Here is a 119470-nt window from a genome sequence, read left to right as displayed (position 1 = left end):
TCTAGTGGTTGAGAGTCCACCTGCCTGTGCAGGGGACGCATGTTTGATCCCTAGTCTGGGAAGATTCCACATACTGGGGAGCAGCCAAGCCCACGCACTGCAACTACCGAAGCCTGCACCGTCTAGAGATCCTGCTCTACAAGAAAAGTCGCCGCAACGAGAAGCCCACACACCGCAGCCGAGAGCAGATCCCACTCGCCACAAGTAGAGAAAGCCCGAGCAACGCAATGAAGACCCAGAGCAGCCAAAAGTAAATTAAAAATTTTTTAAATGAGCTTAACTTTTTCTTATTGTTCTTAAGAGTTCTTTCTATATCCTAGATGGAAGTGCTATCTTCTATTCTATGGCTTGCATTCTCACTCTTTGAAGGGTGTCTTTTGATAAATAGACAATTTAATATTTCATATAGTTTAATTTCTGTATTTTTTCCCATATAGTTCGTGCTCTTTGTGTCTCATTGGAAAAAAACAAACTCTTTGCCTGTTCTGAGGCTACTAAGTATTCTCCTATGTTTTCTTCTAAAAATAGGTCATCTAGAATTGATTTCTGTATAAGGTGTAATGTAGGGGATAATATTTTTTTTCCATGTGGTTTTCCAATTGATCCAGGACCATTTATTAACAAGAGTATCCTGGGAATGGAAATTTCAAGAGATATTACTGTACTAATAGCTTATGAAGGGGATCTTTGGAAAATGTGGGTAAATGTTAGAATTACTTTTAACACTTTCTGTTGCTAAACTTTTGTTTCTCTGCAACAGAGCCCCAAAAGGAGATGAGATGGAGCCAGTGCTGAAGCATATTTTGTTACATTCTTTATTCTAGGTGGACTACTGAATATATATATTTTAAAATTTTGACCTATTTTTCACCGATAGAGTTATGGTTAAAATAATTGAGCCTCAGAAATCGAGAATGCATTCAGTGACTAGTCCTTGAGTCTCAAGACCTTTTATTGTTGGCAGACAGAAGGATCTAAGGAGCTCAGGGTGGGAGATAGGGAGACATCTGGAAGAAAAGGTCTGAGCTTGGGTAAGGTGAACCTTGGGATTAAAACCATCGCTAAGTCGTGTCTGATTCTTTTGCAATCCTCCAGGTTCCTCTGTCCATGGGAATTTGCAGGCAAGAATACGGGAGTGGGTTGCCATTTCCTTTTCCAGGGGATATTCCTGACCCAGGGATCAAATCTGTATCTCCTGTCTTACAGGCGGATTCTTTACTGCTGAGCCATGAGGGAAGCCCCTTCACTGCCTTGCCTGGCTTCAGTCTCTGATTGGGGAACTAAGATCCCACAAAGCCACCTGGTACAGCCGAAAAAGAAGCCCTGATACCCTCTCAATTCCCTTTCTTCTTTGGAATGTTGATTCCTTAGCTGTTTGTATAGAAACAGGATTTGGTCATTTTAACTCTATTAAGATCTTGCTACCTGAATTCACTGCCAGGGACTTGGTGGACAGTTAATTTCATTACTTAAATCCTCTGAATAATCCTAAGAGTTTTGTAATTTTGTCACCATTTTGAGGATCAGAAAGTAGACTTCGAGAGCTTAATTGGCTTGCCCAAAGTCACAAAGCTAGCAGATGTCTTAAAATTATATCATTTTCCCCTCTTCTACCTCTCTGTCTCAGCAATTGATATAACAATTAGACCAAAAATCAGTAAGTATATATGGAAGAACTAAAAAACGCCATAACTAACAGTATCTAATTGACATTTACAGAATATGCAAAAATCAGGTGGCACTACTGGTAAAGAGCCTGCCTGCCAGTTTAGGAGGCAGAGATGATGATCTGATCCCTGGGTCGGGAAGGTCCCCTGGAGGAAGGCATGGCAACCCACTCCAGTATTCTTGCCTGGGAAATCCCATGGACAGAGGAGCCTGGCAGGCTATAGTCCATGAGGTCACAGAGTTGGACAAGACTCCAATCGCTTAGCACACATGCATGCATGTAATGTGTATACGTTAATCCCAACTTCCTGATTTATCCCATAAATTTGTTTTCTGTGTCTCTGACTATATTGCTGTTTTGTAAATAAGTTCTTTTGTATCTTAAAAAAAATCCATATATAAATGATATCATGTCATGTTTGCCTTTGTCTCGTTTACTTCACTATGAAGCTCTCTGCTGCTGCTGCTACTAAGTCGCTTCAGTCGTGTCTGACTCTAGTGACCCCATGGACTGCAGCCTACCAGGCTCCTCCATCCATGGGATTTGCCAGGCAAGAGTACTGGAGTGGGTTGTCATTGCCTTCTCCGAAGAAGCTCTCTAGGTGTATCCATTTTGCTGCAAATAGAAAACAGAGAGTTTAAAAACAGAGAAGGTCAAATGGGAGGAAGAAAAGCTGGTTCTTTGAAAAGACCAATAAAACTGGCAAACCTCTAGCAAAACTGACAAAGGAAAAAAAGAGATCAGCTCTTTGCCTATCCAGAATAAAACAGGGATAATCACTGCAGGCCCTGCAGACATCAAAAGGATAAGTGAAAGCTATGAACAACTCTATGGGCTTTCTCAGTGGTAAAGAATTCGCCTTCAATGCAGGAGATGTGGGTTTGATCCCTGGGTTGGGAAGATCTCCTGGAAAAATGGCAACCCATTCCAATAATCTTGCCTGGCAAATTTCATGAACAGAGAAGCCTGGCCAGCTACAATCCATGGAGTTGCAAAAGAGTTGGACACGTCTTAGTGACGAAATGACAATAATGAACAACTCTGCACACAGAAATTTGACTAACTTAGATGAGATGAAACAATTTTGCAAAAAGCACTAACTACTATAACTCAACCAATGTGAAACAGAAAATGTTCATAGTCCCATGACTATTCAGGAAATTGATTTTGCAACTTAAAAATTCCCCCAAGAGGAATCTACAGACCCAAATGGTTTCACTGGGCCAAATATGGGTATACCCTGATTATTAAAAGTTTACTATATACCATTTTCTTTTTTTTGAAAAAAAAAAAAAAATTTTTTTTTTACTTTATTTTACTTTACAATACTGTATTGGTTTTGCCATACATCAACATGAATCCACCACGGGTGTACATGAGTTCCCAATCCTGAACCCTCCTCCCACTTCCATCCCCATACCATCTCTCTGGGTCATCCCAGTGCACCAGCCCCAAGCATCCTGTATCCTGCATCGAACCTAGACTGGCGATTCGTTTCTTACATGATATTATACATGTTTCAATGTCATTCTCCAAATCATCCCACCCTCTCCCTTTCCCACAGAGTCCTAAAGACTGTTCTATACATCTGTGTCTCTTTTGCTGTCTCACATACAGGGTTATCATTACCATCTTTCTAAATTCCATATATATGTGTTAGTATACTGTATTGGTGTTTTTCTTTCTGGCTTACTTCACTCTGTATAATCGGCTCCAGTTTCATCCACCTCCATTAGAACTGATTCAAATGTATTCTTATTCATGGCTGAGTAATACTCCATTGTGTATATGTACCACAGTTTTCTTATCCATTCGTCTGCTGATGGACATCTAGGTTGCTTCCATGTCCTGGCTATTATAAACAGTGCTGCGATGAACACTGGGCTACACGTGTCTCAAAGTGCTTATTATCTGGCTGCATGGGGTCTCAGCTGTGTCGCGCAGGATCTTTTGCTGCAGGGTGTGGACTCTAGCTGTGGCGTGCGGGTTCAGTTGCTCTGCGGCATGTGGGGTCTTAGTTCCCTGACCAGAGGCCGAACCCTTACCCCTGCATTGGAAGGTAGATTCCTAACGACTGGACCACTAGAGAAGTCCCTAAAGTTGTTTTTTTTTTAAGATTTTTGATGTGGACCTCTTTTAATGTCTTTATTGCATTTGTTACAATGTTGCTTTTGTTTTATGTTTTGGTTTCTTGGCCGGGAAGCACATGGGATGTTAACTCCCTGACCAGCGATATTCGTGTCCGCTGCCTTGGCAACTGGATTCTTTTCTGGGGTGGGGGAGGGGGCAGGTGGATTCTTGACCACTGGACCACCAGGGAAGTTCACCATTTCCTTTTATGAAAGACCTATGTTAATACCTGTTTTCAGTAAGCAAAAGAAATCTGAAAAGAATTTTCACTTTTACAAAAAGATGCTAAAAATGAAAATAGTGTCCAGCATTTGTCTTGCAGCAAGGGTTACAGAGGCAGCACACGCCCCTGGACAGCAGCAGTAGCACCCAAGCTTCTTCCCTGGGAGCCACGCTCAGCATCTCAGCATTCAGCCGCTACAGCTTGGACCTGTGCCCGTGAGCATCTGTGCTTTATCTCAGCTTTTTGTGCATCTGTTAGCACAGGTGTCCTAAAGAAGCAAGATGTGTGCTACTTTGCTTTACCCTATTTCAGCGTAGGAAAGGTTTCATAGGAACACTCTGCCTCCAGATAGCGGGGGAAACCTACATAAAAAGAAGCAGTAACACGATCCTACAATCGCTTCCAGAAAAAAGAGAGGAGGGAACACTTCTCAATTCATTTTATGAAGCTAATATTACTCTCATACCAAAACCAGACAAAGACAGGACCAAAAAAGTAAGCTACAGACCAACAGGCCACATGAATATGAAAAAAGATGCAAATAAAATTCAGCAACATATAAAAAGAAAGAATTACACACCATGTCCAAGAGGAGTTTATTTTAGTCATGCAAGACTGTTTCAATACTTGAAAACTAAACAATGCAATCCATCATATAAACAAGTGAAAGGAGAAAAGTCACGTGATTGTATCAGTCAATGCAGAAAAAGCATTTGAGAAAATTTAATCTTTTTCATGATTAAAAACTCTCAGAAAAATAGGAATAAAGAGGCACTTCCTCATCTTGATAAAGAACACCTACAAAAACCCTACAGCTAACATACTTGGTGGTGAAAGAGTGAATGTTTTCCTCCTAAGTTTGGGAACAAGACAAAGACTGTCTATCTACTCTCACCACTTTCTTCAACAAGTACTGGAAGTTCCAGTTAGACCAGTAAGACAAGACAAGGAGACTGGAATGCATGCAGATCAGCAAGGAAGATAAAACCATACCGATTTGCAGATAACCTGATTGCCTATATAGAAAGAAATTCCAAAGAGATTCACAAAAAGAAAGAAAGAAGAAAGGAAAGAAAGAGGAAACCTATAGAACTAGAGAATATGCATTCATTAATACATCAGTACACTGAAATTTAAAATAAAATGCTGTTTATAAGCACTCAAATAAAAAAATACTTAAGTACAAACCTAACAAAGTATATACATCACTTGTATGTTGAAAACTAAAAAATGCTTAAGAAAGAAATCAGAGAAGATCTAAATAAATGGAGAGGCGTGGGGTGTTTACATATTGGAAGACTCAACATCATAAAGATATTGATTCTCCCCAAATTAACATACAGATGTAATACAACCCCTATCAAAATCATAGCAGGAGTTTTTGTAGATATATACAGGGTTATTCTAAGATTTGCGTGTAAAGGCAAAGGAGTAAGAATACCTAAAAACAATTCTGAAAAGAATACTACAGTGGCAGGTACAAGTCTACCCAATTTCAAGAGTTTTCAGTTCAGTTCAGTTGCTCAGTTGTGTCTGACTCTTTGCAACCTCATGGACTGCAGCACACCAAGATTCCCTGTCCATCACCAACTTCTGGAGCTTGCTCAAACTCTTGTCCATTGAATCAGTGATGCCATCCAACCATCTTATCCTCTTGCCTTCAATCTTTCCCAGCATCAGGGTCTTTTTCAATGAGTCAGTCAGTTCTTTGCATCAGGTAGCCAAAGTGTTGGAGCTTCAGCTTCAACATCAGTCCTTCCAATGAATACCCAGGACTGATTTCCTTTAGGATGGACTGGTTGGATCTCCTTGCAGTCCAAGGGACTCACAAGAGTCTTCTCCAACACCACAGCTCAAAAGCATCAATTCTTCAACACTCAGCTTTCTTTATGGTCCAACTCTCATACCCATATGTGACTACTATAAAAACCATAGCTTTGATTAGATGGACATTTGTTGGTAAAATAATGTCTCTGCTTTTTAATATGCTGTCTAGGTTGGTCATAGTTTTTCTTCAAAGGAGCAAGTGTCTTTTAATTTCAAGGCTGCAGTCACCATCTGCAGTGATTTTGGAGCCCCCCAAAATAAAGTCTGTCGCTATTTCCATATCTATTTGCCATGAAGTGATGGGACTGGATGCCGTGATCTTAGCTTTTTGAATGTTGAGTTTTAAGCCAGCTTTTTCACTCTCCTCTTTCATTTTATTCAAGAGGCTCTTTAATTCCTCTTCACTTTCTGCCATAAGGGTGGTGTCATCTGCATATCTGAGATTACTGATATTTCTCCTGACAATCTTGATTCAGCTTGTGTTTCATCCAGCCCTGTTTCATTCCAGAAAAACATCTACTTCTGCTTTGTTGAATATGGCAAAGACTTTGACTGTGTGGATCACAATAAACTGTGGAAAATTCTTCAAGAGCTGGGAATACCAGACCACCTAACCTGCCTCCTGAGAAATCTGTATGCAGATCAAGAAGCAACAGTTAGAACTGTGCATGGAACAATGGACTGGTTCCAAATTGGGAAAGGAGTATGTCAAGACTATATATTGTCACCTTGCTTATTTAACTTATATGCAGAGTACATCATGCAAAATGCCAGGCTGGATGAAGCACAAGCTGGAATCAAGATTGCAGGGAGAAATATCAACAACCTCAAGGGTTATAGTTAGATTAATCAAGACTACAATTGGTGGGGGATTCCCTGGCAGTCCATTGGTTCAGATGCTGTGCTTTCACACCTGGCTTCAATCCTTGGTCAGGGAACTAAGGCTCCAAAAGCAACATGATGTAGCCAAAACAAAAACTAGTAGTGGTGGAGGAATAAACCTGTAGATCAATGGAACAGAATAGAGAATTCAGAAGTAGGCCCACACAAATATGCCCAAATGATCCTTTTTTTTTTTTGGCCTTACCAGACAGCTTGTTGGACCTTCATTTCCCAACCAAGTACTGGACCTGGGCCCTCAGTGAAAGCATGGAGTCCTAACCACTTGACTGCCAGGGGATTTCTCCAGCTGATTTTTTTTTAAAGGAGCAAAAGTAATTCAGTGGAGAAGAACAAGTTTTCAGCAAATGATCCTGGAGCAACTGGATATCCAAAAGCAAAACAACAAAAACAAAAACAAAAAACCTCAACCTAAACCTCACATCTCAAACAAAAATTAACTCAAAATAGATCCTGGACTAAAATAGAAAATGAAAACTGGGCAACTCTTGGGCGAAAAGTGGGACAAAAACTTCAGGAGTTGGCCTAGGCAGAGTTCTTTGATCTGATACCAAAAACATCATCCATGAAAGCAAAAATTGCTAAGTCAGACTTCGTCAAAATGAAAACTTCTGTTCTGAAAGACCCTGTTAAGAGGATGAAGAATAAGTGACAGACCGAGAAAAATAATCTCTTGCAAACCACCTATCCAGCAAAGAACTAATATCTAAAATATAAAAGAACAGTCAAAACTGCATTTAAAACATCTAATTAGAAAGTTAGCAAAAGATATGAAAAGAATACACAGATAGTACATTTCTCACAACTGCATGTGAATCTACAATGATCTTGAATGAGAAAGTTTAATGAAAAAATTAAATCCTTATGGGGTGAGAGGTGGGGGGGAGATTCAAGAGGGAGGAGACGTATGTACACCTATGGCTGATTTGAGCTGCAGTATGGCGGAAACCTTTGTAAAGCAAATATCCTTCAGTTAAAAATAAACACATTAAAAAATTAAATCCTTCCTGACAGATTGCAAGTGTTTGCACGATAGAAGGAAGTAAAAATCCTTTATTTAAAGACTTTGTTGTTAATATTCTTCTATACACACACACACACACACACACACACACACGCGCAGAGGACTCAGTTGATAAAACATTCTGGTCAATGAATCCTTAATTAATGACCATTTGCAGTGAGAATTCTCAGCCCCAAAGCTTTAAAGTTTCAGAGGAATGACTTTCCCAGAGAAGGATTTCTGGCCCAAGACTGGTTCAGGGGGTGTGGTCATCTTCCCATAGCCCCTAATCCCCACTTGTTAATAACCCCTGCCTCTTTTTTTTTTTCAATTTCCCCTGCCTCTTGATGGCTCTGGAGCTCCTGCACCTGCTCCATTTGTAAAATGGGAATATTTAGAGGTCTCAACGAGATAATATTGGGTTTTTTTGTCTTTCTTTTAGTTGGAATGTAATTGCTCTATAATATTATGTCGGTTTCTGCTGTACAACAAAGTGAATGAGCTATACGTATTCATATACATATAGCTGCCTCTTGAGCCTCCCTTCCACTTAACCCTGCCTCTTGAGCCTCCCTTCCGCCTAACCCCCATCCCACCCATCTAGGTCATCACAGAGCCCCCTGTGCTATACAACAGCTTCCTACTAGCTATCTATTTTGCACATGGTAGTGTGATAATATTGTTAAGTGTTTAATACAGTGACTGATCCCACTGTTGGTTTGCAAACTGACCCCTGTACATGCAGGGCAAGGAAAGACCAAATAAAAGAAGCAGCCACTCCAGATGGCTCGGTGACAGGTTTAAAATCACCAGAACCTACGTACCAGGCTTGTTTTGGGTGACTGCAAGAGGAGTAGATCTCCACCAGCATCTTTAAAATTTATGTAGAGGCCTTATCTGGGCTCAGTCATATATACTAACCAAATGGTCTCAAAACATCTATCTTAAGGCTGTGTCCTTGGGGCACCTTCTAGAAGGGGGAGAGGGAAGCTTCTAGAAAGGCCAGTTGGATGCATATTCCAGGCACAGGGGAGAGTGTGAGGAGCTTCTGATTGTCCTGGTCTAGCTTGAAGGTCAACTGGAGGTACTGTCCTCTCAATAATCCCCTCCTCCTCTCTCACTTCTTTTCCTCTTCTTTGAGAATAGGAACACTAATTACACGGAGGTTGAAAATAGTAGGTGATGGATTGAAGGCTGATGGGATCTGGAGAAGAAATGCTGGCGCTCAAGCCTGGAGGGGATAAGAGGTCTTGTGATCAAGGAAGCCTGGGGAAATGAAGTCTGTGCTGAGGAGAAGTTCCTGGTAAAAGGGGATGTGAAGTGTTGACAGGCTAATGCTTCAGACTGTGTACTTTTCTCCTCAGTGGAAAGAATCACAGAACCAAGAGGGCTGGTCTCTGGGAGGTTTGCTGAGGCTGTGGTCTGACACTTACTTGCAAGATTCTAGGAGAGTCCTGGGGTCATGACTTAGAGTTGGCTTGCTAGAGGTAATTGTTCTTGTGCATACCTTTATAAAGCCTGTCATTACATAAATCCACCCACTGAAAAGAACCTTTTCTCTTGACAGTTCTTTGTTTGAAAAATATGCTTGGGTTCACTTTCAAGACGTTGGGTGAGGTTTCTATCCTCAGGTTGGGGACTTTGTCAGAGACTGGAAAGTACTGTCATACTAGGACATGGCCACCAGGAAGCAACTGAGAGAGCTTGGGACAGGTCTAGAGAGAAAGTTCACTAGAAGCAGGATGCAAGGAGAAAAGGAAGACGTGGGCAGCTAAGGCTCCCAGCGGCCAGGAAGCCAAGAATTTCCCAGGCCACAGAAATTGGAATCAGTCTTGCTGCTGGAGCCTGGTCCCTGGTGTTACCCTCAGGGTGGCGGTCACTGAGCCTGTGCACACTCATTAAATCCTATCCTGTCCCTCAGTGGGGTCTGCTCTGAACAGACTAGAGCCCTACAGCACACTGGCTGTCTGGCTGCTCTCAGGAACACCCACTCCAGTGCTATGCCATTCAAAGAGAGCCTTGGGGAGACCCTGCTGGAACTGGACCGAAGATAACCCTTTGCAAACCACACTGAATCTTCTCCATCCAGCTTCTTGTATCTCCAGAATCTATCCAGGTTGTAGCTGGATTGAGGTCAATGTCTTCTTCCGACTGGCCATCAACTCACCTTCTGGTAAGAGCATATTTCTCTGCATGCCTCGCTGCACTCAGCCTTGGGAGAAACAAGATTCCTCTCCCAGATTGAAAGGTGCGCGTGTGACCCGGCAGCCCAGCCAACCTCTCCATTTCTTGGGGACCAGAATCTTGAGAGTGATGGAACAGGGTTACAGCTGCTTTCTCCTGGCAGCAATGTCCAATAAAGTGTGTCTGATGGTTCCTGCTGCCTGGATTCCCAGAATGGTCCCATTTCCTGTCCTAATTGTGACCTGTTGTTCAGCACTGTTTGTCTCCTGAGAGTTACCCTTCTAAGATCTTTAAACAAATCCTTAAAAAAAGAAAATTTATTTATTTGGCTGTGTCGATCTCAGTGGCAGCATGCAGGGTCTTTGTTTCATCGTGCAGGATCTTTTGTTGAGGTGCACGGGCTCTCTAGTTGTGGTTCATGGGCTCAGTTGCCCCATGGCACGTGGGATCTTAATTCCCTTACCAGGGATCAAAGCCACGTTCCCTGCATTGCAAGGCGGATTCTTAGCCACTGGACCACCAGAGAAATCCTGAACAAATCCTTTTTAAAAAGCCAGAATTTGTTTCTTTTCCTTGCAACTAGAGAGTGTTAAGAGATACAAATGGGCTGAATCTCACAAGATGACATCACATGTAAGGGCTACTTGTATGGGCCTGACCAGGGGTCCCAAACCACCTGCACATGGGCCAGATGGTGGACCCAGGAGCAGAGTTTGAGGTGGAAACTTGGGGATTCCCGGAACAATACAGTAGGAGCCAGCAAGGCAGTGAGCGTGCCCTTCCCGTGTGCGTGTGTATGTGTACGCTAAGCCGCTTCAGTGGTGTCTGACTCTGTGCGACACTATGGACTGTAGCTGCTAGGCTCCTCTGTCCATGGGATTCTCCAGGCAAGAATACTGGAGTGGATTGCTGTGACCTCCTCCAGGGGATCTTCCCGATCCAGGATGGAACCTGCGTCTCTTATGTCTCCTGCATTGGCAGGCAGGTTCTTTACCACTCCCACCCCACCCGCAATTATGGTTTAATTAAGGGGACCAGGGATGCTCCTGCACCATCCTGCAAAGTAATCTGTTCCTGCAAGACAGGTCACCATGGGGAGAAACGTGGAAATGCCACCAAAGGAGGTGTTATTGTAGGAGCCGAGGTGTTCAGCCTGAAGCCGAAAAGGCATGCTATCTTAAAATATCACTTAATCAATCATCTGAGATTTATTCCTGGCATGTCAGACACTGCTAGATAAGGAAAGACGCTAGTACTCTTTTGAGGGGAGCACAGCTCTGTGGCCGTGCCTGCTTCAGATGGGAAGTGGGCTTCTCGGAGGAGGGAGTATCTAAGGTGATTCTAGAAGGATGTGCCAGTTCAGTTCTGTTCAGTCGCTCAGTCGTGTCCTACTCTTTGTGACCCCATGGACTGCAGCATGCCAGGCTTGCTGTCCTTCACTGCAAGGAGTATTCTTCCTGGAGTTTACTCAAACTTGTGTCCATTGAGTCAGTGATGCCACGTGACCATCTCATCCTCTGTCACTCCCTTCTCCTCCTGCCTTCAGTCTTGCTTAGCATCAGAGTCTTTTTCAATGTGAAGGATGTGTAAGAAGTTATTCCAGGAAATAAGCAGGGAGGGAGTGGTGGGCATGGGAGAGAGACTTTCTAGCCAAGGGCAGTAGCAGGTGCCAGGGTACTATGGGAAGTGGGCAGAGAGTCTTATGTGGAGTGGGGCTGAGTGTGAAGGAGCTGGCACCAGATCAGAAAGAGCCTCTGATGTCAAGCCAAGGGAACTCTTGAAGGTTTTTAAGTAGGGAAGTGACCCAGTAAGATTTTTCAAAGGTTGCTGTGGAAAAAGGTTTGGAAGCAGATGAAGACAAAAGAGTATAAAAGACAAATTAGGAGTTAGCTGGAATAGCCCGAGGAGAGATGGAGCCTGGGCTGGTGGAGCGGCAGTGGGGTCAGGAAAGAAATCGCTGGGGTGGCTCGTCGGGGCGGCAGAATAAGGGAGAGGAGAGGAAAAGAAGAGGTCCCGGGAGGCCTCGTTCGCCAGGCAAGATGTTTAGTGGTGAGGGTGGCAGCCAGTCTGAGAGCCGTCCAGGCCCAGCAGCAATATCTTGGGCAGCCAGATGCCACCTTGTCAGGATGGCCAGACGGTGTCTGGTTTTCAGAGGCTGACATGCAGTAACCGAGACCATACAGGACTGCCTCATGGTTCCAGATAGCTACATGTTACCTCCTCGTAGGGAATCAAACTTCAGAAAATCTAAAGAAATCCTTAGAGAGGGACCAGAGTAGTTGTACCTGTCAACAGATGCTTCCACCCCATTCATCAAGGGCCCTGGAGGTGGAAGGGTCATCAGGGGTCACCAAGGGAGATGGAGGCTGAAGGCTTGTGTATGCGTAGACTGTAAGTTTATTTATGAAGACTCTGAGCAACTTGCTGACAAGGACTCTTGTCCAATGAGGTCTCCGTGTTGCCTGTGAAGTGAAGGCTTATGGCTACCCAGTTCAATGCCTCTCACCCGAGAGTGGATAAATTACCAGATTTCAATAAGAACCTACTATATAGCACAAGGAATTATAGTCAATACTCCGTAACGACCTATATGGGAAAAGAATCTAAAAGAGCAGATTCTTTTTAAGATTTTTTAAGATTGGAACCAATCTTTAAAAAGAGCGAATATATGTATATGTATAACTGATTCAGTTTGCTGTACACCTGAAATTAACCCAACATTGTAAAGCAACTATATTCCAATAGAAACTAATTTTTAAAACACTTATCAAATTTCATCTTTCCCTTTGATCTCCATTTCCTGGATGTCTCCCTCATCCTATCTTGGGCCATTCTTTTTTTTCAGGGAGGGGGGGAATGTTTTTTATTTATTTTTTGTTTGTTTTTAATCTTTTGGCCACACTGCACAGCACATGGGACCTTAGTTCCCCGACTAGGGATTGAACCCATGGCCCCTGTATTGGCAGTGCAGAGACTTAACCACTGTACCACCAGGCAAGTCCCTGGACCACTCTTCACATGACACGTTTTTCCACTTCAAGAAGTGCCTTATTTCTTACATACTGCAGAAGTTAAGGATAAGAAAGTACATAAATAGGTTTACATGTGATATGGTAGAGTCCATTCGCAGAACTCATGAATGCTATAAAATTCCTATTTATTATATAAACATGTATGAGCTTTTTTAGAACTCAGTATTATCCCATTTATACATGATTTTCTTTTTTAGAAACATTAAACATTGTTTTTTCGACAAGTCAATGACATGAAGGGAGAAGAAAATGGCACCCACTCCAGTACTCCTGCCTGGAGAATCCCAGGGAGAGAGGAGCCTGGTTACAGTCCATGGGGTCGTGAAGAGTCCAGCACGATTGTGCGATTTCACTTTCATGTTTCACTTTCACGCACTGGAGAAGGAAATGGCAACCCACTCCAGTGTTCTTGCCTGGAGAATCCCAGGGACAGGGGAGCCTGGTGAGCTGCCGTCTATGGGGTCGCACAGAGTCAGACACGACTGAAGCGACTTAGCAGCAGCAGCAATGACATGAAGAGGAGGGAAAAACAGACGAGGGGGAAGGTAGGGAACAGAGAGACTGTTCCAAACAAGAGATTTAAAAGCTGTGATGTGCCCTTAAAATGCATTGTGTGGTCTTGTTTGAAGTTTGATTCAAGCACATCAGTAATAAAAAGACATCTTTCGGAAGCAGTTATTGAATACCCAGTATTGGATCATATCAAAGAATTGTTATATTTTACAGTATGAGATAACATTGGACTTAAGTGAGAAAATGTCTGTATATTTTAGAAGTGGAAAATAGGGGGTGAAATGACAGAACAGCATAATGTCTGGAATTTGTTTTTAAATACTTCAGCCAAGGAAAAAAAGTGGTTGAATCCGTGGCAGGATTTTGATAATTGTTGAATCTAAGCAATGAGTCCATGGGGGGGCGGGCGCGGTTCATTGTGCTATTCTATTTTGTGTGATTTGAACAAGTTCATAATCATAAAAAAGTTAAGATGGATTAAACCATACCAGCAATGAAAATTAAGTTCCTAGGCTAATTTCTTATCGCCCCATTTTCATTTTCTCATCCTACTGAGGAGACAGGGGAAATTCATTTACACTTGGAATGAGGGCTTGCTGAGACTGATTTCTCAACAGGGACTTTATAGAAGATTGAGTAGAAGATTGTGATGTGAACAGGTTTTAGTGAACTTCCTTGAAAATTTTCAAGAGGAAATTGAATAGTCACTTCTTTGTTTGAGAAAGGACTCTAATGAGCTGGCTGTCTGCAAACAGATCTATAGACCCAGGCGGCGGCAGAGGGCAGGAATGAGCAGTCTAGTCCGGGATGCAGGCAAATAGGGTTCCAGTGATGTCTTTGACTCAGTTACACAGGACTTCAGGTAAGTTACTCAGCCCTTAAATGCTTCAGTCTTCCCCTTTATGTGTGTGCATAGTCGCTCACTCACGTCTGACTCTTTGCAACCCCACGGACTCTAGCCCACGAGGCCCCTCTGTTCGTGGAATTTTCCAGGCAAGAATACTGGAATGTATCTCCTCTAGGGGATCTTCCCAACCGGGATTGAACCCAAGTCTCTTGAATCTCCTGCATTGGCAGGCAGATTCTTTACCTCTGCACCACCTGGGAAGCACTCAGTCTTCCCCTCTGTAAAGGAGAACAGTAATAACCACCTTGTAAGGTTTTATAAGGATTAGTTGAGATACTTCTGTTCTTGTCACATGGTGAATATTCATTAACCATTAACTACTAATATTTCTTGCATTTGGGTCACTGTAATACGGGTCACTGTAAAATGGGTCACTTTTGCACTTTCCTAAAAAAAAAAAAAAAATTGCATATCAGAAAGACTGGGGGATATCCCACTATCCAGAAGCTGGCTGACTGCTTATGCCAATTTTTACAGGTTCTCTATTATTCATGGGGAACACCCAGGAGCTCTCTGATTCAGGTCTACACTTTGAAAACAGAGGAAATAGAGATAAAGAAAAGAAAATATGTATTTAAAAAATATTCAAATGTACATTTTCAAAACATGAGGAATTGTAGTGCACAGGCAAAGTTTTTATCTGAAAGGAGATTTAGATATATATCAAAAAGAAAGGATGATGTCATGGTGTTGGCCTGAGGAATTAGAATTCCTGCAAGAATCCTATGTTGGTATTCATCATTTGCACTCCAGTTCATACCAGCGATCCTAAGGTGATTTATACTGTGCTCCGGGTAGATGTTTTGATTCTAATCCATTCTTTTAAAGGCATTCTATTTCTTCATGGTCTTCCCAGGCAGTGCTAGTGGTAAAGAACCCGCCTGCCAATGCAGGAGACATAGGAGACGCAGGTTGGATCCCTGGGTTGGGAAGAGTCCTTGGAGAAGGGAGTGGCAACTCCAGTAGTCTTGCCTGGGAAATCCCATGGACAGAGGAGCCTGGCAGGCTACAGTCCATGGGGTTGCATAGAGTTGGACACAGCTAAGTAACTAACACTAACTATTTCTTCATGTTTTATTTTATTTTCATTTCTTCATGCTTTAGACACACCCCTGGATATGTAGTCTCATCAGTCCACAAGGGTTCTTTATTTTTTTTTCTTCCAGTTTTATCAAGATATAATTGCCATCATATCTCAGAGGGTGAGATAGTTGGAGGGCATCACTGACTCAATGGACGTGAGTCTGAGCAAGCTCTGGGGGTTGGTGATGGACAGGGAAGCCTGCAGTCCATGGCATTACAAAGAGCTGGACATGACTGAGCAACTGAGCTGAACTGAACTGCCATACAGCACTGTATAAGCCTAAGGTGCCCAGCACAGTGATTTGACTTACATACATCATGAAATGTTTACCTCAGTAAGTTTAGTGAACATCTGTCATATAGAGACAAAATTAAAAAAATAGAAAAAAATTTTTCCTTGTGATGAGAACTCTGATTTTTAACAGCTTCCATATATAACATACAGCAGTGTTCATTATATTGATCATGTTGTACATTACATCACTGGCACTTGCTGCTGTTGCTGCTGCTAAGTCGCTTCAGTCATGTCTGACTCTGTGTGACCCCATAGATGGCAGCCCACCAGGCTCCCCCGTCCCTGGCAAGAACACTGGAGTGGGTTGCCATTTCCCTTTCCAATGCATGAAACTGAAAAGCGAAAGTGACGTCGCTCAGTCACGTCCGACTCTAAGGGACCCTACGGACCACAGCCTACCAGGCTCCTCTGCCCATGGGATTTTCCAGGCAAGAGTACTGGAATGGGGTGCCATTGCCTTCTCCGGATGAGCTTCTCTAGTCCCTGGAATTTTGCCTCAGGTGGTTTCTTGGCTGCTCCTCTCCTGATTAGCTACTTTGGAACTCAGGGAAGGTCATGAAGGCTGGAGTCAGGACTTAATGAAGCTCAGGTTCTTGATGTCTCATCACAGAGAGAACTTAGTGAGAAACAAAGTGATAGATAAGAAGTGGACTTATTTAGAGAGAAACACACTCCATAGGCAGAATGCGGGCCATCTCAGAAGGCAAGAGTGGCCGCATTTCTAATTAGTGTTTTTGCTCTTCGGATAAATACTCAGGAGTGGAAAGGCTGGACTGTATGGTAGTTCTATTTTTAATTTAATGAGGAACCTCTATACTGTTTTCCATAGTGGCTGTACCAATTCACGTGCCCATCAATGGTGTACGAGGGTTCCCTCTTCTCCATGCCCTCACCCACACTTTTTATCTGTTGTCTTTTTGTGATAGTTATCCTGACAGGTGTGAGATGATAGCTCACTGTGGTTCTGACTTGAATTTCCCTGGTGATTAGTGATGCTGAGCATCTTTTCATGTGCCTGCTGGCCGTCTATATGTCTACTGTGGGAAAATGGCTTTTCAGAGATTCTGCCCATTTTTCAATTGGATTGTTTGTTTTTTTTTGATGTGGAGTTGTATGAGCCACAAGCCTTCTTTAAATTTGCCCCTTTCCTTCACTGCTGAACACCTGTCACTCACTCTCAGGGCAACGAGTACTTGCCTGTGGCCCAAACCCATTGCTTTCAGGGGCCTGGTGCCATTCTGTCTTTTACCTGACACCACAACAGAGTCAGCTCAGTGTTTTCCCTTTTCCCACTCAGTCTTATGAGATTAGAGTACCCATGAGGGCCCAGGGTGCAGTGGCTACAAACAGCAGCCTCCTTGATAGTATATGCAGCCTGTTGCTATACAGGTTGCCCTAAGGGAGCTTGGAGACAGACCTTTCCAGTGGACATTTATTACTGGCATGCTGTCCCCAGTCCCAGGCCCCAGACGCGTCCACAGCACCTTTTCAAAGCCCCAGGGCACAGCAGCCAGGGTCCACGTTGGCCAATAATAATGTCCATCCGCACCAAGGTGCAGAACAAGGAGCATGTGATTGAGGCTCTCTTCAGGGCCAAGTTAAGTTCCCTGGCCACCAGAAGATCCACACCTCCAAGAAGCGGGGATATATTAAGTTTAATGTGGATGAATTTGAAAACATGTAGGCAGAAAAGTGGCTCATCCGGGATGGCTGTGGGGTCAGATACATCCCAAGTCATGGCCCTCGGGATAAATAGAAGGCCCTGTACTCATGAGAGCCTTGATGCTGTCCCCTCCTTACGCATACCCACCAATAAATCCTACTTTCCTGTCCAAAAAAAGGCGGCGGGGTCGGGAAGGGGCAAATAGCAATTAAATGACAAAAATAATTGCAGAGAGGACTCCCCGGGTGGCCCAGTGGTTAGGAATCTGCCTGCCAGTGCAGGGGACATGGGCTCAGCCCCTGGTCCGGGAAGATCTCACGTGCTGCACAACAACTAAAGCCTGTGCGCCACAGCCGCTGAAACCTGTGCCCTAGCGCCCGTGTTCTGCAACAAGAGAAGCCGCCACAATGAAACCTGAGCACTGCAACTGCGTAGTAGGCTCTGCTCGCCACAATGAGAGAAAGCCCACGCACAGCAACAAAGAATCAGCACATCCAAAAAGTAAAAAAAAAAAAAAAAGTAAATAAAATTAAAAAATGGAGAAGGCTAGTGAGACAGCCTGAAGTGTGGGTTTGGCAGGGCTGGATAGTGCCCCAGCCTAGCCTCTGACCGTCGACCTAGGAGCCCTGGAGCGTAAGTATGAGACGTCAGCGCTCGGACCTTGGAGGGCACCGGCTGCCTCGACAGGTTACGCTGTGGGGGATGGGAGAGCGCGTCTGCTGCTGTCAACACCGAGCCTGGCCAGGGTTAGCTGGGGTTGCAGCGTTTGCTTTCTCTCTCCCCCTGACTGGGTTTCAGCCTCAGATATGCTTCCCTGAGATTACACTGGTCTCTGATATCAGCCCTGCCCATCCCTGAACTTCAGTCCCACCTCTGAAAGAGGAGCCAGTCTCACCCCAGATGTGTTGCATCTTGCTTGCTACATTCTCTAGGGGTGAGTTTATCAAGGGCCACCTTTGCCTCATTTCCTGGTATTAAATGCCTCGCCAGTCCGTCCTTAACCCATTGTGATTTGATTTCTAGACTTCCCTAGCCTTGTCTCACTGGCTGAAACTTCTGGGGTGCCCAGCGCTGACCCCCAGTTGCCTTGATTTCTCTTTGGTATCCCACGTGTCACCAATGTTGCCTGCAAATTCTTCTCTCTTGGCTTTCTCAGCACTCGTCTTCTCCCCTTTCTCCCTCTCTGTCCACTCCTTCTTCCTCTGTCCATCTGAACTGGTTGTGCTCCTCATAGCCTCCTGCCCAGGCTCCTTGTCACTTGTCTTCTCAGGAGGGTCTGTACCCCACCCCTGACTCTATCAGGGGATGATGACTCCAGCCCCTCTGTTCCTCACGAGCTCTGTGTGCAGCTGCCCATCAGGAGGCCCCTCCACCGGGATGTCACACAGATACCTCGAACCCAGTAAGATCAAAATTGAACTCCTCAGGGGCATCATCTGGCCCCTGCCGACCTCTCTGGCCTCACACTCTTTCCCTGTTGCTGTAAGGTGTAGCAGTACTGGATTATGGTGGCCTTGCGTGCATACACAAAGTCACTTCTATCGTGTCCGACTCTTTGGGACCCTGTGGACTGAAACCCACCGGGCTTCCCTGTCCATGGGATTCCCCAGGCAAGAATACTGGAGTGGGTTGCCATGCCCTCCTCCAGGGGATCTTTCCAACCCAGGGATTGAACCTGTATCTCTTACATCTACCTGATTGGTAGGTGAGTTCTTTACCACTAGCGCCACCTGGGAAGCCCACTGGGCTTACAGCTAATGAACCTATTTCCAGGGCAGGAATTGAGATACAGACATGTGGACCCAGGGCAGTGGGGGGGAGGGGACAGGGGACAAGCTGGGAGATTAGGATTTACATAGATACATTGTTATTGTGCAGTTGCTAAATCATGTCCAGCTCTTTTAGGACCCCATGGACGGTAGCCTGCCAGGTTCCTCTGTCCATGGGATTTCCAGGCAAGAAATACTACAGCGGGTTGCCATTTCCTTCTCCAGGGGATATTCCCAACCCAGGGATCGAAACTGCGTCTCCTGCATTGGAGGCTAATTCCTTCACCTCTGAGTCACGAGGGGAGTCCATACATACACTACCGTGTATAAAATAGATAGCTAGTGAGAACCCGATGACAGGGAGCCCAGCTCCGTATTCGGTGGTGACCTAGAGAAGTGGAGTAGGAGGGAGGTCCAAGAGGGAGGGGATATATGTATACACAGGCCTGAAACCTATTGTTTCAGAGCATGAAAACATGATTCAGAACAGAAACTAATACAACGTTGAAAAGCAACTATGGAGTACTTTTTTTAAAAATGTGTAGGAGGAAACAATGCTTTTCAGACCCTTGTTACAGCCGCGTGGCATAGTATCACAGTGATTCCATCTGCTTTATGTTCAGAAAGCATCAGCACAAGCTCTGTAGAAACTCTGGGATACTTTGGAATCCTGTTTCCACACAATGGCAGAGCCCAGTAAAAGGGCTGCAAGCTTGCGGGCCTACAAGGCCAGGTGTTTTTTATGTGAGTGAAAGTGATGGTGGGGGAGTGGTGAACTGGAGAACACACGCCCTGCCTCAAAACAGAGGACAGTCCCATTCTAGCTTCAACCAGGTAATAGGCTTACGTAAATGTTGTCACAGTTTTGAGTTTTCTTTCTTTTTTTAAATCTTGTGTTGTTTTTAATTTTTCTATTTAATTTAAAATTAAAAAAATTTTTTTGGCTGCGCTGGGTTTTCACTGCTACATGTGGGCAACTGGTTGCAGCGAGCTAGTTGCGGTGCATGGGCTTCTCACTGCGGTGGCTCCTCTTGGTGTGCAGCACGGGCTCTAGAGCGCCTGGGTCCAGTAACTGAGGCTTGCAGGCTTCACTAGTTGTGGCACATGGGCTTTGTTGCCCTGTGACATGTGGAATCTTCCTGGACCAGGGTTAGGACCCGTGTCCCCTACGTTGGCAGGCAGATTCTTAACCACTGGACCACCAGGGAAGTCCCTGACTTTTTGAGAAAATCTAGAAATCTGGATTTTCACGTGAAAGTTAGTTGGAAACTAATTCAAAATTTACAAGATACTATGTGAGCCAACTAGTTTTTTAAAAACATTGTACCGCTCAAACAAAACACAAATGTGGGCCATATATCCAGCCCACAGGCTATATGTCCATGAACTTCCCTTGTAGCTCAGTTGGTAAAGAATCTGCCTGCAATGCAGGAGACCCAGGTTCGTTTTCTGGGTTGGGAAGATTCCCTGGAGAAAGAAATGGCAACCCACTCCAGTATTCTTGCCTGGAGAATCCCATGGACAGAGGAGCCTTGCAGGCTACGGTCCATGGGGTTGTAAGAGTCAGATACAACTTAGTGACTCAACGACCACCAACCCACCACAGAGACTGTGGCAACTGCAGCCTTTGGAGTCAAACCGAAGCCAACTCAAACACTGACTCTGTTACTCTGAGTGTCTTTGGGCAAATCATGTAACCTCTCCAACGTCCTCATCTGTAGAATAAGGGTAACAGTAGTTCTCTCACAGAGTTGTCATGAGGATAAGAGAAGATATTTTGTTTTCTTTTGTTTTCTTGGCAGTGTCTTGCAGCCTGTAGGATCTTAGTTCCCCAATCAGGGATCAAACCCGCACCATGGCCGTGAAGACATGGAGTCCTGACCACTGGACCACCAGGGAATTCCCAAGACAGGTTTTCAAATTTTATTTTTTCTCTTTATTTTTTAAAATTAATTTTTATTGGAGTATAGTGGCTTTATCATGTTGTTAGTTTCTACTGTGCAGTAAAGTGAGTCCGTTTCACATACACATGTGAGTGTGTGTGGTGGCTCAGTTGTGTCCTGCAGCCTCCAGGCTCCCCTGTCCATGGGAGTCTCCAGGCAAGAACACTGGAGTGGGTTGCCATGCCCTCCTCCAGGGCATCTTCCCAACCCAGGGATGGAACCCGAGTCTCCTATGTCTCCTGCAATGCAGGCAGATTCTTTACCTACTGAGCCATTGGGGAGGCCCTCACATATACATATATCCCCCCTTTTGGATTTCTTTCCCATTTAGATCATCACAGAACACTGAGTAGGGTTCCCTGAACTATACCATAGGTTCTGAATAGTTAACTATTCTATGCATAGTATCAATGCTGTATATACGTCATTCCCAACCTCCCAGTTCATCCCACCCTCCCTCTTTCCCCACCTTCGTGTCCATGTGTTTGTTCTCTACGTCTGTGTCTATTTCTGTTTTGCAAATAAGATCATCTATACCACCTCTTTAGATTCCACATATATGCATTAATATACCCTGTTTGTTCTTATCTTTCTGACTTCCTTCACTCTGACAGTGTCTAGGTCCATCCACATCTCTACAAACAAGACAGATTGTTATAGCATATTTTAAATATTTACATTGAAAGAATGAAAACATTTTAAGACACACAACATGATGCTATTTAACTGTGCTATTCATGGACCTGCCTTTCCCATAGCACAGAAAACCCTTCTCTATTTCTTCTCTCTGTTTGCCTGATGATGTTGTTTCACCATCTCATGCTTCAAAATTCAGCTTCTCTGCTGTGAATCCTTTGACCTCCTCGTGAAGACACTTGGAACAGATTTCTGTAGCTGCATACTTCTATTATTGTGATTTGGAATTGGTGATGCTGTTTGAGGGAATGCCCTGAGGAAGAGGATTATGTAAACACTTATCTGTCACCCCAGCACCTGGCAGTGAGCCTGGCAAGCAGTAAGATGCTAAGTGAATGGATGGAGGGATGGAAGGATGAGAAGCATTCTGCCAAGGACAAAGTGTTTAAAACGAGACCAACCCAGGGGGGCGGGGCTCCCTGGTGGCCTAGGGGTTAGGATTCTGGGCTTTCACTCCATGGTCTGGGTTCAATCCTTGTTTGGGGAACTGGGATCCTGCAAGCTTTAGGTTGTAAGGCGCCTCCCCTGTAGGGTAGGTGATTAGGGAGCTATGTCCGCAGCTTTGCACTTCCCTGGATCCTGGCCAGCATTCTGCTCTAAGGCTCAGCTGGTGCTTTCAGATGGGACAGCCTCACTTCTTTTTGGTAAAATTCCTCCCCATCTTCAAGCTCGGTTTAAGAGCAACCACCATCCGTGGTATCTGGACACAGTCACACAAAGCTCAGAGCTGGCATGGGAGAAGCAACAACCGGAAACAGGAAATGTCTTTACCCTCATGCTCTCTTTTCCCTCCCTTGTAATATCTGAAAACAAGAACAGCTCTCCTGAAGCTGTGGTTGGCCAGCCGTGAAAAGCAGGCACAGGCTTTGAGTGGAAGTCATGACAAGACTGCTGTCTGGATGAGGAACTCTTGTTGGCTATTGTCTCTCTCACAGTGGTTGGTTGTGAGACAAGGTTCTTTGACTGGGAGTGAAGAAGCCACTGTAGCTTCCCCCGGCTTTTCCAAAGCTTCCCCACAAAAGTTACAGAGCACCCAGGCCAGGTCTAGACAACCCTGTCATTAGAGATGTTTATTCCTGAGGCCAGGGCAGACAGAATTAATGGATCACATGACTCCTTCCCACAAGCCAGAGAAATTGTTCATCTCGATGTAGCAATCCAGGCAGCTGCAATCAATTGTCTGGCGTTGGTGCATGCCATCAAACCTATTTACCATTTCATCTTTTAAAAATGTTTTTTAATTTTATATTGTAGTAGAGTTGATTCACAATGTTGTGTTAGTTTCAGGTGTACAGTAAAGTGATTTAGTGATAGATAGATATATACAGATTCCTTCTTTTTCAGATTCTTTTCCCACATAGGTTATTACAGAAGGTTGAGTAGAGTTTCCTGTACTGCATAGTTGATTGTTGATTATCTGTTTTGTATGTGGTAGTGTGTGTATGGCTTTTCATCTTATTGCATGCCAGGCTCACTGCTAGGAGATACAGAGATGAGTAAGTAATAGCCCTGCCCGTAAGATGTGGGTAGAGTTTGGGAGGAGACAAACCCATGAACACATATTTATAACTAGGTGGAGTCTAAAACAGGGTTAGAAGCATGAAAACAGTCTTGTGGAAGCATATGCTGCTGCTGCTACTGCTAAGTCACTTCAGTCGTGTCCGACTCTGTGCGACGCCATAGACGGCAGCCCACCAGGCTCCCCCGTCCCTGGGATTCTCCAGACAGAGCACTGGAGTGGGTTGCCATTTCCTTCTCCAATGCGTGAAAGTGAAGCCGCTCAGTCATCCGACTCTTAGCAACCCCATGGACGGCAGCCTACCAGGCTCCTCCGTCCATAGGATTTTCCAGGCAAGAGTACTGGAGTGCTGGGCAGTTACTAATTCTGCCTAGAAGTGTGGTGCAGAGGTGGATCTTGAAGGATGAACAGGAGTTTACTAAGGCTAAGCAAGGTGGGAAGGGTAGTCCTGGTACAGGACTAAGATTTACCGAGGCTTGGAATCCAGCAAACACTGGAATGGATGTAAGCTATGCCCAGAGTAGGAAGGATTTTTCCTGTATCTCTCTAAGCCATAGGTAATGTCATCTGTAAAAATAACAGTGCCTACTTCATAAGGTTGTGGTGAGGATTGACTAAGATAATACGTAATGCTCTCACACAGTGCCTGGTTCAAGGAAAGTCAGGTCCTGTTGATGTCTCCAGAATTCCAAGGGGAGGAATTCCCTGGTGGTCCAGTAGTTAGGACTCCATGCTTTCACTTCAGAGGGCCCAGGTTCAATCCCTGGTTGGGGAACTAAAATTCCACAAGCTTACACCTTTAAAAGTCTACTACTTTAAAAAATTTTTTTAAAAAGTAGAAGAACATCATCAGATTAAAAAAATTTTTATTTTCCATGACTAAAATGCATGTTTATATTAAAAGAATTAAAAATATAAAAGAGAAAGAAGAAAAGAAAACCAATCTGAGGAGTATAACCTGGGAGATGGTCTTCCAGAAAGCTCTGAAGATTGTCCTACCTTTATATAAATTTTTGAGACAAAAGGTTATACATAAAAATACTGACAGTTTACATAGTGCAGGATGGCTAGTTGTGGGTTAGTGTGACCCCTTTACAGGACTGAGAAAGAAAGGTCTCCTAAGGAGTTACCTTGCTGGTGTCAGGAGAAAAATGCTTTTTTTTCTGGAGGAGGTAGGGGTTGAACAGGCATTGCTGGGTCTTCTAAGGGGATCTAGTTAACGTCTTACACAGCTTCTTAATGCACAGTAAAGGGCAAGGGGTAGTGGCTCAAATGGGCAGAGAGAGAATTTTATGTTTAAAAATGTTCTTGCCCTGACTTAAAAATAATCTTATTTCATCAGAGAAGGGGCCTCTTCCCGAGTGGGGACTGAGGGCTCCAGCTCTGGGACAAGCCACACCCTGTCCCATTTCCAGAGATGGACCTTGGCCCTCTGCCTTTCAGTCTTAGTTCTTTATCTGGAAACGATTCTAAGATTTCAGCTGACAACTTCCCTGGTGTTCCAGTGCTTAAGACTCCCCGCTCCCAAAGCAGGAGGCACAAGTTCCATCCCTGGTCAGAGAGCTAAGATCCTCCTTGGTGCAGGGAGCAACCTTAAAAAAAAAAAAAAAAAAAAAAGTAGTGTGGACTTCTCTGATGCCTCAGTGGTGAAGAATCTGCCTGCTAATGTGGAGGACAGCAGTTCGATCCCTAGTCCAAGAAGATTCCACCTACCTTGGGGCAACTAAGCCTGTATATCACAAATGCTGATTCTGAGCTCTGGAGCCCTCGAGCCACAGCTGCTGAAGCCCATGTACCCTATAGCCTGTGTGCAACAAGAGAAGCCACTGCAATGAGAAACTCTTGAACCATGACAAAGAGTAGCTCCTGCTCTCCACAACTAGAGAAAGCCTGTGCACTGCAACAAAGACCCAGCACAGCCAAAATAAAATTTTAAAAAAATTAATTAAATTTAAAAAAAAGAGAGATTTCAGCTGGACACCACCCTTTCCTCACTGCAGCTTACCTAACTGGGCCAAGTTTTCATGCAGGCAGGAGATAGACGGGCCCCTGGGCTGGAGAGCTGGTGTTTGTCAAGTGGAGTAAAATAGAAGTTTTGTTCTCACCCAGACACTCCCAAGGACAAAGCAGGTGGCAAAAGCTGAGCTCTGCTAAAGTTAGGAGATAAGGTGCCCACTTCTCAGGTCAAGGAAGACGTTCCTGTCTGCACATGTGCAGGAAGGCTTCTTGGGGGTCCAAAAGAGAGGAAGCCTCACCCCATAATAAGAGTGGAAATGTATCCACAGGCTTCTGTGGCGGGATCCATCCTAGCAAAAAGTTGTGCATGCATCTTGGGGAGAGTCCAAGGACCAGTCAGATGTGAAAAAAGAAATAAGACATTCGACTAGAAGTGAACAAAGACCCAGCTTCCCAGGTGGCACTCGTGCTAAAGAATCTGCCGGCTAATGCAGGAGACAGGGGCTTGGGTTTGATCCCTGTGTCGGGAAGATCTCCTGGAGTAGGAAATGGCTGCCCACTCCAGTATTCTTGCCTGGAAAATTCCATGGTCAGAGGAGCCTGGTAGGCTACAGTCCACAGGGTCACAAAGAGTCAGACATGACTGAACACACACACACACACACACACACACACACACACACACACACACACACACACACACACACACACACACACACACACCTGAAAGGACTGTCTGATATAAGGGGCTTAAAGCTCCTCTTACTGTGCTCCTTATTCTGGACATCTGTATTCCTGCCCTGCTTCTGACATAAATAAGCTGTTTCTTTGTGTGCCCTCCCATACTTTGTGCTGTGTCTCTAATAATACGCTTTGTATGTGTTTTGCAGCGTTTGCCTCCTTGAAACATTTTTGCTTCCAATTGGGGAGAGAATCACAGAACTTTGCTTCTAGTCTCCACCTCTGGTGGACTGGCTATCCCTGGACAGGAAAACAAAATCCTGCTTCAAGACTACGGACTCGGAGGGAACCAACCCAGGGGCTTGTATGTTTCACGTACTGTTTCCTATCTCTAGGAAGACTTGGGTTGGGAAGATTTGCTGGAGAAGGGATAGGCTACCCACACCAGTATTCTTGGGCTTCCCTTGTGGCTCAGCTGGTAAAGAATCTGCCTACAGTGTGGGAGACCTAGGTTCGATCCCTGGGTCGGGAAGATCCCCTGGAGAAGGAAACAGCTACCCACCCCAGTATTCTGGCTGGAGAATTCCATTGACTGTATAGTCCATGGGGTCACAAAGAGTCAGACACAACTGAGTGACTTTCATTTCACTTCAGGAAGAGCTGGGGATGGTGATGGCTGTTGGGGGTGCAGGCATCCTTCAGTCTACCATATCTAGCTAGCGTCTACCTTGTCTCAGCCTGGGGCTCCTTTTGGCTCAGGGGAGGTAGGCGATAATTAATAAGCCAGCAACGAGCTCACACATAGCCATGATGGCCAGAAATGGAGCCCCCACCACCCCAAGAATTAGGCTAATGGGTCATGGCACAAGGCTTGCCTCTAGAAATCCAGTCAGCTGCCCTGTTGTTAGGGAAGGTAGCCTTTCCTGGTTTAGCTCCTTCCAGACCTGGCCAGGCTCCTAAATTTGTGCCCTTAGAGCTCCACAGCTTGTCTCCTCTACAGCACTTTCTGCAGTTGAAATCTTGCATGGATTAGTAGGACTGTTTGATGTCTCTCCCCCACCATTCTACAAACTACAGCCCACACCACCCCTCTCCCCGGTAAGGGCTTTGTTTCCTCATTGCTGTCAACTTGAAAAAAACGCACAACATTAGAACTGCGAGTTGGGTTTATTCAGTTTCTTACTGAGCTCTAAGAAATTGTTCTGAAGAGGCAACGGAGAAACCAGGATGTATGTGAGTTCTTCTGTATGTCCAGGACTATACTAGGGGGTTGGGTGGGGTGGGGAGGGAGGAGTTCTGGAAACACAATCAGTTCAGTTCAGTTCAGTTGCTCAGTGGAGTCCGACTCTCTGTGACCCCATGAATCGCAGCATGGCAGGCCTCCCTGTCCATCACCAACTCCCGGAGTTCACTCAAACTCACGTCCATCAAGTCAGTGATGCCATCCAGCCATCTCATCCTCTGTCGTCCCCTTCTCCTCCTGCCCCCAATCCCTCCCAGCTTCAGTATCCTATCACAATAGTGTTAAAAAAAAAAAAAAAATATATATATATTGCCTGCCATTCCAGTTCTATAAGGCCACTAGCCACTAATCAGTCACCCAATGGAAAGAAAAACATCTAGTTGAGGGACTTCCCTGGTGATTCAGTGGTTAAGACTCCTGGTTTCCACTGCAGAGGATGCAGGGAAGTTCTACATCCTTCGAGGTGTAGCAAAAAAAAAAAACAGCCACAAACAAACAGGTAAAGAAACAGTCAAACATAAGAAAATTAACAGCAAACCACAAAGAACAGGGTGATTTGAGTACTTGCAGAGTCAGACATGACTTACTGACACAACAACAACAACTCTTCAGTGTATGGGAAGACACAAGAATCTGGGATCACTGAGATTTTTCCCTAAATGATCTCAACTATCTGGGGCTGGGGTTCAAAGCACAGAAGGCCCTTCAGTATACTGCCCTAGGGTGGATGGTGAGTGACTGTAGCTGCTAATGGCTTGATCCCTACAGAACTGGAATGGCAGGCAACATTTTTTTTTTTCTCTTTACATTGCAGTGTTTCCAGGACCTCTCCTGTCCACAGTCCCCAACACACAAGGGGCATTCAATAAATGCACTGATAAGGAAGAAAGTCAAGTAGTACTATTCTCTTTTACAGTCAATAAAACAGGGCCAGATAGAGATCCAACAGCCTTCTGCCCCTATTTCTGTAGTAGGAGCACCAAAGTAGGGCCACACTTAAGGGCCTCCAGGCCCTCCACCATCTCCTCCTCCTCCTCCTCCTCCTCCTCTGCTCCTCCAAGGGCACTGCAGAGCCATGACCCAGCCCCAGAAACAGATTAGCTTCCCAGGAAAAAGATTCTGTGGGCAGAAGGGGAACAAGTGACAGTCTATTCATTACAATAATAGCATTTACAATATATCAGGCATTGCGCTTCCCGAGCAACGCTTTGAGTCACATTCTATTAGCACCATCCTTTTAAAGATGAGGAAACGGAGGCCCCAAGAGCCAAGTGGCATGCCCAGAACCTAGGTGATGGAATTAAGCACCTAGGAGGCTGCACTTTTATCCACCGAGCCGCTCTGTCGCAGGGCAGAACATCAGCACAGACATCAGAAGTCGCGTGTTTTTCCAGCTCGGCTTTGAATGCCCGATTGTTCTTGTCTCTTTATGGGTAAATTGGGATCCTTAACAATAACTAGCTTATAAAGTTGTTGGGAGATTAACCCACGTGGAGTTTAGTACAGCGCCCAGCACAGAAGTGATCAATGAATGTTAATTATTGATATTCTCCTACTGTTATGGGGTTTTCGGGGCCTGGGAAGGAGTGCCAGGCGATATCTTGGCACAGTTTGCAGGCGAGGTCACTTTGTAAGACAGGGGTTTCGAGGAGGGGGGGGCCCGCCTGCCCTTCCTAGCCCAGAGAGGGAGGGGCTGAGAGGAAGGAGGGGCTCACCAGTCCTGGCTCCGTCCCGCCCACTTAAAAAAAAAAAAAATGACGCTGAGCGCAGGCGCAGAAACATGAACCTTCTGCCTTGCGCCAACTCTGCAAGGAACCCGCAAGCATGGAGGGGCGCGCGAACTCCCCGGGCGAGCCCCGCGCCTGGCCCACCCGGTCCGTGCTGTGCCGCGGCTGCGTGGAGCCACTCGTCTTCCTCGCCAACTTCGCCTTGGTCCTGCAGGGCCCGGTCACCACGCAGTACCTGTGGCACCGCTTCAGTGCAGACCTTGGCTACAACGGCACCCGTCACAGGGGCAGCTGCAGCAACCACAGCGTGAACCCCATCGCGCAGGTAGGGGCCGCGCGCGTGGACGTGGGGCGGGGGGGGGGTGCGGAGAAGCGAGGAGCGTGGCAGGGGCGGGCCCTGGGTAAAGACTGGGGACGGCCGCGGGGGGTTAGGATCTTGGGTGGTGGGCGGGGCGGGAGCAAAAGTTGGAGCCTGAGAAGTTGGTGTCGAGATGCTTAAAGCTGATGCAGATAAAGCGAGCTTTGAGGGTTAACAAGGGGGTATTTCTGAAAAAACAAAATGCAAACTTAAAAAGATGAGAGTATTTTCAACTTTATGTTCGGCTATGCTGGGTCTTCATGGTTGCCCCGACTTTTCTCCAGTTGTGTCAAGTGGAGGCTACTCTCTAGATGCAGAGTCCTGGGCCTTCTCACTGAGGCGGCTTCCCTTGTTTGGGGACAGGGGCTCTAGAGCACAGCTCAGTAGTTGTGGCACACAGGCTTGGTTGGCCTGCAGCGGGTGGAATCTTCCCTGACCAGGAACTGAACCTGTGTCTCGTGCACTGGCAGGTGGATTCTTTACCACTGAGCCACCAGGGAAGCCCTGAAAATTGTCTTATTTAGCTAACTTTCTGAGGACTCAAGCCCTGGGGGCAGTCTCTCAAACAGCTCCGAAGGACTGCTCCTGAGAGATAAGGGAGGAGCCAGAATATATAGGAGTTTCGTGATAAAAACCAGGTTGGAGGAACATCAAAAGATTACAAATGAAAAAAAGAAAAAGGTTACAAATGATAAGTGTTAGTCACTCAGTCGTATCTGACTCTTTGCAACCCCATGGACTGTAGCCCACCAGGCTCCTCCATCCATGGGATTTCCCAGGCAAGAATACTGGAGTGGGTTGCCATTTCCTTCTCTAGGGGATCTTTCCAACTCAGGGATTGAACCCTGATATAGCAGCAGCATTTTTCATTCACAGTGGTAAAAGTAAGGAATGGATCTTACAAATTTCCCATACCCTCTCCAGCATCCATACTAAAATTCTCTTGAGGTTTAGGGCTTCAGAGAAAGTCCAGATCCCTGTATCTCCCAGGTTGGTGACAGTGTGGGGGGTGGGCAGCCCAGAGGGAGGGATAGCTCTCCCCGTCCCCATAATACAACTCTTGCCCCCACAGGAAGTGGAGACACTTACCTCCCACTGGACCCTCTACATGAACGTGGGCGGCTTCCTGGTGGGACTCTTCTCGGCCACCCTGCTGGGCGCCTGGAGTGACTGTGTGGGCCGCCGCCCGCTGCTGGTGCTGGCCTCCCTCGGCCTGCTGCTCCAGACTGTGCTGTCCATCTTTGTGGTTCAGCTGCACCTCCACGTCGGCTACTTGGTACTGGGCCGCATCCTTTGTGCCCTCCTTGGCGATTTCAGTGGGCTCCTGGCCGCTGGCTTTGCCTCCGTGGCTGATGTCAGCTCCAGCCGCACCCGTACTATCCGAATGGCCCTGTTGGAAGCATGCATTGGGGTGGCGGGAATGCTGGCGAGCTTCACTGGTGGCTCCTTGCTCCAGGAGCAGGTTTATGTCAACCCCTTCTGGCTCGCCTTGGCCTTGCTGACCGTCATGACTCTCTATGCAGCATTCTGCTTTGGTGAGACAGTGAAGGAGCGGACACCTACCCGTCTCTTCACACTCCGTCACCACCGATCCATCATCCAGCTCTATGTGACCCAGGCCCTGGAGAAGTCCAGGAAGCACTTAGCCCTGTACTCAGTGGCCATCTTCGTGATGATCACAGTGCACCTTGGGGCCCAGGACATCCTGACCATCTATGAGCTGAGTGCACCCCTCTGCTGGGACTCTCAGCTGATCAGCTACGGTTCTGCAGCTCAGCAGCTCCCATACCTCACCAGTCTGCTGGGCCTGCGGCTTCTGCAGTACTGCCTGGCCGACACCTGGGTGGCTGAGATCGGCCTGGTCTTCAATATCCTGGGGATGATGGTCTTCGCATTTGCTACCATCACACCCCTCATGTTCACAGGTAAAGTGTATGGGTTCAGCGACAGTTTGTTTCAGAATTACTGGGTGGCCACGTGCTGTCCCCAAATGCACTTCATGCCCATGTCTTTGGAAACATCACTGTGGCCCTAGCCTGCACTGGAGGACAAATGACTAAGAAATGTCATTAAAAAAAAAAAAAAAAAAAAACCCACCTGTTATACAGAAAAGATAGACCTTCAGTAGCCAAAGTAATTAATTCACATTACCAACCATAAATATTGTAAGATAGAGCCAAAGACAACAGTATCACTTGTACGATAATTGCTTCACTCCTCCCTCCCCTGGTGCTTTTAAGCAAAGTCCATGCTGTTAATGCCTTAATGCTCACTTCTCTGATAAGGGTCACAGGACCTTGGGTTTTTTTAAAAAGCCAGCCTTCTCAGACCACAGCTATCAGATTCCTGCTTGTGTTTGTTCTTCTCATTTTTTTTTGGTTGGAGGGGACAGCTGAAAATGAGGAAGTTCACTTTCCTGAATGAACAGATTTAATAGAGCCTGAAAATGTGTACAGTCAGCCACTTAGTAATCACAGATTAAAACAAAGATTTTTTTTAATGTTTGGCATGGAGGCACACAGGCTTTCTCTTGTTGCTGCACATGGGCTCTAGAGTTCGAGGCCTCAGTTGCTGCAGCACTTGGCCCTCTCTAGTTGCAGCACGCAGGCTTAGTTGCCCCGAGCCATGTGGCATCTTAGTTCCCCAACCAGGGACCGAACCTTCGTCCCCTGCATTGGAAAGTGGCGTCTCAACCACTGGGCCACCAGGGAAGTCCCAGTAATCACAGACTTCTTAATGTGGCTGCTCCTCCGGACAGTGCAGCTGATGAGGGCCAGGCACCTTTCCTTCTACACACAGCATCCTCCATGCACATCTTCCGTGTGCTGGGCTCAGCGCCTTCAGGGCTGCAGAGGTGATGAAGGCACTGTCATTGCTCAGGGCTTTGGGGGTGCCTGTCATCTTCAGGGGCTCTGGGGGCGGGGCCTCGTCGTGTGCCCACTTTGGAGGCTCCACGGTCCTTGAACAGTTTGCAGTTTTGCTGAGGAGGTGACAGTTGCGCAAGGAAGAGAAACAGTCCCTAAGGAACAGGGTGAGCCTGTGAGTCACTAAATGTCCAGTGAAAAGGAACTCGCATTTCCTGTGTGCTTACTGTACGCCCTCATGGTCTCCTTCCTCATCAGGGAAGTTCTTCCAGCGTCTAACCTGCGTCCCTCATGGCGTGGACACAAGAGCTCTGCTGCATCTCACTGGAGCACCCCCTCCCCAGCCCATTCTCTCAATCTTTCCTTCTTTCTCCCCAGGGTACGGGCTCCTTTTCCTGTCGTTGGTCGTCACCCCTATCATCCGGGCCAAGCTATCTAGACTGGTGAGGCAATCGGAGCAGGGTGAGTATCAGGGTCAGCCCGCGTCTGGTTCCTCAGGCCAATGTTGCCTAAACTGGGCCGAGGGCAGCCATGGGCTGGGAGGAGCTTACCTTCCTTCCTCCCACCCTGGAAAAGTAGCTAAGACAACTGTGTTGCTGTCCAAGCACCCAGGGCTGCCAGAGGACCACAGGGATTTGCATTTCCTGACCAAATCAGAATTGGAATTTGCAGTCAGCTGCATGTGATTATGTTCTTTTGCTGGGCTTATGTTTTTAAGCCCAGCAGAGGATTTACCCTTTCCAGAATTCAGCTTTTCCATCTGCAAAATGGACGTGACCATGCCCAGGCCCCTGCTTTCCTGGGGTCACAGTGTCCAAGCTCAAATGAGACAAAACAGCTTGGTGACTTAGGTTTCATTGTTTCCGCATGGCAGATGAAACAAAGGCCCAGAGTGTTCAGCTGATTCACCTAAGATCACTCAGTAAGTGGTGGATCTAGGTAGCACACCCAGGTGTGTTTTTAAGAGCACCAGGGCTTAGGATCTGTGTTTTTAGTCCTGGTTCTGTCACACCGGCTGTGTGATCTTGGTTAGGTCCCTTTCCCTCTCTGGGCCTGTTTCCTCATCTGTAACACACGTGAATTGCTTTTAGTGACATCTGGAGGCCCGTCGAGCTTTGACAGTCTGATAGTTTAATCTCAACTTCTGTTAGGTTGAGCTTCAAAGCAAAAGTGAAATGAAAGTGTTAATCACTCAGTTGTATCTGACTCAGTTGTGTGCGACCCCCTGGACTGTAGCCCACCAGGCTCCTTTGCCCTTGAAGCTCTCCAGGCAATAGTACGAGTGGGTTGCCATTCCCTTCTCCCAGGGAATCTTCCTGACCCAGGAATCCAACCCGAGTCTCCCACACTGCAGACAGATTCTTTACCATCCGAGTCACCAGGGAAGCCCAGGGTTGAGCTTATTTTGCAATTTGTGTTCTGTTGGCATATCTATAAAGAGTAGTTTCTCAGGTCACTGGGTCTTTAGATCACAGTCAGAAAACATCTGGCTTATCCTCCTTTTCCCTTCTACTCGGGAAAGAGGTTCTGGCGATGGCAGAGATTTTCATGTCATATATCCCATCGTGGGTTCTGTTGTCTCCAGAACCATTCATTCACAACCATTCTGTTGTTTCCATCCCTTCACTCAATAAGCCTTTTTCTAGCTCCTTCACTGTGCCCAGAGATGCCAAGAGGAACAGGAGAAAAGAACAGCCTTTGCTAACTGACTGCCTCTAGGAGGGCAGGCCCTGGCATAGCTGCTTTACCTGTATATATAATGTTTCCAGCATTCCTAACAATCCACGAAAGGTAATGTCCTTGTTTAACAGAAGGGGGACAGAAACCCAGAAAGATAAATGACTTATTCAGTGATCACACAGCTAATAAGTGTTGAAACTGAGAATTAACCCAGAAATTTATCCTAAACAGGTGATGATCCCAAAGGGGATAAACCCCACATGATTTTATCAGACTTTATCAAACTTCTTCGAGAAGACATCACATGTCCTTGTAATAGATTTAACAATAGCCGTTTAGTTTATAGCACAGGTGCTCTCCATGTATGACGTCACTGAAGCCTTATCACACACAACACATGATGTAGGGTTTATAGGTGGGAAAGGTCAGACCCAGGTGAAGTGGCTTGCCCACGATCACACAGCTGTTGGGTAGTAGTGCCAGCATTTGCATTTAGGTCTTTCAAATTGCTGTGTGGTATTTATTTCTTCACAGGTGCTCTCTTTTCTGCTCTGGCCTGTGTGAATGGCTTGGCCATGCTGATGGCCTCCGGCATCTTCAACTCGCTCTACCCAGCCACCCTGAACCTCATGAAGGGCTTCCCCTTCCTCCTGGGAGCTGGACTGCTCTTCATTCCGGCCATCCTGATGGGGTAATACAGGGCTGTGACTCACGGTCAGAATGGAGCCGATTACCTAAAGGGCTCCTCTTCCTCCTCCTCCCAACCTCCTCGTTTCTGGAGCTCTTCCCCTGTGGGTGTCTCTCTCCCCTTGCAGATGGTTGCCTAATTCTCTGGGAGCGGTTCTCCAGGGGCAAGGCAGAGGCCAGTAGGGGAAGGGACACGCTCACAGTGCTGCTTGGCAAGGCTGTGTTCTCGCACTCAGATCCCTTCGCCCCTCTCCATTCCCATTTTACAGATGCAACAACCGTGGCAGAAATGTGCTAAAGGGAAGCCTGGACAGCTTCCTGGGATAGCTGTGGCTGGGCCCCATGCTCACCTGACCCACTTGCTTCTCTTTCCCCGAGCCCTCTGTTTTGTCTTCCACCTCTTAGCTTGGGGAGGGAGGGTTACCTGGACCAGCGCACCCAATAAAGCCCATGTCACTCCTCCAGGAGGTGAGGGTCCCCCCCATGTTAAGTCTGAACCCTCTCTCTGGTCTCTCACAGGATACTGGAAAGGGATAATCATTGCCCTGAATTCCAGGAGTTTTCCCAGAGCCCCTGATCTGCCTGGACCCAAGGACAGAGGGCAAGAGGAGCAACGTGAGTGCTGACCAACTGGAAGGAGACGCATCTGGATCCCAGCCCTTAGCATAGCGGCAAATCCCCCCAAAGGGCCATGTTCACCTTGGACAGAATGGTCAACCTGGACCAAGGCCCCTGCCTCATCCACAGCCGTGCCAGCGTATGACTCCCAGATCTTGAATTGTCATCCACTCAGGGCAGGTGGTGGGGGAGCCCCTATTTGGAACAGGGATCTGTTTACCCTTTAGGCCATGAATCACACAGAACCCTCCAGGGGAGGGGAGAGGTCCTGACGGAGGGACCAGTTGAAGCCTGAGGGCTGGCACCTCTGCTTCCAGCACAAACTGGGCAGCTCAGTGTTCAATTCATCACTCCTTAGTTATGAATATGGTACCTTTGGGGGAGGGACTTGGTGTCCCCTGGAGGGAGAATGCTGCTGTTTCTGGGTGGGAATTAATCTGCTGGGCTTAGCAGTGCCAATCATCATCAGTTCAGTTCAGTTGCTCAGTCGTGTCAGACTCTTTGCAGCCCCATGAATCGCAGCACACCAGGCCTCCCTGTCCATTACCAACTCCTGGAGTTCACTCAGACTCACGTCCATCGAGTCCTTGATGCCATCCAGCCATCTCATCCTCTGTCGTCCCCTCCTCCTCCTGCCCCCAATCCCTTCCAGCATCAGAGTCTTTTCCAATGAGTCAACTCTTCGCATGAAGTGGCCAAAGTACTAGATTTTCAGCTTCAGTATCAGTCCTTCCAAAGAAATCCCAGGACCGATCTCCTTTAGGATGGACTGGTTGGATCTCCTTGCAGTCCAAGGGACTCTCAAGAGTCTTCTCCAACACCACAGTTCAAAAGCATCAATTCTTCGGCACTCAGCTTTCTTCGTAAGTTAGTATAATCACTCTGAAATGAACTTCCTGGCTCCCCCATGGCATTAGGCTGTGGGGCCTTGTTTTCCCAGTTTGCCCACCATAGACCAGACAGCAGCAGCTTCTGGAAGGGACAGGAGCCCCCAGAGTTGCCATGAGATTGGTACTGGGCACAGCTGGCTCAGTCCTCATCTGACTGCCCATTGTCTTCTGAGCTTCTGGGAGGCAAAGCGCTGGCACGCTTGCATTAGGCCAGTGGAGAAGCTCTGGGCAGAGCCCTGGCTGCTCATTCCTCAGGGTCAGAGATCCACTCCCTGAAGGCACCTGTCCCAATCTTCCTGGCTACACCAGCCCAAGCAGAATCAATTTTTGCTACCACTCAGCTCTCTAACACCCCCCATCTCTAGGCATTTCAGCAGGGCCATGTGCTGACACCCTCCCTTGGTACCTATAGGTCAACAGGAACCTGGAGATGGGCCCAGCCTCCCCATATGGTTCAGGAGGCCCAAGTCCCAGAGAATGTGAGGCCCATTTCTAGGGCGTTAGGGAAGCCTGAAATTGAAAGGCAGAATCAGATTGGGTCTTAAGGCACTGGCTTTGATGAGGACCATAAACCTCCAAGCAAATCAGATTAACACCTGACTCTTCAAAACAGAATTGGCCACAGGGCATAGTCCCCTGCTGGTATTCCCGCCCTCATTCTCTCTCACGTGCTCTGCCAGCCAGTTTCCTGGTTAGAAATCACGCAGGTAAAATGGGGGTGGCCCAAGGCAAACCAAGGTCAGTTGTGGCCTGTTACCAGATTCCCATGTCACTGTCCCCTGTCGTGAGATCAAGTGAGGAGAGGCCCCTCTCCTGGCCCAGCGGTGTGGATATAGGCAAAAAGGCTCTGGGTTGACCTCAGGCCTGGGATCTACTCCAGGTACCGCCTCTGACTTGTATGTGGCCTTCTGTGAAGGGCTAGCTCAGCGACACCCCCCAATTGTTGGTCATGATTCGACAAGTTAGGAAACACTAGATTAAATATTGTTCTTAGATCCTTCCTACCTCATACATTCTAAAATAGAATGCCTCTATTTGTGGGGCCCCAGGAAGGCTAAATGAGTTGGAGCTGGACTTTTGACTTTTGAGTGTTTCTTGGTCATGAGCAAGGTCTTGGTCTCGGAGAGGGGTGGGATGGGGTGAGGCTGACTCAGCCCCATAGTGGGGGCAGCAGTTACAGCCCATCCAAGCAGAAAACTCTGACCCTTCAAAACAATGTCAGAGCAGGCTGGGGGTGGAGGAAGGCTGTTTCTCAGCCCTCTGTCTCAGGAGAGGCTCTGTGAGGCCAGGCCTAGGTGGATGGTGAGGGCCAAGGTGCCCGCCCTGGCTGCGATTGGGGCAGTGGTTGGTTATGGCGAGGGAGGCAGGCCCCTGAATGCACTGGCCTGGCAGAGCGAGGGTTTTTATTTCAGCTGCTCCAGCAGGGCCTGGAGGCTGGGCTCTGATTCCCCAGAGAGAGGAGGCAGGCAGTGGAGGGTGTGCTGGGCAACCTCTCAGAGTACTGCTGGTGAGGAGCCTCCCGAGAGAGTGGAACTGATGGGGAACAAGAAGACAAGGCCTTCTCTGGAGGAGACTCATCACATTATATTGTTACTGCCTCTGCTCTTGGGGGCAACATCCGATCTGCCTCGGTACCGTCCTGTCCAGGGCCTGACACTGGTGGGCATTCATGAAGCATGAAGGAGAAAGGGTGAAGGGCACTCAGAGGACTGGCTAGTGTGTCTGGCAGGGAGGGGAGTGGAAGGAAGGAGTTCCAAGCCTGGGGCGAGACCTTTGACTGTGCAGATGTGGCTGGGGAGCTCTGAGGGGCCTAGCTTGCATCTGTGGGAGGCAGCTCTGGGACCTGAGCCAGTTGTGAACCCACTGCCCTTGGGAGGGGAGGGGCTGGGCCGGTGCCCGCCGAGCCCATTAGCTGGAGCCTGCATTTATTGGCAGGAGATGCTCTCTACCCCTGGTGGAGAAAGGGGCCGAGGGACTCTTCTGCTCGGTTATTTCTTTACAGCCTCTGGGTCAGGTGTCTGTTGTGAAAGCCTGTCCCCCATGGCTAGAGTCCTGGGGGCAAGAGGGAAGCCGGCCGTTCTGTAGAGCAACAGCCCTGCCTGGGATGCAGCCTCCTGGATAATTCTCAAGAGAGCAGGGCCCCTGGCCATGGACGGGGTGCCAGGAGGCCTGGTCTGCGTCTCTGGTGACTTGGGACACTGGGCACATCATTCAGTTCCTTCTCTGTCAGACAGAGATGATACCAGGTAAGGTTGCTCTGGTGATTAGAGGCCAGGGGGTGAAGTGTCAGGGAAATGATTGACATCTGTGAGGACTTAGAGCCTGGCTGCCTAAGGTACTGAGTGTCATTCCTTGGTCACCAGCTTTAGCCTACCGGGGAGTTCATGAGGAATGCAGGAACTCGGGCCCCACACCAGGTGTCCTGAATGGAATTTTAACAAAATCCCCCCTTCTTCAGGATCTTGCCTCTCCTCACCAGCCCTGCCTCTCCCCTCCTGGGGGGCAGTGGGTTCACACCTGGGGGAGCTACAGGTTCTGCCCAGGCTACTGCTGCTGCCCCACGGAGCTGCCTCGCTCCACTTCCCTGAGTCAGTGGGTGGTGAGCAGCCTTTCGTGGGTGGATGGGGGGCTGAGCCAGGCTGGGCAGAGGCCTGGCACACAGCACCGAGGCATAATAGGTTGGCTAGCTGCACTCTGAGACGCAGCCTCCCCTGCTCAGGCCCAAGCAGGAGCTCCCATTGCACCCGTGAGCACAGGCCACAGCTGCCGACCAGCCTGAGTGAGGGCTAGCTCGCTGTCACCCTGACCCCAGGTGTGGCAAAGGAGGCTGCACTTCAGGAAGGCTGGGAGGGGACCTGGGGTCAGGTCAGGCTAGCTACGGGCACTAAGTGGTTATGAGGCAAGGCCACAGGCGGTAGGAAGTGGTGAGCGCAGGGGCCAGGCACACTCTCAGTGGAGACCATGGCTGGCCTCTCATCCCTGGCTGGCTCCCGGGCCCAAGCCCTTGCTTGGTGGAGAAGGGTGGCCAAGGCACCAACCCCTGCTGGAGTTTGCCTGCCTTCACTCCACTCAAGCCGGCTGTTGGCAGGGCAGGAATGGTTAACACACAACAAACCCTCCTCCTCCAGAACCTCCTCAGAGCTGAGCAGTGACCCTTCCACACTCAAGACAGGAACTGAGGGCAAGGGCCTGGGGGAGGTCTTAGCACCCCCAGTGCCTGGCTTCCCTTCTCTTTGCAGATACTGAGGACGTTGGGTTTGAGGTGGACCATGAGGACAGGGGAGTTAGCCATTTCCTGAGAAGAGCCCAGGCTGCGTCAGCCCAGGGAGGCCAGTTTGAGGGGCTGTTCCACTGGGGTGGGGAGGATGATGGAAATGGGGGGCATGACGGAAATGGGGGCTAGGGGCTGGTTAGATGGGGCCCAGGGGGTGCAGTGCCCTCCAAACTGGTGTCAGAGCCAGCAGACGAGTCCCGGGAGGAGCGGCCCTGCAGGAAGCGGATGATCTTCTCGATGGTGGCCTCCTGGTACTCGTGGGACCACCTGTGGGCACACAGGCAGCTGGGTCAGAGGGCTGGGCAGAGGGTGCTGTGGGCCGGGGGCCTGTGCAACCCACCCTGGCCCCTCCTCACTTGATGGCATTGAAGTTGAGCACAGCCTGCATGTCCTCCGGCAGGGCCTGGGGCTCTGGCCACTCGAAGCTGTCAATGACAGGCACGATGTTCTTGCGGTACTTCAGAGCAGTCGCGATCTCCTAGAGAAGAGAAGAGGACGGCACTGGGGACCCATCTGGGGGCCCTGAAGCCAGGCAGGCGCTGGGAGGGCCAGTAACCCAAGGCTGAGCCCAGGGTTGGATGCTGGCCCTGAAGTCCACCTTGACTATAATAAATATACACACACACACATCTATCTATCTATCTATAGATATGTGTGTGTGTGTGTAAATACATATTAGTAGATGCTTCCTAGATGGCTCAGTGGTAAAGAATCTCCCTGCCAATGCAGTAGACACAGGCTCGATCCCCGGGTTGGGAAGATCCCGTTGAGAAGGATATGGCAATCCACTCCAATATTCTTACTTGGGAAATCCTATGGACACAGGAGCCTGGTGGGCCACAGTCCATGGGGTTGCAAAAGAGTTTAATGACTAAACACCACCAAATATATATATATATATATATTCTTGGTGCAGAGCTCCTAAAGCTCTCAGATGACCTGGGGATGGGGATCTGTGCCTAGATAGCTTCAGGATGGGGGCTCGTGGCCAGGAAGAGGAAGGTGTGATTAGAAGGTTGGAACTTTCAGTCTCAGCTCCTCTGCCCCCAACAGCTCCAGGATGAGGGAAAAGGGGCTGGACTGAGACGTCACTAGTGACTCAATCGTGCCTACATAATGAAACCTCCATAAAACCCTTAAGGACTGACCAGGTAGGTTGGTGAACACATCTAGGTGCAGAGTGGGTGGCCCAGAGAGGGCATGGAAGGGCATGGAAGCTCCATGCTTCCCCCGCTTACCTTGCCCTGTGCATCTCTTGCATTTAAATGTTCCTGAATTGTATCTTTTATATTAATAATAAACCAGTAATAGTTCTCTCCTGAATTCTGCACATCATCCCAGGTCACACTAGTGGTAGAGAACCCGCCTGCCAATGCCGGAGACATAAGAGATGAGGGTCCGATCCCTGGGTCCGAAAGATCCCCTGGAGGAGGGCATGGCAACCCACTCCAGTATTCTTGCCTGGAGAATCCCACGGACAGAGAAGCCTGGCAGGCTACGGTCCATGGGGTTGCAAAGAGTCGGACACCACCGAAGTGACTTAGTGTGCATGCACGCACATCATTCTAGCAAATTATTGAACCTGAGAGGGGTGGTCATGGGAACGCTTTGAATTCGTAGCCAAGACGGACAAGCAGTGCAGATGGCCTGGGACTCAGGACTGGATCTGAGGTGAGGGCAGACTTGTGAGGCTGACCCCTTAAACTAGAGGTCTGTAACCTCCGGGATCTAATGCCTGATGATCTGAGGTGGTGCTGATGCAACAATTAAGTGCACATCCCCTTCCCTGGCCTGTGGAAAATTGTCTTTCACGAAACCGATCTCTGGTGCCAGCATGTTCAGGGGCTGCCGCTAAACCATGGCATCTGACGCTCATTCTAGGTGGGTAGTGAGCGTCGGAACTGAACTGGACTGTGGGACAGCCAGCTGTGTGGCGGAGTGGCGAACTAGTTGTTGGTATGGGAAAAAAATCCCGAACAAATTTTAGTATCAAGAAGCACGTCCCAGCCCCTGTATCCAAACTAATTCGTCCTGAGCCCTGCCAATTGTGGTCCTTACTTATTTCTCAAATCCCTTCATTTTTCTCCACCTCCACCCCCACCACTGCCCTGCTCCAACCCCATATTAGCATTAAGCCCCTCCAGGTCTCTTCTCATCCATTCTAGCCTCCTCTCACTCATCCTCCAGGTTGCTCCTTCACCTGGCAGCTCTTTGCAAAATGCAAATCTTATCATGTCACCCCCTACTTCGAATTCATGGCTTTACACGGCTCTTGGAATAGGGTTCAAGGCTCTGTGTGGTTGTCCGCAACTTACTCCTCAAACTCCACTCGGCACTGTCTCCTCAGCCACACAGACCTCGCAGCCTCTTAGATTTTCCATCTTCCCTCCCTGCACAGGGCCTTTTCGTACATGCTTCTTCCTCTGTCTAGAACATTCTTCCCTGCCCTCTCACCTAGCTAATACCAACTCATGTTTCTGATCTGAGCTCAATCAGGTTTCTTAGAGAAGTCTTCCCTCACTTTCCCTGACCAGATCAGATGCTCCTCTTACAGGCTTTCATAGGCTCTGTAGCACCTGCTACAGTTGGAAATTTAAATTCACAAGTGAGAAATTTACTTATCTGTCTTCTCCACCAGACATAAAGGCGGGGACAATGTCCAGGTTTCACTCCCCTTGTATCTCCTGATCTTTCACAAAGCCCTGCCCACAGCCTGCCTTTGCTAAATATTTAACAGCTGAGGGGCTGTATGAATGAGTAAAACAGTACAGCATTTGGGGGTTGCACTTTTGAATCATCAGATCTGTGTTCACACCTGGGTTCTCTGACACAGGCTCTGTTATGTGAGGCAAAAACAACAGGCTCTCAAAGCCTGTTTTCTAATTTCTAAAATAGGGGTAATGATAGTTCCTATCTTGTAGAGTTGTTGGGAGGAATAACTGCTATCCCACGGCAAGTGTTAGACTAGCAATTAGCATGCAGTGTGTGCTTAATAAATAACAAGTGTTATCATTTCCTCCTCTGTAAGTGGGGATAATAAAACTTACCTCATCAGGTTATTCTGAGGATGTTGCTATTAATGGGTGCTCGGGTAAGTGCTTACTGAGTGTTTTTTCCTTTCAAGGGGAAACCCCAGAGATTGGACTCTTTGAGTGCAGTTCACTTGTGGTTTTCCATATTGATTACCCGCTAAAAGTGTGGCTTCGGGGAAAGTAGTTTCAAAACCAGAAGCAATTAAGCACTAAAACCAACCAAGGAGGGATGATGGAGCCTTTGGGACTGGTCCAAGGCGAAGGCTCCCACCACCTGCCTGCTCTCCCCTCCTTGCAGTCAGCTGGAACAGTGAGGGATATCAAACATCCTGGAGGAACAGAGCCTTCCTGGGGAAGGAATCTCTAACTTCAACCCCGACTGGCTTCTGGGGAACCTCTCCATATTACAACTGAGAAGAAGGAAGCCCAGCAAGGGGATTTGCTCCCAAGTCATACACATGTGAGCCCAGACTCAAGCATTCTGATTCCAAGTCCAAGGCTATTTCAGCCAAGCTGTCTGCCTCTCTGCTGATCACCTGGGTGAATTCTGGCCCTGCAGCAATTTATTGGGGAACCTTCAGATGTTTGTTTCATCCATTAAACAGAAGCAAAGACAGGGATCTGTGCTCACTGCACAGATTCAGAGGCTGGCCAAGAAATGACTTGCTCAAGATCAAACAGCCAGGTAAGAATGAAAACTGAGTTGAGTCTTCTGACCTAATAAACCTAGTAGATATGGATAGAGGTCTTGTTCTAAAGCAGCCAAGGAGACAAGAATATGCCCAGAATGACTAGATCATATATAAATTGGTGTCAGTGTAAAGTCAGGTGGGTAAAATTCTTACTTACTATAAGAACATGGAGAACAGAAAAAGCATCAAGGGAGACTTCATGGAGGACATCCATTCTCCCGCTCATCTCAGCTTATCAGAATCATCTGTTTGATCATTGACTCAATTATTCTATAAAGTCTGCCAGAGCCTACTTTGTCCCATGCATGGTTTTAGGCATCAGGCATCACGAACAAGGCAAGGTTTTTGCTGTCATGGAGCTCACAATGCTCCTCTTTTTCTCTCAGAAGGCTGCCTGCCACCTATGCTAAGCTGTGATTCTCCAGGGTGTCTCTCTGACCCAGAATCCCCTCCCAAACCAAACCCAGTGTTCAGCCCCTCCTACACCCTGGAGTTGGGAAGAGATGCAGACAGTCACTCTGGTGTCAGCTGAATCCACCCCTCAGATCTGAGTCATAGGACAAAGCTACATCTGAAGAAAGTGCATGGGCTTTGGAGTCAGAGAGACAAGAGTTCAAAGCCCAATTCTGATTTCTGCCCCAGCAGTGTGGCCATTAGAAAAATTATTCTACTTCTCTGAGCCTCAGTTTCTCCATCTGTAAAATGAGAAGGCAATACCAGTAATAATGTAGGTTTTCGGCACTTTTCTCATGCCTACCTTTGTTTTTTGCTCATGCTGTTTCCCTGCCTCTGATGCCTTCTCTTCCACTGACATAAATTGTTTAGACTCCTCAAGTTCTGCTTCTTCCATGAAGTCTCTGATTTTTCCAGCCCTTGATGCTTTTTCTGTTCTTCATGTTCTTATAGCAAGTAAGAATTTCACCTACCTGACTTTGCACTGACACCAATTTATATATGATCTAGTCATTCTAGGCATATTCCTGTCTCCTTCGCTACTTTAGGACAAGGCCTCTATCCATATGACTACTTCTTCCCTTAGCCCTGGTCCCAGTTTCTGCTGACTAATGAGTAATGATTAATAATCTACAGATGTGATACCCATCCATCCATCATCCATCCATTCTACAAGTACTCAATAAGTTTTACTATGTGTTATGCACTCAGGATACAATGGGGAAATTACGCAGTAGTAGTACTCACAATAATTATATTAACAATAATAATTGCTGCCATTATACAGCAATTATGTGCCAGGCATTCTGCTAGGCACTTCACAAATTTTAGCTCTTTTAATCCTTATAACACTACCCTAGGGAGGTAGGTACTATAATTATCCCACTTTCCAGTAATAAACATGAAACTCAGGAATTAAGTCACTTGCCCAAAGCCGGACCCAGGATTTAAACTCACAGCTTTGCATTCTTAACTTTTCCACTGGGCCTATCACTATGCTTCCCTGCCTCCCTTCCCTCACAGAGGTTATTTTTCAAAGCATGTTGTTCCCTCTCTGACCCTCACAACAGTTTTATGAGGTGAACAGGACAGGTAAGTTATCCTCATTTTGTAGATGAGAAAACTGGGGCTCGGTGAGCTAAGTAAGTTGCTACAGTCCTAGTACAGTCACAGTGGTGGCTCCTGACTTCCAGCTGGGCCATGGAAGTTGCTGGCATATGCAGACAAGAAAGAGAATAGACCACTAGTGGGAAGCTGCTATGTAACACAGAGAGCCCACCCTGGCACTCTGTGATGACCGAGAGGGGTGGGATGGGTGGGACACTCAGGAGGGAGGTGACATACATATATAACTCAGACCGATTCACGTTGTACAGCAGCAACCAACACAATATTGTAAAGCAATTATCCTCCAATTTAAAAAAATACACCGAAGATAGTAGAAACATAGAAAAATAAAATAAAACATAAACTAAAAGACTGAAAGGGGAAGCTGAGCCCTGGGCCACAGGCCAGCTCGGGGCCCCGGGGCCGGCACTTACCTTGTGCACCCAGTCCTTGCAGTCGTCGTCTTGCACGCACCTGTCTAGAGCCCCAGCCGACAACACCAGCACGAAGTTGCGGGCCTCCATGATACTCTGGATGAGCTTGTCCTTGAACTTGCCAGCTTCTAGCTTCTCCACGTCGATGAAGACACTGAAGCCGTGCAGCTGCAGGTGCACCTTCAGGAGGCTGCCAGGAGGACCAGGGTCACTGCCGGGACCTCACCCCGAGGCCCCAGGCTGCCTGCCGGCCCGCCCCCCTCACCTGGCCAGCTGGGAGCCTGTATTCCGCCGGTAGCTGATGAAGACGTCTGGAGTGTCCCCGCCGGGCTTGCCACCGGTGCAGGGCAGCGGGGAATGTAGCATTTCTGAAGCAGACAAGAGACGGCTTGGTGACAGTGGGCCTTTCCCATCATTCACCACGAGGTACATCAGCCCCTGCACACCCAGCCCTCTCGGCCCATCCCAGGCAGAGCGGCTTGCTCCCAAAATAGAGAGGGCTTCCCTGGTGGTCCAATGGTTAAGAAGCTGTTGGCCGATGCAGGGGACACGGGTTCAATCTTTGGTCTGGGAAGATCCCAGATGCTGCAGGGCAACTGAGCCTTGAGAGCCACAACTACTGAGCCCATGCTCTGCAACAAGAGAAGCCACCTTAATGAGAAGCCTGTGCACTGCAATGAAGAATAGCCCCACTCACCGCAACTAGAGAAAGCCCACGCAGCAGTGAAGACCCAGTCCAGTCAAAAATGAATAAGTAAATAAATAATCCAATTTCGAGTGTGTCACTGCCCCCACTTAAAAACTGTGCACGAGTTCCTACTCCCTACAGAAGGTGTTGGTAAGCTATTTTTGCTGAAGCACCCTCTTGTTTTTAAAAAATTAAATCTCAGGGATGTATTGGGAGCTGCAGTGTAAAAATGATAGAAATTAATCTGCTTTGGTTCAAGCAAAAGAATGGAGCCAAAGCCCAGTCCCTGTCCCCTGTGCGAGCTTAGTGCATACTTAGTGAATGAATGGCTGAATGAAAATAATCAATCTTCTTATACTAGTCAGACAACACTCACAATGTCGTCTGTTTATGAGGTAGCAAGGCAGAGATTGAAACCCCAGTTGTCATTTAATGACTCTAATAACCTTAGAAAATGTATTTAAATCTTAGTTTCATTATCTGTAAAATTAACACCTACGATGGAAATGTTCTTTATCTTTAATTCAGATAGTGGTTACACAGGGGTAGGCATTCGAAACTGTTCAAACTGGACACTTTTAAAGTATACCTCTTTTATTCTTTACAAGCTGACTTAAAAAATTAACACCCATGGCACAAAATGGATGTAGAGATGGAATAATATCTATTTAACACTTAATCAAGGGCTTCCTTGGTGGCGCAGTGAAGAATTTGCCTGCTAGTGCAGGGAACACGGATTCAATCCCTGTGCTGGGAAGATTCCCCATGCCGCGGAGCAACTAAGCCCTGGCGCCTTGAGACACGACTGCCGAGCCAGTGTGCCGCAACTACTGCAGCCTGCGCCCGCGAGGGCCTGTGCTTGGCAACAAGAGAAGTCACCATGATGAGAAACCTGAGCACCGCAATGAAGACTAGCCAGCTCACCGCAACTAAACTAGAGAAAATCCGCGGGCAGGAGGGAAGACCCAGCACAGCCAAAAATAACATTTTAAAAGCTTCATCAGGACCTGGTCTATAGCAATTGGTGATATACATTAGCTATATAGTAAATTAGTAAATTAAATTAATAAATCAAGAGGGCTGCTAGAACCCTAGAATTCACCCTGAACTCCCTAAAGCACCCACACTTTGTAAGCTGTCGGGTAATAGGATAAGCCCCTTGCCTTCCCACCCACATCCCCTGTATGCAGCCCCCAGGCGGTCTTACCTCCACACTTGCTCACACTGCTCCCTCCACCTGGACCGCTCTTCCTGCTACCACCATCCCCTCTGCCACCCCCAATACAGCCTGCAAGACCTGGGCAGCCCACCCCACGTCTCCACAGCCCAGGCCTGGGCGCACAGGATAGCTGGTGCTTCCTCTAGGCTCCCACTGGAGTCCTAGGCATGCTACCCGCTGCCCTCATGTGCTTGTTCATATATCTGCCTTCCTCCCACCCTCCTACCCACCTCAGACTGGGAAGTTGGTTTGTTTTGTTTTTTCACAGTAATCACTCATTTGCATTTAAAAAAATTGTATCATCCAATCAGTCAGCTCTTAATACTATGGATTTTAGAGTAGAAAAGTCATACTGTATACTTCTTATGTCAAGCTTGCGTTGATTATGTTTATGAGATTTGTACACACTGTGGGTGGAGTTCATTCATTTCCATTGCTGTCTCAGTTTCCTTCCTATGCGAATGCCACCCGTGATGGTCATTCAGGTTGTGTCTAGCCTGGGGCTATGAGAAACACAACTGCTTAGACTGGGAACTTCTTGAGGGCAAAGTGCATGTTAGTCACTCAGCCGAGTCCATTTTTTGTGACCCCATGGACTGTAGCCCACCAGGCTCCTCTGTCCATGGAATTCTCCAGGCAAGAATACTGGAGTGGGTAGCCAGTTCCTTCTCCAGGGGATATTCCCGACTCAGGAATCAAACCCGGGTCTCCTACCTTGCAGGCATATTCTTTACGCCGTGAACTACCAGGGAAGCCAAAGTGCAACATACTCATCTTTGCATCCTCAGAGCGTGTGTGGCACAGCCGACATGCTCAGTCAATCAATCCATCAGTCCGCAGTGAGGCTCCAAGTCCCCGCGGGGCGTCTCCCCTCATCCCTCCAGGGCTGGCGCTGGGGCCGAAGCTGGGGCAGGGGTGGGGGCCCAGGTGGGCAGGCTCACCTCTGGCGGCTGTGAGGATGCGGGCGCGGTGCACGCCCAGGCCGATGCCACAGTCCTCCAGGAGCTGCTGCTCGGACACGCGGTGCAGCAGCGAGCGGTCCAGGCCGCAGCTGACTAGGCCGTAGGTGTATTGGCGGAAGCGCGGGTCCAGGCTGCCCAGCCAGTCAGCCAAGTTGCTGCGGTCGCACGTTGCGTAGTTGGCGAAGGTCTTGAGCTCCGTGAGCTCCCGCCGGAACCTGCACCCAGGGGAGGAGAGGATGCTGAGGTCTTGACCGGGGAGGGAAGGGGGGTTAAAATAAGCGGGCTGGAGGCTCTGTACCTCTTGCGGGTGATGCCTGACTTCATGTCCAGGTCGGTCTGGAGTTCCTCGTCGGTGAGCCGCAGAAGCAGGTCTCCATCTACTTGCTGCTTCTGGAGGACAGGTCAGATGTGAGAGGCCCCCCTCCTCAGCCTGGGGACCCCACCCAGCACAAGATCATGGGGAGGGAGCTGGAGATGGCGCTGAGGGAGGTGGATGGGACCCAGATGAGAACCGTCAAGACTCAGGAAATGGCTGAGTACAGGCTCCCCACCACGAGAAGGCCACCCCGGGTGCCTCAGGCGAGCGGTGCCGGGATGGGGCGCTGTCGCCTGTGTGCAGGGCGCCCCTAGCGGCCACGCGGCCCTCGGGGATGCGCTTGCTCCGACTGCCAGCCGGCGACCCCGTGCAGCTCTACCCGGAAATTCTCGCAGTACTGGGAGAAGCCGATCTGCTGCAGCCACGTCTGGACCTCGGCTTCCTTCCAGCTGGGCACGCTGGGCTGGATGCGCCGCGGCACCTCCTCGCCCAGCAGGCGCAGCGCGCGCTTGGCCAGCGCCGACGTGGTGCCATTAGTGGAGTAGGAGACGAGGCGTTTCAGGCTCTGGATGGCACCTATGTCGCTGAATACCTGGGGAAAAGTGTGGGGAGAGGAGGTCTTGGATGCACCAAATCACCAGCCGCCCGGAACATGCCTGGTCCCTCCCCTCCCCTCTTCTCCCCGCTGTAGCCACACTGTTTCCCCTTGCCTTGCCTTCATCCAATGAATCACTGAGTACTGTGAATTCCCCCTCCTGAAGCTCCCTCAGCTATTCACCAGGTCCCTCTCATGTCTCCCATCTACAACTGCTGCTGCCCTGGGATAAAGGCTAGATCTCAATATGGCTGCCAGCTTGGGCACCAGGCAGCCCCTCACCCCCCTCCCGCCCACCAATCCCTCCTCCTTCCATCCCCTTTCACCAAACCACCCACGCATGGAGGCTCTCCCTCCTCTGGGCCTCAGCTGTGCTATTTCCAGACCCTTAGATTTTCCAGCCTGCTTGTGGGAATCCTACTGATCTATTGGATCCAGATTGATTGGCACCTCCGCCATGCAGCCTGTTTTGATTCCCTCACAGCTGGGCCCACACCTCCAATTAGACCTTGTGCCACACTCTAAATGCCATTGTTGTTAACTGATGGTGCGACTTCCACTGGACTGGAAGCTGAGGTCATGTCTTAACCATCCCTGGGGTCCCATAATTGGCACACTGCAGGGCACTCACTGTGTCTTTATTAGACAGTTCTCACTTGGCCTTGCTGGGAAAGAGGTGCCAGAGTTGGTGGTCTTGGCTTTTGCCCAGACCCCCTCCTTGGGGTCCTCACTCTGTGCTTCCCTTTAAATCTCTCCTCCCAAAGCAGAATGGCCTGCTTTGTAACACCAGTCCTCCCATGGCCCCACGCTGGGTGCAGAGAGGAGAATCAGAAGCTCCTGGAACACCAGACCTTGGTAGAGGCCTCAGAGACCCCTAACACAATGGTCTCTTCTGGATCTATGGGAACACACACAATGGGTGGCAATCACCTGTGAGACACATTCCTCTGATGTCGCCTGTCCAGCCCCAGATGACCACTGTCATACAGACAGAGTCTGTCCATGCAATGTGCACCATTCTCTGTGCACCAGGGGCCACTAACCCCCCAAACCTCCAGAGGAATACAAAGGAAGGAGAGTGACATTATGTGAAAGTAAAAGTCGCTCAGTTGTGTCCAACTCTTTGCGACCCAATGGGCTGTACCCTGCCAGGCTCCTCCATTCATGGGATTTTCCAGGCAAGAATACTGGAGTGGGTTGCCATTTCCTTCTCCAGGGGATCTTCCTGACCCAGGGATCAAACCTGGGTCTCCTGCATTCCGGGCAGACTCTTTATCTTCTGTAATATTTAAAAAACAAATCCTGAAAACTTATGATAATTTAACTATTAGTAGTCTCACATCCAGGGTAAAAACAGCTGCTGTGGTCTACTCCTTCAATTTTCCAGAGAACAAAAATGAGACAAATAAAGGCCCAAGACTTCCCTGCAGTCAAGCGGTTAAGACTTCAGGCTTCCACTGCAGGGATGTAGGTTCAATCCCTGGTCAGGGAAGTGCTGCTTGCCATGAGTTTTAGCCAAAACTTTAAAAAGGCCCAGAGAGGGGAAGCCAGGTACCCAAGGTCACACAGCAAGTTAAAGTAGAGGGCAAAGGCAGTGGATCAGGCCCTGAGACTGGGAACCCCTTGGGACTCAGGTGGAGTTATCTGGCTGACACACAGATGTCCTGCCCCAAAACTGTCTCTATACTCCATCTCCTTCCTAAACTCCAGAGCCAAATGACAAAATGGCCCACTGGAGGGCCCCAGCTGGTCATTTCTGAGACAATTCAAACTCCAGGTGTTCCAATGAATTCACTTCCTGCCTACTCCCAGCCTGTCTCACTGAGTTCACCTTATTTCAGTACCTGCTGCCATCACCCACTGGGCAGGCTGTGTCCAAAGCCAGGAGCCAACCTCTGATGCTTCCTCTTCTTCATCCAGCCACCCAGCAAGTCTTAATTCTGTCTCTTCAGTACCTCTGGACGGAGAAGGCAATGGCAACCCGCTCCAGTACTCTTGCCTGGAAAATCCCATGGGCAGAGGAGCCTGGTAGGCTACAGTCCATGGGGTCGCCGAGTGTTGGACATGACTGAGCGACTTCACTTTCACTTTCATGCATTGGAGAAGGAAATGGCAACCCACTCCAGTGTTCTTGCCTGGAGAATCCCAGGGACAGGGGAGCTTGGTGGGCTGCCGTCTATGGGGTCACACAGTCGGACATGACTGAAGTGACTTAGCAGCAGCAGCAGCAGCACCTCTGAAATCTGTCTGCTCTCTCTGCCTCTCCTACCATGCCCCAGACCTGCACCATCCCAAGTGCCTCCTGCATGGCCTCCTATCTGACCCCCTGGCCTCCAGCCTCGCCCTTGGCAACACCAACTCTTTGCAGCTGTCAGGAAGGTCTTTGTCAAATGCTGGTGTCCTCTGTGTAAAACCTTGGTCTTGCCTTCAAGGCCACAATGACTAGTCTCTAATCTTTCTCCTTATTTCACCTAACCCTTATTTATACTTCAAGTCCCAGTTTAATGCCATTTCTTCCAGGAAGCCTTCCCAGATTCTGTCTAATCCCCCATCCCCACTCCACCCTCCACCCGCACCCACCTTGGTCTTGCCCTGCCGACTCTTGATGGCTGCCTCCGCACAGAGATAGAAAGCCCCGACGCACTGCACCTCCAAGCGTGAAGAGTCGAGCAGCGGCACAAGACGCTGCAGGTCGTCAGGGGCACGGCCCTGGCTGGTGTCACTGGCGTCCACCATGCGGCGGGCGAAGTGCCCGGGATCCAGCGAGGCCACGAGCGGCTCCACGAGGTCCAGCGTGCCGGAGTGCTCCACCTCGCGCTCCACCTCCTTGTTGGTGGCCAGCACAGCCACGGCCAGGCAGGCGTGCAGGCGCAGCATCTCGTCCTCCTTGGAGAAGGCGAGCGGGAAGAGCCACTCAGCGGCACGCTTCTCCACCATGCGCCGCTGCACCGCCTGGCCCCCGTGCAGCGCGCAGTTGGCTAGCGCCAGAGCGCAGTGACGGAGCAGCGCCTGGTCCGTGCGGCGGCACCAATACAGCACCGCGTCCAGGCCCCCGGCTGTCACCAGCTTCTGGCACGTCTCCTCCGAATGCTTGAACATGTGCTCCAAGATGCCAGCCATACTGCGCTCCAGCTCCACCGGCTCACGCTCCTTTGCCAGGTTCAGGATCACGCCCAGCCCAATGCGCGCCACGCGGTCCCTGCCGAGAGAAAACATGAGGGAGAAGTGGAGTTGCTGAGGCCTGGGGTGTTTGTCTTAACCTCACAGGGGTCACGGCCTCATCAGTTATCCCCTCTGGGCCTCGTTATAGTGTCAAATAGGACGTGAGTCTGTCCTCCCTGCCTCCCTCACCTCCTTCACTTCCTGCTCTGGTGCTGTATGCTTAGTCTCTGGGTCGTGTCCGACTCTTTGCGACCGCATGGACTGCAGCCCACCAGGCTCCTTTGTCCATTCCATGGGATTCTCCAGGCAAGGATACTGGAGTGGCTTGCCATGCCCTCCTCCAGAGGATCGTCCCAACCTGGGTCTCCGGCATTACAGGTGCATTCTTTACCTACTGAGCCACTATGGAGAAACAGACTTCTCTGATTGTAAGGATACTCCATCCTGGCCACCGGCTTTCCAGGTGGTGCTAGTGGTAAAGAACCTGTCTGCCAATGCAGGAGACGAAAAAGACTCAGGTTCGACCCCTGGGTTGGTTTGATCCCCTAGAGGAGGACATGGTAACCCACTCCAGTATTCTTGTCTGGAGAATCCCATGGATAGAGGCGCCTGGCCAGCTACAGTCCATAGGGTCACAAAGAGTCGGACATGACTGAATGCTTATATGCATCAGTAAGCATTGCATGCTTGCATGCATCCTGGTCGCATCCATTGCCTCCAGGACACATTTTCTTGGAGTAGCAGTATGTGGGGTGGTTTAAGAATTCTAGCTCTAGGGACTTCTGTGGTGGTCCAGTGGCTAAGACTCCACACTCCCAATGCAGGGGGCTGGGGTTCGATCCCTGGTCAGGGAACTGGATCCCACTTGCTGCAACTGACTTAACATGCCAAGACTAAAGATTCCACATGCTGCAAGGAAGACTGAAGATCCTGCATGCTGCAACTAAGACCCAGCTGAGCCAAAAAACTAAATAAAATAGTTTAAAAAATCCTAGCTCTAGAGCAGATCCCCTGGGTCCTGGTAACTTCTCTTTGTCTACTAGTTGTGGGACCTTGTGTACCTTCCTTCATTCTTTTCCTCATCTCATAAACAAGATAGAAGCAATTCCTACCCCTATGATTATTATGAGAACCAATGTAATAATCCATGTAAAGTGCTTGGCACAGTACCTGACTCATGGAAAAGACTCCATAAATGTTAACTCTTTATCATTTGAAGTGTCACTTGAAGGACCCTATTCTTGGACTTGCCTTTCAATTTCTCGTCACTCTGTGCTCTGTGACTGGAGTGTATTTATTTATTCATTTAACAGATCTTTTATTGAGGACTTACGTGTGCCAGGCACTGCACTAGGGGGTGAAGTTAAACAGTGACAAAGAGAGACTGGAGTTGAAACACAGCTAATATGGAGACAAATGGTAAAGTAAACAATGTGTGAACAGAATAACAGTTATCTGATCAAAATGATAGCAAAACCAGGTGACATAATGGAGAGTGCCTGGGCAGAGGGATATGTCTAGGGAGGTGACATCTGAGAGTTAAATGTCCAGAGACCCCTGCTTGCAAGTATCTGGAAGATAAATATAAAAAGCAGAGAGAACAGCGAGAACAAAAGCCCCAAAGCCGGATGAGCATGGCATTTTCCAGGAAGAGAAAGAAGATCAGAGATATTTGCAGTGTCTAAAACCAACAAGGAAAGATATAAAATCAATAAAGGATTCATATGTAGAAAGGATATATAAATAAATATTCAAATCAACATACAAAAGGCAGTAAATCCACCAGAAAAGGGGTGAAAGATACAATCGGGGAATTACAAAAGGAAATTCAGAACATTAACAAGCAACTAAAGAGAGGCTCTAATTCACTAGTAATCAGAGAAATAAACATTAAAACAGCTGTCACTTTACACCCATGAAAGGGGCAAAAAGCAGAAGTTACTTCAAGTGGTTGAGTTGGAAGTTTGAAGGGAAGAGGGAGGAAAGAGTTCTGGGGGTCTTTTGAGCCAGCTCAAAACATTCGGACTTCATTTTTCTAAAAAATTTTTTGTTCATGTATTTATTTGTATTTTAGATTGTGTTGGGTCTTTTCTCGCTGCACACAGGCTTTTTCTCTAGTGTGACAAGCGGGATCTACTTTCTAGTTGTGGTGTATGGACTTCTTGCTGTGGTGGCTTCTCTTGTGGAGCTCCAGGCGCACATGCTTCAGAAGTTGTGGTACTGGGACTTAGTTGAAAATGAGGCATATGGAATCTTCCCAGACCAAGGATCGAACCAGTGTCCCCTGCATTGCAAGTCAGATTTTTAACCACTAGACCACCAGTGAAGCCCCTGAACTTCATTCTGACAGCAAATGGGGAGCCACTGAAGAGTTTTCAAGAAGGGGAGTGACCTGGTTAACACACGGATTTCAGGAAACTCATTCTGGCTGTTATGGGGAAGACAGTCAATGGGAGAGAGCTTGGAGGCCAGGAGAGCAGACAGGAGAGTTGCCACACTCCAGCAGAGGTGAAAGTGTCCTGTCTTCCTGACTTCCACCAGTGATGTTCCTCAAAGACTTACAGGCCCAGCCAGCCATCAGTTCCTTGCCCAGGGAGCACCACAGCGACCACAGTGCTTGTGACTCTGAGTCCACTGCAGGGCCCAGCTGAGCCCAGAACATGGCCTGAGGCCAGGACAGCTTTGCTGTTCTGATCACTGAGCTTCTCTGCAGCCCAAAGGAACAGATGGGTTCCAATCATCCACTTGGGCAGTCAGCACTATAGTTGTTCCTTTAACCAATGAGAAAGCCAAAGCTCAGAGAGGTTACATGGCATGCCCAGGGTTATACAGCTGGTGGGAGGCACAGCTGGGATTTAAATTCACATCTGTTTGTCTTCAGGCCTCAAGATCCTTCATCTGCACTTTGTGCTTCCAGAACAATCTGACTATATATACTCCAGGTTTATCAGAGCCAGGAATTGCTTCAGTTCAGTTCAGTTCAGTCTCTCAGTCATGTCCAACTCTTTGCGACTGCATCAATTGCAGCACACCAGGCCTCCCTGTCCATCACCAACTCCCAGAGTTCACTCAGACTCACGTCCATTGAGTCTGTGATGCCATCCAGCCATCTCATCCTCGGTCGTCCCCTTCTCCTCCTGCCCCCAATCCCTCCCAGCATCAGAGTCTTTTCCAATGAGTCAACACTTTGCGTCAGGTGGCCAAAGTACTGGAGTTTCAGCTTTAGCATCATTCCTTCCAAAGAAATCCCAGGGCTGATCTCCTTCAGAATGGACTGGTTGGATCTTGTTGCAGTCCAAGGGACTCTCAAGAGTCTTCTCCAACACCACAGTTCAAAAGCATCAATTCTTCAGCGCTCAGCCTTTTTCACAGTCCAACTCTCACATCCATACATGACCAGTGGAAAAACCATAGCCTTGACTAGACGGACGTTAGTCGGCAGTGTAATGTCTCTGCTTTTGAATATGCTATCTAAGTTGGTCATAACTTTTCTTCCAAGGAGTAAGGGTCTTTTAATTTCATGGCTGCAGTCATCATCTGCAGTGATTTTGGACCCCCCCAAAATAAAGTCTGACATTGTTTCCACTATTTCCCCATCTATTTCCCATGAAGTGATGGGACCAGATGCCATGATCTTTGTTTTCTGAATGTTGAGTTTTAAGCTGACTTTTTCACTCTCCTCTTTTACTTTCATAAAGAGGCTTTTTAGTTCCTCTTCAGTTTCTGCCATAAGGGTGGTGTCATCTGCGTATCTGAGGTTATTGATATTTCTCCCAGCAATCTTAATTCCAGCTTGTGTTTTCCAGTCCAGCGTTTCTCATGATGTACTCTGCATAGAAGTTAAATAAGCAGGGTAACAATATACAGCCTTGACGTGCTCCTTTTCCTATTTGAAACCAGTCTGTTGTTCCATGTCCAGTTCTAACTGTTGCTTCCTGACCTGCATACAGATTTCTCAAGAGGCAGGTCAGATAGTCTGGTATTCCCATCTCTTTCAGAATTTTCCACAGTTTATTGTGATCCACACAGTCAAAGGCTTTGGCATAGTCAATAAAGCAGAAATAGATGTTTTTCTGGAACTCTCTTGCTTTTTCCATGATCCAGTGGATGTTGGCAATTTGATCTCTGGTTCCTCTGCCTTTTCGAAAACCAGCTTGAACATCTGGAAGTTCACGGTTCATGTATTCTGAAGCCTGGCTTGGAGAATTTTGAGCATTACTTTACTAGCATGTGAGATGAGTGCAATTGTGCGGTAGTTTGAGCATTCTTTGGCATTTCCCTTCTTTGGGATTGGAATGAAAACTGACCTTTTCCAGTCCTGTGGCCACTGCTGAGTTTCCCAAATTTGCTGGCATATTGAGTGCAGCACTTTCATAGCATCATCTTTCAGGATTTGAAATAGCTCAACTGGAATTCCATCACCTCCACTAGCTTTGTTCGTAGTGACGCTTTCTAAGGCCCACTTGACTTCACATTCCAAGATGTCTGGCTCTAGATGAGTGATCACACCATCGTGATTATCTGGATCATGAAGATCTTTTTGTACAGTTCTCCTGTGTATTCTTGCCACCTCTTCTTAATATCTTCTGCTTCTGTTAGGTCCATACCATTTCTGTTCTTTATTGAGCCCATCTTTGCATGAAATGTTCCCTTGGTATCTCTAATTTTCTTGAAGAGATCTCTAGTCTTTCCCATTCTGTTCTTTTCCTCCATTTCTTTGCATTGATCACTGAAGAAGGCTTTCTTATCTCTTCTTGCTATTCTTTGGAACTCTGTATTCAGATGCTTTTATCTTTCCTTTTCTCCTTTGCTTTTCACCTCTCTTCTTTTCACAGCTATTTGTAAGGCTTCCCCAGACAGCCATTTTGCTTTTTTGCATTTCTTTTCCATGGGGATGGTCTTGATCCCTGTCTCCTGTACAATGTCACGAACCTCAGTCCATAGTTCATCAGGCACTCTATCTATCAGATCTAGGCCCTTAAATCTATTTCTCACTTATACTGTATAATCATAAGGGATTTGATTTAGGTCATACCTGAATAGTCTAGCGGTTTTCCCTATTTTCTTCAATTTGAGTCTGAATTTGGTAATAAGGAGTTCATGATCTGAGCCACAGTCAGCTCCTGGTCTTGTTTTTGTTGACTGTATAGAGCTTCTCCATCTTTGGCTGCAAAGAATATACTCAATCTGATTTCGGTGTTGACTATCTGGTGATGTCCATGTGTAGAGTCTTCTCTTGTGTTGTTGGAAAAGGGTGTTTGCTATGACCAGTGCATTTTCTTGGCAAAACTCTATTAGTCTTTGCCCTGCTTCATTCTGCATTCCAAGGCCAAATTTGCCTGTTACTCCAGGTGTTTCTTGACTTCCTACTTTTGCATTTCAGTCCCCTATGATGAAAAGGACATCTTTTTTGGGTGTTAGTTCTAAAAGGTCTTGTAGGTCTTCATAGAACTGTTCAACTTCAGCTTCTTCAGCATTACTGGTTGGGGCATAGACTTGGATTACTGTGATATTGAATGGTTTGCCTTGGAAACGAACAGAGATCATTCTGTCATTTTTGAGATTGCATCCAAGTACTGCATTTCAGACTCTTTTGTTGACCATGATGGCTACTCCATTTCTTCTGAGGGATTCCTGCCCGCAGTAGTAGATATAATGGTCATCTGAGTTAAATTCACCCATTCCAGTCCATTTTAGTTCGCTGATTCCTAGAATGTTGACGTTCACTCTTGCCATCTCTTGTTTGACCACTTCCAATTTGCCTTGATTCATGGACCTGACATTCCAGGTTCCTATGCAATATTGCTCTTTACAGCATTGGACCTTGCTTCTATCACCAGTCACATCCACAGCTGGGTATTGTTTTTGCTTTGGCTCCATCCCTTCATTCTTTCTAGAGTTATTTCTCCACTGATCTCCAGTAGCATGTTGGGCACCTCCTGACCTGGGAAGTTCCTCTTTCAGTATCCTGTTATTTTGCTTTTTCATACTGTTCATGGGGTTCTCAAGGCAGGAATTGCTTAAGAAATCTTTAATCCAACAACACCCTCATTCCTGAGGCTCAGTGAAGGGAAGGGCATGTTAAAAAGCAACAATTCAGAGAGAGAACTTTATTCTTTTTTTTTTTAGGAATTCTATAAGGACTTTATTTTACTTTTTGATGAGGATCATATTTAAAGTCTTTATTGAATTTGTGATAATGCTGTTTTCTTTTTTCTTGTCATGCAGCTTGCAAGCTCTCAGCTCTCCAACCAGGGACTGCACTCAGGTCACGGCAATGAAAGCCCAGGATCCTAACCACTAGGCCGCTAGAGAACTCCTAAGTTTTCATTTCTTGAACCTCAGCCCTCATCTTTCTCTATGCACTTGGCATCTTTATAGAGTTGAACTCTGCACTTATTATGAGAATTAGTCACTCAATTCCCAATTCTTCTGTAGCCTTAGAGGCCTTAGAAGTCTGGGTTCAAATCACAACTTGAAAGGAAGGGTAAACTACACACATATACACATAGACAAGCCTGTATATATACTGATAATACACACATATATGCAAGTGCTTATATATGTACAGACTCTCTCAGGAAAGACACACAAGAAACTCATTTCTCCAATTTACCTCCAGGGAAGGGGCCTGGATAGACAGAACTTTTAAGTGTATACCTTTTTTGTACTTTCCATCGAATTTAAGTGCAATAATTTTTTTCCCCTTTCTTTCTTTTTTAAAACACATCCCCTCCCCTCATTCACTGTGTATTCTTGGAAAAGTCATTTGCGCCATATGGTCTTCTGAAGGGGGCAGGCTGTGATTTTATTTATTTATTTGGCTGTGTCAGGTCTTAGTTGCAGCATGCGGGACAGGGGATCCAGTAGCTCTGAGGCATGTGAGATCTTAGTTCTCAGACAGGGATCAAACCTGCATGCCCTGAATTGCCAGGTGGATTTTTAACCGCTGGACCCCTGGGGAAGTCCCCAGGTTGTGAATTTAGAGGACTAGCAGTGAGAGTGTGGTGGGACCAGGCTCAGAGGGCCTTATCCTGTAGGGCTTCTCCTGGTATTTCAGGGTCAGTGAACCTGTGACCTAAGCCCCCAGGCAGTAAGTGTGGCAGCACCCCGGGGAGAAGAGAGCTGCAGGAAAGAGAACGGCAAAAGGAGTGGATACACCGATGGAAGAACCTCCTTTAAGAGGAAGCTGGTTGGTGGAGGAAGGAAAAGATTTCATAAACACAAATTCTCAATGTGTCACCACACTCTTTCCCGCCTTGCCCTTTCAGCCTCCTCTCCAAGTAGGAGTGGGGGAAATTCTGCCTTTCTCTGTGACGATTTTGATCTTTTGATCAGAACCTGCCTCAGTGGGTTCTGTCCTTGGTCCTGAAGTGATGCCAACCAGCATGTTATTTCTTGGAACCAGAGACATGGTTAGTGTGACTCCTCTTTCAGAAATTCCGAACCAGATGAGGATTGCTTTCAACTTTGAAAAATAGTGCTATTTGCATCTTGAAGCCTTCCTTTTCTTAGGGGGTTGGCTGTTGCACCCTTTCTCTGAGAGTTCAGGTTAGAGCTGCCCCATCCCACATACAGGACACACCCTTGGGCCCTGGCCCATCACATCCAATGAGAGCCTGCTCCATTTACTAGCCCTTCACGTTCACAGCCCATCTCCATCAGGAAGATTAATGACTTACTGAACAACCCTAACTTGGTCTTCCAACTTAAACTGCTTTATTCATGCATTTTTGACAGTTGTATCATTTCCACCAACCACAAGGCTATCTTTACTTTTTGAAAATGCCCGTCATCCATGTCCATCACACTTGTGAGAGCTTCATAAACAGACAGCGACCCTTCCAAAATCCTTCTAAACCTGAGGGGTCTGAGAATTCAGTGTGAGACTGGAGTGTGAAAGTCTAGTCTGCTCCGGCATGAGAGGGGAGAGAAAGTGGGTTGGGATCCTCATATTCCAGGAGAGATTCTGAAAGACAGGAGAGAGGGGCCACCAGGCTTCAGTTGGACCCCGCCTGCTATATCTTGGTTCGTGTGGGGAAGATGCAGCTGCCTAGCTCCACACTTCAGCCCCCCTTCCCCCACCCATCCTCCCAACTGAAAACCTCCTGTTCCCCATTAGCAGGCAGAGCATGAGATTATGTCTGCCCCTGTGACATGAAACAAAGTGAAAGAGAAAGCAGGAAGTGGATTAGGGGTGACATGAAGGCAGCAAGTAATCTTGCTGCTGCTGCTAAGTCGATTCAGTCATGTCTGACTCTGTGCGACCCCATAGACAGCAGCCCACCAGGCTCCGCCATCCCTGGGATTCTCCAGGCAAGAATACTGGAGTGGGTTGCCATTTCCTTTTCCTTAGGTTAGCGCTCATTTCAGCCTGGGAAGAGAGGAAAGGTATCCCCCCTCCTGTTTTCTGAGCAATGTGTCCTCCTCTCTTAGTGGGAGGGAGATGGTATGGCAGAGTGATGGTTATACAAAAGGATACCCAGTCCAAGGGGAGGACTGTGGGTTCAGAGGATCCCACTTCCATCCTCAGAACCAGGGACAGATTCACGACCTACTACTCCATTCCTCCCTCCCTGTCTCATTCCTCACCCCACCAGCCCTGGGAGTGAATGCTGACTGCACCATTAGTTCACTCTGTGACTGCTGTACAAGTCATTAAACTCTTTCAAGGCTCAGTTTCCTCATCTGTAAAATGGACACGCTGGTTCTCAACAGGGGTATAATGCAAGGATTTGTGAGTTGAGGCAGGAAAGGCACAGCGCAAAGCACTGGAGACCCAGGCGACCCCGCATCCCGTGGCGCCCTCCGCCCCAGCCCGGCCCCCTCACCGGTTCTCGGCCACCAGGATCTGCTCCAACAGGCGGGCAGCCTGCACGCGCGTCTCCAGCTCCGGCGCCTGGAGCAGGCGTAGCAGCAGGTCCAGGCCACCTTCCAGGCGGATAGCGTCGCACAGGCCTTGGGCTACCTCGCGGCCCATGGCCGGTAGCAGCCAGGCCTCCTCCACAAGCTGGAAAATTTCAGTTAGGCTGGCTCCCAAGGCCCGCACGCTGTCTGCCTGCTTCAGCGCCGAGAGCGCCTGCTGCAGCTCGGGCAGTGCGCGCTCCAGGGCGCCCTGCACCTCGGTGCTTCCCCCCGGCGATACCGCGCGGGGCCTGCGGCTGCCCGCCACCCACCATTGGCTCGCGCCGGCACCCCCGTCCGGCCCCGGCACCGCTAGCCGCTCGGGGTCCGGCCGTGGGCCTGACATGGCGAAGAAACGGCAGAGCTTGTAGGCGGAGAGCAGCAGCGTCAGGACCATGGGCGCAGGGCTGCGGGGAACATCCCCTGTCTGGAGGGGCGGGGCCCGGCGGGGCGACCGAGATGCAGGAGGGAGGGTGGAGAGAAGGGGACCAGGCAAGGGCACCGAACAGAAGTTTGGGGAAAGGGTGAGCGCAGGATCTGGGACGAAGAGGTTGTGGTGGGGGACGCAGGGCCCAGCTGTCGGGGACAGGCGGGAGGAGAGAGCGGGAAAGGCTAGGAAATTGGACCCAGGCGCGGGAGGGTTTAGGAAGCAGCAGCTAGAACAAAGAGTGGCTCCAGTTCCTGTTAGGTTCGCTGAGATGCTCTGCAGCAGCCCCACCGCTGAGAAGCGGCGGACAGCGAGCCGACACCCCTCCTCTGAGTCTTCCGGGGCTCCTCCCCTGCCGCCTGCGTAGCCCCACCCGCAAGTCTTCCCCAGTCACTCCCACATCCTGGCCAAGCCTCGCCGTCGTGTTCTCTACCCCCTCTACGGGGTTCAGAGGTGGAGGGGCGGAGTAGACTCAAATTTATGTCCACTCAGTCGGTGATGCTATCTAACCATTTCATCCTCTGTCGCCCGTTTTACGCTGGAATGACACTAGACTGTGAGGGGAACAAGGCTAAGTGTGCCCTTGTCCTACTAACGGCTAATGCAATCATAACATTTCTTGAGATAACTTACGCTTGTTTCTCAGTTAAGTCTTCATCATGCCTACCAGGTAGGAATTAGTGCTCCCATTTAACAGCCAAACAGACTGAGGTCCATAGAGAAGATTGCCCAAAGGCACACTCCCCTCTGATTTGTTGTTGTTCAACTGCTAAGTGTGAGGATCTTTGCAACCCCATGGACTGCAGCATGCCAGATGCCTCTGTCCTCCGCCATCTCCCAGAGTATGCTCAAGTTTACGTCCACTGAGTTGTTGATGCTATCTAATCATCTCATCTTCTGTCACCCTTTCTCCTGCTTTCAATCTTTCCCAGCATCAGGGTCTTTTCCCCTCTGATTTAGTTCAGTTCAGTCGCTCAGTCGTGTCCGACTCTTTGTGACCCCATGAACCACAGCACACCAAGCCTCCCTGTCCATCACCAACTCCCAGAGTCCACCCAAACCCATGTCCATTGAGTCGGTGATACCATCCAACTATCTCATCCTCTGCCGTCCCCTTCACCTTCTGCCCTCAATCTTTCCCAGCATCATGGTCTTTTCCAATGAGTCACACTGGAGTTTCAGCTTCAACATCAGTCCTTCCAATGAACACCCAGGACTGATCTCCTTTAGGATGGATTGGTTAGATCTCCTTGCAGTCCAGGGGACTCTCAAGAGTCTTCTCCAACACCACAGTTCAAAAGCATCAATTCTTCAGTGCTCAGCTTTCTTCACAGTCCAACTCTCACATCCATACATGACCACTGGAAAAACCATAGCCTTGACTAGATGGATCTTTGTTGACAAAGTAATGTCTCTGCTTTTGAATATGCTATCTAGGTTGGTCATAACTTTCCTTCCAAGGAGTAAGTGTCTTTTCATTTCATGGCTGCAATCACCATCTGCAGTGATTTTGGAGCCCAGAAAAATAAAGTCAGCCACTGTTTCCACTGTTTTCCCAGCTATTACAGAACAGAAAAGAATCAGTGAAATCTCTGAGAACAACTTCCTCCAGGTGGTGGGAAAACTTGAGGAGGTCCATAGACCCCTCAAAGTGGGCATGAAATCAGGCATACTGTGCCAAGTGAACATTTTCTGGGTAGAGGGATCTTATTTCTCACTAGAGCCAAAAAGTGTGGGGAACAGGATCAAAATTGTTACCTATGGGAAAGGATGAGGTTGGAGAATGGGAATTTACTGCTGAGAAGCAGTAAATTAGTAAAGGACTCAGGCAATGGCACCCCACTCCAGTACTCTTGCCTAGAAAATCCCATGGACGGAGGAGCCTGGTGGGCTGCAGTCCTTGGGGTCGTGAAGAGTCAGACACAACTGAACGACTTCACTTTCACTTTTCACTTTCATGCATTGGAGAAGGAAATGGCAACCCACTCTAATGTCCTTGCCTGGAGAATCCCAGGGACAGTGGAACCTGGTGGGCTGCCATCTATGGGGTCGCACAGAGTCGGATATGAATGAAGCGATCTAGCAGTAGCAGCAGCAGGAATCTTATCCACTCCAAAGGGTTAATATTCACCCAAAGGACTGTGCTGAGAAGACCGGCCTGGGGAAATCAATGTACCCTAGAGATGAACCCAGAAATGAAAACTTTGTTCTTTTATGATTAAAAAAAAATTCCCCAGCTCCTATCCCCCTTCCACTCCCTTAAATACACATGGGGTGAGTGAACTACCCAGCCAGGAGTGTGCCTCGTCAAACAGATCACAGATCAATAACTACTGCAGTAGAATGAAGTTGGAGCTGCTCCAGGAGTTGGACCTCTTGTCGGCTTTAGCTCCCAACACCCTATGAGGCAAATATGATTAGTCTCATTTGCCTAAAAAGAGAACTAAGGCGGGTAAAGCAGTTTGCCCAAGGTCACACGGCCAGTGGATCAGCAGAGTGGGACTTCTTTCTGCACTCCAGGCTCACTGCGCTAGTCCTCTTCAGAGAGGTCCCTGAACTTGGCAAGGATCCTGCTCGTAGCTGTCCCAGACCTACAGTTCTAGGAACATGACCCTTTGCTGCAATAGCCTCTGGGGTCGGGGCACTGGGGGCTGGGCTGGAGGTGGAGCAAACGGAGCAGTAGAAAAGGGAGCTCCTCTTCTCTGGTTCCCCCACTTCCACTCCCTGTCTCTCCGCTTCCTCCTTTTCTCAGGCATCAAAGCAGAGACCACGGGGACCTAGTTCACCAGGCTCGAGGCCGGAGGCCCCGCCATGACATCCCTAAGGCCCCTTCTGATGCTGGCCCTGCTGGTGTGGGTTGTTGTGGCTGACCAAGGTGCGGGAGGGTGTTGTTGGCCATTGGGGTCAAGGTAGGGTGGGAAAGGGTAGCCTGGGCTTGGCTGTGCCAGCTGACACTGGCTCCTCACAGAGTCCTGCAAGGGCCGCTGCACCGAGGGCTTCAACGCCACCAGGAAGTGTCAGTGTGACGAGCTCTGTTCTTACTACCAGAGCTGCTGTGCCGACTTCATGGCCGAGTGCAAGCCCCAAGGTGTGTGCAGAGCGGCTGGGTGGGCCTGGGGTCCCCGGTGCAGCTGGAGACTCACTGCCACGCTCTCTGCCCGCAGTGACTCGTGGGGATGTGTTCCATCTGCCAGAAGATGAGTACGGGACCTATGACTACGGCGAGGTGCAGACGGTCAACCGCAGCGTGGAAGCACAGCCCGAGAGCCCCACCCTGGCCCCTGTTCTGCAGGCCGAGATTCCTGTCCAGGCACCGGTTCTCAACCCTGAGAAAGAGGCCCCATCACCTGGGCGGGGAGACTCAGACCCTGGGCTGGGGACCAGTGACCTAGGGACCTCTGAGTCCCCAGCAGAGGAGGAAACGTGCAGTGGGAAACCCTTTGATGCCTTCACCGACCTCAAGAATGGTTCCCTCTTTGCCTTCCGAGGTGACTCAAGGGGGGACTTGGGGGTAGGGGTCTGTCCCAGGGCATCCCCCCTCACACAATATCCCTCCCTCCAGGGCTGTACTGCTATGAGCTGGATGAAAAGGCAGTGAGGCCTGGATACCCCAAACTCATCCGAGATGTCTGGGGCATTGAGGGGCCCATTGATGCCGCCTTCACCCGGTTCAACTGTCAGGGAAAGACGTACCTCTTCAAGGTGCCAGGCCCGGGGGGCTGTGGGTCAGGGTTGAGAGTATCTGGGTAGAGGTTGAGAGCAGCCGTGCCCAGGACCAGCGTGGGCAAGAAGGCTGGATTTGGGCCTGTGGTCCCTGGCTGGGGCTCTGTGAGCACACAAAAGCCCAAGGCTCCAGCTTCTGAGCAACAAGCCTGGAACTAGAGCTGCCCGCCTTGAGTGGGGGATTCTGCACCTCTGTGCACAGCCAACTGCCTGCCTACCCTCTTCTCCTCCCCAACCCCTTAGGGTAGTCAGTACTGGCGCTTTGAGGATGGTGTCCTGGAACCTGACTTCCCCCGAAACATTTCGGATGGCTTCAAGGGTATTCCGGATGACGTGGACGCAGCCTTGGCCCTCCCCGCTCACAGCTACAACGGCAGGGAGCGAGTCTACTTCTTCAAGGGTACTCAGGGGTGGGCGGGAGGGTGTGCAGACAGTGGAGCAGTCTTGGGTTTCTTCCACACTTCACTGGGGATGAGCCTGTGTTTATCCCCCACCTCCCCTCCACACCCCACCTCCCCTACTCCCAACCCCCACCGGAGCTCCCAACTCCCACAGCCTTGGGGCTTTCGTCTTGCTCATGGCCACCCCTCCCCAGGCAACCACTACTGGGAATATGTGTTCCAGCAGCAGCCCAGTCGAGAGGAGTGTGAAGGCAGCTCCCAGCCGGCCGCATTTAAACACTTTGCCCTGATGCAGCGGGACAGCTGGGAGGACATCTTCCGACTTCTCTTCTGGGGCGGTTCCTTTGGTACGGAGGGAGGGTGGGAGCGTGAGTCTTGCTTCCCGGTGCAGGGGGCTGGGAGCCCCCAGGTAGCGGGAGGGCTGGGCCAGCCTGAGAGGCTGCAATTGTGCAGCAATCTATCAAAAGCTATTTGCTCAGGTTGCTCAGGCCAGACTTTGCTTCTGTTGACATTGGTGGGGGGAGGCTTGCCTCCACCTGGACCCCACACTTTGGACTTTGCCTAGCACAGCCAGCAGAAGGAGGGGCTGTGACTGGGGCAACCGGGGAGGGCTACAGTGGAGGGAAGCCAGGGGAAAGGCCGGGATGGGGGGCTCTGCCACTAGCCTGATGGCTGTTCTTGGACAAGGCAGACAGCTCATCCTTGGCCACCGAGGCTCTGCATTCACTTCTTCCTCACTGCAGGTGGTGCTGGACAGCCCCAGCTCATCAGCCGCGACTGGTTTGGTCTGCCGGGAAAACTGGATGCGGCCATGGCCGGCCACATCTACATCTCAGGCTCAGCTCCCAGCTCCCCCCGGGCCAAGATGACTAAGTCTGCGCGGCGCCATCGCAAACGTTACCGCTCGCTCCGAAGCCGTGGCCGAGGCCGCGGCCGCGCCCGCAGCCAGAACCCCTACCGGCGATTTCGGTCCACCTGGCTGTCCTGGTTCTCCAGCGAGGAGCTGGGCCTGGGAGCCGACAACTATGATAACTACGAGATGGACTGGCTTGTGCCTGCAACCTGTGAGCCCATCCAGAGTGTCTACTTCTTCTCAGAAGGTGGGAGCCCCTGCCCGCCCTGTAGCTGGTCTGGCTGGGTCATTCCTGCTGTCCCTGGTCCCTGGGGCTGACCACAGCCCTTGAGTGGTGACGAGGCAGGCCAGAGTCCTCGGGTGCCTGGTGGATGTTCACTCACCCTTCCAGGAGACACCCAGGTCTTCTTAGGGCAGGATGGGCAGGCTGTGTCTCACACCCCATCTCCCAACCTCTCTTGCAGACAAGTACTACCGAGTGAACCTTCGCACGCGGCGGGTGGACTCTGTGATCCCTCCCTACCCACGCTCCATTGCCCAGTACTGGCTGGGCTGCCCAGTCCCTGGCCATGCATAGCAGCCTGAGTCCAGACAGCTGGCCTCTGCTGCTCCCTACTCCAGCATCCTCCTTCCAGCTCAATAAAGATCCCTTGACCCTGAGTTTAAGACTACTGTCCTGAGACTTCCCTGGCAGTCCAGTGGTTAAGAAATGGGCACGGGTTCAGTTCCTGGTCGGGGATGTAAAATCCCATGTGCCACGTGGTGTGGCCAAAAGAAAAAAAAAAGGACTCCTGGGCCTGACCAAGGCAGAGAGGCAGGAGGCAGGGGTCTGCCTGGGTAAAGAAGGGGAAGTCGGGCCGTCAGGATGGCTTGGAGGAGAGAACAGAGAAGATCCTCATTGTGTCCAGCCTGTGTTGGGCTCAGGCACTCTCAGTGAGCCGGAAAACCTGTTGGGAGAGCCTCATGAGTGCAAGCCTTCCTCCCGCACCAAGCAGTCCCCAACAACCCACTAGCAGCTAAGCGGGGACTTGAACCCCTCTTAAGGATGACAGGAGTCACCAAGCCACCCTATCCAGCCTGGGGCTTGTTTTGCTTCTTGTCACTGACCCAGATCTTAGAAGGGGCAGGGGGTCAGGAGGCAGTGGACTGCGGCTTAGCTTTTCTGCCCATCCTGGAAGGTGATCACTGTGCTCCCACAAACCTATCCCTATGATGATGGGGTTTTGAGATCTCTGTCTTGGGTCTGGGGTGCAGGGCACTGAGGCAGGAGACACAGGGAAGAGCAGGGACCAAAAGGAAATTCAAATGCACCCATCTCTTGTGGAAAAGTGGCCCAGAAGACTTCAAAGGACAAGAACACTGTAATAACATCTTTCTTAAACTACACCCCCCCCCCCGAAATGTACCTGTGGAACCTCCTCTGGTTCCACGTTCCCGGACTCTAGGAAGTCCATTTGGGCTCTTAGGGGGCCAGGGGAGCAGGCCAAGCTCTAAAGCAGACCCGAGGGTGACCTGGTAGTGACATCTGCTCCCCGTCCTGCTGAGGGGAGGGTGACTCCCGCTCATCTACTGTCCCCATCGTCCTCCACATCCTGTCTAGCTTCCTCAGACCCATCTCAGTCGTGGGAAATGACTCCACCCAGTCTTGCCTGAAGGCAGCCGGCCCCGCAGACCCCAGGAGGGGCAGCTGCAGCCCTGGGAGCATCCCTGCCTTTCTGGATGGAACCATGGGAGGATTTTCATAAAGTACAGGATTTCAGACATAGACTGCCAGAGTTTGAAGTGTGAGGATGGGACGATGAGGCCAGCTTCTTTGGTTAAGCCCCGGAGGAGCCGGGTTGCCCCACCCATATTCCCACGAGGCTCCTTTTCCTCCGGGATTCCCCACCTCCTGGAGGCGGGGCCTGGCCTCTGAGCAGGATAAAACCCCACACTTGGAGGGGACTGGTGTGGGCACAGCCTTGGCATGGCCGTCTGGCTCCTCACTCTGCCGGCTCCATGAACAGCCCAGTGGGTGCATCTCCGGCAGGTGATCTGGTGGGAAAGGGTGGGCAGGGGGAGGACGTAGGGAAGGTGTGATGGGGCAGTCTGAAGAGGGGTGGGGAGCAGGGGCTTCAGGGTCTACTGGGGGCTTTGGGACTGGGGTGGAGGCTCTCACAGGGAGTCCTGGCTTGACCTCCCCACCGTGGCCTGCAGGCCATGCCAGTGGGTTGGGTCCCCACCGGAGAAAGAGGACCACCTTCAGCAGAGGGCAGCTGCTGGAGCTGGAGCGAGTGTTTGCAGCACGGCCCTACCCCGACATCGGCACCCGTGAGCACCTGGCCCGGGTCACCTCTCTTCCTGAGGCCAAGATACAGGTGAGCTGTGATCATCCCCCTCAGGACGGGGGTGCACCTGCACAGAGAGTTTCTAAGCTTGACCCACAGTCCGTTCTCTCCGGGTATCCTGCCTCCAGATTCTGGTTTCCCTGTACCTCGCGGGAGGGGATGCTGGAACCAGAAGAGGCTCCTTCTTTCCTTACCAGGTGTGGTTCCAGAACCGCAGAGCCAAGAGAATCAAGAATAGAAAGCCAGGAGGCCTAAGCCCCAGGCCTGAGCCTCCCCAGAGATCCTGTTCTCTTCCGGACACCATCCAGCGGTCCCCAGAGCCCTGGACCCTTGGCCAGCCTCCACCCTCCAACAGCACAGCTCAGTGTGCCTCTGTGTGTCGACACGCTTCCTGCCCAGCTCCTGGCTTGGGTCCAGGGCAGGGCTGGGTGGGGGCTAAAGCTGCAGCCCCCTGGGCACCAGCTGGGCCTTCCGGGGCCCACCTCTCTTCCGAGCGAGCTGCTCCCCAGACCTCACTGGGCATTCTGTCTGACCTCATCTATGCCTCGGCCATAGTCACCAACCTGGACCATTCCTAACCTAGGTCTGGGACTTGCAAGACCCCTACTTGGCTCCTGTAGCCCACTCTGCTCCTTAGGGCTGAACACACCGGAAGTGGATCTCCTGAACCCTCCTTTTACACAAGGGAGTTTTCTTACGGGATGAAAGTATTAGCTCAGGGATCCCTCCCTTCCACTGTCCTCCAGACCAGCCTAGATATGGATTCTATGGTGTGATGGGGGCCTGGCTCCTGCTACCTAACACGCTCCCCACCCATCATCTTGGCACAGAGGGATGAGATAGAAGCCCATGTTTTCCACTTCTGCCAGTTTCCCAATTCTTCTCATCCCAGCTGACAATACCTCCTCCCTCCAAAGGACAATGGGCCACCACCCTGTACCCAAGGGCCCTTTAAGCCATTACCTGACTGTTAAGTAAGCTGGGAGAGGGCTGATCCTAATTTTAGACTGCAGGGACCAGTCGTTTTATAGTTCAGGGCCCCCCTCCCCTGTCCTCCTGCCACCTGGACAAATTAATCAGAGCCATGGATCTGAAGAGGGAGTGATATTAAAGTCATGAAGTAGAAACAGGAACCCAGGGCTTATGCTGATTTAATTTTCACAAATATGAGATTGGCTGCCCTCTGACCCGGGGCTGCAGAGACAACCTGACAGACTCAGGATGTGGTGGGGAGGAGCGTGCATGTCGGCAGTGTTGGGTTTTGGTATCACTGTCATCTGTAATACCAACTAATCTTCAAATAAAACCCCAACTCTGTACCTTAATCTGGATTGTTCTGTGCTGCAAATGAATTGGGATGGGGGCCGTTTGCTTTTGAAATTTATCTCCATCACCTAATCCCTAAATAGGGCCAGGTTCCACGCAGATTCGGGGTGGGCGGTATTACTCAGGCTTCTGCCGGGATTAGTTAGAGGGAGGAGGGTTAATCGAAGGGATTAGGGCTCTGGCTGACAGACCCTGGAGAGAAGGGAGCCTCAGCTGCACCCCTTGCTCCTGCGCCCACCTGTTCCAGGACACTCCAGCTCCCTGCGCTTCTGGAGCTGCTCAGCTTCTGGAGCTTGGAGTTTGCGATTGGTCTGTGCTAGATTCAAATCCTAGCTGCTATGTAGTCTTGAAACTCTCTGGAAGTCTAGAAGCCTGAAAAAATGGGGATGGTAATACTCATTTCCTGTTTTGGGAACAAAAAGCAATAATGTAGGTGAAGGGCTTCATGTGGTGCGTGACACACTGTATTAATAAAAGCTCTCAATGGACGCTAGTTCTCCCTCCTTCCCAGGTGGGCTTCCCAGGTGGCGCTAGTGGTGAAGAATCCACCTGCCAGTGGAGGAGACGTAAGAGACCTAGGTTCGATCCCTTGGAGGGCAGAGCAACCCATTCCAGTATTCTTGCTTGGAGAATCCCATGGACAGAGGACTCTGGCGGGCTGCAGTCTACAGGGTCACAAAGAGTTGGACACGACTGAAGGGACTTAGCATGATCCGTACCGTGGGACATGAGAAACTGGAAAGGTCTCAAGCTTCTTGTTTCTCTGGGCTTCTGGCAAGGACTCCCCTTGCTCCCCAGGAAGCCTTGGACCCAGACTGCACTGGAGAAAGCATGGTAGGGTGAGATAGAGGGAGTGGCTGAGAGCAGAGTTCCCAAAATGGGGTGAGAAGCAGAGGAAAGGCCACTCGATTCCTGTTTCTGGCTCTGCCCTTGCTGTACCATGGCCCTTTCCTCAGCAGGCACGTAAGGCTTTGGCTGCTCTCGCTCTAGAAGCCAGTACAGCGGCCCATGCATGCGTGTGTGTGCGCATGCTCAGTCATTGACTCTTTGCGACCCCAAGGGGTACAGCCCCCCAGGCTCCTCTGTCCGTGGGATTCTCCAGGCAAGAATACTGGAGTGGGTTACCATATCCTCTCCAGGGGATCTTCCCGACCCAGGAATCGAGCCCACATCTATTGCTTTGGCAGGCTAATTCTTTACCATTGAGCCACCTGAGAAGCCTGATTGGCCCATAAAGGAGCTCCTGGTGGCTCAGGGGTAAATAATCTGCCTGCAGTGCAGGAGACTCAGGGTTGATCTCTGGGTTGGAAAGATCCTCTGAAGAAGAGAATGGGAACCCACTCCAGTATTCTCACCTGGAGAATCCTCATGGACAGAGAAGCCTGGCAGGCTACAGTCCATGGGGTCACAAACACATGACTGAGTGACTAACACACACACAAATTACTCAATGCCACAGCAGTCTGTTGGCGTGTGAGTAGGGGCTGGAATCAAGTGAGGACGCCTTCCCAAGAAGGAGTATGTGGGGATTGACTCCAATTGCATCCTGAGAAATTGCACTAGGTCAGAAGCTGTTTAAGAAATCCAGCTCCATGGGAATTCTCTGGCGGTCCAGTGGCTAGGACTTGGTGGTTTCACTGACTTGGGCCCAGGTTGGATCCCTGGTTGGGGAACTAAGATCCTGAAAGCTGAACAGCCAAGAGAAAAAGAAAAAGGTCTGCTCTGTATCTAAAATCTGGAAGTCTCCCAACCTGAATCCAGTTACGTGGAGACTGTGAAAGCTTGAGGATATGTGGGGACTCTGGCCATGGAGTTTAGCACAGGTAAGTACAGCTGTGGGGACTTCCCTGGTGGTCCAGTGGCTAAGACTGCACATTCCCAAAGCAGGGGACCTGGATTCCATTCCTGGTCAGGGAACTAGATTCCGCATGTGTCAACTAAGACCTATGCAGAAAAAAAAAAAAACAGACAGATGCGACTCTCCAAAAAAGTTTCAGTGTTCAGTACAGCTAATTTTTTTAATATTCCAGGGTTGTATAGCAACTTATTTTGGACAATATTTTGTATAATACTTTAAAAATGTATCTATTGCTATAATCTACTTAATCATACTAATATTTAAGTTGTATCCAATATAGGATTTTATTATTAGACATAATTGAGATGAACATTGGCATGTATTTCAAAGATCTCTGACATATGAATCAATCACTTTTTTTGTGGGTAGTTTTTATTTTTATATCTATTTATTTTTGGTGGGAATCTTACTGAATAGTTAAGTTCTCAGGTCAGTTCAGTTGCTCAGTCATGTCCGACTCTTTGCAACCCCATGGACTGCAGCACACCAAGCTTCCCTGTCCTTCACCAACTCCCAGAGCTTACTCAAACTCATGTCCATTGAGTTAGTGATGCCATCCAACCATCTCATTCTCTGTTGTCCCCTTCTCTTCCTGCCTTCAATCTTTCTCAGCATCAGGGTCTTTTCCAAGGAGTCAGTTCTTTGCATCAGGTGGTCAAAGTATTGGAGTTTCAGCTTCAACATCAGTCCTACCATGAACACCCAGACTGATCTCCTTTAGGATGGACTGGTTGGATCTCCTTGCAGTCCAAGGGACTCTCAAGAGTCTTCTCCAACATCACAGTTCAAAAGCATCAATTCTTTAGCACTCAGCTTTCCTTATAGTCCAACTCTCACATCCATACATAACTACTGGAAAAACCATAGCTTTGACTAGAAGGACAACTGTCAGTAAAGCAATGTCTCCACTTTTTCATATGTTGTCTAGGTTGGTCATAGCTTTTCTTCCAAGGAGCAAGCGTCTTAATTTCATGGCTGCAGTCACCATCTGCGGTGATTTTGGAGCCCAAGAAAATAAAAGTCTCTCACTGTTTCCATTGTTTCCTCATCTATTTGCCATGAAGTGATGGGACTGGATGCCATGATCTTCGTTTTCTGAATGTTGAGTTTTAAGCCAACTTTTTCAATTTCCTCTTTCACTTTCCTCAAGAGGCTCTTTAGTTCTTCACTTTCTGCCATAAGGGTGGTGTCATCTGCATATCTGAAGTTATTGATATTCCTCCAGGCAATCTTTGCCGGGAGCCAGCGTGAGGAACTCCGCCCACGGCCAAGGTCTTGAGGAACAAGGCTTGGCATACGCAAAGGCGTGATCAAGCCTCAGGAAACCCCCTGTTCCCGAGCACCTAACCCCAAAACCAGAGTCTGTTTTATGCTCTCACCTACACCTCTGACTTTACGGAGGGCTCTCCTCCATAACCGTTTTTCTTGGAGAAGGAGTAAATGTGCAGCTCCAAGGCAATAAAAATTCTTGGGCGTGACAAGAGTGTTTCAGCTTATGGATTCCTCTGAAGGTTATCTAGCCCACCTGTATAGGTTCGTCCTGCCACACGTGATTGTTTACAGCCTCCCAATCTGAGAGGCACGAGATGTTTTAGACTTACTAAAGGCAAATTCTTTTGGGGAATTAAAAATTATTAGTATAGTGGGTTGGTTAGGAATTATATTGGTGAAGGGTTCTTCATTTGTTGTGTCAATAATTGCTGCTAATTCCCTGCTCTGGGTGGGACAAGGATGTCTTAGGTCAAACCTCTCTGCTGACAGACTAGCTTGTGTGACAGGATTATCCATACTCCTGCCACATGATTGTTTACTACCTCTTAACTATAAACAGCACAGAGAGTTTTGGAGTATTTTGAGAGTCCTAATTAGCATAGGGCTTTTTCTTCTTGTTGAGTCAATGATTGCCACCAGGCCTCCATATCCTTAGGCACCTGGGAATATATTAATCAATGTATTTGGAATATAGCAAAGGAAATATAGTAGTTTGATGTTAGCAATACTAGACTTTTTGAGTTAATGGATTTTCTCTTTTGTAATAGATCACTGTGCTTTGTTATAAATCACTGTGTCCTTGCTATGTAAAAATGTAAATTTATCATATCTTAAGACTAAATAGATCTTAAGGGGAGCATTGGTGAAAGGATTTTCATTTGTTGGGCTGATGTTTGCTGCTAAATCTCCATGTTCCCTACCCTTATAATGAATATAACTAGCATATAGGAAGAAATAAGTATTAACCTTTAAGCATATAGAAGAAATAAGTATTAACCTTTAAGACTAATCATGTTAACCTTGGGTTAAATAAATTCCTTTCTTGATTGTAACTCACTACACCCTCATCCTATAGGAATGTAACTTTATTTGGAGGGTGGTGCCTGGTTTAAGAAAAAAACACCCTTGGAAGAAGTAAGTTTTTTGGTTATCAGAAAGAAAGGATCATAAAATGTCAGCAGGTCTCACTCATGGCCAGAAGATGATGTACCTTTTTTATACATTTATGTGAAGCACCTGATTTTGATAAAGGTCAGGACTGCTGACTCCCGCGTGACTCTGTATTCATCTCTATGTGTAACAAAAGGTATATAAGCAAACCCCAAAATAAAGAAATCGGATCAGTTTCCGGAAAGACTGATTCCCCCATGTTGCTTCTTTCTTGCTCCCGTTTTTCTGGCTGAATTCCCATCTGGAGCATGGATGCTATTCCACGTAATCCAAGTTATTCAGCCTCTTTTTCTCCACTAATCTTCCTACTACACTATCCATTTCTAATCTCTCTATATCTGTGATTAAATATGTATTTTTCCAAAGATGCCGACTCCGTCCCCACCTTCGAATTCCCTGGATCCACCGGGGGCTGGACCCCGGCAAATCTTGATTCCAGCTTGTGTTTCATCCAGCCCGGCATTTTGCATGATGTACTCTGCTTATGAGTTAAATAAGCAGGGTGACAATATACAGCTTTGACATACACACTCCTTTCCCGATTTGGAACCAGTCTGTTCCATGTCCAGTTCTAATTGTTGCTTCTTGACCTGCATACAGATTTCTCAGGAGGCAGGTAAGGTGGTCTGGTATTCCCATCTCTTAAGAATTTTCCAGTTTGTTGTGATCCACAAAAAGGCTTTGGCGTAGTCAATAAAGCAGTAGATGTTTTCCTGGAACTCTCTTGCTTTTTTGATAATTCAATGGATGTTGGCAATTTGATCTCTGGTTCCTCTGCCTTTTCTAAAACCAGCTTGAACATCTGGAAGTTCACGGTTCACATACTGTTGAAGCCCAGCTTGGAGAATTTTGAGCATTAGTTTGCTAGCGTGTGAGATGAGTGCAATTGTGCGGTAGTTTGAACATTCTTTGGCATTGCCTTTCTTTGGGATTGGAATGAAAACTGATCTTTTCCAGTCCTGTGGCCACTGCTGAGTTTCCCAAATTTGCTGGCATATTGAGTGCAGCACTTCCACAGCATTATCTTTTAGGATTTGAAATAGGTCAACTGGAATTCCATCACCTCCACTAGCTTTGTTTGTAGTGATGCTTCCTAAGGCCCACTTGACTTAACATTCCAGGACGTCTGGTTCTAGGTGAGTGATCACACCATCGTGGTTATCTGGGTCATGAAGATCTTTTTTTGTACAGTTCTTCTGTGTATTCTTGCCACCTCTTCTTAATATCTTCTGCTTGTTAGGTCCATACCATTTCTGTCCTTTATTGTGCCCATCTTTGCATGAAATGTTCCCTTGGTATCTCTAATTTTCTTGAAGAGATCTCTAATCTTTCCCATTCTATTGTTTTCCTCTATTTCTTTGCATTGATCACTGAGGAAGGCTTTATCTTGCCTTGGTATTCTTTGGAACTCTGCATTCAAATGGGTTTATCTTTCCTTTTCTCCTTTGCCTTTACCTTTTTAAAAAATTATTTTATACTGGAACATAAAGTCCATGGGGTCACAAAGAGTCAGACACGACTGAGACTGTAACACTTCATGCCTCATAGTTGATTTGCAATGTTGCTAGTTTTATGTGCACTATAAAGCGCTTCAGTTATACCTACACTTTTTCAGATTCTTTTCCCATTTAGGTTATGACAGTATAATGATTCTCCTGTGCTACACAATAGGTCCTAGTTGACTATTTTATTTATTAGTTCCGTTCAGTCACTCAGTCATGTCTGACTCTTTGCGACTCCATGGACTACAAGCATATCAGGCTTCTCTGTCCATCACCAACTCCCAGAGCTTACTCACACTCATGTCCATTGAGTCAGCGATGCCATCCAACCATCTCATCCTCTGTCATCTCCTTCTCTTCCTGCCTTCAATCTTTCCCAGCATCAGGGTCTTTTCCAATGAGTCAGTTCTTTGCACCAGGTGGCCAAAGTATTGGAGTTTCAGCTTCAGCATCAGTCCTTCCAATGAATATTCAGGACTGACTTCCTTTAGTGTGTATATATTAATCTCAACTTAATTTATCCCCCACCACCACCTTTCCCCTTTGATAACCATAAGTTTATTATCTAAGCCTGTGAATCTGTTTCTGTTTTGTAATTAAGCTCACATGTATGATTTTTTCATTCCACATGATTATTGTATGACATTTGTCTTTCTCTGAATTCACTTAGTATGATAATCTCTAGGTCCATCCATATTGCTGCAAATTGCATTATTTCACTCTTTTTTATGGCTGAGACAAGTTGCTTTCTAAAAGGGTTGTTGGTATGTTTAAGATATTTTTTAAAAATACCTCTTCTTTTGCTGATCCCTGATGCAGATCATCAGAACTGCCCAGACATCTTTAGGTCAGTGTATGAAATATGCTTTAAAGAGAGTGGAAATGGAGGGTAGTTCTATATGACTAATGCCAAAAAGCAAAGTGATGATCAGCCTAACCCCCAAAAGTCTGTCTGAAGGCACATGTGTTGTCAGGCTCCCTAATACCAAAGCTTAATAGAGACCCTACACAAATACAGGCAGTATTCGCCACTCTTCCCTCAAGCATTTTAAGTATGAAGGAAAAGAAGCGAGAGAGAAAACAGAAAATTAGGAACTGCATCAGACACAATGAAAACTTCAACCTCAAGACTCATGAAGGTCAGGGAGAGAAGCAGCAGCTAACAGTTATTAAGTACAAGGTGAGAATAAGTTCCCACTCCATGTTAGTACTTCAAACGTACTTTCACTTGACCAATTTTCTAATGTTAAGAGACTGAATAGCGTTATGTGGAAAGAGACATGACATGAGAGCCAGGAGCCAGGGGTTGGAGCTTTGGCTATAACTAAGTCCATTCTGAAGAAGATCAGGCCTGGGTGTTCTCTGGAAGGAATGATGCTAAAGCTGAAACTCCAGTACTTTGGCCACCTCATATGAAGAGTTGACTCACTGGAAAAGACTCTGATGCTGGGAGAGATTGGAAGCAAGAGGAGAAGGGGACGACAGAGGATGAGATGGCTGGATGGCATCACTGACGTGAGTCTGAGTGAACTCCAGGAGTTGATGATGGACAGGGAGGCCTGGCGTGCTGTGATTCATGGGGTCACAAAGAGTCGGACACGACTGAGCGACTGAAATGAACTGACTGAAGCTCTGTAGCCTTGGGACAAGTCAGATGATCCTCTGGAATATTAGTGTCTTTGTGAACTACTTGGCTGGGAAAATTAACTTCTCTAAATTTCTGTAGCATTTTAAAATTCTCTGGTTCTCTGTTCTGATTTATATGTATTAGGATAAAATCTGTAGATTTTTTCCCCTTATTTTTCTTACTGTTCTCTGCCCATATACCCCAGAGATATTGTCAAAGGAGGAGAATGGAGTACAGACCAAAACAAATAATTTAAATAGATTTTTTAAGCACGTAGCATAGATATTAGTCTGAAGGTTAAAACTCTTTCCACTTGCAAGACTCAGGCACTTGAAAAGAGATGATATCTACCTGAATTCTAAAAATCTGACTTGGCTTTGCTCATCAGGAGCAAAGAGTGATTCATTGTAGCTTTTTAACTCAATCTTAAACAGTCAGGATTGCTAAAAACACTGTAAAATGCCACCTGTATTTTTTTTTCAAGTTGATATTTCTTCCAGTCAACAACAGAAATCCTGATTTCTCAACAAAATGATCTGTGGTGTTAACAGAAGGGCCTACACCCTCCTTCTCTCTCGTGTAGAATATTGTCCTTAGAGGCTGACTTGCTGTAATTCAAGAAACTGGCAATACTGTGGAGGAAACGTCTATTGAGTCAGTGAGTGTATAATTTCTAAAACAGAAGAGTGTCCTGGGGGAAAAAAAGACCTTAGGAGCTCATACACTGAACAAACAGAAATAAAGAGTCTACCATTAGGAGCAGACCTGAATTAAGTCTCACAACTATGGAAGCCTTTGGACTTCTCTGTTGTCATAAGATTTGAAATAAGAACACCCTGGAGGGAATTCCCTGGCAGCTCAGTGGTTAGGATGCTACACTTCCACTGTAGGGACCTCGGGTTCAATCCCTGGTCAGGGAACTAAGATCTCGCATGCTGTGTGGCATGGCCAAAGTTAAAAACAAACAAACAAACAAACAAAAGAATATGCTGATTTGATAGATATTTATTGTATAAATAATAATGCCACTGTAATTTCTAAAAGTCTTATACAGATTCCATCAACACACCACTAATCTAAGTTCTTAAAAATGTAACATTACACAGAGACTTCAAGATAACCTAGGAGTCTTTGGCTCCTTTTAACAGAAAAAGGACTGCTGAGGGTCATTTGACCTCTCTCAGCCTCAGTTTTGTCTTCCGGAAAAGGTACCTAAAACTGCTTCCTTGTCTAACCTCCGGAATAGTTCTGAAGACCAAAAGCAATCATGTAAAACAATTTTACATACTATTTTTTGCACTTACCCAAATATGTTCAAGAATCCGTATAAATAACCTGTAACAGGCTTATGGATAACAATATGTACACATACCATATACTTTTGTTATGTGTATGCTCATATAAATTACACACAGTTCAATCTAAAAACAGTCACCAGTCTACAAAGAATCTCTCCCTTCATTAGCTGAGACAATTCACAGTAGACATACTCTCCTTACAAATACAAACAAGTACAAGGGGTTTTGCAATTAAAAGCAGACATACTGCTTTGCTATCTGAACTTTTGTCATTTTTGGAAGCAGAGCAAAGGGTGACCGGAAGGTGGGAAGTTGAAGGAGGGCTGATGAATAGTGAAGACCAGCAGAAACATAGAAAATCTGAACAAGGCCAGCAGAAGGAAAAAGATGAAGGCGGAAACTAAGATTCCAAAAAGTTGCTTTGAGTACAATTGCACCATCCTGTACCAACTGGCTTTCTCTTAGTTGATGTCCTCTGATCAGTTCCTCTTCCAGCATAAACTGCAGAAAGCGAATCCCTCTGCTTTATTGGAGTCTTCTGATATAAATTACAGGTCTGCATCATGATATGTGGAGCAAGGACGAACACTGACTTGTGCACCTGGGCAAGTTCAAGGCAGTATGGTCTACTTCTGGAAAGGCCTAGATTCTCTTTGATTCCAGTGGGGGAAAAAAACCAGCCCCAGCAACACCCAGAATGGACAGTAGAAGGCAGATGGGCACTGGCTTCGGGAAAATGTACGGACAGACCAGTTCTTTCCTGTTGTTGTCTGAGTCTCCTCTACAGCCCCCTCTGTTAACTGACAGGATGGGGCTGTCCTGTAGGAAGAGCATGTGGCCTTGGCTTGGCAGAGTACGAATCACTGACTGAGAATCAGCAACTGGCAGCTGAGACCCTGGAGTCTCCGGACTTCGATGAGGAAGCACAGTTACAGTTCTCCCAACTCGCCTTCCATCGCCCGCACCATGACATATAGCTCGGCCAGACCCACCACAGAGGCCACGATCAAGGCAGCCAGTACTCGCTGGGAAGGGAGAGAATCAGGCTTATGGGATGCAGACCAGCTTCCAGCTCTGGAGCCTCTAGTACCTAACAAGGATGGAGAGGACCTCAACCCAGCCCATAAGTTGGGGGGAAGGGAAGAAAACCGGATCCTGATTCTCCTGAGGTTATTATCTACCTCCATGACTGCTGGACAGATCAAATGCCCCCTTTGTTTATCACATAAATACATAACCTGTTCAAAGCATTTTCATGTACCTCCTCCCTATCCCACCAACACTCCCAACTAGGGCACCCTGCCCTGCCCAGAACCTACTCACCGAGGTCATTTCTGTGAAGATATACTGGCTTCCAAGGTAAGCGCAGACGAAGGCAGCCGCCACCGTGACAATGAAGTTGAAGATGGTGATGACCAGAGCCTTCACTGACCTCACTTTGGGGAGGAGCCCGGGCAAGAAACTTTTAGGTCAGCATCCTCCATGAGGCCCTTTTATCTCACAGCTGCCTCCCCCATCAGCCAGGCTTCCCTCAAACAGCAAGCCTGAACAGCTCAGGCTTAAATCCTGAGCAATGGAGTGGGAAGGAGGACCACGGCTGACCCATCCCAGTGAGAGGCTTTCGCAGCCTGATTTCCTAGTACCTCACCTTGCTTTCCCAGGTCACTGAGAGTTCCGCCATGCCTTGGATCCTTGGAAAAAGAAAAAACAAAGGGTTTCAGAATGGAAGCAGCCCAGAGAGTATTCATTTGTCAGTCTGGGCTCAGCCCTCTTTATTAGCCAACACACTAGTTCTGTTTTCTCCCTGGATTTTGTCTAGGACCAGTTGGATTCTCCTCTGGATCAAGCATTTCAGAGAAGAGACATATATTTCCAGTACCCGTGTATCCCTCTCCTCCTCTGGGCCAGGTGCATGCCAGAGAAAAGTAGGGTGCTCTGCCAAAAGAATGGCTCCAGGCTCATCTCCACCTCTACAACCTTTAAAAATCAGTCACCATCTGAGCCGACAGTCTCAGTAAATAGGATGGGAACTGTATTTGGCTTGTACGCAGCACAAAGCTTCTACAGTCCCTTAATATTAATAGTATACAAACCAGGTTTCCACATTTTTTCTTTCATCTGTGTGTCTTCCTAGTGCAGGGCCCTGCTTTCAGGGACTACAGGGTCCATATATTGAAGAGTGGGCTCTTACCTGACAGGTGACATTGCGGGTGATCCGCTTATATTCCTCATTGGCCAGCTGTATCTTAATCTTTTCCAGACGAGCAACTAGCTCTGGGTTCTGAGGCATAAAAAACAAACAAGAAGAATGATATTTCCAGCTTGCTAGAAAACACATCATAATCACTGGTTTCAGGGGGCAAAGTGCTGCTAAGAAGACCCAGGCATCAGTCCTGCCTCCAGTGCTTTGGAAACTTTTTTTTTTTGGTTATCAGTTTTTCAAGCTGTCAAACTGGGAGGACAATATCTGGTTTCCTCCACCCCAGTTCTCAAGGATTCAAAGAACAATTTTTGAGGCCAAAGATTCATAAATTTGGAAATAAAAGGAATAAACCCAACTGAGTCAACAACCATTCTCACAAATATATCCCTTACGTACCCGAGGCGGCTTCACAACCTCTGGGAGATAGATTTCACTGCCTTCTAGGAGCTCATGAAGGTATAGTTTGGAACCTGAGGAAAAATGCATAGAGGTGAGGTTGAAGGATCAGAGAAGGATCTAGCCCGTCAATTCTTTTTTTTTTGGCAGTGCCATGAGGTATGTAGGAAGTTAGTTCCCCAACTAGGGTTCAAACCCGCACCCTCTGCATTGAAAGCACGGCATCTTAACCACTGGACTGCCAAAGAAGTCCCCAGCCCGCCAATTCTTTCTACCAAAATAAAACATGGCTACTCTTATCTCAGTTCATCTGCAAGATCATTTTCCACTGGAAAGAAACTAAGATATTCCCATATACATAAGTATATCCTAGTGCTACACAGTGACTTTAATTGTTGGCTCGATTACCCAACCAATGTCACAGCTAGTAACAAGTAGGTCATTTATATTTGCCTTTGCTGCTGAGTCGCTTCAGTCGTGTCTGACTCTGTGTGACCCCATAGACAGCAGCCCATTAGGCTCCCCCGTCCCTGGGATTCTCCAGGCAAGAACACTGGAGTGGGTGCCAGTGACGATGGAGTGCCATTTCCTTCTCCAATGCATGAAGGTGAAAAGTGAAAGCGAAGTCGCTCAGTCGTGCCCGACTCTTAGCGACCCGATGGACTGCAGCCTACCAGGCTCCTCTGTCCACGGGATTTTCCAGGCAAGAGTACTGGAGTAGGGTGCCATTGCCTTCTCCATATTTGCCTTTAAGTTAGGTCATTTCTGTGGCCACAAAAGAACTTGCCCTAAATAGGTTTAAGGCCTAGTGATGGTGAATACTTAAGAGGACACTGTGCTAGATGAACTCTAAGGTCCTTTTTAGTTCTAATAATTGAGTAATCTACCTCTCACATTTCTGGGCAGGCTGTTAATTCTGGCAAAAGACCTTACATGCCAGTTTGTCTTACTGGACCCCTTTACATATAAGCGAACAGAGGCTCAAGGAAGAGAAATGACTCCTCTACAAAGAGTCAGTAGCAGAGTTAGGACTATAATTCAGATGTCACTCCCAGTCCAGATATTTCAACAGAACTTCCCATCATTCTATATCCAAAAACAAAAAACAACCCGACTCTATCAGATGTGACCACTCTTGCTTTTAAGATGGAAAGAAATCTAGATTCACACACAGGGCGAGCTCACTATGTTCCTTTTTTAAAATGTGGCTTAAAAGAAAGAAACTGAACCTGTGCTGTGCTATTGAGTTGGAATTTGGACTTCCTCAAGGGTCACGTGGGCCTAGATGTAAAGATGACACTCAACAGAAACTGCACAAGTAAATTTTGTCATCCACGAAAAATTCCCATGGAAATTATGAAGAGAGCGGGTTGGTTCCCCAGGATTTATGAGGTTACTCTTGGGTTGCCCAGATTATCATTCCATGGGTGAAAGAGTGATGGATTCGAAACCCAGTCCCCCTAAAACTGAATTTCCTTACTGACCTTACGATTAATCTATCTAAAACTTTATTCCCTTCCCTGTCCCCTCTAACTTCTATCTTGTGTTAACAGAATACTAATGAACCAGTCTGATGACTAAAACTGCTATTGTTGATAACATCTTTAATGTAGTGTTATAAATATCATCATTAATGTGAAAACTCTGGTTGCTTCTCCAGGGCAAAGTGAGCTAACGGACACCGGAGCCAAGGACCACTTGACCTGAGAATCGTAAATCAGAGACATTCTGACTCCTGAAACCACAATTAGGAAATGTCACACGACAATTATTCCTAGCCTTTGTTGTTCTCCTTTAAACGAAAGTTCCTTAACTCAAATTCCAAGCGAGAGTGGATTTGAGCCTTGTTTCCCGTTCCCTTGCTTGGCACCCTGCATTAAATACTGTACTTTCCTTCACCCCAACCCTGCCTCAGTATATTGGCTTTGCTGGAAGTCATTAAAGAAGCCGCGAGTTTGGTTCAGCAACAGATACACCTCCTCAGGAAAAAACACTTCAGGAAGGGCCTAAACTCTGGGAAAAAATGAGGCGACTCTGAACCGGAGACTGGGGCTCACCCCTTTCTCTCAAGTACTGATGCAGATCCCGGATCAGGCGGAAAGAAACCAGGCGAGCCGGGCGATTGCCGCCCTTGTGCTTCTTCCCTAGAGCGGCCTCAAGCTCTGCTCGCAGCTTCCCGGGCAGTTGCTCTGGCTCCAGCTCCCCACCAGGACCCAGAGCGCGTACAAATCGCTCGCCAGCTAACAAGCAAGACGCCATTACTAGCCGACTTTACGGTCACGTGACCCAGAACCGAGACTTCCGTCCGCCTGCGCCGGAAGAAGCGCGAAGCTCGCGGGGTGGGGCAGAGAGCCAAGGGGGCGGGGCAACGGCGCGGGGCAGTGTGGGGCGGGGGCGGAACGCCGCCCGGCCGCGGGTCGGGCGGTGTGTCAGCAGCCCAGCGGGCGCTCGGGCTAGACATGGCGGGCTGTGTGGCCCGGCGGGCGCTGACCGTGGGCAGTCGATGGTGGTCCCGGTCGCTGACTGGGACCCGGGGGCCGAGGCCGTTCTGTGCGGCGGGTGGAGCTGGGGCCTTCCCTCCCGTGGCGACCACGACGACGCTGAGGCACCTCTCGTCCCGGTGAGGGACGGAGCGCGGGGGTCGGGCCCGGAGCCTAAGGAGCGTGTCCCGGGCCAGAGGGCCCAGCGGCAGAGGGTGATAGGAGTTCGACCCGGGAGAGTTCCGGCCGAGAGCCGACCTGCGCTGCCTGGGACGCGAGCCAGGAGCGAGGAAGGGAGTGCGGCCCAGAGTCCTGGATTGTGCCGGACTGGCTCCGAGGGGGAACTAGTAACCCTCTCGGAGCAAAGCCTACTTCCTCGAATGCGGGCATCCGAGCGCCGGTGTTAGTGGGAAGTCCTTCAATTAAGTGCTAGGGCTTTTAATTTGAACCCCCAGCCCGTGACTGAGGGTCAAGGCCTCCCTCAGAAAGATGCTGGAAGTGGGAAACAGGACCCGAGTCTGCGCCCTGCGTGGGTCCCAGGCTTCAGTGTGACCTTGGGGGCACATACTCTCTTTATGTGACTTGAGGAAGGGGGTTTGAGGCCACGGGGATGGTATGAACAATGTGCCTAGGGATGGGTCCAGAGAGATCAAATTGGGGCAGGTGAACCAAGTGGAAGGAGACATGGAGTTCACCTCTCCACAATAGTAAGAAAAAGGTGCTTTGAAGGGCCCCCAGAAAAAGCAGTCTGGTGCAGAAGTCACTGTGAGAGCTGACCTTTTAGGGGCTGAGGTGAGACACGGACGTGGGGGAGAGATGATAGCTATTTGCAATTCAAGACTCCTCTGAAAACTGATGTAAACCTGAACAAAAACTAGATTGAGAGAATAACATTGGTGCAATGCCAGGATGAGGACTGCAGTTTAGAGATGGAGTTGGACATGGCATGATGACACAAAAGTTTTCTTTTGAGCACCCCTTATACCCTAGGCTCTGAGAGGGAGCACAGGCTAATCAGACACAAACATTGCTCCCAGGGAACTTACAGTCTCTAATGGAGATAAGACAGTGACACAAATAACTGAAATGCAAGATGGGAAAGGCAGTCACTGCTGTGGGAGGTCAGGAGGATGGGTCAGGGAAGAAATGGAGGCAAGGGATATGATGAAGCAGGGTCTGAGGGCGTGATAGAGGAATGCTAAGAGTCAAGAGAGAAGAAAGTGATTTGGGAGCTGTCAGATATCATGGAAACCAAGGAGGCATCTGCGGCTGGTCCTCAGAGGAGGAGCAGCAGAATCTCTGTGGAGGGGTGGCTTGGCAGGACCCTTCCCTGCTTCAGCTGGCCCCACTGCCGCAACCCTTCTCTGCTGTCATGGCCCCGGCCCCCCCAGTATCCTAGTAGCTTTTTCTGATGGATTAGTACCCTTCACTTCTTAGCTTTTCAGTTCCTTGTTCCTTTTCTGTCCTAATTAGAAACCGACCAGAGGGCAAAGTTTTGGAGACAGTTGGTGTGTTCGAGGTGCCAAAACAGAATGGAAAATATGAGACTGGACAGGTGAGTGCTGGGCGGCATCATCTTTTGTTTTCAGGGTGTGCTCTGCTTCTGAAAGGGTGAAATTTGGCCACAGGCCTGAACATTATGATTTTCTGCCTTGGTGTTTGGTGCCAGACCAGAATCAAAAGTTTTGTTGTTGTTGTTGTTAAGATGGTTTTTTGTTCCTGTTTTCCTGAATTTGAATGCACTTCATGTGTCATCGGTTTTTGTTTCCAAGTTGGTGTGGACAGAGATGGTTTGAACTATATTGAGGAGAAAGTCCTATTGCTAAAGAGTCATCTAACATAGTGGTTGGTGAGAAGCCAGTGGAGGGCCTGCTTTTTGATGCTTTGTTCTAGTTGAATTGAGTGCAGTGAATTAAGCTCTGGGTGTGAGGCTCTTTTTCTGAGTCAGTTTTATGCCAGATCTACTGAGATAGATTTAGGCCTCTTGTAGATAAGGAGGACTTTTTGTTTATTCAGCTTTTTTCCCCTGTATGCCTACAATAGACTGGGCTTTATGCATTGGTATTAAATCAGAAAGCAGTTCCTTCATGGAGTTGACAGTCTAAGAAAAGAATTACAGTATGCACATGGTTCACAGCTGTACACCGTGCTAAGTGGAAGGGAGGGAAGGGAAGGCTTCCTTGAGGCCTCGGCTATGGCCTGATGGCTCAGTAGAAGTCAGCCAAGTAAAGGGACAGTAAACGTGCTCCACAGTTGGTCTGGGTGGATCTCAGAGTCCAGGGGAAAGAATAGCAAGACCTTGTGCTGGAATTGCCACCACCTGTGCCACTTAGTGGTCTGGGCGCCACCTGGATGTACCTGCTTGACTGCAGACTCACTGAAGCCTCTCTTCTCCCAGCTTTTCCTTCACAGTGTTTTTGGCTACCGAGGTGTCGTCCTGTTTCCCTGGCAGGCCAGACTTTATGACCGGGATGTGGCTTCTGCAGCCCCAGAAAAGTGAGTTTCCCTCTCATTGTGCCTCGCAGTATCCTCTGGAGGAGGCCTGACCCATGGTAGACATACGTAATTGGAGTCCCAGCGGTCAAGACAGCATCCTTCTGGACCTTAGGAACAGTCCCAAAACACTCCCTTGACACTGATGCCCATGGAGACAAAAGTGCTGAGTTCTGAGTCTTAAGCCAAAGGGTCCCTTCGGACCTCCCCAGGATGCTCACCCCAGGCATTCTTAGTTTGCATGTAAGTACCCTAGAGGGCATTTGGGGAACTAGGCTTCTTGATTTCTTGATTGTTCAGTTAGAATCTTTCTCCTCATCTCTTACCATCACTAGAGTACTTTAAAAAAAGAAAAGGCCCAGCTCCATTAAGTGATCACAGAGAGCCCCTGGGATGTGAGAAGAGTGGGGTGCTCTGGGCTCCAGGGACTGAAGCAGCAGTATGATTTTCTCAGCTTGGCCCCTTTTTTAAAGAGGCATCCAGAAAGTAAGATAAACGATGACTCTTCACCACACTCTATTGCTTGCTCCTGACTGGGGAGCGTCGGGCCAGGGCGTGCTGAACATCTGCCCAGCTGCTGCTAAGCCCCTTCGGGTCAGGCACTGGTCTGTTTAGGTGAGGGGGTGGTAGGGAGCTGGGGCAGGCCCCGCTTCCATTTCTCAGGTTGATCTTCGGCTTTTCCTCCGGCCCCATAGAGCAGAGAACCCTGCCGGCCACGGCTCGAAGGAGGTGAAAGGCAAAACTCACACTTACTACCAGGTGCTGATTGATGCCCGAGACTGTCCACATATAGTAAGTAAGCAAGGTGGCTGTGCCTGGGGTTCTTTTCCATGGGGAAGGCCTGATGGGACTAAGACCCTGATGGGGACTAAGAGAAGGAGAGGGATCCAAGAGTTCCATACCGCACTGGGCCCCAAGTCCCCAGGACTGGATAGTGACCAAGCAAACCTATGACTTGCTTCTTGCCTTAGTCTCAGAGATCTCAGACAGAAGCTGTGACTTTCTTGGCTAATCACGACGACAGCCGGGCCCTCTATGCCATCCCAGGTGAGTTATGACCGTCTGAGTGGTGCCCATCGGTGAGGGGTCTGGTGTGTCTCAGGAAGAGAATTCCAGTGCCTTTCTGCTGTCCTTGAATCTGCTTTGGAGGGTGTGTAGATGCTGAGAGCCTTGGTGCGAGGGTTGTCCCACCCTGGGACAAGGCCCAGAAATTGAGTTTCTTTTCAGCCCCACTCTTCCCCGTTCCTCCATGAGTTTTCTGTCTCTCTCTCTCTGTCAGGCCTGGATTATGTCAGCCATGAAGACATCCTCCCCTACACCTCCACTGATCAGGTTCCTATCCAGCATGAGCTCTTTGAAAGATTTCTTCTGTATGACCAGACAAAAGGTACCCTCTCTCATAAAGGGAAGCTGGAATGGGAGGGCCCTTTCTTCAAAGACAGTGTCACAGAAGCAGTTTCAAAGCTGTTTCTACAACTTGATTTAACCTCCCTTTAGACCTGTCAGGTAGATGGCTCAGGGATGATGAGAGCAACTCAAGGTTGCTAGGTAGTGGCAGAGTGAGATCTGAGAGCCAGGGCTCCTAACTCCCAGGCCACTTCTCTTCCCCTGACGTCATATTCCTCCTTGGGGCTTATTCTTGGTAGGCAGCCCTGTGCCTTCTTCCAGGCTGTGCTGCTTTTGCTCATGTGTCTTATATACCTTGACCATCACTGGGAAGGGTTTTATAAGAGGAGCAGTTGGCTGCTGGCCTGGTCTAACCAGTCATTTCTTGCCCCAGCACCCCCTTTTGTGGCTCGGGAGACACTACGGGCCTGGCAGGAGAAGAATCACCCCTGGCTGGAGCTCTCTGATGTCCACCGGGAAACAACGGAGAATATCCGTGTCACCGTCATCCCCTTCTACATGGGCATGAGGGTAGGTGCCGAGCCTTGATACCTTCCCTCAGGGCCGGGCCCCCAGGTTCTGTGTGGTGTCCCCACATTTAAACCATGTGCCTGAGGTTCTGGTTTCCAGTGTTGCATGTATTGGTTGGGGTCGAGCACCCTCTTGGCAAGAGCTGACACCAAGACCTAGAGCAAAGAAACTCTCAGATCCCAGGAAGGAGGCCTCCAGGTTGACTCTCTCTTCTCTTCTGGCTCAAAGGGAGCCATGATTATGAAGAACATACACATACTTATTTAAATCACCATAGGTTCCTCTTCCCACATTTTATAAATTTATTGAGCTGTTTCTTGCTTGGCTGTAACCTGGGTCTTAGGGAGACAAAACTGAAAGACTGTACCTGCCTTTCAGGAGCTCACGATAGTGGGGGAGGCCAGCCTACAGCTTTCCAAGTGTTGTTATCCTCCTGGGATGTGGGAAGGCAGAGGAGGAAGACAGCAGCCTGGGCAGCAGTGGTGGGTGAAGGGGCAGTGGCTGATGGGGAGAGTGGTGAGAGGGAAGGGCCCTCTCCTCTGTTTTCTGTTCTCATCCAGCTCTGTGATCTTGATAGGATGAGGAGGAAGGAGGCCAGGGAAGGGCCCAGGGAGCCTGCCTCCCTCTGGGCATGTTGGCCATAGTTAGCACGTCATCAAGATACTTGTGGCTTTGTTCTGTCTTTGCATCCGTCCTGGAATACATCTGCTCCACTGGAGAGATGTTGATTGGAATTTCTACCCTTGGGGACTGAAATTCTTTGTGTTTGTTTTTCCCCAGGAAGCCCAGAATTCCCACGTCTACTGGGTGAGTGTCTAATCTCGGGACGGAGGGGAGCTCAGGAGGCGTGCCTGTGGGGGCAGGTTGGGAGGTGGGGGCTTTACCTCCGGGGTGGGAGATGAGACCCGTGCAGTGCAGGTACTGGCCTTGGTTGCCCTTTGCTCTCAGAATCCCCGGGGGGCGAGCCCAGGCTCTGTTCCTTCTCAGACGTGAAGTCTCTCCCTTGCTCCCACAGTGGCGCTATTGCATCCGCTTGGAGAACCTCGACAGTGACGTGGTTCAGCTCCGGGAGCGACACTGGAGGATATTCAGTCTATCCGGCACCTTGGAGACAGTGCGAGGCCGAGGGGTGGTGGGCAGGGTGAGCATCTTTGGGCTGATGATCTTGGTTTCTGGTCTCACCCAGCAGGCCTGGGAGCTTAAGGCATGGTCGCCTCCTCTGTGGTTAGGGACGGGCTCAGTGTATGAAAGCACAGGACTGTTGAGAGTGAGAAAGCTCACTGTGAGGGAGGCGTCTTATAACCCATTTCACAGATGGTGACACTGAGACTGTTATGTAACTAGCCCATGGTTCTTAAAACTCATAGCAGCAGGTCCTGGATTTGGAGCCAAGTAAGTGACATTGGTGGCCACCCTGTTTAAAAATCTGAATTGGGAAGCCTTTGGGTGTGGCACACAGCCCCCACCACTCCCAGTTGTCCTTCCTCTGCCTCTTCACACACGTACATCCTCTGGTGGCCCTTGAAGAGATCTGATTTTGCAATTCCTGTGCTACCCCACCCACTCAAAGGCAAGAGAAGGCCACATTCAGTAAGCAGTTATACACGTTAGCAGGGACTTGGGGAGGCAGCGTGGGATAGAAAGAACAGGGCTTTGGAGCTCATCTCTTTTCAGATGCCCACTGTGTTGTTTACTTGCTGCATAACTTTGGCCAGGTTATTTAACCAGAATCTCAGTTTTTTAGGATAACATCTATTACCTTATGATTACCAGGACTTAAGTTAGCAGATGTTTGCTGATCATAAGGCACTTAGTGAATGGACTCTGAAAGGGATATTTGCAGAGATCTTGGCCTCTTTGTCTGGAAACCTCAGATGTTTAGTCTGAGATTATCTTCCCCAGGGCCAGAGTAAAAGGCCCAGGTTAATGGTGGTGCTGTGAGAGGAGGTGCTGGCTGGCCGTTATGGTGGGAGGCATGAGAGGGCATCTGGTCCTGACTCGGTGATGGTCAGCCTGTGGCCCTGGGGTGCAGGGAGCTTGTCTAGTCTGACCTATTTTGCCTGAACCCTCATAGGAACCAGTGTTATCCAAGGAGCAGCCCGCCTTCCAGTACAGCAGCCACGTCTCCCTGCAGGCCTCCAGTGGGCACATGTGGTGAGTAAGTGGGTGTGGGGGCAGCTTAGGTCCAAAAGTAAGAGCTCATAGCATGCAGTTCGCTCTGGACCCAGTGAAGTCCTGAGGTGGAGCTGTATCTGCCGTTCACTGTTGTGTGAGTCTTGCCTGATTCATGACTTTCCCAGTTCTCTGTGATTTTGTGGAATGAGTGTGTGTGTGTGTGTGTGTGGAATGAGAGTGTGTGTGTGTGCGTGCGTGCGTGCTCAGTTGCTCAGTCATGTCTAATTGCAGTTCCATGGACTATACCCTGACAGGCTCTTCTGTCCATAGAATTTTCCAGGCAAGAATACTGGAGATTTCTTTCTCCAGGGGATATTCCCCAGTCAAGGATCAAACTGTGTCTCTTGCATCTCCTGCATTGGCAGGTGGATTCTTTACCACTGTGCCATCTGGGAAGGCCCCTGTGGGATGAGGACTTAGGTCAAAGTGGTCTGGTGACTTTTTGCTACGGAGCTGCCGATGAGTTGGTTTTTTCCCTTGGTGTTTCACTCTGTATCCTGAAAGCATAGTTGGGTGGCTTATGCAGGGTGCCTCGAAGGGCTGAATTCAGGACAACTTCATTTCTTCTTTTCATGGAGGGCCAGGATGGCTTGGGCCCCTGGACCAGTGTTATCCTGGCATGAGCCAGGCAGAAGAGCCCGGGCCTGCTTTATTCTGCCTCAGTTGTGGTGCTGAGGGCACAGGGCTCTCCAGACCTCTAAACCAGTTTCTCTCTGACTCCCAGGGGCACTTTCCGCTTCGAGAGGCCTGATGGTTCCCACTTTGACGTCCGGATCCCTCCCTTCTCCCTGGAAAGCAATAAAGACGAGAAGACACCGCCCTCAGGCCTTCACTGGTAGGCCAGCAGAGCCCCTGAGCACCCAGGCTCCGCCCCGAACAACAGCTCACATCCCATGAGAGTTGCTGCAGAACTCTGTTATGGCCACAGTGGGTCTTTTAATCGTTTGTGCCATTTGATTGCGGGGTTCTTACTTTGGCGGGTGGATTATAACTCTTTTCCAGAAGACCCATGTGGGCCTCCTCCAAGGCTGGCCTTCCCCGTAAGCCCTGCCTACGCTGTGTTCCAGTAAACCTTTCCATCAGGAGCTCTTGTGTTCAGCTGCCATAGGTGTGGGGGTCCCCTAGCCTGTCACACAGTTGTTCAGAATGTGAGTTTGGGGCAATAAACCAGTGTACGCTTGGCCACCCTTCCCATCTCTGCCCCCCGGGGTCTTAGGCTCCTTTTCTGACCTGGCGGGGCCCCTTGGTTACTGTCCTTAACTGCCCTTCCAGGAAGCTGCCCCTTCGGAGCTAGGGTCTCCATCGTGGGGCAGGGGTTTGCCTGATGTCTCCCAGGTCACTCAGCCAGTGAGGCGGGGGATGGACTGGACTCTGTTTTCTTTATCCTCTGCCAAGTGCAGAGCTGGAGGGCAGCAGCAAGGTCAAAGGAGTGAGGCAAGCCTGTTGGGTTTCCTGGAGCAGTGGGCCTGCCAGCCACGGGCACCAGTCTGTCAGGCCTCCAGTTCAGAAATGCAGAAACTCTGCCAGGGAGCGTTAGGTATGGACAGTGACTAAGCCAAGCTACTTTCTGAGCTTCTTGAAGATCTGCAAGAGCCAGAGATAAAAATGTGCTGCATTTTTGCCCTGATTCTTAGGATTCTTGCTTGCTCCCTGACTACCGTAGTGATTGTTAAAGAGGTCATTTTCTTGAGTTAATATTAAATTTCAGTTCCAGCCCTTTATAGTGTTGTCCTTAATCCTCCACCTTAGCTCAGCTGGCAAAGAATCTGCCTGCAATGCAGGAGACCCTGGTACAATTCCTGGGTCGGGAAGATCTGCTGAAGGATAGGCTACCCACTCTGGTATTCTTGGGCTTCCCTTGTGGCTCAGCTGGTTAAGAATCCACCTGCTATACGGGAGACCTGGGTTCAATCCCTGGGTTGGGAAGATCCCCTAGAGAAGGGAAAGGCTACCCACTCCAGTATTCTGGCCTGGAGAATTCCATGGACTGTAGTCTGTGGGGTCGTAAAAAGTCAGACATGACTGACCGAGTTTCACTAATCCTCCACTAGGGGGAGCCTGGGTTGCAGGGCAACTGAGTGCAATGGGGCATAGGCCCCAGTGAGAATGTAGTCAGGTGGTGAACAGGAATACATGAATTACGTCCACACAGCAGTGAGTGACCAAGCTCTACTCCCTGTAAGCATGGCTCTGAACCACTGCAGTGTAACACAGTTTTATTAGAAATTAGTGTTTGTTTCCATCACCTATGCTGAGCAACAGAATTGTAGTTACATGATAAAAGAAGTTCTTTCATGCCAGGACCTGTGCCATCCTTCAGCAGACCCTGGTCAGGTAAGAGATCAGAACCTAATAATGCTGGGCCATGTGATTAACAGCAGGCTTCCAGTTTTCTTAGAAACTGACAAGGTTTAGCCTTCATCCACACTTTTTGTGTACATTCCCCAGGGCTGCTCAGAATTGAAAAATTCACACAGCCAAGAGCTGTTTTCTGAATGGGGTTGGGAAACTCAAAATTCCCCAAACCCTTACAACACAGTTTGATTTTAAAAGCTAAGATGACTTCAGTGAGTTCAATGTTAGTATTTTAAAACCAAAGAGATATTTTCAATCAGAGGAGAAAAGTGCCTAGAGTCCCAGACTGTTGTGCTGTCTCAGAAAGAAAAGACTGCTCACCACTGAGACAGCTGAGGCTCTCAAAGTCCCAGCAGTGAAGAGAGGCCCAGGGACTGGGGAGGTTAAGGGACAAGCATTAAAATACCTCAGTGGGGAGCTGGGACTTTGAGTATTAAAGGGCTTCGGGAAGGCAGCTGAGGAAACAGACTGGTGGCCTCAAGCAGAAGCATTCCAGTTGCTGTGGGAAACCCAGAGTTGGAATCTGGCCAAAGAAATGGATTTGTCTTCATCTTGTTACTCCAGTGAAGGCTTGAAGAACCGTTCATAGCTGACCATCAAGGTGCCTCACCTGAAAGTCTTTATGCATTCAAGAATATGACTAGCGTAAAATGCCTGATTAGTCACCCTTCTCTTGCCCTAGCACAGGTCTTTGTGTCTACTAACCCCGGCCTGGCATTTGCCCATAGGCTCAACTATAAGCAGCCACTTAGCTATAGTCATAGTAGTCAAGAGACATGAACTTGATCAGCTATGTCCTTTCCTGACTGAGTGGGTACTGCTGAGTGCAATGCTGGTTTGTTAGGTTGGCTGAACAGCTCCCTCCTGGTGGCATTCCTTTAGAAAAGAATTCAGATAAGCAGCTGCCCGCGGGCCAAGCCAAACAAAAGGGAATGAAAACTGAAGCCATGAAGAGGAACTTGCACCCTTACCCAAGGGTGCGGCATCTCTAGAGCCAAATTTACCCAGCAAGAAAGAAACGAAGAACCCTTTCAAGGCTCTTAGGCTACACACATCCTCCTGTGTTCAGGGACTCACCACTGGGCAGAACCACCATCCCCAAAACCAAGAGCATGGATGGGGGCGGGGGGATGGATAGCCAAGCATAACCACCTCATCGGGGCCCCAGGGAATGCGGGGCTGTATTTGCTGTCCTTGGATGATGGGCTCCAGCCTTCCTGCTGCAGCTCCTGCCCCCCGCCACCGCAACGGCCCTCTGGGCTTACAGTAAGTGAGGACAGCTTGCCTCAGAGCCAAGGGCGAGAGAATCAAAGAGAACAGTCATGTAAGACCCTAAGAGTCAGTGCTTATGTGACTCTGAAGATGCGGGGGTAAACTATCCTTTCTTACAGGGGTGTTATTAGGACCACAGGTCCTAACTTACACAAATTCACCCCGTCAGTGCTCTTTGGGTTGGCTGCTTGGCCACTGTGGCAAAGCTAGAGCTGGTCAGTTTTTTTATTGCTTCTTTCCCCTCCCTTAGATTGACTCTACAGGGAAAGGGGAATTAGAAGATGATGTGGGTCAGGGCAGATTACAAATCTCCTGAATAAAAGTACAAAGTGCTTTAAAGAAACAGATCCCAAAGGTATCAAAAGGGCCAAGGGTTCTGCTTTACCGTGGATCTTGGAACCCTGGAGTGGTAGCAGAGATACCCAGTCCCCTCATTATTCAACTAAAACTAAAAACTAGTCATTTCCTAGATTATTTGTTAAAAACGTAACTCATCAAGCCTGTGCTTAGGAAAAAAGGAGCCCCACCTCCTGTAAGAAACTGGGCCTCCACAGCACCAGAAGCCACCTTCCTCAGAGAGACTCGGTCCCCGTGGGCCTCCCCTGAGGCCTAAAGTAGCCTTCAGCAGAGCAAAGGCACGCTCAGCCAAGGGCAGAGGGGAATGCTCCTAGTGGGAGGTGGATGGGTCAGTCCATTCAGCCCACGGGCAGAAAGGGAGGGGCTGAGCAAACGGGCCAGTCCTCCTGAAGTGCTTAGGGAGCCGGGCAGAGAAACACGAGCCCTCCGCTGCTCAGGCCCTCTGACCTCCCAGGCAGGTCCTGTCGTGCCTCTGGGTGCTGGGGCAGAGACCCAGCCAGCAGCAGAGTGGGGTGGCCGAGGGGGCAGGGCTCCACAAGAGGGGCGATGGGGCGTCCCGTGCCCTGACTCCAGGAGGGTCTCGTCAGTCGCGATGGGAGGATTGGTGGCCGAGCTGCCGGTCATCGTAAGTGCTGTAGCGCTTGACGTGGATGCGGCGGACACGGTCCCGCAGTTCCAGGGTTTCCTCATCTTCACTGGGGGAAGCCTGGCTGCGGTTCCGGCTTGTGGCCTCCAAGAGGGAGTTGTCAGGGACTCGGGGGGTCTCATAGAGTAAGACGTTGAGTGTCTCCTCATAGATTCGGGCCTCTGGGAATTCCACCTGGGACGAGAAAACAGCATGAGGTTTCATCCCAAAGAGGGCACAGCACGTCAGGGCCCTTGGCCCTGCTAACTCCATGAAGCCTCCAGAAGTCTCTCAAGAGACTTGACTTTCTGTCTTGCGAGGGTGGGCGGAGGTCTTCCTCTGAAGGAGGTATGAGGAGATGTATTCTATGGACATAAAGATGCAGAAGACTAGTACCCTGACCCACCCAATCCCAGAACAGTGGACTAGTATGTGGTGAGGTCAGGGCCTTAGCTCTGTGGTCAGGCCTAGGTACAAACACAGCTCCCCCACTTACTAGCTGTGGGGTCTCAGATTTAACTTTGTGGTGCCTAAGTTTCCAAATGTTAACACTGACCTCAGAGACTGTTGTGAATGTTATATGAAGATTGTCAAGTGTTGAGCAGAGAGCTGGGCACACAGATAACAAAAAAACCTACTTGCTTTGAGCCCTTCACATGCACACAGCTCTCCCCCGAGACAAGCTGCCCTTCCACCCTAGCAGTCTGTCGTCTCCTAAACACTGGGGGGCAGCTGTTCTCCAGGGAGGCACTGTCTGCTGGCAGCCTGGGGAGAGTTAGTTGGGTTTGTTGTGCACGTGTGCTCAGTCATGTCCGATTCTTTGCGACCCCATGGCTGCAGCCCAGCAGGCTCCTGTGTCCATGGGATTCTCTAGGCAAGAATATTGGAGTGGGTTGCCATTTCCTCCTCTAGGGGATCTTCCCAAGCCAGGGATCGGACTTGCATCACTTGTGTCTCCTGTATTGCCACTGGTGCCATCTGGGAAGCCCGAAGATCTTTATATATTTATATATATATATGTGTGTATATATATAGAATATATGTGTATATATATATATAATATATATGTGTGTGTATATGTAGAATTAAATTTCTAACAGCCCTAGTCTCCGTTTTACAGATTATAAAAATTGTATTATCTCCTATCAAATCCCTTGTGCCTGGCAGTGTGTTGTCACTGCAGAGGCAAGCTGACTGACCAGGAATGCCCAACCACCAAGGGCTAGAGCTATTTCTGCTGCTCTGCACTGCTTCTCCTCAGAACTGTCTCATTTTCATAACAGTTCTGTTAAATTCATACTTTCATTCTCAGATCTTCAAATGAGGAAACTGAGGCCCAGAAGGTCTAAATGTCCTATCCAAATGTCTTATCAGACCAGAATTCCGATCTGAATTGGGCCAACTGCAGTTACCCCGCTGGTCAACAGCCCTGCCTCTCAGCTGACCAGAGCAGAACTCTGTGCATTCCCTAAACTCCCTGCATTGGCTTTTGTCCTTGAGCAACACCACTGCGGTGGGTGTGGGAAACACAGCAGGATGCGCGCCGGGCAGTGAAAGGGTCAGCCGCACGCAGGCAGGCGGAAGCCCCGTACCTTGGTCTGCTTCTTCTCGGTGGCATACACGATGGAGGTGCAGCACACCTCTGCCAGCTTCCGACCCTGCCCGTAGAAGGACCAGCAGCAGATCTCATCGCCAATGACGTCCTTGATGAAGAGCACGCGACCGTTGAAGCGCAGGGAGAGCTTGTCGAACAGCTCAATGTTTTTCAGCAGGTGGTCATCAGAGTTGCTGAAAAACCGGTGAGAGCCCACCGGCCTGGGAGTGAGATCCCAGCACAGGGGTGGTGCAGGCTGGGCTCTCCCCTGCCCTCCCCTCCCCCATCGTGCTCACAAAATGAGGGAAAGTCAGGACGCCAGAGGGATGGTGAGAAAGGGTCATGGGCTCCCCTGTGAATCTGGGGGCCTCTGAGGGGAAGGAGGTAAGTTGGACTTAAGTTACAACAGAGAGAGCTGAGGGAGAGCCTCCTCTCAGCAGGCCCAAAAAGGAGGAGGCTGACTGCCGTCTTAACAGGAGGAGGAGGACCTGTTGAGACGGCAGTCGGCCTCCTTCCCTTGCTGCAGGGGTGACAGGAATCACTGAGGGCCTGCAGCCTCCTGCCTGTACCTAGCTATGGCCTGTTGAGAGGACACTGGGGGACGAGGAGGCCACTGGCCCGGACGCAAAGAACAAGGGCTGTCTCAAGAGGAGTTCCAGCCTCTTGGCCTCCCAGCCCTGTAAGAGAATGTGGGGAAAACCCCTGGCCCGCTGCCGGACAGGACACGTGTTCAGTTACATGTTCATGTTCAGTCTTGTCTCCATCCCGGCCAGGGCCCTGCACTGGGTTCCAAATGCCTTGGCCCTGATTCCCCTTCTGCTCTCTTCTCCCAAAACCCAGACTCATGCCAACTGTGCCAGGCGTGCAGGTGGCTTCCCTTGAGTCTGCTGCCCACTTTGTCCACTCAGCCCTTCCAGCTGCTTCTCCAGCCCTTCCCTGGGCATCATCCCCCACCCTTGCCAGGGTGCCCCCCTACCTGGTGTAGGAATACTTGTTGTTGCTCCTGTTGTACAGCAGCTTCACAACGGGCTGTGAGGGGAGAGAAGGTGAGGGCCAGAGACCTGGCACCCCCTGCCTGCCGCCCCTGGCGACCCCTTGGAGGTCCCAGCCTACCTTGGTGGAGGATTCGATGAGCCTTTCCTCTTCCTTCAGGGAAGTGATGATGGGGATGTTGCACACAGGCTGGTAGGAGTCCTTCTTGTCCTGGGTGACAAACAGCAAACAGTCTTTTTCTTCCAGATCTTCTGTTTGCCAGGCTTTTCCCAGGAGCTGTCAGAGCCCCTCTGCCGTGGCTACCCCTGCTTGTTGAGGCATCAGATAGAGACAGGAGGCCCCTGGCAGAAGAAACTGCCAACTGGCAAGCAGACCCCCACTTTCAGAAATCTAAACTCCAGATACCTAGGCATATAAACTAGAAGCAGGGTCTAGTCACTCCACCTGAGTCTGTCACCTTATAAACTGACTGGCTGCCAGCTTGCTGGGGCTTCCCTTGTGGCTCAGCTGGTAAAGAATCCGCCTGCAATGTGGGAGACCTGGGTTTGATCCCTGAGTTGGGAAGATCCCCTGGAGAAGGGAAAGGCTACCCACTCCAGTATTCTGACCTGGAGAATCAGGTCACAAAGAATCAGACACAACTGAGTGACTTTTACTCACTTTGCCAGCTTGCTTGGCCTGGGCAACATGGTGTGTCTAACTAGGTTTGGACTCATCTCATACGTGCCATGTGGTCTTCCAGGAACTGCACCCTACGTCCCTGAAGGAGGGAGCCAACCCCGCCCTCATCAACCCGCCCTGCCTCTGCCTCCGCACCTGCAGGGCAGACTGGCACATGTTCACCAGCCCCTGAATGAGGTAATATTTTGCTTCAGCCATCAATTCCTTGATCTCTTGCCGGTTTTGAGGGAGGACGATTGTGTCGTCTCGGAGGTAATTCAGAATGGTGCCAAAGTGCTTCCCACATCGGTCTATGAGGATCCAGCCTAGGGATTCAGACAGGCCCCTGAGGATTACTGTTTGTCTCCAGGTACCTCAGGGCAGACAGCAGGCAAAAGCCACCTGGCGAGCCTGGTGGCAGGTGATAAGGAGCACAGAGCCCACAGCACAGGGTAACAGGAGGAACCTCTGGCTCTGAGGCCCATGGCTGCTCTTCACCCCTCCTCCCTGAAACCAAGAAGACACAGGCCCTCCAGGACAACCTCCTGGCAACACAGAAACCACCCAGCCCTGCCTGCTTTCTGCCCACTGCTCAGGCACTCTGGTGATGGTTCTTATGAGAATCTAGTCCTGTGTGAACATTTAAAAAGTACAGCTCTTCTCCCTGAAAAATATGTACACACACAACATTCCATGTACAGTTTCAGAGATTTCTGAAGCTGCACAAGAACTCCAGGTGAAGGAGTCCCGTACTAGATGAAGAAGAAAAATGAATCTAGATTCCAGATCTGCCAGGCTTAGGCCGTGCTCTGAGGTCACTTCCTTCTCCCACCTCCCACCCCCATCCCGCCCAACAAGCCCCCGCGCCTCACCTTCTTTGTCAGTCAGCACCTCCATGCGCCCACTGAACATGGCCTTGAGCATGGTGTCATGCCGGGTTAGTGCCCGCACAGTGGTGTAGTACAGGGAACCGCCCACATTGAGCTGGACGTATTTGTTGCCCAGGCCTCCTCCCTTAAAGCCGCTGAGCTTGGGCTTGGCCCCCGAGGCTGGGCACAGACAGGTATCCCCTGACATCTCCCGCTGCAAGTAGATCACCACACGGCAGGAGGTTGGCTTGGAAGGCTCCGCCGTGGTGGAAGGGTCACGAGTGAGTGGCCAGTGGAGGCCAGAGCCTCATACTCTCAGTGCTGTGAGCAGGACATGGGAGAGAAGACAGGAGTCAGTGGAGGAGAGCCCGCAGCTGGGAGGGGACAGGAAGACAAACACTGACCAGCCAGTCATTCTCTCCTTCTGAGCCCAAGACTCCCTGACAAGCTGAGCCTTAGGCAACGACAAAAAAGACATTCCTGATGTTCTTCATGGTACCAGTTACCAGGTCTGAGAGCACAGTTTTCCAGAACCCAGTGCTGGTCACCTCATCAGTCTCCCTGAGACTTGGCCCACCTCTGGGTGACAAAGAGGTCAAGCAAACTCTTGGAGCTAATCAGAGATAGCTCCAGGAATAGACTAGGCAGAGCAGAAGTCCTCACCCTGGGGATCCACCAGTTAGACTCCAGCTGTTTTCCTCTCGAGGTTCCCAGGATCCAAGATTTCCAGCCAAACCTAGTGGGAATCTAGCCAGCCTAGGAGTTTCCCAGGAGTCCAAGGGACAGGATGCACTTCCTTTCTAATGACTCCAGGCTCAGGGCAGCCTGCACCAGTGCTTCCTTTGAGCACCACCCAGAGTCTGGCTTCACGAAGGCAAGTAACAACAACTTCAGGAGAACACAGATTGAGCCAGGCTGGAGGGAGCTGGCCAGTGTTCCTGGCAGAGGTTATCCTGGTTCCCACTGAGGTTTCCTGACCTTCCTCTTTTTTGGCATCAGCCCTGCCCTGAGTTCCTGAAATTGTCACCATTTTTCAGGCTAGAACAACTACAGGATGGCTATTTTTGCTTCTTTTTTCCTGAGAGGGAACCCAGCCCTATCTCCTCCTCTCTTCCCGCCCAACAAGAATGGGGAAAAAGAACCAGATGATCAGTCTAAGAACAATTAGGTAATTTGGAAACTGAAACACTGACAGGAGTTTACAGGACAGAGAAGCAAGGAAAGCAGAGGAAGACATAGTCAGACCACCCCTTGTGATCTAGAGTCTACATGTTTTGGCTATCTAAAGAACTGCTAGAATTCATTCACTGAGAGAAAACAGAAAGCCAACATTCTTTGCATGTTTACTCTGTTCCAGGTACTATTCGCATATATATCATCACTTCATTTAACTCCTTTGTCAATAAGATATTGAGTGCCTACCAAGTTAAGCAGGAAGAAGAGATGAAATGATACTGTCCTTGACTTCAGGAATTCAAAAAAACGTGAATATTCTTGTTCATTAACAAGAATAAAAATAATAACAGTATTTATCGTGTCCCTGCTTTGTGCCAGGTGCTGGGGATACAGATGAGAACAAAAGAGTCAGTCCCGTGAAGCTAACCTCATAGTGGGAAGACACATACAACAAGAAAATGAAAAAATGAGGCAATTTCAGAAGTGAAAAACGCACTTAATAAGGCGAGTGACTAGGAAGAGGTACTCATTTAGATGGGGAGCCAGGGTAAGGCTCTTTGGGAAGGTGACATTCCAGCTAAGCTCTTAAGAGCATTCCAGACAGATGGAAGAGTAGGTACAAAGTTCCTTGGTCAGATGCAAGTTTTAGAAGCAGAAATAAGGCCAAGGTGGCTGGTGCAAAGAAAGAAGGGGGAAGATGGCTGGATGTGAAGTCAGGGAAGGCAGCGGCAGATCATATTGAAGAGTTTGGAGTTTATATTAATTGCAGTGAAGATCGACTGTAGGGTTTAGAGCAGGGAAGCGATATGATCTAAGATCACCGTGGCTACTGTGTAGAGAATGGACTCTATGAATGCAAGAGAGCAAGTGTGAAAACCAGAAGTCTAGGCAAGAGACGACGAAGGCTTGGACTACAGTGCTGGTAATGGGAGTCAGAAAAAAAGTGAAGTGACCTCACTTCATCATCATAGCATGCTGAAGTTTACATCATTATCTCCTCTAAGTGTAACCCAGAAGTGCACTGGTTTTCCCACATTTACTACTCCACTCTCCAAACAGTGCTTAAGACAATGCCATGCACATTTGTAAGTATTCATCAATCTGTTAGACTGAAACTGTCCCCGGTGGCGCCAGTGGTAAAGAGTGAAGTGAAAGTGAAGTCGCTCAGTCGTGCCCGACTCTTTGTGACCCCATGGACAGTAGCCTGCACCAACCTCCTCTGTCCATGGGATTTTCAAGGCAAGAGTACTGGAGTGGGTTGCCATTTCCTTCTGCAAACGCAGGAAATGCAGGTTCGATCCCTGGATCGGGATCATGCCCTGGAGAAGGAAATGGCAACCCGCTCCAGTATTCTTGCCCCGGGAAATCCCATGGACAGAGGAGTCTGGGGGGCTACAGCCCCTGCGGTTGCAGAGTTGGACATGACTGAGTGACTGACCATTCATCCTGGGAAGAATGTCCAAGGAAAGGCCAGGACAGGTGCTGTATGAAGTACTGAACTCCTTTGGTGGTTTGTCCAGTATGGATGAGATGAGCGCCCCGCCCCAGCAGACTGCCCAATCAGTAAGTAAGCTTGAATGGTATGAGATAACTTTACCAAACTGCCCACCCGGAAGGAATAAATCCACCCCTTAACAGGTTTTAACAAGTTCTCTATGCATTTTGTGTCTAGCCCCAATTTCCCCACGATCAAAGAAAAGGAGCTCACCAAAGGTTAGGCGGCTGCCAACAAAGGAAGACAAATCCAAACTAATCTATTCTTTTCCAACAAAGCAATTGCTTTGAGCCCCTGGATGACGTCAGCTGAGATTCCAGTTGCTCAGATTCCGCCCAGGCCAATAGGTTCCAGGAATCCTGTGGCAGGTGACGCCCCAGAAGGTAATTCCAGTGAAAATGAAGTTTCCACTGAAAGCCTCAGAGCTCTTCCTTCCGGACTTTGTGTGTGGGTATTTGGGGATGCTAGGGGCCTATCTGTGTCACACTAGGCAAAGCGAATGGGAACCTAAGCGGAATAAAGGGCAAACAATCACGGCGGTGTTAGAAGGTGGGGTCCTAAGGAAAGAAGGTCCCAGAAATTCGTCACACCAGGGATGGCGAGGGGAGGAGCCGATCTTGGTCAGAGAGGGCGGATCTAGCAGAAAATCCAAAGTGTAGTTCTATTGCTACATCCAAAAGGTGTGGGCAAATTTATCCAGACCAAACCTCTCCATGCCAGTGTAGAGTCTTTCCCAACTCGTACCCCTCCTCACTATTGAGAAACAGAGACCTGTTCTAACACCCATTCCCAGGGGAGGATTTGAGCTCTCCACCCCCACCCCCCTTTCGCCGTCCCACGCCTTTTCCCCAGGACCGCGTGGGGCTCTCTTTGCTCAGCCCAGGACCCAACCATCCCTTCCCCTAGGACATGGGCCGGCTCGGCTCTCACCCTCCCCGGTGGCGCCTCTCCTCTCAGCTGGATTGCAAGTCGACACCATGCCGCCCCCGAACTCTGGCCGCTCGAGCTCCAGCAATCCCGGGCCGAAACTCGCTTCCTCCACCCAAGGACTCCGCCCCAAGCCGGCGGGAGCCTGAGACTAGAAGGCAGGGCAGGCCCAGCACCCAATCAGGGCGGAGGGAGGGGCCCCTGAGAGTATTTTGCGCTGAGAGCATAGCTACTTCCGGCAGCCTTTCCGGCGCAAAGGCTCTGGGTCTCGTAGGCAGTTATCCTTCCTCTCAGGCCTCTGTTTCCCAGCAGGCCCTGCGGGCTTGATGGGGCTAAGTGCTTCCGGGGTCGGGAAGTGACGTTAGACGTAAACAGGTTCTGTCGCCGTGGCAGCGGCTGAGGCTGCTGGGCAGGGTGTCGGCGGCAGCCGACTGGAGAGAGGCGCTGACTTCCGACGTTAGCTTGGCTCGCCGGCGCTGTCGCTGCTGGGTGAACAGGTAGGCCGTGACCCCGGGTTGGCGGGCTTGGGGCAAGCCCGGGGTGAGATTAGCCTAACAGGCCCGTGCCCCAAGGAAAAGCAATCGCGGGGCGAAAGAAACGTGGTAATTCCGCCAGGCTCTGGGAGCGGTTTTACCCCCGGCTAGGGCCTGGAGCTTTACGCGCTGCTGCTCGCAACTATCTTAGGAGGAAACCGCGGCTCATATTAAGTTCAAGGAGTTTACGTAGTGAAGACGCGAGCTCCACACCCAGGTCTTCCCAATTTTCCCCACACCCCACGGGTGGAGCCTGTTCGGAGCGCCCAGCGTGGTTCCGGGGAGACCCCCGGGGTGGGTTTGGAGGAGAACGCGTCACCCTCTCTTACTGGAGCTCAGTCCGGCTCTTGTGCCCGGTGTTCCTCAGATGCGCGTGTGGTGGGAGTTGGGAGAGAATCCGGTAGTCGGCTTTGAACCCTCTCCGCTTCTTCTCCGGTCTGACCCTTCTCATTCAACTATCCCTTCCAGCCGTGCAGCTGGCTCAGGCCAGGTACGCGGGAATCTTGCCTGACTCTCACTCCTCCCAAACCCCTGCCTCAGTCATCCTTTGCTAAGTCCTATCAACTCGACTTACAAAACATCTCAAATCGGAACACTTTTCTTCAGCTCCAAGCCTTGGTTACTGAAATAGCCTGCTCTGTTTTCACAGTCATTCATACCACATACATTTGCTGAGTGCCAGTTTCTGTGTAGGCATCATGTTAGATGCTAGGGTAACAGCAATGAGCAAGATAGTTGTAGCTCCCTCCTCTTTCTTCCTCCAACCCATTCTCTATCCTGGGTCTTGGTGATCTCTCTAAAGGGCAGATGGTCAGATAGACTATGCCACTCTGCTGAGAATCCACTGGCTGTCCGTTAAACGCTTATGAGAAAATCCAGGCTTGTTACTGCAGCTTTCCGAGTCCTCCGCCATCCAGCCCTACCTACCCTTCCCATCTCACCTCATCCCGTTTCTCTTTATCCCTTGCTCAGCCTTTCAGCCACACTGGCCTCTTGTTACAGGTTCCATTTCTCATAGCCTCAGCATCTTCACAGGTGCTTTTCCTTCTGCCTAGAAATACCTCCTCCTCCCTTCACTTGACAAACTTCTGGACAGCCTTTAGTTCTCAGCGTGTCACTTTTTCAGAAGACTTTCGTTTGCAGTTTTGGGGGGTAATTTTGTGTCCACATGAATTTTATCCTTCTGCTACAGCTTCATGTAGCACCGTGTGCTTCTCCTCATACTTTTATCATAATTTGTGATTATTTGTTTACTTCCTGCCCAGAGGTCGGGAACTTAAAGCACTGAAGCATTTTCTTCACTACTCTATCCCCGGGACAGTATATGTTTGTGAATAAATGCAAGCTCTCTGGGAAGGGAGTGCGAATTGAAGCAGCTCTTTGTGCCCTCTGGTTATTTGAAGCAGTTTGTCTGGTTAGTTACTTGTGTGTGTGCTCAATTGTGTCTCACTCTTTTGCGGCCCCTGGACTGTAGCCCGTCAGGCTACTCTGTCCATGGAATTTTCTAGGCAAGAATACTGGAGTGGGTTGCCATTTCCTCCTCGAGGGGATCTTTCCAACCCAGGGATTGAACCTGTCTCCTGCATTGGCAGGTGGATTCTTTACCACTCACCTGGTAGGTGCTAAATGCTTAGACAAGCGGTCTTCAACCTTTTAGGCACCAGGGACCAGATTCATGGAAGACAGTTTTCCCATGGTCAGGGGGCAGAGGCAGGGCGGGGGTGATGATTTGGGGATGATTCAAGTGCATTACATTCATTGTGCACTTTATTTCTATTATTATTATATCGGCTCCACCTCAGATCATCAGGCATTAGGTCCCGGAGGTTGGGGGCCCCTGACTTAGACTATATGTGTAAATAGGACAAATAGGAAGACAGATATTTTTAAAAAGCCCAATTACAAGGGAACTCTGGATGATTAAAGTGTTTCAAAAGGAAGATGCTAGTTGACTTACTTGAATGGACTGCAGTGAGACTGAAGGCCCTGGGCCATACACAGCTAGACATGTGTTAGTTGGCCCACACAATGTTGGATGTGGGTTTTGGGTGTGGTTTTTTTTTTTACTTAAAATCTTTGAATTAAAGGAGATACTGTTCTTTAAAAGTCAGATTGCATACATAAATCTGGATTTCTGGTCCTCTTGAAAGTCAGTTCTGGCAACAGTAGAACTTGATTCTTTTTAACCCTTGCTCTTTCTGTGGTATACCTACCCTGGCAAGTTGCTCCCAGAATCACCCCATTCAGAACAGAACTTCTCTAACGTATCAGGAAGGGAAACAGGGGAGGCTGGGGGAGATGAGAGGGAAGGACTGGTGCAGGGCCAGGCTGTGGTAGCCTTTGGAACACTGGGGGTTTCCAAGTTGGTTTAGGAGCCAAGAGCTAGACTTCAGTAGCATTGCCTCCCTTTTTAGACAGGGCATGTACTCTCTTATTTTTATTTTGTGTGTGTGTTTAAGCCAAAATGAGGGAGAGTTTTCAGTGTTTCCTTCCCAGAATTGAGGCATCCTTTGGACCAGGAATGCGAGGTGGCCTGGGAAGGGAGAAGATAACTCTGCTGGTTCTCATCTACAGAAAAAAAAGACAAACATTAGCTTGGCCCACAGGGTATTTCTGCTCTGGCTCCACCCGGCTTTCCCTCTCCATCCTCTGTCCTTTCGACTTCTAGTCAGGAATAGGCCCTTCCAGTGACCTTGTGCTCCTGTCCAGGCTGTTTCCTCTGCTTGGAATGCCTTTCCCTGACCTCCTTACTTGGCATGTTCTCACTGATATTTCACTCCTTTTTGTGTTTTCTGCTAGAAAGAGACTGACCCAGCTTTGGGTCCCAGTTGAGGCAGGTGTGCCTGTGGCATGCATTATGGGTAATATTCTTACCCCTGGCTTCGTGTTTTTTTTTCCTGTGTTTATTTTTATCCCTAGTTTTTAATTCACTCCAATTTTCTCTTTTACTTCTTTCATGTTCCAGCACTATATTTGAAAAGCTCTTTTATGTCCTTTTGGGTACATAACTGGGGATAAAGAAATATGCTTATGGCTCCCAGCTTAGTTCACACATCACTCCCTCACCCCGAGTTAACTTCTCTTTTCCTCTAGCTCTTTAGTGATATTTCTGTGAAAGCACTTAACACAGTGTAATTTTGCAGTGTCCGTGTCTGTCTCCCTCCAGCTACACTCTGTGCTCCTCCAGGGCAGGCACCATGTTGCGCGCAGCTTTATCCCCAGCATCTAGCAGTGCTGGCATGTAGTTGGCACTCCAGGAATGTGTGTTGAATGAACGATGCCTGTGACAAGCAACTGGACTTTATTCTTTCCTGACCCTTGCTCCTATGACACACCTCTCCCTGGCTGACCCTGTCAGAGAAACTCTCTTCTCTGGGGAAGCTGGAAGGCAAACAGGTGAGGCTCAGAGAGGCGGAGGCAGAGGGAAGGGGGAGCCTTTGGAACATCTGGGCTTTTGGCCTTGGTGTCCGGGACCAGGAGTGGGTCTGGGCTGGAAGCTGGCTTCTCCTTGAGGGGCTGGGAAGTGACTGGGGACTGGGGCTGGTTTCTTTACAGCCATGGCCAAGGACATCCTGGCTGAAGCAGGGCTGCACTTTGATGAGCTGAACAAGCTGCGGGTGTTGGACCCAGAGGTTACCCAGCAGACCATAGAGCTCAAGGAAGAGTGCAAGGACTTTGTGGACAGTGAGTGTCGTCTGGGGGGACATGGTGCCACACAGCTTTGTGTCTTGCCCCCACCCCGACTGCAGCTCTGGGCCCTGCCCGAATGGAGCTGCTGTCTCCCAGGAGGTTGAACCTGGCCCTCCTGAATTCCCATGTGCCACCCACCTTGTCTGCGTGCCCTCCTATGCTCTCAGGTAGTCCCAGGGCACCAATCAAACACTGTTGTGGAGACAGGAGGATGTTTGTTTAGGTAGGCCATCCCAGGAACCTTCAACTTCAGAACCATGACTTGGGGGTGGGAAACGGAGTTAGGATTTGATTTCTTGGGAGAAATAGTGTTCTCAGTGGCAGACTTTCCATTGTTTGGAGTGAGAGTTGATCACCTGGAGTTTAGAGAGGCAGTTCAAAAGACTCAGTGGTCATTTTTTTTTTTTTTAAGCTAGTGATAGCCAGGATGCCGCCTGTCCCAGCAGCCAAACAAGCCCAGTAGCAGCAAATATAGAGCAGATGTAGCCAGTATCTGAGCCTTCTGGGGCGTCCATAGGCTCTGGAGAGAGCTTGACTGGCGGAAGGTAGTGGGTCCTCTCACACGTCTTCTGAACACTCTGTGTATGTCCTACCCTCTGGGTCTTAGTTTACTCCTCGGTAACACGGGTTCCACTATACCCAGGGATACTGAACAAATGAGATTAACTCCTTAAATGCTTTGAGCTTTTTATTAGCTCTGGTCACAAGTGGAAAGCCCCTAGTCCCCATCAAGTCAAATCTAGTGTCTTACTGCGGCTTGCCAGAGGCAGCGTTCATATCCTGAGGCGGTCCTTTCGTGAGGTCAGTCCGTTGTGCTTCCTGTCATTCCTAGGACAGCAGGATGCAGTCCATCCCGAAGGTGCACCCATCAGGAGCCTCAGAGCCTGAGCTACAGCTTCTGGCTGGTTCAGTGGGGACTCAAGGTCCAAATACACCCCAACCCAGCTCTGGGCTCATGGCCACCCTTCTCTAGTTTCAGATCAAAGCTGTCAGACACCAAATGGCTTTTCACACAAATTAGAAGAGGCGGTTAGCCCTGCCCTCTCGCCACAAGGAAATGCTGAGGGAGAGTGGTAAGGCTGAAAAATAAAACATTTGTTTTTGTTCTTTTTTCCACAAAAGAAATTGGCCAGTTTCAGAAAATAGTTGGTGGCTTAATTGAGCTTGTTGATCAACTTGCAAAGGAAGCAGAAAACGAGAAGATGAAGGTAAGATCAGCAAGTATTTCGTCTAACATTTGGCCTGGTTCACTAGTCTCTCATCCCTCTGCCCCCCCCCCCCACCTTGTTTTTTAATCTGGTCCTTAAAAAAAATGATTCTGGCTGTGCTGGGTCTTCGTTGCTGCTGTGTGGGCTGTCTAGTTGTGGCGAGCCAGGGCCGCTCTTTGCTGTGGTGAGCGGCCTCTCACTGCGGCGGCTTCTCTTGTCGCAGAGCACAGGCTCTCGGGTGTGCAGGCTCAGGGCTGTGGCAGCAGCTGCAGCGCGCAGCCTTAGTTGCCCTGTTGCCTGTGGGATCTTCTCGCAGCAGGAACGGAACCCATGTCCCCTGCATTGGCAGGCAGATTCTTAACCACTGGACCATCAAGGAAGTCCCCTTATTTATTTTGGTGGGGAGGGCTAGGTGATGGGGGGTTCTTTTTAAATAAGAATGCCTGTGCAAATATTGAATGATTATGTTGCATACCTGAAACTAATATATGTCAGTTATACTGCAATTTAAAAACGTCCTGGTCCAGTTAACCGACTGTTGACCTCTTACATGCCAGTATACCGTTTCCTTCAGTCTTCACATCATCACTGAGATATGATGAGTATGATAGATGGTTTTCCCTCATTTACGACTGAGCAACTGAACTGGACTTACCCTCATTTTATAAATGAAGAAATGAAGGCGTGCAGAGTATAGATGACTTAGCAAAGGACACAAGGCTGAATGGTGCACCAGATGGGCCACTGTGCGCCAGGCCCTGCAGATCCCTAGGTCTGCAGATGCTGAGCTGCCGCTCTGTTCTCACCAGGCACTTTGGGATCAGGAGGTTAAGCCTTCTTCTGACTTACTCCTAAAACTCTGAAGCTCGACCTTTCCCCACTCCATAGCCCCATGGTTCCTTCTCCAGTTGAGGACTTTAAGAAAGTCATGACCTTCTTTGGCAATATCATGTTTTTCTAGGCCATTGGTGCTCGGAACTTGCTCAAATCTATAGCAAAACAGAGAGAAGCCCAACAGCAGCAACTTCAGGCACTAATAGCAGAAAAGAAAATGCAGCTTGAAAGGTAAGTTTTGTCGTAAAGCAAGTTCTTTACTCAACTGCATTTCTGTTTTTCCTCTTGAATGGTCACCTCTTACCCTTGCTCTTCATCACTGTTCTCCCAGGAATAGTGTCTTATCATCCTGATTTGAAGATTTTAAAAATAAAATTAATTTGATGGGAAGAAAGTTTGTTAGTCAGACAGCCTCTCGTAGTTTGAGGACACACACACTTGAGTGTCTGGAGCTGGCTGGCTCTCTGCAAGGGAGCTACTCAGAGCTGCAGACTTCTCAGGGGTAGCCCTAGGCAGAGCTTTGCCTCATTTCTCCCTCTCTTGCCCTCACTAACTTCATTTTAAACTCACACCATTTCTTGGAATCATCTAAGTCGCTTCTGTTCTTCTCTGGAAGAATTAAGTTCATGGTTTATTTCGTCCATTTTGAGAGCTTCTAACAATTTTGTTTTTCAGGTATCGGGTTGAATATGAAGCTTTGTGTAAAGTAGAAGCAGAACAAAATGAATTTATTGACCAATTTATTTTTCAGAAATGAACTGAAATTTTCATTTTCTAGCAGGAGGGAAAAAAAAGGGAAAAAAAAAACCCCACAACCCCCAAACCAAAAAAACCTCTATCATTCCATGACTTGACCAATGACCCAAATGTGTCATGTGAGAAGCTGTGTGAAGAACTGCAGCGTCTCTGAAGGCAATAACAAACCCGGGGGAGTTTGTTTCAGATGTCAGTGTGTATCTGCAGGTGAACATCCAGTGGCCATCATGGTCCAGGTTCTCACCTCTTGCATTCTCAGTCTGAACTGAGCAGCCTGTCAACTTTTTTTTTTGTAAATTCACAAAGCTTTGGAAGGAAAAGCAATAAATTATTATTTTCAAATGGCTTGATCTACCTCTTTTCCGTGCCCTTGAAGTATACGTTAACCCACTGTAAGGACCCTGGACTCTCTAGCCCTTAGTCCACAAAACAAAACCAGGCAGTGGTCAGCAGCTACCTTTATTTTGACCAGACACACGAGTCAGATGATATTCCTCCAAAATCAGATCATTAGGGCTTGTAAGCAAAATAGGCAAGAAGGGGGAACTAACCAGGACCAGCTTCTACTGTTTTTCCTGTGCGTTCACAAGTCTTTCTGAGTCGGCCTCGAGTATGAACTTAAAGCTATTAGGATACCAAATAAAGAGCCCTTATCTGCACACACTGGACCTGTCATGGCCAGCCCCCCACCCCTACCCCAACTGGTTACAGGACAAAGAATTATGAAACTATTTGGTAGGATGAAGTTATCCAGTAGGAAGCATTCCTCCAGCTCAGGCTTGAGACACGAGACCTCAGAGTAAAGGAACCCATGTGGTCTGTAAAAACTAACGGAAGACTAAGGTTTAGAAAGAGAATGAACAAGGAGACTTTAAAAATTCTCTTCTCCTGGGATGACCGGTTTTAGGACAGAAACAATATACCTTCCAGTTTGACCCATTTCCAACTGAAAGTCATGCCAAGGTTGAATCTTAAAACTAAATTTATAACCTCTTACAGAATACTTCACGCCTACCTAGGGGGAAGGGCAAGGAAACAATTTTTAATGAATAGTAGAGAGGTGTAATTTCAAACTGAATTTTGCTCATCAGTGATATTCTGTAGAGACTCATGAGTCATAGTTTTAGTTACATGTATCCTATGAGTCAAATGACTCACAAACATGCCAAGCAGGCCATGTTTCTTGGAAGTTTATCTAATTTCTGGTCTGGTTCTGCTTTGAGTAATCCTGCAGTGGCACCTGGGGACACGCTGAGGAGACCTTTGGCACCACTTCCTATCACCTAGCCCACACCCCTCTGCCCGTCCTCAGGTGATCAGTCAGTCTGTGTCAAAGCCCTTGGAAGGTGAGGGTTTGGTGTGCCTCCTGCCAGGGTCTTGCTCATGTGTGTGGCTGCTGGTATGGTTCAGATTCTACTGAAAACATGGGTTCTGAGCACTGTTCCTGGTACTGGGTCCAACAGGAAACTGCCCAGTGGTCACCTCTCCCCTGGACCTGGGGGCATTTCTTTCATTTTTTCTTTCTTTTCTCCTCAGACTTGTAATAGGGGTTCCGCACCATGAAAAGCAGAAGTATAAGAGGGATGAGAAAGTAGGGGATATAGACAGCTATCAGGAATAATCGTTCCTGGAAAGTCTTAGGTCCTTGTCCTCTGAAACGACTGGCTTTGGAGAAATCGTCGAGTAGCACCGTGGAGAGGATGGGAATCAGAGTTGTCATGGTGTGAACAGAGTAGATGATGGCAGGGATGCGGATCCACTTGCAGCCTCCTGAGGTCAGCGAGGGGAGAAAGAGCCGGGTAAGACCTGCTCATGGCTCCTGGGAGCCCGCCACACCCTCCACCCTGCTCCCTTCCGTTCAGGCATTCTACCTCCTTTTTTTTTTTCTCTACCTCCTTTTCCAAGTGGAAACAAATGGAAAACAAATAGCGTCCAACGTGCAGTCCTTATGTGACAGCTGGGGCCCTAGCACTGACTGCCAAAGAACACGGGTGGAGTCGGAATCAGAAAAACTCTGGGGCAGTAGAATGGCCATTAGAAGGTAAACTCAGCCGGTCTCAGATACAGTGGGTGGGGAGCAGACAGCTCTGCCAGCAGCATCTCTCTGCTAAGTACATATGGATGAGAAGAATCAACAGGTTCTGCTAAGACATGGATTTGAGGGCTCCAGTGGGAAATAACCTGTATAAGTTTATTTACAATGAACAATGGTATGGCCACCTTCTTTTTATAAACAATAGTCATATGGGGACACTGGAAGAATCTTTAAGTGAGAAGTCAGGCCACTTAGGGATAACTTGCTGCTACTGCTTATAAGCCAGTATGATACTACCCAAAGCAGAAAAATAAAAGCCAAAACAAAAAATGCTAGGAAAACAGTAAAAGGGGAGAAGTTCAGTAGGTAAAGTAGCCTCAGGTGGCATGTGTGCGAGATTTCCAGTTGACTGAGGCAGTCCTGCAGCCGCACTGACCCTAGACACTATCCTGAGCCACACTGGTGTCCCTTCATAAGATCGATCCTGACCGTTTCCACTCCTGTATCACCCTCACACATCCTCCAGAGACCATTCCCCTTCCTTGGTGGAACTTTCCCCAAAGATTTCTGAGACCTGGTCCCAGAGAAAAAATGGGATTTCTCCATTTACCTTTGAAGAAGGCATATGCTGCGATGGGAAAGAAAGGCAGCTGAAACACAAGCTCGCAGAACAGGAAGGACTTGAACCACACCGGGGAGTTCTGGAGCAGAGGGTCTTTGAACTCCTCGATATACCACTGCTGCAGGTTTCTCAGCTGAGAAAAGATGAGGAATATGGTGAGTACAGCCACCTGGGAGGACTGGCTTCCGCAGCTCCAACCCTCTGGACGTGCCTCTCATCACCCAGCCCCCTGGGCAGCAGATTCACAGCTGGTGGGCCAGCAGCACTCACAGCTGGCTTCAGTGGTGCAGCCTAGACGGTCATTTAATTAAAACTCACAAGCTCTCCCAGGTGGCACTAGTGGTAAAGAACCCACCTGCCAATGCAGGAGATGTAAGAGACACGGGTTCACTCCCTGGGTCAGGAAGATCTCCTGAGTAGGAAACGGCAACATACTCCAATATTCTTGCCTGGGGAATTCCATAGACAGAGGAGCCTGGTGGACTACAGTCCATGGGAGTCGGACACAACTGAAGTGACTTAGCACACACACACAAGCTCTAACTCAAATGTGCCTTCGCCAGCAGCTTTTCTCAGCTCTTCCAGCCCCTGTGTGCTGCCCAGAATTTATCTGTGATAACATACATCCAGGTGTTGCCTGTCAAGAGCAACACTGAGTGGCACTTAGTAGGCTCTTAGTTTGCTGAACACACAAACAGGATGTATTGGCCAACAGTCTCCTTCTTTATAAAGAAATGATATGAAAACCATCCTGAGGTTTGTCTTTTCACAACAGCAACTGCACACCAACCTCCAAGGGCCAGATTTCCTCAAGTACAGAAATGAATTTTTTTTTTTTTGGCGGGGTAGGGGGTGAATGGAAAGAAGGTAAATCTAACCTCTGTGAAGATGCAGTTTTAGACAATTTAATCCCCAAATCTCAAATTCCTCTTCATTCTTAACTCCCTAGTTTAAAAGGTTTTGTTTGGTTTTCTTGGGAGATCCGTAGGATATTTGTAGAGAAACAGACTATAGCTTTGTGAGTGGCCTCAGTGCTAGCATGGGCCCCTCCTTCGTGGTAACACTGCCAAAACGAAAGAGGCAGATCCATGTTGCCGGGGGGTGGGGGAGGCAGCAAGGGGGTCTGAGGTTGCCCCTTTTGTACTCCTAGCCCGAAGCCTAGGGCTCTCCCCAGAGAGACTACTGAAGGTCTGTGGCATTCAACCTTCTGGAGATGGCGCCTTGATATTATAAGACAACTTCCAAGCTAGGAATCTGGCTTACAATGGAAAATCCAAAGATACTTTTCCTGTTAACTTTTAATCTAAAGACTCACTATTGTGAAATAAGAGGCCTCTTTGCTGCGAGTGACCTTTAAGCATTTGTTCCTGGATATTTATCCAGGAACACACACTTAGTATAATTAATGACAGAAGGGCCTCAGCTAGATAGCCAATTTATTGACCAAGTGATCTTGAAGTTGTATTTGACTTGAAACTTAAATTTATGGAAATATCCTTAGCTTCTTCCTAAGCACTTTTCAGGATAGTAATGTGGTAGAAAATATTCATCAAGGTTAAATCCCTGCATCTCTCCTGGACTCTGTTTTCTCATCTGTAAAACAAGCAACTTGGACTAAATGTTTTTTAAGATCCTCTTTTGCTTTCTAGATTTACTTAAAAAAAAAAAATTGGAGGGACAGACCTATTTTAAAAGATTTACAACAAAATTTAAAGGCATTCTGATTCATTTGAACTTCACCTTCTACTTAATTAGTATTCATTCTCTCAGATCCACTTATTTCATAAATCCAAGCAGATCTGTACAAGAAATTTGTCATTTCTAAGAGGTTCAGAATGATAATAGCAAAATTTAAAATACAGTTGACCCTTGAACAACATGGGTTTGAGCTGTGCAGGTACTGCACACACGTGTACAAGGATTTTTTTCAACAGTAAATGCTACATGGTCAGTCAGTGGCTGGTGAATCAGGATAGGGAGGAGAGTGAGTACCAAGGGCTGACTGTAAGTTATAAGTGGATTTTCAACTGTTTGGAGGGTCAACACCCTTAACCCCCAAGCCGAGTGAAGAGCATGGTACCTAGGGGCAGAGTGCCTGAGCAAAGCACTTAAATCTCACTAAGCTGGTTACCTAATTATAGTACCTACCTCATTGTTGGTAAGATAAAAGCAGTTAATACTTATAGTCCTAGAACAATGGCTCAGTTCAGTTCAGTTGAGTCGCTCAGTCGTGTCCAACTCTGCGACCCCATGAATCGCAGCACGCCAGGCCTCCCTGTCCATCACCAACTTCCAGAGTTCACTCAGACTCACGTCCGTCGAGTCAGTGATGCCATCCAGCCATCTCATCCTCGGTCGTCCCCTTCTCCTCCTGCCCCCAATCCCTCCCAGCATCAGAGTCTTTTCCAATGAGTCAACTCTTTGCATGAGGTGGCCAAAGTACTGGAGCTTCAGCTTTAGCATCATTCCCTCCAAAGAAATCCCAGGGTTGATCTCCTTCAGAATGGACTGGTTGGATCTCCTTGCAGTCCAAGGGACTCTCAAGAGTCTTCTCCAACACCACAGTTCAAAAGCATCAATTCTTCGGCACTCAGCCTTCTTCACAGTCCAACTCTCACATCCATACATGACCACTGGAAAAACCATAGCCTTGACTGGAACAATGGCTAGCACACAGTAAATGCTAAGATTACTTGAAAATAATTAATAACGACTTGGAATTCAGTTTAATCTTACTAAATCTCAGCATGCAACTAGTCATTGATTATTCCCCAAAAAGGTAATAAAACTGTTTCCATTTATAGCTGACTCACGTTTGACTCAACTTACCACTGTTATCCATTAAAATATTCACCTGGCCTACGCACATGGATTTCTAGACCAGAGCTGCTACTGAACAGTCTTGCACTCCTCTAAACTTAGAATGAGCACACAGGCTGATTTCCGGCCTAGATGCTCACCTGTTTTTCCTTATTTTAATAGAAGCAATGCTGCTGCTGCTGCGAAGTCGCTTCAGTTGTGTCCGACTCTGTGCGACTCCATAGACGGCAGCCCACCGGGCTCCCCTGTCCGTGGGATTCTCCAGGCAAGAACACTGGAGTGGGTTGCCATTTCCTTCTCCAGTGCATGAAAGTGAAAAGTCAAAGTGAAGTCGCTCAGTCGTGTCCGACTCTTCGTGACCCCATGGACTGCAGCCTACCAGGCTCCTCTGTCCATGGGATTTTCTAGGCAAGAGTACTGGAGTGGGGTGCCATCACCTTCTCCATCTCCAATGCTACCCAGATGCAAATGATATCACAAAATGCTTCCATCGTCTCCAAGTCTTAATCCAAACTGAATTCTTACTGTTTCACAGAGTTTTTTCCTATGAGTTGATCTGGTTCAAACCAAGGAAGATATTTGCAAATTTCAGTCTAACCATTATGTGATCTCTACAAGCTTTTTAGTTCGAGGAGGAAATTTCTTCTCTTTAGGGAGGAAAAAACACAACAGATGTTAAAATTTGGCATCTTTTTCAAGGAGAATCTGAAAATAACTCAAGGCTTTTATTATTATTATTTTCCCATATGGAAGAAACACATCCATCATTGCCCACCCCAAAGCAACAAAGGTGATTACAGACACAGGCCTTCAAAGCCGAGATACCCCGGTACAGCTAACGCCTTTAAATAACATCAGAGATAGAGACACAGAGTTTTTCTCATCAGATATGGCCTGCTTTGGCCCTTGACCTTCGACAATAAGTCAACTGAAAAAAATAAAGCTAAGAAAACTTTACCAAATCAAATATGTAAGTTTAAATGGGGTCTTTATGATTTTGAACAAACTTTAATTGTATTTTGTGAGCAAGGACTTGTGGGAATGGCACATTCAGAAAAGATAAGGAAGGGATTTCCCTGGCACAGTCCAGTGGTTAAGGCCTCGCCTTTCAATGCAGGGGATGTGGGTTTGAACCCTGGACAGGGAGCCAAGACCTCATATGCCTCGAGGCCAAAAAACCAAACCTATGCAACAGGAGCAGTACTGTAACAAAGTCAATAAAGACTTCAAAAACAGTCCGCATCCAATTTAAACAAGAGAGAGAGAGAAACTAACAGCTGTTCGGTCCAGAAAGGCTGGCCACCTGGAGTAGTGTAACTGGCCAGGAGTAAAGGGGCTCATAACACCTGAGACCGTAAACAGGCAGCCTGCCTGAGTTCTGTTGGCCAAGATCCTGTACCACCTGGGCCTAGGCAGTGGGCTGGCTGAATAATCTTAATCATACTAGCATGTACGAATGTAACCCCATTTGGCAAAAGTGACTTTGCAGATGTGGTTAAAGTTCTGGATCATGAAATGGGTAGACTATCCTGGTTATCTGGTGGGCCCTAAATGTAGTGACAAGTGTTCCTACAAACGTCGGGCAGAGGGAGATTGAACTAAAGAAAACAAAGTAAAGACAGAGGCGGAGATTGATGTGATGTGGCCACGAGCCAAGAACACCTGCAGCCACCAGAAACTGGAAGAGACCAGGAAAAGATCTTCCACCAAGACTTTCAGAAGGAATCAGGCCTGCAAGACTCATTTCAAACTTCTGACCTCCCAAACTGAAAGAGAACAAATTCGTGTTGTTTTAAGCCACTTTATTTTTGTAACTTGCTGCAGAAGCAAGTGGAAACTAATACACCTTGTATATGTTTGAGCTTGTGATTTTACTCAACTCTCTCTTTCTTAACAGTTGAAGAGCCCTGACTTGCGCAAGGTGCTCAAGAGGTTCTTAAAAGAACCAAATCCCCAGACTTCAGTCCAATGAAGTCTTGCCACACACAGCCTACACTTTTCCCAGGAGAAGGAAGGTCAGAGATCTTCCTAGTTACGCTTGGGGCTAGAAACAAACCAGGCTATGGAGTGGGGGTATATTGTTGAGCAGTGGCTCTTAACCTTTTTAGTAGGGTGAGACCCCTGAAAAAGTTGATGGAAGCTATGAAGAGCACAGGACACACACAATTCCGCATACCCCGTGAGGGGTTCATGGGCCTCAGGTTAAGAACCCCTGCTTTGCAGAGAAAAAGCATTTAAGGAGAAACAGAGGCAAAATCATCTTTAGGTAGACAAGTCAGGCTTGCCTATAGTTCTGCTGACAAACTGGAGAAGGGAAGAACTGAGGACTGGAATTCCATGATAGTAGGTTATAGGGTCCAGACATGAAAATTAATCTGAAAAAATCAAAAGCATTTAAAACAAATTTCAAAGAGTGTTCTCCGACAACCAGGAAATGGGGCCTTTGCCTGTATTTCTACTCAGATGATCATTCCTATTCAAACACAATTTTTAAAAAGGCCCTATTTGCAAGGTATCCTTAATTTACTTCAGAGATTTTGAAGTTGCAGGATCCTAATCTTGAAATTAAGACATTCTCTGCCAATTTCTTTATAGACGCATCAAACTCTACGTGCACGATATTTCTTTGGGATTAGTCGGTATTTTTAAAGTCCTCCCAGGAAACACAACTTTAAAACCAATTCCACATGTAATTTAGACACTGGTTCATCCACTGTGTGTGTGCGCCCAGTGGCGTCGGACTCTTAGCGACTGTAGCCCACCAAGTTCCCCTGTCCCTGGGATTTTCCAGGCGAGAATACTGAGTGGATTGCCATTTCCTCCTCCAGAGGACCTTCCCGACCCAGGAATCAAACCCATGTCTCCTGCATCTCTGGGATTCTTTACCCACTGAGCCAACCTGGGAAGCCCATTCATCCAGACCCTCTCCCTCAAATACGGACAACTGACTAGAGCTGGGGTATGAGAGTCTTTAAAAAAAGAGAGAGAGAGAGAAGAACTGTCTTCAAAGGGGGCAAAGGTGTTTCCCCCCTGAAGCCTGGGAGAAGCCGCCGGGAGAAACAAAGAAAAGCCCAAGATGTCGAGGTAAAGAGCGCCGGCGGAACCCAAGGAAAGTGGGAGAGAACCCTGAGTGGGCGAGGCCCGAGGAGGCGACGTGATGGGGACGCTGGGGCAACGGCTGCGACAAGGGACCCCAACCCCGGCGACCGGGACCGAAGGCGCCCTCACCTCGACGGGGTAGAGATCGCGTGGCAGAACCCCCTGCAGGTCCATGAGCAGGGTGATGGGGATGTGGGAGAGGAAGTAGAAGCCCAGCAACCACTCCAGGCCGCGCCGGGCGCCCAGAGTCCCCATCGTCCGTCGGTTGGGCTGAGCGGGAGCCGAGACGACACTCACCGGAACACTACGTCGGGAAAGCGCCGCGCTTGAGCGGTCCCGGGATCCCCCGCGCCCCGCCCCGTCCCGCCCCGCCGCGCGGGCGACGCCGGCTGCTCCCATTGGCTGAGAAGCCGCGCGCGGGCCGGGAGCGTCCGCAGAGGCGGCCCGGGGACAGTTCCCATTGGTTGCGAGGAGCGCCGCGTGAGGCGGGGGCGGGGCTGTCCGGGGCGTCTCAGGGCGTCCGGGTCGCACACCGCAGCGCTACCCGGCGGCCTTCTGTCCGCGGCCGCGTGCGCGCTTGGCTTCGCGGCGTTTGCCCTCCGTGGCCCTTTCACTCATTATTACTCTTCCGTTCGTTCACTCCATCCGTTTAGTGCTTGCCGGGCGTCTCCTTTGTGCCGGGCCGTGGGGACTTAACGGGGATGGAGCGCCCAGTGCAGTGGGGTCTCACCCACCAGGGCCGGCTGGACATTGCGTGGTGGTGGTCCGTGCGGTGGCAGCAGTCCCGGGCCTGGGAACAGGGGGCAAGATCCCTGGCCTGCCGGAGTTGAGGGTACCGGAAGCTTTCCGAAGGAGGTGTAGGAGGCAGCCAGCCTCAGTTCAGAAAGAAGCACGGTGATATAGGAGGAGGTAAAATTGCCAGATCTTGGTGATTCGCTGTGGAGAATAAGGGAGGCTCAAGGGTTCGTTTTCAGGCCGCGCAAATATTGATCTTTAATTACATACTGGACCTGGGTCTGCCCTGGAACAGGACAGGTGGGGCACCCATTCACTGAAAAGAGGGACATAGAGAAGTGAGTCGAAGAGAAAGATAATTTGGTTGTGGCCATGTTGTTACTGAGCAGAATCTGCAGCATGAGTGGAAAAGTCCAGGAGGCAGTTAGGTGAACACGTCTGAAGATGTGGATTTGTGAGGCATCCGTGT

General features: G+C 48.8%; 9 protein-coding genes and 1 long non-coding RNA gene across 14 annotated transcripts; 6 read left to right on the top strand and 4 right to left on the bottom strand.

The window, feature by feature from the left end:
• Nucleotides 28999–35648, top strand: SLC46A1 (solute carrier family 46 member 1). Its single transcript, XM_018064295.1, has 5 exons — nt 28999–29288; nt 30394–31246; nt 32564–32647; nt 34400–34556; nt 35072–35648. The coding sequence occupies exons 1-5, from the start codon at nt 29061–29063 to the stop codon at nt 35127–35129; spliced, it is 1380 nt and encodes a 459-aa protein (XP_017919784.1). The 5' UTR covers nt 28999–29060; the 3' UTR covers nt 35130–35648.
• Nucleotides 37438–61670, bottom strand: SARM1 (sterile alpha and TIR motif containing 1). The gene is made up of 9 exons (XM_018064294.1): nt 60826–61670; nt 51413–52031; nt 48617–48829; nt 48220–48311; nt 47901–48136; nt 45318–45420; nt 45053–45242; nt 39691–39812; nt 37438–39601 (listed from the first exon to the last, which is right to left on the bottom strand). The coding sequence occupies exons 1-9, from the start codon at nt 61293–61295 to the stop codon at nt 39460–39462; spliced, it is 2187 nt and encodes a 728-aa protein (XP_017919783.1). The 5' UTR covers nt 61296–61670; the 3' UTR covers nt 37438–39459.
• On the top strand, nt 64026–66962 carry VTN (vitronectin). The gene is made up of 8 exons (XM_005693252.3): nt 64026–64200; nt 64294–64413; nt 64490–64813; nt 64888–65027; nt 65292–65448; nt 65644–65796; nt 66193–66549; nt 66767–66962. Exons 1-8 carry the CDS (start codon nt 64137–64139, stop codon nt 66877–66879), a joined length of 1428 nt encoding a protein of 475 aa, XP_005693309.1. The 5' UTR covers nt 64026–64136; the 3' UTR covers nt 66880–66962.
• Nucleotides 68301–69207, top strand: SEBOX (SEBOX homeobox). 2 transcript variants are annotated; one of them, XM_013971856.1, is made up of 3 exons: nt 68301–68331; nt 68499–68659; nt 68827–69207. In XM_013971856.1, the coding sequence occupies exons 1-3, from the start codon at nt 68301–68303 to the stop codon at nt 69205–69207; spliced, it is 573 nt and encodes a 190-aa protein (XP_013827310.1). The 2 variants fall into 2 exon arrangements, with proteins under 2 accessions (XP_013827310.1, XP_017919554.1); XM_018064065.1 differs by lacking the exon at nt 68301–68331 and having other exon boundaries at nt 68359–68659.
• Nucleotides 78370–83578, bottom strand: TMEM199 (transmembrane protein 199). Of its 2 annotated transcripts, none has more exons than XM_013971951.2 (6): nt 83339–83578; nt 81282–81355; nt 80874–80963; nt 80331–80373; nt 80006–80118; nt 78370–79772 (listed from the first exon to the last, which is right to left on the bottom strand). In XM_013971951.2, the coding sequence occupies exons 1-6, from the start codon at nt 83538–83540 to the stop codon at nt 79689–79691; spliced, it is 606 nt and encodes a 201-aa protein (XP_013827405.2). In that variant the 5' UTR covers nt 83541–83578; the 3' UTR covers nt 78370–79688. The 2 variants fall into 2 exon arrangements, with proteins under 2 accessions (XP_013827405.2, XP_005693308.2); XM_005693251.3 differs by having other exon boundaries at nt 78370–79707.
• Nucleotides 83658–92067, top strand: POLDIP2 (DNA polymerase delta interacting protein 2). The gene is made up of 11 exons (XM_005693352.3): nt 83658–83901; nt 85235–85316; nt 86160–86257; nt 86950–87046; nt 87226–87301; nt 87534–87641; nt 88035–88171; nt 88952–88978; nt 89187–89312; nt 90246–90325; nt 91071–92067. The coding sequence occupies exons 1-11, from the start codon at nt 83741–83743 to the stop codon at nt 91183–91185; spliced, it is 1107 nt and encodes a 368-aa protein (XP_005693409.2). The 5' UTR covers nt 83658–83740; the 3' UTR covers nt 91186–92067.
• TNFAIP1 (TNF alpha induced protein 1) lies at nt 92478–102820 on the bottom strand. The gene is made up of 7 exons (XM_018064293.1): nt 102673–102820; nt 99075–99392; nt 98359–98528; nt 97663–97752; nt 97526–97578; nt 96548–96743; nt 92478–95150 (listed from the first exon to the last, which is right to left on the bottom strand). The coding sequence occupies exons 2-7, from the start codon at nt 99277–99279 to the stop codon at nt 94914–94916; spliced, it is 951 nt and encodes a 316-aa protein (XP_017919782.1). The 5' UTR covers nt 99280–99392; nt 102673–102820; the 3' UTR covers nt 92478–94913.
• On the top strand, nt 98151–100599 carry LOC108638258. The gene is made up of 2 exons (XR_001919681.1): nt 98151–98400; nt 100429–100599. It is a non-coding gene; the product is annotated as an uncharacterized LOC108638258 (long non-coding RNA).
• Nucleotides 103013–110035, top strand: IFT20 (intraflagellar transport 20). Of its 3 annotated transcripts, none has more exons than XM_005693248.3 (6): nt 103013–103166; nt 106369–106598; nt 106758–106886; nt 108015–108100; nt 109062–109165; nt 109610–110034. In XM_005693248.3, the coding sequence occupies exons 2-6, from the start codon at nt 106529–106531 to the stop codon at nt 109689–109691; spliced, it is 471 nt and encodes a 156-aa protein (XP_005693305.1). In that variant the 5' UTR covers nt 103013–103166; nt 106369–106528; the 3' UTR covers nt 109692–110034. The 3 variants fall into 3 exon arrangements, with proteins under 3 accessions (XP_005693305.1, XP_005693306.1, XP_013827387.1); XM_013971933.2 differs by having other exon boundaries at nt 103026–103166; nt 106390–106598; XM_005693249.3 differs by lacking the exon at nt 106369–106598 and having other exon boundaries at nt 103025–103166; nt 109610–110035.
• TMEM97 (transmembrane protein 97) lies at nt 110132–118613 on the bottom strand. The gene is made up of 3 exons (XM_005693351.3): nt 118396–118613; nt 112336–112480; nt 110132–111460 (listed from the first exon to the last, which is right to left on the bottom strand). The coding sequence occupies exons 1-3, from the start codon at nt 118519–118521 to the stop codon at nt 111201–111203; spliced, it is 531 nt and encodes a 176-aa protein (XP_005693408.2). The 5' UTR covers nt 118522–118613; the 3' UTR covers nt 110132–111200.

Source organism: Capra hircus, chromosome 19, assembly GCF_001704415.2.
Source record: "Capra hircus breed San Clemente chromosome 19, ASM170441v1, whole genome shotgun sequence".
In the NCBI taxonomy this organism is placed as follows: domain Eukaryota; kingdom Metazoa; phylum Chordata; class Mammalia; order Artiodactyla; family Bovidae; genus Capra; species Capra hircus.
The sequence above is the reverse complement of the archived record's forward strand: the minus strand, read 5'-3'. Positions and strand labels throughout refer to the sequence as shown.

Bases quoted from the DNA above. Each gene is read 5' to 3' on its own strand.
- SARM1 (XM_018064294.1), bottom strand. From the start codon at position 61,295: ATGGTCCTGACGCTGCTGCTCTCCGCCTACAAGCTCTGCCGTTTCTTC. The intron at 48,137-48,219 runs GTACAGAGCCTC...CCCTGGGTGCAG, and splicing joins TCAGGCATCACCCGCAAGAG to GTTCCGGCGGGAGCTCACGG. The intron at 45,243-45,317 runs GTGAGGGGGGCG...TCCTCCTGGCAG, and splicing joins ACAGGCTCCCAGCTGGCCAG to CCTCCTGAAGGTGCACCTGC.
- IFT20 (XM_005693248.3), top strand. From the start codon at position 106,529: ATGACACACCTCTCCCTGGCTGACCCTGTCAGAGAAACTCTCTTCTCT. The intron at 106,887-108,014 runs GTGAGTGTCGTC...TTTCCACAAAAG, and splicing joins GTGCAAGGACTTTGTGGACA to AAATTGGCCAGTTTCAGAAA. The intron at 109,166-109,609 runs GTAAGTTTTGTC...TTTGTTTTTCAG, and splicing joins AAGAAAATGCAGCTTGAAAG to GTATCGGGTTGAATATGAAG.
- SLC46A1 (XM_018064295.1), top strand. From the start codon at position 29,061: ATGGAGGGGCGCGCGAACTCCCCGGGCGAGCCCCGCGCCTGGCCCACC. The intron at 29,289-30,393 runs GTAGGGGCCGCG...TTGCCCCCACAG, and splicing joins GCGTGAACCCCATCGCGCAG to GAAGTGGAGACACTTACCTC. The intron at 34,557-35,071 runs GTAATACAGGGC...GGTCTCTCACAG, and splicing joins ATTCCGGCCATCCTGATGGG to GATACTGGAAAGGGATAATC.
- TMEM97 (XM_005693351.3), bottom strand. From the start codon at position 118,521: ATGGGGACTCTGGGCGCCCGGCGCGGCCTGGAGTGGTTGCTGGGCTTC. The intron at 112,481-118,395 runs GTGAGGGCGCCT...ATCTTTTCTCAG, and splicing joins GCGATCTCTACCCCGTCGAG to CTGAGAAACCTGCAGCAGTG. The intron at 111,461-112,335 runs GTAAATGGAGAA...CGCTGACCTCAG, and splicing joins AGCATATGCCTTCTTCAAAG to GAGGCTGCAAGTGGATCCGC.
- SEBOX (XM_018064065.1), top strand. From the start codon at position 68,381: ATGGGGCAGTCTGAAGAGGGGTGGGGAGCAGGGGCTTCAGGGTCTACT. The intron at 68,660-68,826 runs GTGAGCTGTGAT...TTTCCTTACCAG, and splicing joins TTCCTGAGGCCAAGATACAG to GTGTGGTTCCAGAACCGCAG.
- POLDIP2 (XM_005693352.3), top strand. From the start codon at position 83,741: ATGGCGGGCTGTGTGGCCCGGCGGGCGCTGACCGTGGGCAGTCGATGG. The intron at 83,902-85,234 runs GTGAGGGACGGA...TGTCCTAATTAG, and splicing joins CTGAGGCACCTCTCGTCCCG to AAACCGACCAGAGGGCAAAG. The intron at 86,258-86,949 runs GTGAGTTTCCCT...CCGGCCCCATAG, and splicing joins GCTTCTGCAGCCCCAGAAAA to AGCAGAGAACCCTGCCGGCC.
- VTN (XM_005693252.3), top strand. From the start codon at position 64,137: ATGACATCCCTAAGGCCCCTTCTGATGCTGGCCCTGCTGGTGTGGGTT. The intron at 65,028-65,291 runs GTGCCAGGCCCG...CCAACCCCTTAG, and splicing joins GAAAGACGTACCTCTTCAAG to GGTAGTCAGTACTGGCGCTT. The intron at 65,797-66,192 runs GTACGGAGGGAG...TCCTCACTGCAG, and splicing joins CTTCTGGGGCGGTTCCTTTG to GTGGTGCTGGACAGCCCCAG.
- TNFAIP1 (XM_018064293.1), bottom strand. From the start codon at position 99,279: ATGTCAGGGGATACCTGTCTGTGCCCAGCCTCGGGGGCCAAGCCCAAG. The intron at 97,753-98,358 runs GTGCGGAGGCAG...TTTGTCACCCAG, and splicing joins TGTGCCAGTCTGCCCTGCAG to GACAAGAAGGACTCCTACCA. The intron at 97,579-97,662 runs GTAGGCTGGGAC...CTCCCCTCACAG, and splicing joins TCATCGAATCCTCCACCAAG to CCCGTTGTGAAGCTGCTGTA.
- TMEM199 (XM_005693251.3), bottom strand. From the start codon at position 83,540: ATGGCGTCTTGCTTGTTAGCTGGCGAGCGATTTGTACGCGCTCTGGGT. The intron at 80,374-80,873 runs GTAAGAGCCCAC...TCTTTTTCCAAG, and splicing joins CCCGCAATGTCACCTGTCAG to GATCCAAGGCATGGCGGAAC. The intron at 79,708-80,005 runs GTGAGTAGGTTC...CTCCCTTCCCAG, and splicing joins TCTTCACAGAAATGACCTCG to CGAGTACTGGCTGCCTTGAT.